General features: G+C 46.3%; 1 long non-coding RNA gene across 1 annotated transcript; it reads right to left on the bottom strand.

Annotated features, from left to right (window-relative positions):
* Positions 1–45,526: 45,526 nt before the first annotated feature.
* Positions 45,527–138,969, bottom strand: LOC139265168 (uncharacterized). The gene is made up of 3 exons (XR_011593488.1): positions 138,797–138,969; positions 138,246–138,373; positions 45,527–46,058 (listed from the first exon to the last, which is right to left on the bottom strand). It is a non-coding gene; the product is annotated as an uncharacterized lncRNA (long non-coding RNA).
* Between the last annotated feature and the right edge of the window lie 5,210 nt (positions 138,970–144,179).

The raw sequence follows: 144,179 nt of genomic DNA, 5'->3' as shown, positions 1-144,179 counted from the left end.
CGATAAGGTGCCACATAAAAGGTTACTGCACAAAATAAAAGTTCACGGGGTTGGGGGTAATATATTAGCATGGATAGAGAATTGGCTAACTAACAGAAAACAGAGAGTCGGGATAAATGGGTCATTTTCCAGTTGGAAAACAGTGACTAGTGGGGTGCCGCAGGGATCAGTGCTGGGTCCTCAACTATTTACAATCTATATTAATGACTTGGATGAAGGGACCGAGTGGCAGGTGGAGTATAATGTGGAAAAATGTGAGGTTATCCACTTTGGCAGAAAAAATAGAAAAGCAAATTATAATTTAAATGGAGAAAAATTGCAAAGTGTTGCTGTACAGAGGGACCTGGGAGTCCTTGTGCATGAAACACAAAATGTTAGTGTGCAGGTATAGCAGTAATCAGAAAGACAAATGGAATGTTGGCCTTTATTGCAAGGGGGATAGAGTATAAAAGCAGAGAAGTCCTGCTACAACTGTACAGGGTATTGGTGAGGCCACACCTGGAGTACTGCGGACAGTTTTGGTCTCCATCTTTAAGGAAGGATACACTTGCATTGGAGGCTGTTCAGAGAAGGTTCACTCGGTTGATTCCGGAGATGAGGGGGTTGACTTATGAAGCTAGGTTGAGTAGGTTGGACCTATACACATTGGAGTTGGTGATCTTATCGAAACATATAAGATAATAAGGGAGCTTAACAAGGTGGATGCAGAAAGGATATTTCCACTCTTAGGGGAAACTAAAACTAGGGGACATAGTCTCAGAATAAGGGGCCGCCCATTTGAAACTGAGATGAGGAGGAATTTCTTCTCTCAGTGGGTTGTAAATCTATGGAATTCTCTGCCCCAGAGAGCTGTGGAGGTTGGGTCTTTGAATATATTTAAGGCGGAGATAGACAGATTTTTGAATGATAAGGGAATAAAGGGTTATGGGGAGCGGGCAGGGAAGTGGAGCTGAGTCCATGATCAGATCAGCCATGATCTTATTAAATGGCGGAGCAGACTCGAGGGGCCAGATGGCCTACTCCTGCTCCTATTTCTTATATTCTTATATTCTTTTTATAATATTTTAATTGGTGACCCAGGAGGTTGGTTGCCTGCCCCTCATCCTGCCTCTGTTAAAACTAGAGGTAAGCGGGTTGGGGTCAGGATTCAGACTCTGAACACTCAATTTCCCACATGACCACCAACCCACCCGTTTTTGGGGGCTAAATTCCCCCCTCTGTGTTGATTGCAACTGTGAAGACTGCAACAGCGTACCCTGTGGAAAAGCAGGGCATCACTGACAGCAACTTCCAGCTTTCCACGTTTAACTGCACACGTGCAGACGCCAGCAGCTGCTCTCAATTTTACACCGTAATGACGACAAGTGGCAACAGTTTCACCGTCATTATAACCACAAGTTCTGGACCATTGTCTCAATACAGGTGTCGTTGCTCAGTGCCTTGTGTACCCAGTCTTTACATTTCCTCTTACAGTAAGATGTCCCTTCACTCCACTCCCACTGTCCACCCCACCCCCTCCATCTGTTCATTGTTTAGTTACTGATATGAAAATGTGTTAAGTAACAATAGAGAGACTGTGGGGTCTTGATCAAACTGTGCTGGGAGTTTCTGACAGGAAATGCTGAATAACCAGCACTACAAGATGCGAGATGAGTTTTTTTGGTCACAAGCAAGGTTAATCTCAAATTCCGTGCGAGAAAGAGAGGCAAAGCATGCTCAATTGCAATTTATTCCTGCCAGAGAAGAGGCCCCTTAATTAATCACCATGAAAGATTTTTTATTCTTCAATAAGACAGGAATGAGGGACTTCAGTTACGTGGAGAGACTAGAGAAGCTGGGATTGTTCTCCTGAGAGCAGGGAACGTTAAGGGGAGATTTAATAGAGCATTCATATTATTGAAGGATTTTGGTGGCTATCCGGTTCCACTGGCAGAAGGATCAATCTTCTTCTCTCATAGGGTAATAGCAAAGCAAATCAAATGTCAATATCTAAGTCAGATATTCAGTCCAAAGCTTCCGGTGTAACAGTGTGGATATCTTGTCGGTTGCCTGGAAAATTCCTCTGAAGGCAGTGCTCAATGATGTGCTCCAATGTCTGATTAGAAGCTCCACAGTCGCATGATGGGACTTCCATCAATACAGAAGGTGACATCATCTTCATCAGTTCTAAGGTAGTTGATGGTTGTCCACTGTTTGCGAGGAAGATTTGATTCTCCAGGTTGTACTGTGGGGTTCTCCATAAGGAATCCATTCCGTATGTCACAGTTCTTCCAAGCATTTTGCCATCAGTCATCAAGGCTAAGGTGACAAAACTGAAGGGCTTTGGCAATGGTCTAAAGTGGCCTTCTAGATTTGGGATGGGTTGATGGTAGGTTGTTCAAATCGGCCTGGATTGGCATGTCTTTGCTGGTGTAGCGGTTGCGGTTGTATTCTCTGGAGACTGAATATTTACGGACTAGCTGCTGTGATGCGATGTTTGCAAGCATGGGCAGCCAAGGTCTTGGTGTCGATAAAAGCATGCCAGTTATAATTCTCATAGTAGAATTCAGTTGAACATCAACGGATTTGACATGCGGACTTAATAGCCATGCTGGAGAGCAGTACTCCGCTGTAGAGTACACCAGGGTGAGTGCTGCCGTATGGAAGGTTTGAGCGTCTGCTCTCCATGTGGATCCAGCGAGTTTCTGGACCAAGATGACTCTACTCTTTAGTTTCTTCCCTAGGTTCTGGAGATGTTGTCTTTATGACGGTGTATGATCAAGCGTGATTCCTAGACAGGGATTTTTGGCATTGTATACCTCAGCGTCGCAAAAGCAGACTTTCAAAGCTTGGTTTGCTTGATGGGTGTTGAGCTGGAATGTCAAGGTGACAGTCATTTGTGGTTTTGGCCGAAGTCACCATCGGCAGAAGTAGGCCTCCATCCTCTGTAAATCCCTGGTCAGGGTCTCCTCGATGATGGATAGATTTATATTTTGTGTGACCAAGGCAATGTCATCAGAATACACAAACCTGCAGAGCTCTGTTTCAGGTAGGTCACTGGTGTAAACTTTGAATAATATGGGTGTCAGGACAGAACCCTGTGGGAGTCCGTTATTCAATGTCCTATATCTGCTCTTCTGGGTGCCAGAGTACACACGGAAGCGTCAGTTGCTAAGTATGGAGTTGAGAAGATGGATCATTGTTCTGCAGGGTAAAATGGTGGAGAGTTTGAAAAGCAGTCCATGCTTTCATGAAGGATCTGTAACCAGAGAACACAGATATAAAGTAATTGGCAAAAGAGCCAGAGGTGCAATGAAGAGAATTTTTTTACGGAATGAGTTGTTATGATCTGGAATGCACTGAAAGGGTAGTGGAAGCAGATTCAATAATAATTTTCAAAAGGAAATTGGATAAATATTTGAAGGGCTATGGTGAAATAGCAGAAGAGCACAACTAATTGGATAGTTCGTTCAAAGAACCGGCATGGGCACAATCGGCTGAATGGCCTCCTTCTGTGCTATAAGATTCTATTATTGTTGCAGCACAGAAGGAGGCTATTTGGCCCATTGAGCCCATGCTGGCTCTCTGCAAAGCACCTTCAGCTAGTCCCACTCTCCCGCCCTTTCCCTGTAGCCCTGCAAATATTTTTCCTTCAGGTACTTATCCAATTTCCTTTTGAATGCCATGATTGAATCTGCCTCCACCACACTTTCAGGTAGCAAATTCCAGATCCTAACCATCGCTGCGTAAAAATGTTTTTCCACATGTCGTCTTTGGTTCTTCTCCTTAAATCTGTGTCCTCCGGTTCTCGACCATTTCGCCAATGGGAACATTTCCTCTCTATCTACTCTGTCAGGGAGCAGTTCAGAACCCTGTCTTTGTTTGAGTTTTTTTTCGTGTGATCCGTAAGGGCAATTAGAAAGTTGCAAACATTTTGGCATTGATAATAACTGCAAAACAGGAAGGAAACAGGGTGGGAGGGGGCAGCATAGATTTAGCAGCCAGGAAACCCACAATTACGGATTTCCTGGAGGTTACGCTGAATTTAACAGCAAGACCTGATTTAATTTTTCTAATCAGTTTCCAGGCCACACCCAGCTAGATCGTGGAATGGTTTACAGGGTAGCTTGGGGGGTTTTGGGGAAGCATTCCTGTTCCATCCAAGCATTCTCGTTTCTCTTCAGCTGCCGGGTTTCCCGAGCCCTGATAAACCCGTTCTGGAGCCATTAAATTTGAAGGGCAGTGACATTCACTTTAAAAAGACCTCATTAACGTCTCATAAGAACGTTAATTGCTCCAATAACTACCCGCTCACCTGCACTAATTAAGGTCCCGACTGCGGTGAGTGGCAGGCATCCAAGCTTGTCACCATTAAATCCGGAAGTGGACGCGTTGGAGCCGGGTTGCAGTCGCGATCCAAAAATCTATTATTTTAACTACCCACCCGCCCCCACCCCACCCGTTCTTGGGGGTTAAAATTCTCCCTTCTGCCTCTAATATTTTCTGTCCCTGGAGAGTTTCTGTATACATTCCAAATAGCTGTCTTTGTTCCTTGAAACTTTTTTTTTTGAGGTGGAGCACAGGAAAAGACATTCGATATACCGTTTTTATTATATTACCAGTCATTCTTTCATGATATTGCACATAAGAGTCAAGACGAAATGCAGAGTTCAGATGAGAGGGATTAAAGGGTGGAAGATAATTGAACCAGGGCACCAGGAGTAATTCAGTCCCTATTTTAAAGTCATACATTCGGTCCTTATTTTGTGCAATTGTTTGAATAGCTAAATAGCAAAAATGTACAGCAATTTGGGAGGTGAAAAAGTAGCATTGGTTAGAGCACTGGAGTTTCTCTGCAGTACAGGCTGAAGAGCTAAGAGATGCAAAATAAGGAGCTATAGTGTTACCAGTGGTAGGAGAGTGTAATTACAGTGCGGCAAGTTTACACAGGCAGTTTCCATTATAAACTTGGACATAGGAATTTATAATGGTAAAAGTTGACAGCAGGAAGTAGGTGTTTGTAGACAGGAATTGCACACAGATTTTTTAATTATATTAACTACAGATTAGCCATTTTCTTTTAACTAATAAAAACTCCACTGGTGAAAGGGAACAGAAACTCTGTAATGTTACAGTGCTGTAACCTGCTGCAGCCGAATACAAAGATTATATAGTTACAGTGAGAATTTTTTTGTCCTGCTGAATGGACAGCAACTCCATACAGTTACAGAATGGGGAATCCTTAACCTGCTAGATGATAGTCAGAATTTTTCATTGCAGAGGATCACATTGACACACTCAGAAGATTCCTGTACCACAGGAGCACAATTTTAATTAAATTAAAATACATTCACAATCTATTGGCTATAATATATTGCTGTCATCACAGATTGCAGTAAGAAGCACAGATTTTGGATTTCAGAACACAATTCTGCAAAGTATACAATCTATTGTTAAGGTGGATTCTATTCTAGTCGGTATTACTTCTAGTCTGCTGGCATAGTTTGATAGAATGTACAGGTGACTGCCAATACAATCATTGAAGGCCAAAGTTGACACTAGAGATTTCTAACAGCCCATCAAAGTTGCTGTTTCATGACCAGTAAGAATGTAAGTTCCTTCCCAAGGAAAGTACAGGTTGCACCTGCAACTCCATGTCCCAACACCACAACCATCACAGATGCATACATTTTAGACACGCAGAGACTGTATAAAGGGAGAATGAGCAAGAATTGTGAATGTTACTGTACAAGTAGAGAACATGCAGGATTACTGATCATTGCTGTATAAGCAGAGAGCATATAGGAATTCTAGAACGTCCTATACAAACGCAGTATGAATGGGAAAGCCAGGCCTTGTTATACTGGGAAAGAGAACAAGCAAGTATGGACTTTACCATACGAGGGGAGAAAGTGAACGTTTTATGCATTATGGTCAGAAATGTCAGGTTTTCCCACCCTAACCATACTGCTTGTTATTTTGAATATGTTGAATGACTTTTAAACTTCTTATGGTTTGAAATACACTTTTTATAAAGCAGTAACAGAGCCATTCAAGGTGAGTTGGGGCATCACAATGAACCAATATTTTCACTCTGGTGTAACATCAATATTTAACTGGACTGACAATATCTTACCGAACATCTGTCACTCATGTACCGTAAAATCAAGCAAGGCATAAACAAATCTGTCCAATACTCTACCCTCAGGCTAACAGCAAACATTCTGTTTCCAGCAGCATTTCTGTGCTAGTCTGTATTCTGTTTCCTAAAGAAACAAAGATCAAAGTTGGGTCATATTTGGTAAATGTGTAGGAAATAAAAAGCTGTCTGACAAAAACTGTAATCATCACTCACTGTTCTTCAATTGCTACAGAACTGTCCCACTCTCAGAGAAATGAAAAGTGCACTGCACTACCTAACAGTTTCTGCTAAGTTAAAAGATCCCGCCACAAAATAACCTGCAGCTAACAGTAGGAGGTTTGAGATCTAAGAAGATTTCTGACACTTACAGCAAAACACAAATTTAAACAAGTTGATGACAATGAGGTTTAAAGATTTGAATAGTATTTTAACAATTAACTGATTATATTCCGATACCACAGCCAACTCTAGACAACTATGGACATGGTATAAGCACTATATTCTACTATATCCAATTATTTCCCATTCACTTTCACTGATGGAGTCGAAGCAGAAAATTTAGAACTGTATACACTCCTCCCAGACACAGCCACACGTCTCACACATGCATTTCTAGAGTGTCCAGAGTCATGCTCCCCTAGAAATGTTTTAACATTATAAAGATGTTAAATCTTTTTTATAAAATATATCCTGTGGTGTTGGTCCATGTGGGACACAATGGGATTTAGGTGTGACATTTAGGTGTGACATTTGATGTGTAATGGCTAAAGTGTAACAGCGAGTAAATGTGATGGTTATAGGAAGTGTACGCTATAGACAAACCTTTTAATATATTTTAGAATATAGAATGCTTACAGCACGGAAGAAAGCCATTCAGCCCATCGAGCCAGCATGCCTTCCTTGTTTTTGCCACCAAAATGGATAACCTCACATTTATCCACATTATACTGCATCTGCCATGCATTTGCCCATTCACCTAACCTGTCCAAGTCCCCCTGCAGCCTCTTAGCATCCTCCTCGCAGCTCGCACTGCCACCCAGCTTAATGTCATCTATAAACCTGGAGATATTACATTCAATTCCTTCGTCTAAATCATTAATGTATATTGTAAATAGCTGGGGTCCCAGCACTGAACCTTGCGGCACCCCACTAGTCACTGCCTGCCATTCTGAAAAGGACCCGTTTATTCCCACTCTTTGCTTCCTGTCTGCCAACTAGTTCTCTATCCACGTCAATGCATTACCCCCAATACCATGTGCCTTAATTTTGCACACTGATCTCTTGTGTGGGACCTTGTCAAAAGCCTTATGAAAGTCCAAATACACCACATCCACTGGTTCTCCCTTATCTACTCTACTAGTTACATCCTTAAAAATTCTAGAAGATTTGTCAAGCATGATTTCCCTTTCATAAATCCATGCTGACTTGGACCGATCATATCACTGCTTTCCAAATGCGCTGCTATTACATCTTTAATAATTGATTCCAGCATTTTCCCCACCACCGAAGTCAAGCTAACCGGTCTATAATTCCCTGTTTTCTCTCTCCCTCCTTTTTTAAAAATTGGGGTTACATTAGCTATCCTTCAATCCATAGAAACTGAACCAGAGTCCATGGAATGTTGGAAAATGACCACCAATGCATCTACTATTTTTAGGCCACTTCCTTAAGTACTCTGGGATGCAGACTATCAGGCCCTGGGGATTTATCGGCCTTCAGTCCCTTCAATTTCCCGAACACCATTTCCTGATTAATAAGGATTTCCCTCAATTCCCCCTTCTCGCTACACCCTCGGTCCCCTAGTATTTTCGGGAGGTTATTCATGTCTTCCTCAGTGAAGACAGAACCAAAGTATTTGTTCAATTGGTCTGCCATGTCCTTGTTCCCCATTATGAATTCACCTGATTCTGACTGCAAGGGGCCTACGTTTGTTTTCACAAGTCTTTTTCTCTTCACATATCAACAGAAACTTTTGCAGTCAGTTTTTATGTTCCCTGCAAGCTTACATCATACTGTATTTTCCCGGTCCTAATTAAACCCTTAGTCCTCCTCTGCTGAATTCTAAATTTCTCCTAGTCATCAGGTTTGCTGCTTTTTCTGGCCAATTTATATGTCTCTTCCTTGGATTTAACACTTTCCCTAATTTCCCTTGTTAGCCACAGTTGAGCCACCTTCCCTTTTTTATTCTTATGCCACACAGAAATTGCTGGTCACAGGAATATGGGAAGGGAGGACCTTGAGACAATCACTATCACTAGGGGGGTAGTGCTGGACAGGCTAATGGGACTCAAGGTAGACAAGTCCCCTGGTCCTGATGAAATGCATCCCAGGGTATTAAAAGAGATGGCGGAATTATAGCAGATGCATTCGTTATAATCTACCAAAATTCTCTGGACTCTGGGGAGGTACCAGCGGATTGGAAAGCAGCTAATGTAACGCCTCTGTTTAAAAAAGGGGGCAGACAAAAGGCAGGTAACTCGAGGCCGGTTAGTTTAACATCTGTAGTGGAGAAAATGCTTGAAACTATCATTAAGGAAGAAATAGCGGGGCATCTAGATAGGAATAGTGCAATCAAACAGACGCAGCATGGATTCATGAAGGGGAAATCATGTTTAACTAATTTACTGGAATTCTTTGAGGATATAAAGAGCATGGTGGATAGAGGTGTACCGATGGATGTGGTGTATTTAGATTTTCAAAAGGCATTCGATAAGGTGCCACACAAAAGGTTGCTGCAGAAGATAAAGGTACGCGGAGTCAGTGGAAATGTATTAGCATGGATAGTGAATTGGCTGGCTAACAGAAAGCAGAGAGACGGGATAAATGGGTCCTTTTCGGGTTGGAAATCGGTGGTTAGTGGTGTGCCACAGGGATCGGTGCTGGGACCACAACTGTTTACAATATACATAGATGACCTGGAAGAGGGGACAGAGTGTAGTGTAACAAAATTTGCAGATGACACAAAGATTAGTGGGAAAGCGGGTTATGTAGAGGACACAGAGAGGCTGCAAAGAGATTTAGATAGGTTAAGCGAATGGGCTAAGGTTTGGCAGATGGAATACAATGTTGGAAAGTGTGAGGTCATCCACCTTGGGAAAAAAAACAGTAAAAGGGAATATTATTTGAATGGGGAGGAATTACAACATGCTGAGGTGCAGAGGGACCTGGGGGTCCTTGTGCATGAATCCCAAAAAGTTAGTTTGCAGGTGCAGCAGGTAATCAGGAAGGCGAATGGAATGTTGGCCTTCATTGCGAGAGGGATGGAGTACAAAAGCAGGGAGGTGCTGCTGCAACTGTATAGGGTATTGGTGAGGCCGCACCTGGAGTACTGCGTGCAGTTTTGGTCACCTTACTTAAGGAAGGATATACTAGCTTTGGAGGGGGTACAGAGACGATTCACTAGGCTGATTCCGGAGATGAGGGGGTTACCTTATGATGATAGATTGAGTAGACTGGGTCTTTACTCGTTGGAGTTCAGAAGGATGAGGGGTGATCTTTTTGAAACATTTAAAATAATGAAAGGGATAGACAAGATAGAGGCAGAGAGGTTGTTTCCACTGGTCGGGGAGACTAGAATTAGGGGGCACAGCCTCAAACTATGGGGAGCCAATTTAAAACCGAGTTGAGAAGGAATTTCTTCTCCCAGAGGGTTGTGAATCTGTGGAATTCTCTGCCCAAGGAAGCAGTTGAGGCTAGCTCATTGAATGTATTCAAGTCACAGATAGATAGATTTTTAACCAATAAGGGAATTAAGGGTTATGAGGAGTGGGCGGGTAAGTGGAGCTGAGTCCACGGCCAGATCAGCCATGATCTTATTGAATGGCGGAGCAGGCTCGAGGGGCTCGATGGCCTACTCCTGTTCCTAATTCTTATGTTCTTATGTACAATTGTTGTAGTTCATCCATGTGATCTTTAAATGTCTCCATTGCCTATCCACCATCAACCCTTTAAGTATCATTCTCCAGTCTATCCTAGCCAATTCATGTCTCATACCGTCGAAGTTTCCTTTCTTTAAGTTCAGGACCCTATATTCTGAATTAACTGTGTCACTCTCCATCTTAATAAAGAATTCTACCATATTATGGTCACTCTTCCCCAAGGGGCCACGCACGACCAGATTGCTAATTAATCCTCTCTCGTTACACAAGACCCAGTCGAGGATGGCCTGCTCTCTTGTTGGTTCCTCGACATATTGGTCTAGAAAACCATCCCTTATACACTCCAGGAAATCCTCCTCCACCGTACTGCTACTAGTTTGGTTAGCCCAATCAATATGTAGATTAAAGTCACCCATGATAACTGCTGTACCCTTATTGAATGCATCCCTAATTTCCTGTTTGATGCCATCCGCAACCTCCCTACTACTGTTTGGTGGTCTGTTCACAACTCCCACTAACGTTTTCTGCCCTTTGGTGTTTCGCAGCTCTACTCATACAGATTCCACATCATCCAAGCTAATGTCCTTCCTTACTATTGCGTTAATCTCCTCTTTAACCAGTAATGCTACCCCACCTCCTTTTCCTTTCTGTCTGTCCTTCCTGAATATTGAATACTCCTGGATGTTGAGTTCCCAGACTTGGTCACCCTGGAGCCATATCTCCGTAATCCCAATTACATCATATCCGCTAACAGCTATCTGCGCAGTCAATTCATCCACCTTATTACGAGTGCTCCTCGCAATGAGACTCAGAGCCTTCAGGCTTGTTTTTTTAACACCATTTGACCTTTTAGAATTATGTTGTAATGTGGCCCTTTTTGATTTTTGCCCTTGATTTCTCTGCCCTCCACTCTTGCTTTTCTCCTTCCTACCTTTTGCTTCTGCCCCCTTTTTACTTCTGTCTGCCTCCCTGCATAGATTCCCATCCCCCTGCCATTTTAGTTTAAACCCTCCCCAACAGCACTAGCAAACACTCCGCTTAGGACATCGGTTCCAGTCCTGCCCAGGTGCAGACCGTCCAGTTTGTAGTGGTCCCACCTCCATCAGAACCGGTTCCAATGTCCCAGGAATTTGAATCTCTCGCCCTTGCACCATTCCTCATGCCACGTATTCATCTGAGCTATCCTGCAATTCCTACTCTGACTAGCACGTGGCATTGGTAGCAATCCTGAGATTACAACATTTGAGGTCCTACTTTTTAATTTAACTCCTAGCTCCCTAAATTCAGCTTGTAGGACCTCATCCCATTTGTAACCTATATCGTTGGTAACTATATGTACCACGACAGCTGGCTGTAAACCGCCCCCCCCTTCCAGAATGCGCTACAGCCACTCCGAGACATCCTTGACCCTTGCGCCAGGGAGGCAACATCCAATCCTGGAGTCTCGTTTGCGGCTGCAGAAACACTTATCTATTCCCCTTGCAATAGAATCCCCTATCACTTAGCTCTCCCACTCTTTTTCCTGCCCTCCTGTGCAGCAGAGCCACCCCTAGTGTCATGGACTTGGCTGCTGCCGCCTTCCCCTGATGAGCCATCTCCCCCAACAATACCCAAGGTGGTGTATCTGTTTTGGAGGGAGATGACCGCAGGGGACCCCTGCACTACCTTCCTTCCACTGCTCTGCCTGATGGTCACCCATTCCCTATCTGGATGTGTAACCTTTACCTGCGGCCAGTGACCAACTCACTAAACATGCTATTCACGACATCCTCAGCATCACGGATGCTCCACAGTGAATCTATCCGCAGCTCCAGTGCCGCAATACAGTCTGTCAGGAGCTGCAGCTGGATACACTTCCTGCACATGTAGTTGTCAGGGACACTGGAAGTGTCCCTGATTTCTCACATAGCACAGGAGGAGCATGTCATGGGTCTGGGCTCTCCTGCCATGACTTAACCCTTAAATTAACTTAATTGGCAACAACGCCAAAGGTTTCTTACTGATAAAAAAAGAAAAAGATAAAGGAAAAAGAAAAACTACTCACCAATCGACCAGTCAATCACTTACCCGCTTGGCTGTGATGTCACACTCGATTTCTTTCTACTTCTTTTTTGCCTTTTGAACCTGAACCTCGCTCTCCTTCTGTTGAGCTGCTCTCCCGATTACCGCCCTTTTATGAGCCTCGCTCTCCCTCTGTTGAGCTGCTCTCTCAACTGCTGCCCTTTTATGGGCCTCACTCTCCCTCTGTTGAGCTGCTCTCCCGACTGTCACCCTTTTATGGGCCTCACTCTCCCTCTGTTGAGCTGCTCTCCCGACTGCTGCCCTTTTATGAGCCTCGAAGGAGGAGGAGGCTGTCATGTATTCAACCAGCACTGTAACCCATGTATAAACTGACCTAAGTTGTACACCGTGAGAACACTGACCACTAGGTGGGAGACACTCCTAACCTGGACCTTCAAGTATAAAAGGGGAAGCTCCACCCACCTTCATCACTTGAGTGCTAAGGAATAAAGGACAGGTCACAGACTGACCTTCTCTCAAGCATGGCGATTACAAGGCCACCATCAATCGGGTGTCACTCCAAGACCAATACCCGCTACCGAGAGCAGAGGACCTCTTTGCGACGCTATCCGGTGGCAAACTTTTTTCAAAATTGGACCTGACCTCAGCTTACATGACCCAGGAGCTGGCGAGTGAGTCGAAGAAGCTGACCACTATCACGACACACAAGGGATTGTTTGAGTACAACAGATGTCCATTCGGGATTCGCTCGGCCGCCGCGATCTTCCAACGAAATATGGAAAGCCTCCTCAAGTCGATTCCAGGGACGGTGGTTTTTCAGGACGACATCCTCATTACGGGTTACGATACTGAAAAACACCTCCACAACCTGGAGGAGGTGCTACGCAGACTGGACCGGGTAGGTCTGCGACGGAAAATGGTGAAGTGCGTCTTCCTAGCTCCAGAGGTAGAATTCTTGGGGATGAGGGTAGCAGCAGACGGGATCAGCCCTACTGCATCCAAGACGGAAGCGATCCAGAGAGCACCCACGACGGAGCTGCGTTCGTTCCTGGGGCTCCTGAACTATTTTGGAAACTTTCTTCCCAAATTGAGCACGCTGCTAGAGCCGTTACATGTGCTCCTATGCAAAGGTCGCGAATGGGTCTGAGGGGACAGCCAGGAAAGGGCTTTTAATAGAGCACGCAATTTGTTATGTTCCAACAATCTGTTAACGCTATATGACCCATGTAAGAAACTTGTGTTAACGTGCGATGCGTCGTCCTATGGTGTCGGGTGTGTGTTGCAGCATGTCAATGCCAAGGGTCAGTTACAGCCGGTAGCTTATGCCTCCAGGAGTCTGTCCCAGGCAGAAAGGGGCTACGGGATGGTAGAAAAGGAGGCGCTCGCATGTGTATATGCGGTAAAGAAAATGCACCAGTACCTGTTTGGCAGGAAATTTGAGCTGGAGACAGATCACAAACCCCTAACGTCCCTTTTGGCCGACAACAAGGCCATAAATGCAAACGCATCGGCCCGCATACAGAGGTGGGCACTACACAATTCGGCACAGACCGGGCACCGAAAACTGCGCCGATGCACTCAGCAGGCTCCCACTAGCCACCACTGAGGGGGCTACCGAGCATGGTGCTGAGATGGTCATGGCTGTTGAAGCTTTCGGAAGCGAAGGCTCACCCGTGACAGTCCGTCAGATTAAAGTCTGGACAAATAGAGACCCGCTATTGTCTCTAGTCAAGAAATGTGTCCTGAATGGGGACTGGGCAGCCACATTCAGGGCATGCCCTGAGAAATTTAAACCATTTCACAGACGCAAGGATGAACTCTCGATTCAGGCCGATTGCCTACTGTGGGGAAACCGCGTAGTCATGCCCCAGATGGGCAGAGAGGTGTTCATCAGAGAACTCCACAATGGGCACCCGGGCATTGTCACGATGAAGGCAATTGCCAGGTCACACGTTTGGTGGCCAGGGATAAACGCAGATCTGGAACTTTGTGTTCGCAGGTGCAACACGTGTGCCCAGCTGGGCCATGCGCCCAGGGAAGCCCCCCTTAGCCCCTGGCCATGGCCCGCCAAGCCTTGGTCATGCATCCATGTGGACTACGCAGGTCCTTTCATGGGGAAAATGTTTTTGGTTGTAGTAGACGCCTACTCCAAATGGATCGAGTCTGACATTTTAAATTCAAGCACATCCTCTACCACGGTAGAAAGTCTACGGGCAATGTTCGCCGCCCACGGTCTACCAGACATCTTGGTCAGCGACAATGGCCCGTGCTTCACAAGCACTGAATTCCAGGACTTCATGGCAGGCAATGGAATTAACCATGTTAGAACGGCACCGTTCAAGCCGGCCTCAAACGGCCAGGCAGAACGAGCAGTGCAGATAATCAAACAGGGGATGCTCAGATTCCAAGGGGGTTCCCTACAAACCCGCTTATCACGCCTCCTGTTGGCCTATAAATCCCGACCACACTCGCTCACAGGGGTTCCAGCCGCAGAGCTACTAATGAAAAGGACGCTCAAAACCCGATTATCCCTTATACACCGCACCATGAAAGAAATTGTCGAGAGCAGGCGCCAGTCACAATATCACTACCATGACAGGAATGCGAGGGCGCGATGTATTGATGTAAATTATCCTGTTTTTGTCCTCAACTACGCTGCAGGGCCCAAATGGCTCGCAGAAACTGTGGTTGCCAAAGAGGGAAATAGGATTCTGGTAGTTCAACTTACCAATGGACAAATCTGCTGCAAACATGTGGATCAAACAAAAAGGAACCCCATAGAAGAAGCAGAGGAAGAACACAATATAGAGTTCACTCCACCACAGGTGACCAAACACCGGAACCAAAGGGAGGAGAGCCCAGTCACCGTGGGCAGTCCGGACAGGCCTGAGGCACTGCAAACAGCAGACACTCAGGCCAGCGCCCAACAACCGGAGCCCCAACTCAGGCGCTCTACAAGGGAGCGTAAACCACCAGAGAGACTCAACCTGTGATCCCAATAAGACTTTGGGGGGGAGGTGATGTCATGTATTCAACCAGCATTGTAACCCATGTATAAACTGACCTAAGTTGTACACCGTGAGAACACTGACCACTAGGTGGAAGACACTCCTAACCTGGACCTTCAGGTATAAAAGGGGAAGCTCCACCCACCTTCATCACTTGAGTGCTAAGGAATAAAGGACAGGTCACAGACTGACCTTCTCTCAAGCATGGGCCTCGTGTGCATTTATACTGTGTAGTAAGGACGTATCAGAGGCGGTGCAGGAGGAGGAGGAGGATGAGGAGGAGGAGGCGGTGTAGGAGGAGGAGGAGGATCCCTGTCGCCCCAGAGCTAGGAGGCATCGACCCAGCGCCACTCTGGAAGGGCCAGGTGCAGACTGGCCCGGTGCGTCCTTACATATATGGAGGTGCCTGACACCTTCCCTGCAATCTCCCTCCATGCATTATGTACTGGTGGTCTACCAGGTCTCCCCACATCAGGAAACAGTATTCTTCTTTTGTCCTTCACACCGTCCATCAGTGTCTCCAGCTCCATATCAGTGAACCTGTTGGCTCTTGTCGAAATCTCGACCTCCGATAAATGACTCAGACACCTTCAGCTCCAGCAGAAGTTTCTTTAATTTACTTGCTAGCAAGGGAAAGGTCACACTCAGTCAATGGCTAAGTGAACACCTCCGAAATGGTACAGTTTCACGAGATATTTATACAGTAAAACCCAAGTTATGGGCCTCTCCCTGTGTATTGGCTCTGTTAATTACTACATCCTTGTCCTGACGTGGTTTCCAGATATTTCCTTTTGTCAGGGTTATTAGTTGGCCAGCCGGCCATTACTCAATGAGAGTGTGGTAATGAGCTATTACCTGCCTTGCATTGTGTCAGGATTGTCCAGTTTCCTAGTCAGTTATCTTTTTGCATCAAATGGATGAGGTCTCTACAAGAGATAATGGCTGGTGGTTTGAGTACTTCGAAAAGGGTGGGGTGGTGTGGCACTGGTGTCGTATAGACAATAGGAGAGCACCATGGGGGGTGGGGGGGGCGGTACTTATCTCAGCAGGACTTGCCTCCTAGCTGTCTGGTGGCTATCAGCCCTTTCAAGCCAGGTTTAGCTGTTTATGCAAGCCGACTGCTTTATGCAGAAATTTCTGGAAGGACCAGGACTCCATTTTGTAATATATTAAAAAGGGCATAAAAATACCGTGTGGTATCAGCTTAGATAAAAATACATTTCCACACTCTCCTTGCACCTCATACACCAGCCATCCTTCCAGACTCCTTCCCCCCTCAGGGCTTTGCTGCAAACCCTGGCCTTTAAAAAGGCCAGGGAGCAGCTGGCTCATTAGAAACCTTACCTACATGCTGAATGTCTCAGTGGTGATAATGTTCAAAGTAAGACAGCCACACCGCTGAAAAATCCATGTTGGAAGGATTCATTAGCGCTGGAACCCATTTATTCACTTTTGGAGCGGAATATGGGATGGCCCAGCCATGAAAACATTTTGGCGCTAATGGCCACAAAAAGGTGGGGAGAGCACCAGCTTTCCAGTGATACTGAATTTCAGGCTCTGTACCTCTAGTCATGAAGCCCAGGATCCCGTATGCTTTTTTAACTGCTTTCCCTACCACCTTCAATGATTTATGCACATGTACCCCTAGGTCTCTCTGTTCATGCACTCCCTTTAGGATTGTACCCTTTGCTTTATATTTCCTCACCTCATTCTTACTACCAAAATGTATCATTTTGCACTTTTCTGCATTCAATTTTATCTGTCACGTGTCCGCCATTCCACCAGCCTGTCTATGTTTTCTTAAAGTCTATCATTATCTTCCCCACTGTTCACTATACTTCCATGTTTTGTGTCATCTGTAAATTTTGAAATTATTTCCTGTATACCCACGTCCAAATTATTAACATATATCAAGAAAAGCAGTGGTCTTAGAACTGAACCATGGGGAGCACCACTGTATACCTTCCTCCAGTTCGAAAAACAACCGTTCACTACACTCTCTGTTTCCTGTCACTTTACCAATTTCATATCCATGCTGCCACAGTCCCTTTTATTCCATGGGCTTCAACTTGGCTGGCAAGCCTATTGTATGGCACTTTGTCGAACGCCTTTTGGAAAAGCATGTGTACCAAGTCAATCGCATTTCCCTCATCAAAAGACTTGATCAAGTTGGTTAAGCACAATTTGTCTTTAACAAATCCATACTGACTTTCTTTAATTAATCCACACTTGTCCAAGTGACTTAATTTGTCCTTGATTATTGTTTCTAAAAGCAAATATAAATGTACACGTTCAGAAAATTTATATTTAAATGTTCATTTAGGTATATAATAGTTTCATAAAATGTATATGTAATGTATTTGAATGTGATAATAAAAATGGTACAGCTGATTAATTTTAGAACACAATTTTTAATCTAAATAAGTGTAGGAAAATGAAATGACACTTGGGTTTATCCATATTCAACAAATCAATTATACTAAAATTTCCCTAAATGTGCAGTGTGGCAGCCCCAACCTGCGAGAGACCATCAGCGGCAGGTCGGGACCATAAAAGGAGTGGCGTGTGGCGGCCCTGTGCAGCGTAGCAGCTTACCATTAAAAGGTACAGCGTGAGCCAGTCCGGGAAGGTGGCGGCTGTGAAGAGGGCGACTAGATTGGATGTCACCATAATCCAGGTTACTGATTGGAGCATGGGCAGGTACAGCAGGAGTGGCGAGGTCAGGACGAAGGAGCAGCGAGAGATTGCGGAGCGGCGAGGGATTGCAGAGAAATGTGATCGGGGCCCAGGAGAATCGTGAATTCCGGGCCAGAAGAGGCGAGGGCCCAGGGGCAGCACGGGCCAGCCCACACTGTGATATGTGTGTGCACTAGGTCCGTGCAACAGAGCTGGTCTCCAGTCGTCTTGGTTAATCCTTGCCACTGGATCAGACCTAGCTCTGTCAAGCCCGTGTGGTGGCTGGTGTGCAATGGTCACCACCTGTTAAAAAAATCCATGCACAGGCATCTTCCACCCTTCAATATGCAGTTCCGGACCTGGAATATTAGGTCCTTCATTGAAACATCTGTGAACTCATCCCTTTTTGGCGTGGAAGCAAGTCATCCTCGATACGAGGGACTGCCTAAGAAGGAGAAGAAGAAGAGAAGAAATGCTGCCTGAACAAATCCTCCCAACCACAGCAAGAACATCAATTTGCAGTTATACAGACCCTTTAACATTGACATATGTCCCAGAAGAAGAAAATGAATCAATACTGAACTATTGTGGATCAATTGGAAGAGATGACCAGCTTGGTTGGGAAAGGATTTTTAAGGTGGAGAGAGAGGTACAGAGCCAGAGGCATTTAGGAAAAGAGCTTCAGAGAGTAGATCTGTGACAGATGAAGGCTCTACCACCAATAGTGGAGCAAAAGGAAAGAATATATGCAGAGGACCAAGGGCATGGGAGAGAATTTGAAGTTGGAGATGGTGGGCTGGGATGAGGTCATGGGATGGATTTGTAGATGAGTATGAGGATTTTAAATTCAATGCACTAGGGGATGTAGTCAGCAAGGATGGGGGTGATGGGTGAACAAGACTTATTATAGGTCAGGATCTGAGCGGTGGAGTTTGGAATGAGTTGGCCATTAGTGGGCCAGCAAAGAGAACCTTGGAGAAATTGAGTCTGGAGATGACAAAAGCATGGATAAAAGTTTTGGTGACAGTCAGTCTGAGGCAGAGGCAGAAGCAAGAAATGTTGCAGAGCTGGAAGTAAGCGATCTTAGGATAAGCAGTTTGAAGCTCAGCTTTGGGTCAGTGAACATCAAGGCTATAGAATCTGGTACAGCCTGAGCGAGCAACCAAAGAGGGGAACTGAGTCAATGCATAGAGAACAGGATTTTTGGCAAAGCCCAAAAACATTGGCTTTAGTCTTTCCAATTTTCCATTGGAGAAATTTAGGCTCATCAACAACTTAATGTCAAAAAGCAGTCTGATAGCACAAAGACATCTGAAGAGTCAAGAGAAGTGGTAGAGATTTAGAGTTGGGTTTTAGGAATCTAACTGTACATGTGATTAATGTCACTGAGAGGTAATATGTAGATTAAAAAGAGGAGGGTGGCCAAGGATGGATCCTTGGGGAATTCTGGAGGTGACTGTTTAGGACTAAGACGAAAAGCTGCTGTTGAAAATATGTTGAGACATGTAGGTGTGCAGCCATGCAAGGACAGTCCCACAGAGCTGGTCCATGGAGATAGGTGTTGTAGGATGAGATGATCAACTATCTTAAATGCCAGAGAGGTCAAGGATAACATGAAAGGATAATGCACTGTGGTTACAGTCATAGAGGAAGGATATTGTTGGTGAGTTTAACCAAAATAGTCTCGGCGGTGTAAGCAGGGTAGAAAAGGATGTTGTAAGAGAATTAGGAAAGGTTGGGAGGAAGGGAGGTAACAAATGAGGCAGTAGCTGTAGAGGTCAGATAGATTAAAAGTTAAGTTGTCTCCCCATATGAACTTTCCCCACAATTTACAAAAGGTACTTTTCAACCCACCCATCACCATTCATGAATGGCTTAATTTCCTCCACATTCTGTTCACAAAACTCTGGCCACTATTTTCCACTTGCTGCATTTTTGGCACCCACGCATGTTAAGGTACGATTTTTTTTTGTACATTAGCACCAGAAAAAAAAATTGGGACTTTTGTCAAACAAATATTTGAATTTGGCGCCGCGCTCTCTGAAATTGTCTGGGGCAGAGCTTCAAGTCTGCGCTAAAAACTCTCTAGGCATGCGCGAAAAAATAAACTTCCGGGTCTGGATCATACATTTTTAAAGAGCCCTTTGTGATCAGATCGTTTTTCTTTTTGTGATCAGATCATGCTGGCTAGATTTTGCTGCAATTTTGAGCATTAAAACCTGCAAAACTGAGCAGGAAGTGGAAGAGGAATTTGGAGAAGGAAGGGCCGTTCGATTTCTCCTACACGAAGTGGTATCCCTGGCAGATATCATTGAGAGGAAATGGGATCTGCTGGCATCTCAAGGGGAAAAGCGAAAAAAAGTAAAACCTGCTATAATGGCTCAACGTTGGGATGGCTCAATGTTGCTGTAGAGTACAATGCAGTAGCCATTGCCAAAGAATCGGTGGGCAGTTGAAAAAGAAGTGGCAGGACCTAGGACAATTAGTTAAAGTAAGTATGCACTGTAATTACATTTGTAAATGTGTGTGTGTGTGTGTATGTGTGTGTGCGTGTGTGGCCACCACAGCAGAAGGAACATCTCTTAAAATGTTCTATTTTCATCTTTAAAGTTGAAGAATGCAAAGATCAGGAACCAGAGGAATCTTGGAGGTCCACCAAGTAAGCTGCAATTGAACCAGCTGGAACAATGTATCAGGCAAACTCCAACCAGTTGCATACGCATCCAGAAGTCTGTCTAAGGCTGAAAGAGCCTATAGTATGGAAGAGAAAGAGGCTTTAGCATGCGTATATATGGTGAGGAAAATGCACCAATACCTGTTTGGGCTTCGGTTTGAGCTTGAAACAGACCACAAGCTGCTCATTTCAATGTTTTCTGAGAGCAAAGTATTAAACACCAATACCTTGTCCCACATCCAAAGATGGGCACTGACATTATCCGCTTATGATTATGTCACCCACCATAGACCAAGCACTGAAAACTGCGCTGATGCACTTAGCCAGCTACCATTGCCCACAACCGGGATGGAAATGCCGCAGCTCGCAGACTTGCTGTTGGTCATGGATGTCTTCAAGAGCGAGGGGTCACCCGTCATGGCTCGCCAAATTAGGACCTGGACCAGCCAGGATCCTGTACTGTCAAACGTAAAAAGGTGTGTCCTAAATGGAAATTGGTCTGCCATTCCCAGGGAAATGCAGGATGAAATTAAGCCTTATAGCTGCCGCAAAGATGAATTGTCTATTCATCTGATTGTCTGTTATGGGGTAATCGTGTTGTTATGCCAAAAAAGGGTAGGGAAACTTTTGTGCGAGATTTACACAGTACCCACCCAGGCATTGTCATGATGAAGGCCATTGCCAGGTCTTGCGTTTGGTGGCTCAGCATCGACTCGGACTTGGAGTCATGCGTGCATCAGTGCAACATTTGCATGCAACTGAGTAACACACCTGTAGAGGCTCTGCTGAGTCTGTGGTCATGGTCATCCAAACCGTGGTCAAGGATCCATATAGACTTTGCTGGCCCCTTTCTCGGTAAATATTTTTTGTGGTAGTGGACACTTACTCCAAATGGATTGAATGGGTAATCATGTCATCCAGCACGTTCACAGAAACTATTGAAAACCTCCGGGCCATGTTCGCCACCCATGGCCTGCCCGACATCCTTGTCAGTGACAACGCACCGTGTTTCACCAGTTCGGAGTTCTACAAGTTTATGACCTGTAATGGCATCAAGCATGTCAGGTCTGCCCCTTTAAAACCCGCGTCTAACGGTCAAGCGGAACGGGCTGTCCAAGCCATTAAGCAAAGCCTAAAACGCACGGCTCACGGCTCCCTACAGACCCGCTTGTCCCGCATTCTGCTCAGTTACCGAACGAGACCCCACTCACTCACCGGGGTCCCTCCTGCCAAGCTGTTAATGAAGAGGCCTCAAAACCAGGCTCTCCCTGTACACCCAGATCTCAATGATCATGTCGAAACCAGAAGGCAACAGCAGCAATGGTACCACGATCGCACAGCCCTGTTCATGACCCTGTATTTGTCCTGAATTATGGTCATGGTCCAAAGTGGGTTGCTGGCATGGTTTTCGCCAAGGAGGGGAACAGGGCGTTTGTAGTCAAACTGTTAAATAGCCAAACATGCAAGATGCACATCGACCAAACCAAACTGCAATTCACAGACAACCCAGAACAAATTGAAGATTACATCATCATCGACCAACCAACACACATCCAACCATCAGTTGACCCTTGTGTCATTCATGAAGACGAACCTACCATCCCCGACAGTCCTGTCAGACCGACTGCTCCGCAATGCAGCAATGGTCCTACTAACTCACCGAAGCTTGGGTTCGAACTGAGAAGATCAATCAGGGAGTGGAAGGCCCAGGACCGTCTCAATTTGTAAATACACCCTGTACCAAGGACTTTGGGGGGAATGATGTTATGTATGTTAATTGGGTTTTACCTGCCACTGGAGGGCGCGACTGTCACTGGCAGACATGTGCCAGCCGTGTACATCATGTTGGCAACCATGTTGAATCCTCACTTTGAGAGTAAATAAACTGGAGTAAGGTCATGCCTGAACTATCTCACCGGACTTAGCCTCGTGGAGTTATTCGATACTTAACAAGGACGATCTGGATGAAGGCCTGCATGAAGATCCCCCACTGATCTGATGGTCATACTGGACTTGCAGCCGGTGGAGCCCATGGATCAGGATGCAGGTCCCAGTGTGGTCCAGCATCACACACCTGTGAGAGGGATGCCCAATAGGGTTGAGGAGCAAGGCACAGATGGGAGACGGCGAAGGAGGGTGGAAAGGATAATTGAACCACAAGCACAGGTAGACATGGGATGAGTGGGGAGAGTATGCAGCTAACTAGGTCACTCCGGGACACCATGGGTTAGGTGAGGATAGAAATTGCGGGACTGTCAGGAGAAGTAGCAACACTGTCTGGAGGAATAGGACCACCACTGGCGGGGCAGATTTGGGATGGAATGGTGGATGCACTTGATGCACTGTTGGAACAGCTGATGGGGAAATTGTCTGACATATGCGACGGAAATTTGCAGGTAGCTGCTGCAATAAGGGGACACACCCAGGTTGTCATTCAACAACACCAATTGGTGGCATCAACTGCTGCCACTCAAATCATCCCCAGACCACCCTCAGGGACTGTGCCGCAGGGTGATCCACAGCTTGAAAAAGAAGACGAAGACAAACCCGGGCCTTCCAGAAAGGTGTCTACTAGGTCTGCCCCTGTCCAACCCCACCAACGAAAAACAAAAAAATATAACCTTGGTCTCACCGGGGGTGGGGGGAGGGGGGGGCACTGAGGAAGTCTGCTGCGTCAACAGACAGGGCTAAGGGTAGAAGCACCAGGGCGGGCAAGAGGGACACTATGCATTAGTGGTCATTGAATAAGGGCAAGGAGACATATTTGTATCTTGCTGTTCCTCGTTTTGTTAACAGAAAAGTTTGATACAGTAAACTTTTGTTAATTAAAAATGTTAAAATTTGCTAGAAGTTTAAAGTTTGATACATATTAATTGAAAATTTTAAAGTTTGCTATTTCTTCATTAAAAAGTTAAATGTTTCATTAAAGTTAAATACACATGTACAAATGTCCAATAAATCTATTCTTTTAATTTAACCAGAATCAGTGCATTATTTTGTGAATTTAACCAACATAAACCAACACAACATTATTAAAAGTGCAAACAGATATAATCAGTCAACATGGTGCGACACTATAATCCACCATGACACCATTTAGGTTGGGCCTCTACTCATTGGAATTCAGAAGAATGGGAGGTGATCTTATTGAAATGTATAACATTATGAGGGGGCTTGACAAGGTGGATGCAGAGAGGATGTTTCCACTGATAGAGGAGACTAGAGGGCATGTTCTTAGAATAAGGGGCCGCCCATTTAAAACTGAGATAAGGAGGAATTTCTTCTCTCAAAGGATTGTAAATCTGTGGAATTCGCTGCCTCAGAGAGCTGTAGAAGCTGGGACATTGAATGGATTTAAAACAGAGATAGACAGTTTCTTAACTGATAAGGGAATAAGGGGTTATGGGGGACGGGCAGGGAAGTGGACCTGAGTCCATGATCAGATCAGTCATGATCATATTAAATGGCGGAGTAGGCTCGAGGGGCCATATGGCCTACTCCAGCTCCTATTTCTTATGTTCTTATTTTTAGTCTTCAGGCAGAAAAATGTTCATGGATTAGCCACTGAAGCAAGTCTCTAGCAATGGCTAGAGATCCCCTTGGTCGGCCCACCCTCTTCCGCCGTCGTCCTGCGGCTTGAGGTGGTTCCTCCTCCTGCTGCTGGTCCTCCTCCTCCTCCTCGTCAGCCTCCCCCGAATCCTCATCCCTCCTTCTCCCCTCAGGAGGATCTTCAATGTCCAGTACCTGTACCCTCATGATGGCCAAGTTGTGTAGCATGCAGCACACGACAGTGAACTGAGCGACATGATGAGGAGAGTATTGCAGGTAGCCTCCAGAGTGGTCCAGGCATTGGAAACGCTGCTTTAAAATGTCAATTGTCCTCTTTATGATGCTCCATGTCGTTATGTGGGAGACGCTCTGCCTCAGTGCAGGGTTTGCGTAGGGGGGTCATAAGCCAGATGGCGAGCCCGTAATCTTTGTCCCCGAGCAACCAGCTGTGCCCTTCTGGCAGCTCCTGAAACATCGCAGATATAATGCTCTCACGTAGGTGAAAGCATCATGGATGCTACTGGGATTTTGGCATCCACTTCCATGATCCGCTGCAGATTGTTGCACATTAGCTGCACATTGAGGGAGTGGAACCCTTTCCTGTTGCAGTAAACTTCGGAATCTTACAAGAGTGCTTTCAAGGCGATGTGGGTACAGTCAATAGTACCCTGTACCCAGGAGAAGCCAGCAATTCTGGAGAACCCCACAGCCCTGTTTCTCATTGCCTGCGTGGTCATAGGGAAAGTGATGAACTGGTCCCTTTTGGCATACAGCAGTCACCTGGCAAATGCAGCAATGGGTGGTGTGCTGGGAGATCGAGCATACGTCCCTAGTTGAAGCTTGAAATAATCCCGTAGCATAGAAGGTAAGTGCTGCTGTTACCTTTACTTCTACAGATAGGGCAGTTCTCCTTCCACTTCTTGGCCGTATGTCTGCTCTGATTAGTTGGCAGATCTCTGTGATGACTCCTTTCTGAATCGCAGCCTGCGAACGCTGTCTACCTCACTCAGTTGCAGGTATGAGCACCTCTCCCTATGGACTCGCTGAGGGTAAGGCCTCCTCCCCATCAATCTGTCTCCCCGATATTGGCGTTGAATTATTCATCGCCTTTGCATGTGCATGTCATGTATGGCCAATGCCCTTATCACATCAGACATGCTAAAAATTGCAACCATTATTATTGTTATTATGCAGATAAATACTTAAATCACTGACACCTTTCCTCTCCATTTTGCTCCACAAGGCTGGGAGACACCCTAGATCGGACTACACCCTGTTAATGTGTATGTAGGCACCTTGTTAATGACTCCACGAGGCAGGGGTATGGTACTTAAACTGTGAAAACTGTAATCCTTTATTGCAGCTGCGAGAGTGAGGACACTAAGATGTGAGCTCCCTTTTATACTGGGTTACCTGCAGTGTGCAGGTGACTCTTATGTCTCTAGCAGGAGCACCCTCTGGTATACAGGTGAGGTGTGTACAGGATGAAGGTACATTAAGTGTTACAGTACATATAACATTATATCATAACACTGTAGACATGCATACATAACAACACTCCCCCCTAAGCATTTTTCAAGTCCTTATTGCCATGACCTGGGGAGGTGATCAGTAGTGGGCTGTGGGAGGTTGTGATGAGGGTTGTGTGGGTGCCAGGTGTGATCCCTGTGCTTGAGGCTGGCCTCATACATTTACCCCTCTTCACACACGGACCATGTGGGTGTCACTGTTGTGGGATCCCTCAGTGGGGGGAGCCAGTGCAGTAGTGGGTAGTACATACTCTGTAGAGTGGGTAAGTGTGCGGTGGTGGACAGGGCCACAGGGCTCCTTGTCCTCCATTTGTGAAGAAAGTCTGATCATCCCAGGGTCCGGCAGGAAAGCTGGAGACTATTGGCCTCTCGCTGCTGGTGTTGGCCTTGGTGGCCAGAGGGTGTAGGGCCGATCTGGGGCAGGTTGCCAGTGGTGGTGGCTGTGCTGCCCATTGACCCCTGTCCCTGCAGTGGGTCTGCTCCCACTGGGTGCATGTGAGCTCTTCCTGGGGCATCACATTTGTCCCAAAAGTCCAGGCTACATGGTCAGGTAGCCCGCTGGAACTGGGGGTCTCCCACGGGGGAATTCCTCTGGCATTTATATTGTCCCTGTAGAACCCAGTTCCCTTAACAGCCTACTAACTGTATACATGACACATTAGCTCCGATCATACATAGTCAAGTCTACATTGTTAACTACCTTTACATTGTTAATTACAGCATTTACATCACTTTCTTGATACTCGGTCTCTCCATACATGGTTACATTTGTCATTTTGAAGTTTCTATCATAATCATTAGGCATTACAAACTTATTCTTAACCTTACACAAGCATTAATTTAATTTTTCTCATCAGTTACACCAGCATCACAAATCCGCGTTACATTATCATACCTGCATTCGCTAACTGCATTTTTAAGATTAGATATCTTTAGATTAGAATTCTTTGGGTTACTGGTCTCCTTTAAGGGGGCCTTCCAATCCGGTTCGCCGCTCGGTGCCACGTGTCGCTCCTCCAATGCTGCCCATCGTGGTCTGGTCACGGCCATTTTGATTTTAGGTTTGTCACTTCATGGTGTGGCCGCCATCTTCTCGCTCTCCTCCAGGTAGGCTGTAGTGATATTTTCCCCCTCAGGTTCAGCCATGGACGTCGGTAATCCACTTTTCTCAACGATATTCTTCTCTTGGAGTCCTGCCCTGGCGCAGAAGGTGAAGTTTGGAAGTTCAGTTCTGGAGATCTCGCCACGGTGTTGTGACGTTGTCGCCGCGCAGTCGAGCTGGACGATAGGATCTCTAGGTTCAGCGATGGATCCAAGTTCGGAACTGCGTAGGATGTGGATTGCTGGAGCCTGGGGGCCGTCATCACTTCGATCGACTTGGACCTGCTTCATCCAACTTCTTCCCAGCAGCGTTGGACCATCGCCGGCAACGATCCACAGGGGGAGTTTGTTCATCATGCCGCCCTGGGAGACCTGGATGTCCACGCTGCCAATGACTGGGATTTTACCTTTGGTGTAGGTGAGCAGCTTCACTTGGACAGGAGACAGTTTTGGTCATTCGGCGGGATTGATCCAAAGTTTTTCAAAGGTCGTCTGGCTCATCAAAGACTGGCTCGCACCTGTGTCGATCTCCATTGAAAGTGGAACTCCGTCGATGTCTAATTCCATCTTCCACTTTTGGTGGAGCAGATATCAATTCCATACTCTTCTTCCAGGGTTTGAGCAGTTTCGTCTTCATCTGTGTCGGAGCCCAGGTGATCAGCCAACTCTTCAGCGACGCGGTGAGTAAAGCTTTTTCTGCACATTCTCTGAAGGTGCCCTTTCTCTTTGCAGTCTTTGCAGGTATAGTCTTTGTAGCGGCACTGGTGGACCCTGTGGTTTCCTCCACAGGGCCAGCATGGGGCCAGCCGGTTTGCTCCATGTGGCGGATTCAGGGCTGCAGGACTCGGGGCAGCATTTCTGCCTTTAGAAGTAGCCATTCGGTGCACTGTGTTCGTTGGTTTAGAGTCCTGGGTGTGGGTCAATACCTGGAGTCGCCAACCAAAATTATGTAGGCCTGACTCACTTTAATTGCCTTCTACAGGGTGACTGTGATGTCCGCAGAGAGCAATTTGTGGAGGAGGCCCTCGTGGCCGATTCCAATAACAAATATGTCCCTTAGTGCTTCATTAAGGTGGTCGCCAAAATCACACGGTGCAGCCAATCTTCTTAAATACACAGCATACTTAGCAATTTCTTGGCCTTTGGGTTGCCGGTGAGTGTAAAACCGGTGCCTGGCTGTGAGGATGCTTTCTTTGGGTTTTAGTTGCTCTTGTATTAAGGCCACAAGTTCCCCATAGCTCTTGGTTGTTGTCTTCGCTGGGGCTAGCAAGTCCTTGACGAGGCAATGGATAGATGACCCACAACTACTAAACAGGATGGCCCTGTTCGGTAGTGTAGCCAGTGTGTCCCCATCCAGGTCGTTGGCTTAGAAGAAATGTTCCAATATTTCCACAGAAACATCCTAATCTTCCCCATCGGTGAATTGTTGAAAGTTGCTGAGATTCGACATGTTGTGCGTGTCGTTCATGACCTCGTCGCCAGTTATTGTGTGTGTAGGCACCTTGTTAATGATTCCATGAGGCAGGGGTATGGTACTTAAACTGTGAAGACTGTAGTCCTTTATTGCAGCTCCTGGAGCTAGGAGGTGAGCTCACTTTTATACTGGGTTACCTGCAGTGTGAAGGTGACCTTTAGGTCTCCAGCAGCAGCACCCTCTGGTGTATAGGTAAGGTGTGTACAGGGTGAAGGTACATTCAGTGTTACAGTACATATAACATTACATCATAACATTGTAGGCATGCATACACAACACTGATCTGCACATGCATTTGTTTTGTTTGTTTGTACAGTGATTCTCTTGGGTCACTTGTGACAAATGGTGATTTCTAGCTTGCTGCTATGCCTGTGCACAAAACATCCTGTTTCGGATGCTGACTACAGTGATTCTCCGGGCTCTGATGCTTGTGTCCGGCCGAGTCCACAACCCTGCCCAGCCGGCATTCCCCCGACCCGTGCCTGTGAGCCCGGCCAGATTGTGTTGGGGTGGACAGTCGCGATTTGGGTGAAAAAGAACCCTAACCCTAACCCAGCAAAGTTATTTCAGTTCCCTCCCTCCGAAAAACATATACATTTGTTTATTAAATTGTCTCGCTCCAAAAACTCGGAAATTACTTTCCAATTATTTTCAGAGCACCCTGTCCAAAAAAATCCATGTATTTGTACTTTATTTTGTCTTCTTTTGCCTGGTCCCAATGTCCTTTTGTGCACCGCGCCGATTTCATTAAGTTCACAGAAGGTATTTTTTGGGGGGGTTTTTGGTAGTATGTGCCGCACTGAAAATAATCATGGACGGTCAAAATCACCTAACTGCAGAAAAACAGCGCCTGAGCCTGTTTTCACTCGTGTCTGCGCCAACATTTTTTAAACTGGCGCACATGGTCCACGCCGGTGTACAAACGTTGGCGAAAATTGGAAACTGAGGATTTGACGACAAAAAACGTTTGTACGCCAAAAAACAGCGCACAATCGTGGTGAAAATAGGGGCCTCTATCCCTCTAACTCCCCTCCCCAATTCTATAATGGGGCATTCTTCGTTCTCGCTGCCCCCTGTTCGCAAAGAGAAGCTAGAGGGTCATTTTAACCCCCCCCCCGCCGCCCCGCCCATCAATGGGCAGGAGAGGGTCAGGGCAGGGGTGGGGGGGGGGGCGGGGCGGGGGAGGAGGGTTTAAATCAGCAAAAAAGTGAAACGCAGGTGCAACCCGCCAAGAACACGCTACTTTTTTTTAACCGCTTTGGGTTTAGGGGCGGCGGAGTAACCCGTTCTTGAGAGGCAAGTCCATAATTATAATAATGGGCCTGAATCCGCAGCCCCGACGGGTGCCGTACGAGGTGCATACGTGCCCCTCGGGGCCACGCAAGTTCCAGGTTTAAGTATGCGAAGCACATGAGCCTTAACCCAGAACTTGCGATCTGTCAAGAATTCTTTTGACAAATCGCATGCATCCCCAGGAGAAGGGCCTCCGCAGGTGGAAAGTTGGGCTATTTTCCCAACTCCTGTCCAGCAAATGTCCTTCAAATTCTTACGCCTGGTAAGAATTTTTTAAAATTGAAAAATAAACAATTATCACTCATTTTTATATTAAAAACCCTGTCCATTAAGGTAAGTTTATTTTTAGCACTGTTAAGACATATTTTTAAATATTCAAAAAAAAAATCTTTTGTATAAAATGTTTAATTAAATTGCATTTTAATTAATTTTAAATATGTAATGTGTTTTTAAAATTTATTTAATGTGTTTGTGTGTTTTTTGGATATTCCCATTCATACTTATGGCAGCTCCGTACAAACGGAACTCACCATAAGTATGATTGGGAATACCCCATTTTGATTGGTTGGGCCGGCCACGTGATCCAAGTGATGTGTACGAAGCACCTACATTGCTGGGCTATGTGGGCCTCTGCGCAGACCTGGGCATCGAGGCCCAGGACCAGATGTCTCAGTACCCCTGGGACCACTGGGTACTTTCATAGAAATGTTTGTGGTCGGAGGCATCCGCCCGTAGGAAGCCTCTGACCGCAGATTTTGGCCCAATATGTAAATGAGGCTCCCTTCCTGATATTTTGGCAACCATTTGAATTTAATGCTGGCCAGCTAGGTTTCCCAGGGCTCGGGAAACTCGCAGCTAAATGGAGACAGGAGCAGCCGGACCATACAACTAAGTGCTTTTCACAACACTGCTTGTGGACCAGGAGCAGGAGTGCTTCCCCTGGCCCCTCAAGCAAATCTTCTGTGACCGGCGGATGTTCCACCCGCCAACCCCGAAAAGTTTCCCGGTTTACCCGTCCTCCTAACTGTTATTCCAACTCCCCACCCCCAATCCCATGACGTTTTTCAAGTCCCCCCTCCCTCCCAATTGCCAGTCCAACTCTGTGATGCTTTTCAGTCTCCCCTCCTTCCCAATTTCCGGTCCGACTCCCCACCCACAACCCATGATGTTTCCCGGTTGCCGACTATCATATGGAACGGACCCCAGCTGTGGCCTTCTACTGCTAGCTTTCCAGCCTGACAGCCTCTCAATCTGGCCGGCAGCCAGCTGGAAACAAGTGAAAAAATGATAATGAGTTCCTGCCATTAAATTTGGCAGGACCTCCGTATTCCCAGCATTTCCAGTCCCCCACCCCGCGCCGCAACCGCAAACACGCTCCCCCCACTTCCACCTCCTAAATCTCAGGTCCACTGTCTCTCTCTGATGCTTTTCTCAGTGTCATGTTCTGATTCCAGCTCTTGTTTCCGGTTGGAATTCCTGATCTGGCCAAAAGCTATTCTAGATCAGAAATTCCCACTTACAATTACAGGACTGAAGTACCAACCAGGTAGGAGCTAGAGTTGGAATCTGGTAACGAGGAAAGTATCAGGGAGCAGAATGAGAACAACCTCCCAGCCAGATCCGTTAAGACAGCAAATCAGCTGTTGCAATGCGATCTCACAATAGGGCTAATGATTTGAGGCCTCAAGTGGCTAAAAAGTATACACTTTTGCATACTTTACACCTACCTATGCCACCGTAGTGTATAACCATTCAGTATATCCAATTGATTCTCACTCACTTCTGTCTTCAGCATTGTACAGAATTGTAATCTCTTCCAATTCACTCATGTTCTATAACACTCTATTGTATCTAGCCACTTACTATTTACTCCTGCTCTATGGCATTCAACTGTATAAATCACTTCCAAATTCCTGATTTATATAGTTGACTGCCATAGAGAATGCCATGAATGCCAAAATTCTACTGTACTCAACTGTTTCACGTTCATTCCTGCTCTACAATATTCTACTGAACCCAACCAGTCCCCTTTCACTCCTATTGTACAGCCTGCTACAGTTCCTAATACATTCAATTCATTTTTATTGTATAGCATTCAATTGAACTAAATTACATTCCATTCATTCCCACTGCACAGAGCACTACTGCAACCAACCTCTTTCCATCATATAGAACTTTTTATTAATACATGGATGTGGATAACACTGACAAGGCCAGCATTTATTGCCCATCTCTCATACCCTTGAGAAGGTGGTGGTGGTCAGCTTCCTTCCTGAACCGTTGCAGTTCGTGTGGTGAAGGTACTCCCACAGTGATGTTACGAAGGGAGTTTCAGGATTTTGACCCAGCGACGATGAAGGAACGGCAATATATTTCCAAGTCAGGATGGTGTGTGACTTGGAGGGGAACTTGCAGGTGGTGGCATGCCCATGCTCCTGCTGCTCTTGTCCTTCCAGGTGGTAGAGGTCATGGGTTTGCGAGGTGCTGTAGAAGAAGCCTTGGTGAGTTGCTGCAGTGCATCTTGTAGATGGTACACACTGCAGCCACGGTGCATCGGGGTGGAAGGAGTGAATGTTTAAGTTGGTGGATGAGGTGCCAATCAAGCGGGTTGCTTTGTCCTGGATGATGTCGAGCTTCTTGAGTGTTGTTGGAGCTGCACTCATTCAGGCAAGTGTAGAGTATTCCACCACACTCAAGTCTTGTAGATGGTGGAAAGGCTTTCGGGAGTCAGGATGTGAGTCACTCACTGCAGAATATCCAGCCTCTGACTTGCTCTTGTTGCCACAGTATTTATGTGGCTGATCCAATTAAGTTTCTGGTCAATGGTGACCCCCCAGAATGTTGATGAGGGAGGATGTGGCGATGATAATCCCGTTCAATGTTGAGGGGAAATGGTTAGATGCTCTCTTTTTGGAGATGGTCATTGCCTGGCACTTGTGTGGTGTGAATGTTACTTGCCACTTATCAGCCCAAGCCTGAATGTTGTCCAAGTCTTGTTGCATGGGGGCACGGACTTCTTCATTATCTGAGGAATTGCGAATGGTACATCTCCACTTCTGACCTCATGATGGAGGGAGATCATTGATGAAGCAGTTGAAGATGGCTGGGTCTGGGACACTGCTCTTAGCAACTCCTGCAGTGATGTCCTGTGGATGAGATGATTGGCCTTCTACAATCACAACCATCTTCCTTTGTGTTAGGTATGATTCCAGCCCATGGAGAGTTTTCCCCATGATTTCCACGAACTTAAATTTTACTAGGGCTCCTTGATGCCAAATGCTGCCTTCATGTCAAGGGCAATCATTCTCACCTCACCTCTAGAATTCAACTCTTTTGTCCATGTTTGGACCAAGGCTGTAATGAGATCTGGAACAGAGTGGTCCTGGCAGAATTCATACTGAACATTGGTGAGTAAGTGCTGCTTAATAGCATTGTCGACAACACCTTCCATCACTTTGCTGATGATTGATAGTGGGCAGATGGGGTGGTAATTGGCCAGATTGGATTTGTCCTGCTTTTTGTGGACCGGACACACCTGAGCAATTTTCCACTTTTTCAAGTAGTGTTGTAGCTGTACTGAAACAGCTTTGCTAGAGGCATGACCAGTTCCAGTGCACATATCTTCAGCATTACAGCTGGGATGTTGTTGGGGCCCATAGCCTTTGTTGTAGCCTGTGCGCTCACCCGTTTCTTGATATCACGTGGAGTGAATTGAATTGGCTGAAGATTTGCTTCTGTGATGGTGGGGACCTCAAGAGAAGGCTGAGATGGATCATCCACCTGCCACTTCAGGCTGAAGATGGTTGCAAACACTTCAGCCTTGTCTTTTGCACTCACGTGCTGGGCTCCGCCATCATTGAGGATGGCGATGTTCATGGAGCCTCCTCCCCCCATTAGTTGTTTAATTATCCACCACCATTCACAACTGGATGTGGCAGAACTGCAGAGCTTTGATCTGATCTGTTGTTTGTGGGATTGCTTGTCTCTGTCTATAGCATACTGCTTCTGCTGTTTATCATGCACTTAATCCTGTGTTAATGCTTCACCAGGTTGGCAATTCATTTTTAGGTATGCCTGTGCTGCTCTTGGCATGCCCTTCTATACTCCTCACTTAACCAGAGTTTGTCCTCTGGCTTGATAGTAATGTATAGTGCGGGATATGCTGGACCACAAGATTACAGATATGGTGGTGTACAATTCTGCTCCTGCTGATGGCCCACAGTATCCTTTACTGTATCCAACTATTTCCCATTCACTGTCACTGTATGGAACACCTTATACTCAACCTTTCGACAAGGTCCCACACAAGAGATTAATGTGCAAAGTTAAAGCACATGGGATTGGGGGTAGTGTGCTGACATGGATTGAGAACTGGTTGTCAGACAGGAAGCAAAGAGTAGGAGTAAATGGGGACTTTTCAGAATGGCAGGCAGTGACTAGTGGGGTACCGCAAGGTTCTGTGCTGGGGCCCCAGCTGTTTACACTGTACATTAATGATTTAGACGAGGGGATTAAATGTAGTATCTCCAAATTTGCGGATGACACTAAGTTGGGTGGCAGTGTGAGCTGCAAGGAGGATTCTATGAGGCTGCAGAGCAACTTGGATAGGTTAGGTGAGTGGGCAAATGCATGGCAGATGAAGTATAATGTGGATAAATGTGAGGTTATCCACTTTGGTGGTAAAAACAGAGAGATAGACTATTATCTGAATGGTGACAGATTAGGAAAAGGGCAGGTGCAAAGAGACCTGGGTGTCATGGTACATCAGTCATTGAAGGTTGGCATGCAGGTACAGCAGGCAGTTAAGAAAGCAAATGGCATGTTGGCCTTCATAGCGAGGGGATTTGAGTACAAGGGCAGGGAGGTGTTGCTACAATTGTACAGGGCCTTGGTGAGGCCACACCTGGAGTATTGTGTACAGTTTTGGTCTCCTAACCTGAGGAAGGACATTCTTGCTATTGAGGGAGTGCAGCGAAGGTTCACCAGACTGATTCCCGGGATGGCGGGACTGACCTATCAAGAAAGACTGGATCAACTGGGCTTGTATTCACTGGAGTTCAGAAGAATGAGAGGGGACCTCATAGAAACGTTTAAAATTCTGACGGGGTTAGACAGGTTAAATGCAGGAAGAATGTTCCCAATGTTGGGGAAGTCCAGAACCAGGGGACACAGTCTAAGGATAAGGGGGAAGCCATTTAGGACCGAGATGAGGAGGAATTTCTTCACCCAGAGAGTGGTGAACCTGTGGAATTCTCTACCACAGAAAGTTGTTGAGGCCAATTCACTAAATATATTCAAAAAGGAATTAGATGAAGTCCTTACTACTAGGGGAATCAAGGGGTATGGTGAGAAAGCAGGAATGGGGTACTGAAGTTGCATGTTCAGCCATGAACTCATTGAATGGCGGTGCAGGCTAGAAGGGCCGAATGGCCTACTCCTGCACCTATTTTCTATGTTTCTATGTTTCTAACCACTTCTCAGTTGTCTCATTGCATAGAGCTGTAATGCACTCCAACATTTCCATACATTCCCAACTGTATAGAATTTCTAATCCAAGTATAAAATTATATATTTTTACTATTCAGTAAACAATGGCCGGAATTTTCTGGGGTCCATGTAGGCATGATCTGAGGCGGGTCAGGAGGGAAATTTGAAATAAATTGCAGTGGGCCGCCATCACGCCACCATACGCCTTTCTCTTGGGCGTGTTTGCCAGTGCAGCAGCGACCCGATCGGCAGAGGCGGGTGACCCAATTCAAATCGTTAACAGGTCATTTTCAGACCCGTAAGTGCCATTTTTGGCCTACCTATTGAATTTCCCTGCCTGTCCATGGGATTCACGCAGCTCAGGAAACACATCTGTCAGCCTCAGGCGGCAGTTGAGTGGCCATTGTTCCAGCTGATTAGATGACAGCATGAAATGTACTATAAATACTCCCATCTTACAGGTGATCACTTTCTTCAGGCAGAAGCTGTTGCTGGCAGCATTCCCAGCACACATTTAGCTACAAGTGCTAAGAGCAAAGTCACCATCCAGTTTCACCACATTGTTGCAACCTATCACAACACTGACATCTTGCTCCTCTGATCTCTACTTAACCTGCCATCTATTCCATTAGCACGGGTGCCGTTTATACTGTGTCACCTTGGTCCTCAGAATCGGACCACGATGAGCCCCAACACCAGCAGTACCAGGCACACCAGTATCACCAACAACACCACCAACCTTCTGCTGCACAAGACAGAGGGCATCAGTGCGATACCCCCAACACAGGGTATTCAGGCAGAGGATTAACTTTCATATGACTGAGCAACGGTGCCAAAGGAGGCACTGTGCCAGGTCGTCACAGCCATTTGCACATTGCTCGAGCAAGACCTGCAGCCCAGAGTAGCGGCTGAACATGCTTTACCAGTGGCTGTCAAAGTCACCAGCACCCTCAACTTCATCACCTCAAGCTCCTTCCGGAGCTCTGCAGCAGACATTTGAGGTATCTCATAGTTGGCCACCTACAGATGCATCACACAGGTCACAGATGCCTTGTTTCACAAGTCAGCCAGTTATATCAACTTTGCCATTGATGAAGCCAGAGTTACTGAGCGGGCACTTGGCTTTGCCACTCTGGCTGGCTTCCCACGGGTGCAGGGCGTCATCGACTGCACACATGTGACCATCAGGGCACACCATCATCACCCAGGAGTCTGTCAACCACAAGGGTTTCCACTCCCTCAATGTGCAGCTCATCTGCAACCATAGGAAGATCATTCATGCATATATGTGCCAAATTTCCTGGCAGCTGCCATGATTCTTTCGTCCTTTGCCAGTCCAGTCTCCCTCAGCAATTCACTCCTCCAAACAGACTTTCCAGCTGGCTGCTTGGAGACAAGGACTTTCCACTGAAGATGGGGCTCATGACACCTTTGAGACCAAGTACTGAGGCCCAGGAGAGATACAATAAAAGCCAAATTTCCACCAGATGTGTCAGAGCAGACAATAGGCATGCTCAAAATGCACTTTAGATGCTTTGACCGATTTGGAGGAGCCCTTCAGTATGCACTAGCCAGGTTCTCCAGAATCGTCATGGTCCACTGCGTCCTGCACAACATGGCGCAGCAGGGCGGAATAGCACTGCATGAGGAACAAGGCACTGAGTGCACAGCCTCTTCAAAGGAGGAGAAGCAGGAGGAGGAGGAGAAGCATCAGCTGGAAGACGAGGAGGAGCAGGAGCTGGAGGAACTTGCGGGCCAGATCCCACTAGTACCCAAGCACATTGTTGCCCGGGAGGCCAGGGATGGCCTCATCATCCAGATTGAGTTAACTTTATGCATTATACACATATGGCTGCCATAGTAATGCCATAAAGGATCCCTACAATAACCAAGCCAGTCCTTTCACACTGACCACCACTGCTGGAAGGACCATTATGGTCTGACCATTAACTGCAACTGATTATTCACTGCCATTTCCAAAGGTGCCCACAAATGTGTCCAAGACAGGAAAGTGGTGAAAATAAAGATTTTCAGGGTTGACAATACATTAACTGAAACTTGACATTAACATTGATTAAAACACTCAAGTGGCTACTCTTGTGAATCTACTTGTGTGTCATCTTTCTCTTCCGCATGCTTCTAAGAGGTGCTTCAGCAAAGGTAGAGGCAGCCTGCTCAGTTCCCTGCAGCGACTGCTTAGACACTCTTGGCAGACATCCTCTAGGTTTTGGAGCCTGTGAGGGCCCCACCAAATTCTGCTCCTCCTGCAACTGTCAGGAGCAGACTCGGCCATCGCGATCTCAGGAGAATTCTGGGGCTTTGACTGAGGGCGTGGCAATGGGGAAGAACTGCAAGCACTTTGAGAGGAGCCCACACTTCCCTCTCCCCTCTCATGGACCACCTGCACATCCTTGCTAGCAAGGAGCTGGAGAGCACATGGGTCCTCAGTGAGGCCATGAGGACCCATGTCAATGTTGACATTTCTCCTAGACAGGAGGTTTATGAGCCTCTGCCATCTATTCTCCATAGAGACCATGTGCTCCTGTGAGTGGCACATTAGTTGCTCCATGCAGGTGGCATGGAAGATCCTACAGTTGTCATCTGTCTACGCCTGCTACATGGTGATGCTCATGTTGGAGATGGTCTCCTCCATTCTCTGAACATTTTCAGACCTTGTGGTCACAAAACCTGTCAGAGCCTCCTGCACCTCTAGGATCACCCTCTTTCTGGATGGCCCCTGAGGCTCAGCATCTGCATGCAGCTGAGCAGAGTGGGAGCATCCTTCACCCTCCGGTGAGGAGTCCCCACTGCTGTCCCTGTCTCCACCATCTGCTCTTGCTCACTTGTAACTTGTGACGGACTCGGTTACAACACTGCTCTATCTCGCTTGGGATCCACCAAGGTGTGCGTCCCTGTGCTAATGTCTGGTGATGCTGTGCCCTCAGAGGCTGGAGGCTGTTCTGAGGAGTCATCTTCCTCTTCCTCCTGAACAGTGGGGTGGGGGAGGGTGCTTTTGATGGTCCTGTAGGGCAATAAAGAGATGAGTTAGATATGCCATATGCAGAAAGGGTACACATATCATTATGCACATGATAACCATTCAGTGGCTGATGACATCAGTCCCCATATGAGTAACTGATGTATGCCATGTAATTCTGACACTAGGTTGCTAAGATGTCCCCCTCGATCTGTCTCCCTACTCCAGCTACTCGGCCACTCCTGATACTTCCAACACAGCACAACACAGTTGTGAGGGTGGCAAATGATGGTGGCCCACCTCCAGTTCTATCCCTCTCCCTCTTATTGTGCGCTCTCTTCTCCTGTAAGGAGAAAAAGAAGAGAAAATTGAGTGAGAGTGATGGAATGAGTGTAAGAAATGGATGGGTTACATGTTTAGAGGGAGACTATGATGAATTAGGGAGGCAATGCCAAGTGGGCTCCTTCCGTGTTGGTATGATGGCATTAGAATGAGGCTGAGTGTGCGGGGTGGCTAGTAAGTTGGGGATGTGATTGTTATATATGCACTAACGCAATAGACTGAATACTGTAAATTCTGAACAGGTACAAACCTGGCTCTACTTTATTAGGGCCCAAAATGATTACATTACAAGATGGCTGGCCTTTTATATCTGGGCTGTACACACAGGCGCACAGCCCAGTGACCTCCTACAGTGGCATCACCTGGTGGCTAGTAAATCCAAGCATTCATACATGACAATATCCCCCTTTAAGATATTAGTAACGGTCTTTTTACAAATTGAGACGGTCCGAGGCTTTCCGCATCACAAGCCAATACTAGATGCTTACACAGATCATAATGTACCAGCAGCTTATTAGAGCAAAACAGATTAATAGCTTTCTCAAAAGTTCTATCTTGAGACGCACCCCAAACCCAGTTGTCGCCTTTTCTTAGCAGCATGTGCAGTGGCTCTAATAAGGTGCTCAATCTAGGTAGGAAATTACCGAAGTAGTTGAGTAGACCAAGGAACGAACGCAGCTCCATCACATTCTGAGGCTTGGGGGCATTTTTGATGGTCTTGGTTTTCGAGTCCGTAAGCCTGATACCGTCAGCAGCAATTTTCCTCCCCAGGAATTCGACATCTGGTGCCATGAAGATACACTTCGAGCATTTCAGTCTGAGTTTCAATTTGTCCAGACGATGTAGAACCTCTTCCAGGTTGTTCAGATGTTCGGCGGAGTCACAACCTGTGACCAGTATGTCATCTTGGAACACGACAATTCTAGGGATGGACTTCAGTAGACTCTCCCTGTTTCTCTGAAATATGGCTGCAGTCAAGCAAATTCCAAAAGGGCACCTGTTGTAGATAAACAGTCCTTTATGAGTATTGATGACGTAAGTTTCTTCGACGTGTCGACCAGCTCCTATGTCGTGTAGGCCAAAGTCAGATCCAGTTTTGTGAATAACTTCCCCCCAGCTAGCATTGCAAACAGGTCATCAGCCTTCAGTAATGGGTATTGATCCCGTTTTGAAACTCGGTTGATCATAACCTTGTAGTCTTCACAAATCCTGACAGTGCCATGGGAACAATGGGGCTGGCCCATTCGTTAAATTCGACAGGTGATATGATCCCTTCACGCTGGAGTCTGTCCAGTTCGATTTCGACCTTCTCCCTCATCATGTACGGAACCGCCCGAGCTTTATGATGGACGGGTCTTGCATCCGAGTCCACATGGATCTGCACCTTGGCTCCCATGAAATTGCCGATGCCTGGTTAAAACAGTATGGGGAACTGATCAGCACTTGAGCACATGGAGTATCCTCCGACGATGACAACGCTTTGATCTTATTCCAGTTCCATTTGATTTTTTCTAACCAGTTCCTGCCGAACAGTGTTGGACCATTGCCTGGAACAATCCATAACGGTAAATCCTGAACCGCACCATCATACGACACCTTGACAACTGCACTGCCAATAACAGTTATGAGTTATTTTGTGTATGTACGCAACTTGGAATTGACTGGACTCAGCTTAGGCCTCACAGCCTTAGTATCCCACAGCCTGTCGAATGTCCTCTGGCTCATTATTGAGTGACTCGCACCTGTGTCCAATTCCGTCAATACCGGCACACCATTAAGTTTTACATTAATCATTATCGGTTGGCTTTTTGTTCGGAACGAACACAGTCCATATACTTCCTCCTCTGGTATCTCGGATTGCATATCCGGATCTGTGCTAGACTGGTCATCATCCTCCATGTGGTGTGTTGCAGCATGCTTGCTCAGTTGCAGACACATGCGCTGGAGATGCCCCACTCTCGAACAGCCTTTACAAATATACTGTTTAAACCAACACTGATGATGCCGATGATTTCCCCCACAACGTCAACACGGTGATATCGGATTCATTCCCATTGGCGGACTTTAAGCAGCCACAGGTTTAGCATACACAGTCGGGTATGCCATGCCACATGCAGCTCTGCCAAACGACGATACTATCTTGTTTACAGTACTTGCCAAGTTCCGATTTTTCAATGATATCTGCTTTAAACTTTTGTCCGGCATCATGTATGATTGGGCAATTATGATGGCCTTGCTCAAATCCAGCGTCTCCGCTGCCAGTAGCTTATGCAGGATCACCTCATGGTTGATGCTGATTACAAAGAAGTCCCGCAGCATGTCTGCCAATGCAGTTTCAAACTTACACGGTCCAGCTAGACGTCTTCGGTCGGCAATGAATTCCGATACATCCTGGCCCTCAGAACGAACGTGTGTGTAGAATCGATATCTTGTGATGATGATGCCTTCATCTGGTTTGAGATGGTCACATACCAGAGCACACAATGTTTCATAGTCCTCGTCCGTTGGACTTAAGGGCGAGAGGAGATTCTTTATGAGTTCACAGATTTTCAGACCGCAAACTGTGAGGAGGACCATCCGGAGCCGAACTGTGTCTGCCTCTTTCTCCATTTTGTTGGCCACGAAGTACTGGTTCAAGCGGACTACAAAGTCTGCCCAATCTTCTCCCTGCACGAATTGTTCCAGAATTCCAATGGTGCTCATTTTTGCATTGGAAGGTTCTTGTTACCTCATCGCCAAATGTTGTGTATGCAATAACTCAATAGACTGAATACTGTAAACTCCGAACAGGTACAAACCTGGCTCTACTTTTTTTAGGGCCCAAAGTGATTACATTACAAGATGGCTGGCCTTTTATACCTGGGCCGCACACACGTGCGCACAGCCCAATGACCTCTGACAGTGGCGCCACCTGGTGGTTAGTAAACCCAAGCATACATACATGACAGTGATAAAATAAATAAAGAGAGAGGGATAGATGGACGTGCAAGGTATGTTGTTGCGAGTAAGGATGTGCAGGATTAGGGTTGGGAAAACAGGCTGCACCCAGGTCCTCCTGAACACATCCCTGCTGTTGACCACCTCTGCAATTTAGAGCCAGGTTTTTGTTGTCTCGTGGGGAGGTCTCTTCTGCCCATTGGAACGGAAGAGGACCTCCCTGCGTGTTCTGACTCCCTCCACAAGCATATGGAGGGAGTCATCTGAGAACCTGGGTGCAGCCTGCTGCCTCTGTGTAGCCATCTCTCCAACTGTTTGCAGCAATCAAAACCTCCAGTTTGCTGCCTGCACTATCCTAGATGAACCTTCAAATGCAATGTGGTCATGGCTCCTTTAAATATCCCAGCTGTAAAATGTGTCATGGATGAGGTCTTCAGACGCGCACCATTTAATAGGGCTGGGTAATGCTCTGGGCAGGCTTAATAGGCCCCATTAGGGCAAAGTCGATTTCTGCAGTATGATGGAAGCAACACCGGGGTCACGACCCACCACACCTACTGCCCGCACCCGACCTGCCCAGGGACAGAAAATTCCAGCAAATGAATCCAATGCAAAACTACTTGCTATTTATGCAAGTTATTTTATTTTTCTTAAAGTAAATACATTTTCTGATAATGTCCCTTAACTCTAATGTAACAGCTATGCTTGGAAGCTCTGCTAGCTCTCTTAGCCTAATACAAACCTGATTCCAAAACCAGATCCTAACTTTTAAACCCAAACCTACAGCTATGCTTAGAAGCTCATTTCTCATAATCTGGGCTAAAACCCTAATCTATCAATTGTATTATCCAAACCTAGACCGTAACCTCATAATATGTACAAACATTTTTAAAAGAATAATAAGAAAAGAGGATTTGTCTATCCATTCCATTCTAGACATTTTGCAGTCACATGTATCACTGACCCACCTTTAGGAGAGACAAAATAAACATTCTTTGCCTTCAATCATCTTTAACTCTGCTTTGCAGGAAAGTGGAATCATAATAAAATCACATTATCAGGACAGGATGAAATTGTTGTCGATAAAAATATATTTTATCAGCTTTATCCATTTATTGCAACGGGAGTGATAAAATAGAACTTTTAAATCTGTTATCTTAACTTCAGTGCTTAGATGAGATTGGATTGCTCGGCTAGTATTCTGCTAGGCCACTATTCTAATAGTCCAGCACTTACGTGTACTCACCTTCAAGCCTCAGCTGTAGCTCAGATAATTATATTGTGATTAGGTTTCTTCTCCCTGCAGAGGTTGAGGGCATCCAAGTTGGGATTTCAGTCTATGGTTCATTATGTAGCAGTCCCAGTAGGAGTTGGCTTATTATTTATAACCCTAGCATACACATTACCTAAGAGGGGGGGCCAATTCTAAATTTGTATCTTAATAAATATTTCTGCTTTCCTGGACAACCCTTCCAAATCTAGACTTGCCAAAAGTTGGTAATTTAGGAATGTTAATCCAGGAGAGTTAGTGTTGTGATATCACAGTAGTCAATGCTGAGTTGACTAGTATTCTTAAATAAAATAACTATCTTTTTTGATTTATTTACAAAATGTTGGAGCTTGTTAGTTGGTTTTAATTTTTTACTGTAGCTAACTTGGGCAAAGTTAGAATTATAACCTGAGATGGAGTCTTAGCTCCATTATTATTTAGATATTTTATCTGCCACCATTGACTGGAGGCCTGAAAGATAAGATTCATTATTTGTATGTGATGATATTTAAATATTTTTGATTCACAGTAGAGGAAACATTATATAAGAGTCGATTCCTTTTCTGAAGATGGACATCAATCAGAAATTTACCAGAATTGCAGCTACTTCTACTTGGACCACAGGATTGAGGCTGATTGAAGATAATGAAGATCTGTATTGTCTATGAGGTGATAACTATCCAGACATTTCAATAGAAATCATCGTTTTAACGTTCTTGGGGAGTTTGCTAGGGATATAGGTAAATGTAGCTTTTTAATTGGCCCCCATAGACATTCAACAGACTGATTCCTACCTTTCTGGGGCTGTTTCAAGGCCCCATATCACTTATCCTGACCTCCACAATCCCCCCACCTCTGGGGGATATTTTGCATTCTACTGAATGCTCCCTTCTCATTGTATTTATCTTTTGCTCTGACGCTTTAGCCTAGAAATTAATGTTGGTGATATTAGCAAATATAAACCTAATGTATTCCGCTGACATTCCTCTGCCCTTTGTTTTGCAGTTGTGTTAACTCATTTAAAACTAACGAGTTAATGTATGCATTAAAATATATAAAATCATGTTCTTAATTGTTTAGAGATATTAAGTGTATATCGGAGGCTAATTTGATAATGGATTCTAATATTAATTTATTTTATATTAATTTTATTTTGTTTCTACATTTTTTAACACATAGATAATATCTTCTTGTAATGCATTCTTCAAAAGTTCAGAAAATAGGAAGAATTCAAAGATAATACCAAAGTCTTGAAATTATCCTTTTCAGATGATGTACAGTCCTACCTCAGATAGTTCCTCAGGGTTCAGCATACAGATGTTGCACAGCTTGCCTTACTGCACAAACTAAATGCACAAACATAATATTTTGGAATCATACTATGCAACTGGATTGGATACAGTTAGGCAAATAACCTGGCTCTATAATCAATCTGGAGACTGCACTGATTCAGAAGCAGCGACCCTCAATGCAGCAAGGCATGCCATCAATTAAAACCCCTTAAAGTCTTCTGACAGGTAGCCTTTTGGGATTGTTGGGACAGCATCAATGACTAATGTGATACTTCAGACTCTGGTTGAACCCAATTCAACAGTTTATACACCCAACGATGTTGAAATTTATTTACCTTTGGAAATCAGCAGTGAAAGCCACTTATTTTCTGACTGTGTAAAAATTTAATACATCTTACTGAAAATTATTATGGAAAACCAAGTAAAAGATTAATTATCCCGCAAAGCATTTTTTCCTCAATGCAGGAAACCAGTTACAATTTCATATTTAAAATAAATATATCTTGTTAGGTAACTCTAGTGTAGATTTTCCTCCGTGGAAGCACAGAATGGGTTCAGGGAAATTGGGGGAGTGGGCTTTTTCTGTGTTTTGTTATTCATTCCTTCTGCCCATGACTTTCTGACCAGCTACACATATCTATTAGAGTGCTTGTACACATTTCAGGGTAAATTTTCATCTTTAAAGCTCCCAGATAAGGGCTTTGCACCCTGGGAGTACATATCAGGAATTTGGACATGAACCCAATTTTCATGATTTTACATCCATTAATTTTAAAACTGTGGGGTCCTTGCCTTAATTTCTGCTATATATTTCTTGCACGCAAGGCTCTGCACTGAGTGCTCAAGATGAAGGTTGACCCCTTCATATCATAACCTCATTAAGGCCCAGAATGCATGCAAAAATACTTAAGTGAATACGACACAACTTCCAGCTTTTGTACCAGGATTGAATTTATTCCTTATAATATCAGTTTTGAATGGGTGCCAGGGAAGTTCTATGTGTGATGGCGATCTTAAATGGGAACATCATTTGCATTTTTTTCAATGTTTACATGTACCTTTTTTAGGACTATTGTTTTTATTAGAGAATGTTCCACTATTTCTGAAATTATTATAAATTTGTGGAATGAATTTTGAGAGTATTTTTTATTTTGTTACAGTGAGTTTGGCTTCAAACATTCCAAAAAGATTCATTGTTGCCCAATAGTCACTGAAAAGCCAACTATACGTGAATTATTTACAGAAATTCAGCAGAACGTGAAGAGATAAACACCAAATTTTATAGGAGCTCAAGGAGCCACAAGGTGCTTACATGCAAGCATAATTCCATTGTAATAAATGGGAGAGTATTCTGGAAAAGCTGGACATTAGAGACAGATTCCAGAGATGCTGGGTCCTGGCATTCCCTGAAGTTTGCTTAATGTTGTGTTGGAGGCAGAACTCCTTACAGGGGTATTGACTTAGGAAGGGCCAGAGCCCGGGTTGAAGACTCCCTAAGTTGGGAGTAACTATGTCTGGCCCTTACTGGGGCCCAGTATAGCTGCCATTCCAACCACCAATGAAAGGGAGCTCACTTGGCAGTCCAGGCCAATATTATGGCCTGGACCCTCAAATATTTAAGGGGCAGACTCCACTCACCCCCACCACCACGTTTAAAGCAGCACTATTACAAAGGGAATTGAAGAGCAACAGAAAATAATCCCTCTACAGTAAAGAAAAAATCAAATTTTGTTAATATCAAAAATTAAAGAGTATTTTGTCAATGCTGATTCTCCAATCCTCAGTTATCAGAGAACAGCCTTCTCAGCAGAATTGAATTCCCCAATTCTCCCCTGACTGTACAGTATTAAGGATCTTAGCTCCAAAAATCAAGAAGTAGAATCAGTTTGGGTGGAACTAAGAAACAGCAAGGGGCAGAAAACATCGGTGGGAATTGTTTATAGCCCCCCCAACAGTAGTGGTAATGCAGGTCACAGTATAAATCAGAATATTGGAGCTGCATGAAACAAGGGTAATACAGTAATGATAGCGGGTTTAATCTACATATCGACTGGGCAAATCAAATTTGCAGTACTAGTGTGGAGGACAAATTCATGGAATGTATACAAGATGGTTTTCTAGATCAGTATGTTGGAAAACCAACTAGGGAACAGGCTATTTTAGATCTAGTCTTGTGCAATGAGAAAGGGTTAATTAATAACCTTGTATTATTGTGTCAGCTGTGGCTCAGGGGGTAGCACACTCACCTCTGAGTCAGAAGGTTGTGGGTTCAAGTCGCACTCCAGGAACTTAAACATATAAATCTTAGCTGATACTCCAGTACAGTGCTGAGGGAGTGCTGCACTGTTGGAGGTGCCGCCTTTCAGATGAGACGCTAAAACTGAGGCCCCGTCTGCCCTCTCAGCTGGATGTAAAAGATCCGATGGCACTATTCCAAAAAAAGAGAGCGGAATTATCCCTGGTGACCTGGCCAATATTTATCCCTCAATCAACATAACAATGAAACAGATTATCTGGTCATGATCACATTGCTCTTTGTGGAAGTTTGCTGTGCACAAGTTGGCTGCCGCGTTTCTGACATTACAACAGTGACTACACTGCAAAAGTATTTCATTGGCTGTAAAATGCTTTGAGACGTCCGGTGGTCATGAAAGGTGCTATATAAATGTAAGTCTTACTGTCCTACTTTCTTTCTTTGTAGTAAAGGGGCTGTTAGGGAATAGTCACCATAATATGATAGAATTTTATACTAAGTTTGATAGTGATTTAGTTCAATCCGAAACTAGGGTCTTAACCCTAACCAAAGCAAGTTACGTAGTTATGAGGGGCAAGTTGGCTAAGGTAGACTGGGAAACTGTATTAAAATGTATGACAGTAGACACACAATGGCTAGCATTTAAAATATTAATACATAATTTACAACAAACATACATTCTTTAAAGGCACAAAAACCCCATAGGAAAAGTCGTCCAATGGTGGCTAATAAGAGAAGTTAAAGATAGTATTAGATCAAAGGAAGAGGTTTATAATGTTGCCAAAAAGAGCAGTCAGCCTGAGGATTGGGAGCATTTTAGAATTCAGCAAAGGAGAACCAAGAAATTGATAAAGAAAGGGAAAATAGACTATGAGAGTATACTAGTGAGAGACATAAAAACAGACTGTAAAAGCTTCTATAGTTATGTAAAAAGGAAAAGATTAGCGAAAGTAAATGTGTGTCCCTTGCAGGCTGAGACAGGAGAAATTATAATGGAAATAAGGAAATGGCAGAGAAATTAAACAAATACTTTGTGTCTGTCTTCGTGGAAGAAGACGCAAAAAACCTTTTGGAAATAGTGGGGAACCAAGGGTCTAGCGAGAATGAGGAACTGAAAGAAATTAGTATTAGTAAAAAAATAATAATGGAGAAATGAATGGGACTGAAAGCCAATAAATCCCCTGAACCTGATGGCCTGCATCCTAGGGTTTTGAAGCAGGTGGCTATAGAGATAGTGGATGCATTGGTTGCCATCTTCCAAAATTCGATAGATCCTAGAACAATTTGCACAGATTGGAAGGTAGCAAATGTAACTCCGCCATTTAAGAAAGGAGGGAGAGAGAAAATGGGAAATTACAGACAAGTTAGCCTGACATCAGTAGTAGGGAAAATGCTAGAATCTATTATTAGGGACATGGTAACAAGGCACTTAGAAAAAAATAATAGGATTGGGCAGAATCAACATGGACTTATGAAAGGGAAATCATGTTTGACAAATCTCTTAGGGCTTTTGAGGTTGTAACTAGCAGAATAAATAAGGGGGAACCAGTGGATGTGGTATATTTGGATTTTCAGAAGGCATTCGATAAGGTGCCACACAAGAGGTTATTAAACAAAGTTAGGGTTCATGGGATTGGGGGTAATATACTAGCATGGATTGAGGATTGGTTAACGGACAGAAACAGAGACTAGGAATAAACAGGTCATTTTCAGGTTGACAGGCTGTAACTAGTGGTGTGCTGCAAGGATCAGTGCTTGAGCCCCAGCTATTCACAATCTATATCAATGATTTGGATGAGGGGCCTAAGTGTAATATATCCAAGTTTGCAGATGATACAAAGCTAGGTGGGAATGTAAGTTGTGAGGAAGATGCAAAGAGGCTTCAAGGAGATAAGTGACTGGGCAAGAATATGGCAAATGGAATATCATTTGGAGAAATGTGAAGTTATCCACTTTGGTAGGAAAAATAGAAACGCAGAGTATTTTTTAAATGGTGAGAGATTGAGAAATGTTGTTGTTCAGAGGGACCTGGGTGTCCTTGTACATGAATCACTGAAAGTTAACATGCAGGTACAGCAAGCAATTAAGAAAGCAAATGGTATGTTGGCCTTTATTACAAGAGGATTTGAGTATAAGAGTAAAGATATCTTACAAAGGGCCATGGTGAGACCGTTCCTGGAGTATTGTATATAGTTTTGGTTTCCTTCCCTAAGGAAGGATATACTTGTCATAGAAGAAGTGCAATGAAGGTTCACCAGACTGATTCCTGCGCTGGGGGGATTGTCCTATGAGGAGAGATTAAGTAGACTAGGCCTATATTCTCTAGAGTTTAGAAGAATGAGAGGTGATCTCATTGAAACATACAAAATTCTTACAGGGCTTGACAGGGTAGATGCAGGGAGTCTAGAACCAGGGGTCACAGTCTCAGAATAAGGGGTCGGCCATTTAGGACTCAGATGAGGAGAAATTTCTTCACTCAGAGTGTGGTGAATCTTTGGAGTTCTCTGCCCCAGAGGGCTGTGGAGGCTCAGTCGTTGAGTATATTCAAGACAGAGATCGATAGATTTTTGGATATTAATGGAATCAAGGGATATGCAGGTAGCTGAGGTAGAAGATCAGCCATGATCTTATTAAATGGTTCGAGGGGCCGAATGGCCTACTCCTGCTCCTAATTCTTCTGTTCCTATGATGCTGATATTTAGGTTCTCTACTTTCCTTCCATTGCAGTAAGATTGACACAGGGTTCTTCTGGCTCCTCCCCAGAATTGTCTTTGACTTTCTTTTAGGTGGACTATGCCCCTTTACACAATTGCAAATCTAGCTTGTAATGCTTATATTTAGTGTGCAAGAATATTACCAACATTGGTAGTTTAGCTTATTCTAAGAAAACCCATCTTTTCATAATTGGCTTCACTAGTGTTTTAGTCAATGTATGCTAATTCATTACCATTGCATTATAAAGTCCCTGAAAAATTCAGATTAGCATTCACTATACTGAAACAAGCCTTATTGCTAAAAACGCCACGTCATGTTTAACAATGAATGCCATTCATCACAATATAGTTACCACCAGTCTTTGATAAAAATGCATTAATACCATGAAATTAAGTCACAATTTTGGAAGCCTATGCACCAAGTGAATCTGTGAGATAATACAGGGGAGAAATTGGCTAACCCCCAAAAACGGGCACAGGGATTGCGGTACGCGATTAACCCGTGCTCATTCATTGCATTGTAGGCAGCACGGTAAATTTGTGCTGCCTGCTGCTTTACATGATTGCTGCATGCAGTCAGCTGTAACCATGCTGGTCATTGGTTGCACGCATCTGCAGGGGACCCTCGGTGGATATGGCCTCCTGCCGAGAGCCCTTCTCCCTCTCCTGTTCCTCCCACTTCTAGCAGCTTGTCCTGCCCTGTGTGGTCTCTGTTCATTTTCCCAGTCATGCTCAATTCCAAGAGGTAGGCCACCCCTGTCTGGAAGCAACTTGTTCCAGCACAAGCTTTAAAATTAACAAAAAAAGTACTTCAACACCAGCCAGACCACTCTTTGTAGACGATTGAAACTTTAGACAACTAAAGAAAAGGTCCAAAATCGCATGCAATTGCACTAGCAACCAGAAGATATAATCCAGCAATAACCTGTAAATAGTTCCTGATCCCTTTAAGTAGTCAACGTGGGGGGTTCTTCATACTGTTTAACATTGTGTTCAGCTGAGCGAGGTTAAGACTGCGTGTAGAGCATGGGTGTAGAGCATGGCGTTGGAAAATGACAGTGCTGGCATCAGATGAGCGATGCACATTGATTGATGTCATAATCTGCCTGCTCTGCATGCTAGCAGTGTCTGGTAGGTGCACATGTGCAAACCCCATCACGCGTCGGAAGTGTGCGCATTCATCTCAGACGCCATTATTGAGCAAATGGAGGCCTCATAGCACCTAAAAAAGGGGCACTACAGAGCCCAATTACTTCTCCTACAACTTTCAATCCTGAGATTAACTATGATCAGACTGTACTCTTGAATCCAATATATTGTACTAAATGTGTTTTTTTGTATTTCAGCATACAATCAGCACAGATATCAAGAGGGACAGGAATAACACCCCCACACTATCCTGTATCCTTTTTAAGGTTCTAGAAAAACTGTATTGTCTACAGTGATCCCAATATGCAGATGAACTGTTGTGAGAAGGAAAACTACCGTTAACAAAGGGAATTTAACCAGTATTTACCTCAGGAACTTATAATTACTTGAGACTTATACACATGGGGGCAGATTTTGCAGTGGGTGTGATGGCTTACTCTGAGAGTACGCCATCATACCATCTTTGAAACTGATGGCAAGTTCGGGATTTCCATGTGCTAAATCCCTAACTTGCGATCGGTCAAGCTACGATTTGACAGATGAACCGCACTGACGGGGAAATACTCAATGCTGCTGCAGAATTGGGCTAATTGCCCAGCAACTGCACAGTGATTATGGATGATAATGGTACTGTTAGTGAAAGCAGGCGCAGGTTATTTGTGATGATTAACTTGCATCCAGCCAGAATATCTCTTCTCTTTAAAAGTTGGCAACTGTGGTTAAAGAATATTGTAAGGCTATAAATCCCCTTTAGACGTGGTTCAACAATAGCTAGCTAAAATGCTTTAATGAGTGTATTTTTTAAATTTATCAAAACTTTTTTTCTTTTTAGACAGGCAGTAATATAATTTGATAGCTTGAATAAATACAGCACAATTTACTGTAATACAATTTAATTAATGAAAAGAAAAAATCTAATATCAATTTGCCTCCCCCTCCACATTATATGTAAAAACACCCTCCTTCCTCCTTTGTCGCTTCATTCTGTAACTTTATTCTCCCGTGTACCAGTTATCATATCCCATTGAACAATTAACTGTAAAAACCTGATGCTTGTTCCCACGTATCTGTCAAGAGGAAACATCGGCGCTTCCACTGATTGCAGCAACAGGCCCATGTGATCCCAGGTATGCTTCTGCACACGCTGCGTCCTTGGCATCCATGGCACGTTACTCTGCCCTCAAGTACACAGCATCAGAGAGAAAGTTCACAAAGGAGGACCCCCATCAGGTAAGTTTGTATTCTATTCAGATGCCAGCGGTGTATTCCGTACTTACGCCGCTGAGCGTAAAATCTGCCCCATGATTTTGTGAGCCTTTCCTGAAGTATTCCTTCAGCAGTAGCTACTTATCCCCACAGATTGACTCCTGATAAGGATTGGTTAAAAAAATATTCCTTTGGCAGGAGAGTTCCTATTTTCTTATATACACCATGTCTTAAGGGTTTTTCCCAGGAGTGGTCATTAAATAGTATGAATGCCTAACCCAAATATCATGTCCATGTTAAATTGTTTGATCGGTCCCTGAATTACATACACTCAACTCAGAAGTTGTCCTCTTTCGGATTGCCTCATGGTGTGATTAAACCAATTCTAATTTCAGGCTCATATGGTGGGATAGCCATCATCATCATCATCATAGGCAGTCCCTCGAACGAGGATGACTTGCTTCCACATGAGTTCACAGATGTTTCAATGAAGGACCCGATGTTCCAGTCCTGAACTCCAATTGAGGGGGTGGAAGATGCCTGTGCGTGGATTTTTTTAACGTGTGGTGACTGTTGCACATCAGCAAAACATGGGCTCGACAGAGCTAGGCTTTTATCCAGTGGCAAGGGTTGAACCAGGACAACTGGAGACCTGCGCTGCTGCACGGACCTAGTGCGCACACATATCACAGTGTGGACAGGCCCATGCTGCCCCTGGGCCCTGGGCTCTTCTGGGCCCCGTACCCTCATTCGCCACACCTTCGCCCACGATGTTCCAGGGCCCAGTGCTCCAGCTCTATTTATAGCCCTGACCTGCGGTGGTATTCTCACAGAGGTCGGGGCGGCCCATAATGTGGGGGCTAGCCATAGCACACATGACTTCATAGTTGTGAGAAGTTTAACAACAAATCTCACCTGATAACCTCTACAATATTTGGGAAGCTCTGGTCTATATTTAAACAGATCACACCACATTTCCCCACAGAATTATATATATCTTAGTAAAATGTGATGGTAACTTCAAGGCAATCAGATGCCAGTGAGCCCAGCTCTGCATAGTAATTTAACTTCACATATGCAGAGCTCGTTTTCCTTGAGCTCAGAATGGTACAAACAAGGCAACATAGCTTAGTGTTATCTACGTGCATTACTTTTAATTCAGAAAAAACAGTACCTGCAGTTCAACTGTAATATCAGTCACAGTGTATAACCAACTATAGACACTTCACAAGTTGACGTAATAGCATTTTTCAGATCAGGTCTCCAATCGATAGAGGTGTGTATTTGGAACACTCCAACCATTAGGGTGCTAATCGCACATGTATTGCTGAGGTCAGTCTAATTAGCATTTTGTGGGGAATGAGTAACACAACTGATTGGGAGCTTGCTTATTTGTGGATGGGAAATCAAATGTGTGGCAGTTTAAATAGGCATTAGTTTTTGATATCACACTAGTGAAAGGAACTATAAGACAATTTGATAGTGCCTGTTTCCATTTGTGTTGGCCTGGTTTTCAGATGAAGCAATTAAAATCTTATTGGAAGAAATGCACAAGAGGAGAGGCCCTCTTTGAGACAGTAAGATTACGGGCTGGATTTTTGAGGGATTTGCGACCAGTTTAGTGCCTGGGCGGGGCACAAAAACAATTTTTTTTGGCGCTAAATGAGGCGCGCAACATTTTGCGCCCAGGTGGAACTTTCGGCAGTGGTTTTGCGGCGGCACTAAAACTTAGCACCCACCCGATGTTTTCACCGTTTGGATGACGTCAATTGGCGTGCAATGCTGTGCTAGCACCCTGAGCGGAACTTTCAGCATATCTCCTGAGTTAGCGTCCGCCCGGGAACCCGCCAGCAAAAAGCAGTCGCATCCCGGCGCACCCGGCGCTAACAGCAGCATCTTGAAAACGGAGCATAAGTTGAGTGCCTGAAAGGGTTGGGAGAAGAAGGCTACATTTTTCATCTGTTTTCTCAAAGGAAAGGGGCAATACAGATACTGCTATCGAGGAGGAGTGTGATACTCTGGATGAAATAAATATAGTGAGAGAGGAAGTATTAAGGGGTTTAGCAGCTGTGAAAGTAGATAAGTCTCCAGGCCCGGATGAAATGCATCCCAGGCTGTTGAGCGAAGTAAAAGTGGAAATAGCAGAGGCCTTGACCATAATTTTCCAGTCCTCTTTGAATTTGGGCATGGTGCCGGAGGACTGCTAATGTAGTACCCTTGTTTAAGAAGGGAGAAGGGGATAAGCCGAGTAATTACAGGCCTGTCAGCCGAACCTCAGTGGTGGGAAAATTATTGGAAAAAATCCTGAAAGACAGGATAAATCTGCATTTGGAAAGGCAAGGATTAATTAGGGATAGTCAGCACAGATTTGTTAAGGGAACATCGTGTCTGACTAACCTGATTGAATTTTTTGAGGACATAACCAAGAGGGTCGATGAGGGTAGTGTGTACGATGTAGTATATATGGACTTTAGCAAAGCTTTTGATAAGGTCCCACATGGTAGACTGGTCATGAAGGTTAAAGCCCATGGGATACAGGGCAAAGTGTCAAGTTGGATCCAAAATTGACTTCGGTAGGGAGCAAAGGGTAATGATTGATGGATGTTTTTGCGACTGGAAGGATGTTTCGAGTGGGGTTCTGCAGGGCTCAGTACTTGGTCCCTTGCTTTTTGTGGTATTTATCAATGACTTAGATTTGAATATAGAGAGTATGATTAAGAAGTTTGCAGACGACACTAAAATTGGCTGGGTGGATGATATGAAGAGGAAAGTCATGGGCTGCAGGAGGATATCAATCTACTGGTCAGGTGGGCAGAGCAGTGGCAAATATAATTTCATTCAGAGAAGTGTGAGGTGATGCACTTTGGGAGGGCGAATAAGGAAAGGGTATACACATTAAGCGGTAGGCTACTTAATAGTGTAGATGAACAAAGGGACATTGGAGTGCTTGTCCACAGAACTCTTTTGGGAGGAAACGAAAACATTAAATCGTGGCCCCCTGATCTGGGGGAAGCACCAAACATTTACAAGGCTCTTTTTTTTGTTTGTTTTTTTGTGTTTTTTTTAAAGTTTTTTTTTGGGCACTAGAATCATATTTTTTCTCCAAGTGCCCCCTATAAAAGGGGAGGGAGACACTAAAAACACTGGCAATTAAAACAAATTAAACTTTAAAACATAAAATCAAATTAAAATTTGGTTGCTGGGCGTGATGATGCACTCCAGTCCCTCTGGTACCCACCTCTTGCAGAAGGCCGTGAGCGTACCGGTGGACACCGCGAGCTCCATCTCCAAGGACACCCTGGCGCGGATGTACGCACGGAAGAGAGGCAGGCAGTCAGGTTGAACGACCCCCTCGACCGCCCGCAGCCTGGACCGGATGATGGCACCCTTGGCCGTGCCCAGGAGCAGTCCTACGAGGAGGCCCTCGGACCTACCCGCTCCCCTCCGCACAGGGTGCCCAAAGATCAGGAGTGTGGGACTGAAGTGCAGCCAGAATTTCAGGAGCAGCCCCTTTAAATAATAAAACAGGGGCTGCAACCTTGTGCATTCGATAAAAACATGGAACACGGACTCTTCCAGACCGCAGAAATTGCAGGCGGCCTGGGAGCCCGTGAACCGGCTTAAAAATTTATTGCACGGGACTGCTCCGTGCACCACCCTCCAGGCCAAGTCCCCGATAAATACTGGGAGGACTCCCGCGTAGAGTGCCCTCCATCGGGGATCCCCGCCTCCTCCGGACGGCAAGATGGTACGCCATGGCGTGTCCGGACGGCATGCGAAGATGGCAAAATTGAGGGTGTGCAGGAGCAGCCCGTACAGGAAACCCCTCCGCGCAGAACTGAAAGGCACGGAGGGGATTTCCCCGAGGCGGCTCAAATTGTGAGGCGCCGGCTCCCGAGGGAGGTTTCGGGGTTTGGCGCCGATGAGGAATTCCGTCCGGACGGGGGTCAGTTCGGACAGGATCTCCCCACGTGCTTGAGCCTCCTCGATGCACCTAACGGAGTCAGGGCCCAGAGCTGTTTTTAGCGACTCGATGGCATCGGCCGCGCGGCGGACGTCGGCCGTATTTAGGCGCCGCGCCAGCATGTCTGGCACCATCCAGTCCGCTCCTCCGCCATCGAGCAGGTCCCTGACCCTAGTCACCTCATCAGCCACAGCCCTCTCGTCCGACCGCCACCTAAAACCTCGGTCGTGGAGGTACGGATTCCCGAGCAGCGGCTCGTGCAGGACAGCCGCCACTCCAGCCGGTGGAGAGCTGCGCTTGATGGAGACTTTGTTCCAGACCCTGGTGAGTTCCTTGTAAAAGACAGGCAGCTCCTGGAAGACGGTCCTAACGCCCCCCAAGCTCACAAACAGGAGCTGCGTGTCGTAGTTGAGGCCGTGCTGCTGGCGGAAGAAATACGTCGCCAGAGCACGCCATCTAGGAGGGGGCTCGACGTAAAGGTACCTCTGCAGGGTCTGAAGACGAAAAGTCGCGAGCTGGGTGCTGACGCAGACCAACGACTGACCGCTCTCCCCAAGCGGGAGACTCAAGACCACGGCAGAGACGCAGTGCTTCCTGTTGTTCCAGAAGAAGTCCACCAGCTTCTTCTGTATCTTGGTGACAAACGCAGGGGGAGGGGTCAAAGTGACCAGCCGGTACCACAACATGGCGGCCACCAGCTGGTTTATGACTAGCGCTCGGCCCCTGTAGGACAGCACTCGGAGCAGTCCTGTCCAGCGCCCTAGGCGAGCGGCGATCTTGGCCTCCAGCTCTTGCCAGTTCGCCGGCCAGGCTTCCTCGTCGGGGCTAAGGTAGACTCCCAGATAGAGGAGATGGGTCGTGCTCCAGGCTAAAGGCCTGAGCTCCTCCGGCAGGGAGTCCACCCGCCACTGACCCACCAGGAGTCCGGAACATTTCTCCCAGTTGATCCTGGCAGAGGATGCGGCCGAGTAAATCTTCTGGCACTCACGCATCCTCCGCAGGTCAGCGGGATCCTCTACCGCGAGGAGCACGTCATCGGCGTAAGCCGAGAGGACGACCTCCACGCCCGGCCCTTGCAGAGCCAGTCCCGTCAACCTCGTCCACAGGAGGCGCAGGAAAGGCTCCACGCAGATGGCATATAACTAGCCGGACATGGGGCATCCCTGGCGCACCCCTCTCCCAAAGCGAAGGGGCGCCGTCAAGGACCCGTTAAGCTTTATCAGACACTCTGCGGCGGTGTACAAAAGTCGGATCCGGGCGACTAAATGTGTCCCGAACCCGAAAGCGCGCAGAGTTCCGAACAGGTAGCCGTGATCCACCCTGTCGAACGCCTTCTCTTGGTCGAGAGATAGGAAGGCGACCGACAGACCAGCCTGCTGGGAATGATGGATGAGGTCCCGGACCAGATGGATGTTATCATGGATTGTCCGGCCCGGGACCGTGTAGGACTGGTCGGGGTGGATCATGTGGTCCAGCACGGCGCCAAGGCGAGCAGACATCGCCCTGGCGAAGATTTTGTAGTCCGTGCTGAGGAGGGAGACCGGGCGCCAGTTCTTAAGGAGGCGGAGATCGCCCTTCTTAGGCAGCAGGACGATGACTGCCCTGCGCCAAGAGAGGGGCATCTCCCCGGTTGCCAGACTTTCCCCCAGGACCCGCGCATAGTCGCCCCCCAGGACGTCCCAGAACGCCCTGTGGAACTCCACGGTCAGCCCGTCCAGCCCCGGGGCTTTTCCCCTCGAGAGCCGGTTGAGGGCGCCGGTCAGCTCCGCCAGGCTTAGCGGAGCTTCCAGATTTTCGGCGCCCTCCGGGCTGACCTTCGGCAGGTCCTCCCACAAAACTCTACGCGTTTCCTCGCTGGATGGCTCCGGAGAGAACAGAGCCCCGTAATATTCATGGGCCCTGTTGTTGACGCCCTCCGGATCCGAGACGAGAGAGCCGTCGTCGGCCAGCAGCGTCAAGAGCTGCTTACGGACACTCTGTCTTTTTTCCAGCGAGTAGAAGAAGGGGGAGCCGCGGTCCAGATCCCGCAGGAACCGGATCCGCGACCTCACGAACGCGCCTCGGGACCCGGCGAGCTGCAGGTCCTTCAGCGCGGCCTTCTTCGCTTCGTACACCGTCCGCAGGGCCGGGTCCTCGACGACTTGACCAAGACGGGACTCCAGGTCGAGCACCTCTTTTTCTAGGCGCCCGACCCTGGCCGCCCGCCTCTTGGTCGACCCCCTCGCGTACTCTTGACAGAAGACGCGGACGTGAGCCTTGCCCACGTCCCACCATAGCCTCAAGGAGGGGAAGCCCCCCTGCTTCCTTCTCCAGTCGGCCCAGAAACGACGGAACGAGTCCTGGAACCGCACGTCCTCCAGCAGCCGCTTGTTAAAGTGCCAGTACGCGGACCCCGTCCTCGCGCGGACCGAAGCGAGCTCTGCCCACACCAGGTGGCGATCCGAACATGGCACCGGCCGCATGGAGGCCGCCGGGACGCAGGAAACGTACGCCCGAGACATGTAAAGGCAGTCGACTCTGGACCATCCTACTCCAGGCCTCACCCAAGTAAAGGCGCTGGAGTCGGGGTGGAGATTTCGCCAGACGTCCACCAAGTCGAAGGACCCGACCAGGTCCCTCAACTTCTCCATCGCCGTCATGCTCTGCGGGGCACCGGAGCGGTCCCTCGCCTCGAGGGTGCAGTTAAAATCCCCCCCGAGGACAATGCAGTCGCCGACGTCGACGGAGCCAAGAAGAGCGGACACTTCTTCGAAGAAGCGCGTTTGCTGCGGGCCGGGCTGAGGGGCGTACACGCTCACGAGATGGAGTGGCACATCCCCCAGGCGAACCGTGACGTGCAGCAAGCGGCCTGGCACGGGCTCCTCAACCCCCAAGATCTCCGGCTGAAAATGTGGGGCCAATAAGATGGCCACCCCACAAGAAGTGGTAGTGAGGTGGCTCATGCGGACCTCTCCTTGCCATTTCAGGAGCCACGTAGCTTCGTCTCCCGAAACGGTGTGGGTTTCTTGCAGGAAGCACACCGCATATTTCCCCTCCCGCAGGAGCGAAAAATTGTTAAATCTACGGTGTGCCTCTCTGCCGCCGTTGATGTTGAGGCTGGCTATGGTTATCTTCATGACTAGAGCATAGTGCAACCTCTACCTAACCTATTGTCGGGGAGGGAGTGGAGTCGTTTGTTGACCTCCACTCCTTCAGCAGCCCAGCGAGGAACCTTTTGAGCCGGCGCAGCTCAAGGCCTTGCGCCCTTGATAAGGGCCCGCCCGCGGCCATGGTTTTAGCGGCGGCGCGGACGGACGCAACGAACAGCCCCGGCTCGGACCATCTTTCCAGGGCCAGATGGGCTCGGTTGCGGCGACCCTGGCTCTGGACCAAAAAGTCCCGGAGTTCCTTTGCAGGAATGAGGGGGGACTCAGCGGCGGGCACGAGGAGACCCACCGCCTCACTGGCGATGGACTCAAGATCTTCTCCCGAGTCCCCCACCGAGTCCCCATCCCCCTCCGGGAGGTCGCCGCCAGCAGCCGGCCCGTCGACCGCACGAGGTACGGCAAACAGCCCGGCCGCTCCATCCGGCCCTGGCTCTGCCCCGATCCCACCCCCAGGATCGTCGGCAGAGGAGTCCCCACTGGGCTCTTTTAAAAGTGGTGCTGGGTCGGGAAGCGACAGCGGAAGGGTTTCCTCCTCCGCCCCAGGAACCGGGGAAACCGGAGAGACCTGGTCAAAGTAATGTTCCAGGTCCTCCAAGTACCCCAGCTCCAGAGTAGGGGGCGAGGGTTCGTGGTCTTCCCCCTCCCCGCCGCCAACCCCCGGCCCAGCGTGTACAGAATCATTAAAATTATTCATATTTTCTGTTTCTTGCGGGTCGAGCGAGTCCCGGGGGAAGTTGGTTAATAGCTGGGCGGGCTCGGGTTCGGCCTTTTCGGCCCCGCCGGCCTCAGTCCCCGGGACGCTCGACCCGGCGGCAATGCATTCCTCTGCTGGACCCACGCCCCCCACGACAGGCAGATCTTCCACGCCATCCCCGGGAGGCAGAGGCTGGGCAGCCTCGACTGCCTCACCCTCCCCGGGGACAGTTTGGGGGCGCTGGTGGGGGACGCGGGACACGCACCGGGCACCGACTCCTCCGCGGAGGGATATTGTTCCCCCTCCGCCTCATTGGAGCCGCGCCTCCTTTTGTTCCTGGGGGGGGCGCGGAGGCAGGGAGACCTCCATGTTTGCCGAGGCCTCCCGCTCCACCCCCCCCTTTTTCTTATCTTGCCCGCACCTGAACCCTTCTGCGGTATTGGTCAAGGGCTCGGGCACGGGCTCAGGGCACCCCGCGCTCGCCGGTGACAGGGTTGGGCTGAGCGCGGTATACAAATTGTCTGGCGCACTGAGGGGACCCGCCTCGAGATGTTTCGCCTTCTTCCGCGCCTTCTTTCCGATCGAACGCTCTCCCTCCCCCCCGCCGGAGGCCCTGAAAACAAAGGCCCCCGACGATGCCCGTGCACCCACAGCTCCCGGCACGCGGACGCTACTAGGGGGAGGGGTGGCGGCGGCGTCAGCCTTGGCCGCCTTCGGTTGTTTGGCGGCCTTGGAGGCAGGGCAGTTTTTACGAACATGCCCCACCTCCCTACAGGCATGGCACCGCACGCCGTCCGACGTCCAGAAGACGCGGTAGGCAGTCCCCTCGTGCATCACATTAAATGATCCCTCCGTCGTCTCCTCCCACGCCAGACGGACAAAAAGCTGGCGGCGGAAGGAGAACACGTGACGCAGGCTGTTCTCCCTGAGGCCGAGCTGTATGGGGTTAATCCCCGACCTTACGTCCCCCAGTTGGTGTAGGTGAGGGAGGAGGAGCTCAGCGGGAACAAAGGGCGGGACGTTAGAAAGGATGACCCTCTGCGCAGTGGCCTCGAGAGGGTCCACCGGCAGGAACGTCCCGCCCACCGTGAGCCCCTTTTCAAGGGCCAGGGACACCGCCCGCTCCGACCCCAGGAAGAATACAGCCTTCCCAGACATCTTGGAGGCTGCGACAATGGCCGAGGGGCCGACTACCCCAGCCATCGCCCGCACGCACTCCTCGATGCTCATTGTGGGGTGAGTGTAGCTCTTGACCCCGTGTTTTTTTGTTACAAGTCTGAACAGTGGCAGGGCAGCAGGAGGCGCAGGAGGCGCCATGGATGTGGACGCCGCCTGCGCGTATGTCTTTGCTGACCCCGCCACCGGCGTGGATGGGGTCGCCATCACGGGGTCCCTTTAAGGGCTACACCCACCCCAAAGTCACAGGCCTTAATGGTCTTAAATGGCCTCGTTGGTGTTTGAACAGAGGGAGCTCTAAAAGAGGCACACCTCTCCCCTAGTTGACAATTGGGGAGGGGCCTTGCTCCCTCTGCTCAGTTGTCTTAATTGGTTTTTAATTAGGAGGAAAGGGGCTCTCAGAGAGAGAGGGGAGAGACAGAGAGAGAGAGAAAGAGTGTCGGGGGGTGGTAAAGAGGGAAGCTGTGAGGGCAGGTCTCCCCTCACAGCGATGGGTGGGTGTTTTTCTTGGGGTGCACTCCCCAGATGATGGCAAAACAAACAGTCTTTGTAGATGGTCTTCGGGTGGGGGGAGAAGATGTCTTCACCTGGGACAGCTGGAGCCACCCAGGCACACACTCCCAATGATGTTAAATAGGTGATTAATAGTTCTTCAGCCAGGTAGCTCCAGCTATCCCAGGCTAGGCAATGGGGGAGGGGTGCTTCAGTGGTGTGTGGGGCCTAGCTGTAAGCAAGACCCCCACACACACTTCCACACACACACACCCCCTGCGATGTTCCGGCCCTCTAGCAAGTCTTCTTTCCTCCCCCCACCGATACAACAAAGTCTTTAGGGGAATGCACCAAAACACACCCACCTTTGCTTGATGAAGTTTCTCCCTCCTTCCACACTGGATAGTTGTTCTTTTTTCCCCCTCTCTCCAACTCTCTGCAGCAGTATTAAAGGTTGTTGAATTTTCCGCTCTCCTCCTCTCCCTCTGGATGGATTGGAATGTAGAAAGCCCCTTCCTCCTCTTCCTGGGCTGTTTCACAGGGCTCACTCAAGGCCTCCCAGACAGGAGCAACAGCAGGGAGTTCCTTCTCTCACAGCAACAGAGCTCCAACTGAATAGGCCACGCATCCAAAGCTCCACCATTGGTCTACAGATCCCCTGAAAGTAGCAGACCAGGTGGATAAGGTAGTTAAGAAGACATACGGAATGCTTGCCTTTATTGGCTGAGGCATAGACTATAAGAGCAGGGAGGTTATGCTTAAATTGTATAATACTTTGGTTAGGCCACAGCTGGAATACTGTGTGCAGGTCTGGTTGCCATATGATTGCACTGGAGAGGGTGCAGAGGAGATTTACTAGAATGCTGCCTGGAATAGAGAATCTTAGCTATTAGGACAGATTGGATAGGCTGGGTTTGTTCTCATTGGAACAGAGGAGGTTGAGAGGAGACCTCATTGCGGTGTACAAAATATTGAGGGGCCTGGACATAGTGGATAGTAAGGGTCTATTTCCATTGGTGGAGGAACCTGTTATGAGGGGACATAGTTTTAAGGTGGTTGGTGGAAGGTTTAGAGGGGATTTGAGGGGGATCTTCTTTACGCAGAGGGCTGTGAGGATCTGGAACTCGCTGCCAGGAAGAGTGGTGGATGCAAAAACCCTCACCACCTTTAAGAGATGGTTGTATGGGCACTTAAAGTGCAGTAACCTGCAGGGTTACGGACCTAGAGCTGGTAATTGGGATTAGACTGGATGACCTTTTGTTGGACGGAGCAGATATAATGGTAAGTACTGCAGGGAATAGAATACGGCCAGGGTGATCTCCTGGACTAGTTTTGATCGCCTGGATGGGACGGAGAGGAATTTTCCCAGATTTTTTCTCCCTAAATTGGCCTGGGTTTTTATCTGGTTTTTGCCTCTCCCAGAAGATCACATGGCTCCGGTTGGCGTGGAGTGTAGAATGTTTTAGTATAAGGGGTGTCGCAGTTGTGGTGAGGCGGATTGGTTGGGCTGGGTGCTCTTTGCCTTTCCATCATTGTTCATAGATTTATATGTAACCTTCAGGGCTACTGACCAAGGGTCATGCGGTTCTTTGTCGGCCTCCTTCTGTGCTGTAATTTTCTATGTTTCTAAGTTTTATGTGAGTTTATAGTTCATTTTAAATGATATTTAAGGACATTTTAAAAGATGGGGGCTATACTATGTCAGCCATTATTCCTGACTGCTATATTTATATGGCATCAAGTTGCAAGAAGGCTTATTGATGATCATTTTGAACGTGATCGAATGGTTCGCAGACGTTTGGGGAGGAGGCCTTACCCCCAAAGACTTTACAGGGAACAGCGCTTATACCTGCAGCTCTCTGAGGCACCGTGCATTAGAAGGCTGCGCTTTCGAAAAGAAGTGATGACAGAGATATGCCAGCTCATAAAGACAGACCGATAGCCTACCAGCGGCAACAGTACTGCACTGCCTGTCAAGGTGAAGGTGACTGTGGCACTTGCCTTCTATGCCTCTGGCTCCTTACAGGCATCAGCGGGGGACATATGCTCCATCTCGCAGCATGCTACACATTGCAGCATTTGCCAGGTGACTACTGCACTGTACGCATGCAGAATGGACTTCATAAACTTCCCAATGACTAAGGAGACCCAGAATGATAGGGCTGTAGGTTTTGGATGATTTGCTGGCTTCTCCAATGTTCAGGGTCTCATTGACTGCACGTACATTGCCCTACGAGCAGAGGTTTACCGAAACTGAAAGGGATTCCACTCCATGAAAGTACAGATTGCCTGCGACCTTACTCAGCGCATCATGGCAGTCAATGCCCAATATCCAGGGAGCATCCATGATACTTTCATCTTGTGTGAGAGCACTGTCTCAGGCCTGTTCGAACATCAACCACAAGGACAGAGCTGGATTCTCGGGGACAAAGGTTACGGCCTCGCCACCTGGCTCATGGCACCCCTCCAGAATGTTCAGACAGAAGCTGAGCATCGCTATAATGAGAGCCATGCAGCCACATGCAGCATCGTCGAACAGACAATTGGAGTGCTCAAGCAACACTTCCGATGCCTGGAGCACTCTGGAGGCTGTCTGCAATACTCCCTTCAGCAGGTCTCTGAGTTCATTGTGTTGTGCTGCATGCTACACAACTTAGCCATCAGGAGGGGACAGGATTTGCCAATGGGGATTGCAGGAGCACCTCAGGAGAGAGGGGAGGAGGAGGAGGGCGACGAGGAAGAGGAGCCTGGTGAAGAACCCATGCCACCACCACCACCACCACCACAACCACAGGGAAGGCCTCGTGGAGCTTTGGCCGCTGCAAAAGCCTTACATCAGCAGCTCATAATTCAACACTATGCTTGAAGAGTGAACGGCACGTTTTACCACTCTATCCCACCATGTTGACTATTCCCCTTCTTTTTCTGCAAATGAGACACTACACAGGAATGGTTAAGGTGAACAACAGATTTTATGAAAAATGTAAACTTTTAGATCTTTGTAAATGTTGAAACGTTGGAAACTTTAATAAGCATTCAGAACTTTTATAACTTAATATTATCATAATTTGTAAACTTTGAAAACTTTAAAATAACAACAAAACAAGAACCCCTGCCCAAACTCTCTTTTACCACCAGCTCTCCCCCATCCCCTCCCTCTCACCCCCTTACCCTTATCCCCCTCCCTCGCCTCATGCCCCTACCCAAAGTGGCACCAAGAGTTCATGCAGCAAGGCGGTCAGAGTCCTGCTAAATTGGGTGGAGAGACATTGGAGACCCCATCTGGGGATGAACTAGAGAAGCTCAGGGTATGGAAGACCCAGCTTCTGACTGGCGAGTCTCTTGCTCGGCGTCGCCAGTCACAGGGTCCACTGGTGGAGGCCATCAATAACACATGGGCATTGATGATCTCGCAGGATTCGCGGCTCGCACGGACAATCTGTGACCCTACCTCCATGATGGTCGCAGTGAGTGTCACGAGAATCCTACCCAGGACATCAATGAGCTGTCAGGTGAGCTGGATGCTCTCCCTGGACAGTCCCACCATGTCCAGTTCTGCGTCTGCCTGTCTGTCAGCAGACCGTCTTTGCCGACTCACCCTCCGGAGAGATGGCCTGCAGGATTTGAACCCAGAACTACGTTGCTGCATGCCACTAGTCCCAGGAGCCTCATAGAACTCAAAGCCCAGGAATGTTTGATCATCCTCGGACGAGGTATTTTCCAGTGGCAAAAGAGGTGTTGAGTGCATCTGCGCCTGCCCCCCGCCCTGGAATAGGCTGTTTTGTCAGCTCCTCTTCCTCAAATTCCTCCTCATCCTCCTCCTCCCCCACATGACGACTTGAGGTGGAGCTTTGCAGTGAGGGATTCGGCACCTGCGACTCCTCATCTGGAAGTAGAAAACAACAGACGAGTGATTAGCAGCAGGGGTGGGGGCAGGGTGACATGAGGAAGGCCACATAGCACAGACTAATTTTAAGGACCGCCGCTACTCCATTATATGTAGTCCAGAAAAACTGCATGACATTGCCCCAACCCTAGTCCACAGACACTGTATCACGTTACCCCAACCCTAGTCCACAGACACTGCATCACATTGCCCCAATCCAGCCCAGGGAGTGTGTAGGACTTACCGCCAGTATCCAAGAGAGGGTCAGCACCCCCATGGGCAGTTGCCCAACCTGAGACACCGATGAGACCTGCCACTCATTCCTCCAGGTCGGTGAATGGCAGGGTCCGAGGTGGACCGCCGCCTGTCTGCCACTGCTCCCTGCAGTTATGGGACTTCTTTGCCTGCAAAGATGAAAATGGGAATGGTTACCAGAACGTCCATCTGCTCTTGTGGCACACACAGATAGTCACCAAAGCACTTATTCCATACTGTCTGAATGTAATAGAGTCCTCTGTTTAATGGCCTTGGAAGTTGTACGTGGTTCATCAGGAGGATATCGAAGTTTGGAAATATCTTATGAGATCTCAGAAAGCAATCTTAATAATGTGCAAAGATCATTCATGGCAAATAGGGTGCCACACTAAGCCTACCTATGTGTCGTGCATTTTAGGAGGCAACCAATAGAGTGCTCAGAGACAGCAACAGCATGAGAACAAATAGTGTGTCAGATTTATAATTTAAGTAATGAAGGAGTGCATCAATAAAAATTGTACTCACTCTGTCGACCCTCGAATGACCGTTGAATTTCTTCCGGCACTGTGTTGTACTCCTTTGCACTGTGTCAGAGGCAGAGACCGCCTTTACTATTTGCTACAGATTTTTCTAAATACTGATGGGAGGGGTCTAGATCCACCCCCCCCTGTTTAATTCAGGCCATCTGCATTCCACTGCCCCCACTAGCACCTCGCTCGTCTCTGGGTTGAATTTTCTAGCACACTCCCTGCTGCCCTCTTCCGCCATCATGAAAATCAAAAAGTAAAATGGCTGATTCAGCCCCAGGTATACTACACATGCACATGGCCACAACCTACATTAGCTTTTGTGATCGGACGGGGAAAAAAAATGTGCGCGTGCAAATTATGGTCGGAACTTTCGGCTCGGGCGTACAAATTCTGTTGTGCAACGCTGGAGTTCGCGCTAACACCTGTCATGAACTTTCATTTGGCGAAAGTTGTGCGTTCTGGCACTAATGCTAACCCAGCACTAAAAAAAATGTTGCCGCGATTAGCGCCCGAAAACAAGCGAAATCACTAAAACCCAAAAATCCAGTCCTATGAGTCCTGAGATGAGCTGCTCAAAGTGCATGAGAGGAGATGACAACCAATGTAAATGCAAAGTATGCAAGTCAACAGTACTGTTACAGAGATACAAACAAAATTCATGTCCTTACCCACCATAATGTTATATCAATGTCATGTATGGCACATATGGAATATGGTTACCTTCCCTTCATACTGTCCTACAGTACTTTAAGTGCTTACCATCAATGCGCATTATGCAGCAAACCCCACTTCTCAAAAGCAATGTAAGTGTTTGATCCCTTGCATCTTTAAATGCATTTCCCCAAATAAATCCTTCCATCTAATGTGGCTATATGATTCAAGTAAATGTTATCATAGCCAATATGGACTGCATGGTAACACATGGGTATCCCTTTACATCCTCCTTTCAATTTTAATTTCAACCCCCATTACTTGTTTGCAGAAGACTGCACATAACAAGTGAGAGAGAACCAATGCAGGAAGCGGACTCCCAAGAGGAAATAGCCTTTGTAATTCTGTTTAAGACACCATTGAGGAAGAGGGAATAGCAAAGTAGGAGGGCCGGCCTCAGCTTAAATTTCATACCAGTCTCTCTTTCTCTTTCTTCTCACTCACTCGCACCAAAGCATACACTGAAGGCCAATATTGTATTACTCAGTCTGTGAAGTTATATCTGAATAGCCCAAATTTTGCTATCAAAATAACGGTGAGGCTAATGGCGCTCACTGTTATTTGTCCGCAAGTGGTACAGCGACTTCAGGCATAAGGCAAATGTGTGGTTAAACTCAAAAATCCAAAAGTTTCTGTACAAGCTGTGCTGCTCTGCTGTTAGCTTCGCGAAAACTTCATCTTGATGTATGCCTCACCATTGAAATGCTTTGAATGGCATGAAGTTTTGTACTTGCACAGTAGGTATAAACTAAACTCGCTACAGAAAGTTAAGTCAAGTCATTTCAAGTCTCAGTACCCTTTTAATGATATGATAAGTGTCAATTACTGCCAAACAACCTCTCTGGCACTGAAAATGAATTAAAGGTTTTCAGTTTCCCTCGCTGCAACATTATCATCTTACACTTTTAGCAACTTGCCACGCAAAAAATGTAAAAACCTAAACATGCAAGTGCAAGTCTAACTAATGGCAGATGCAGTTAGATGCCCTACTGCAGCAAATTATGGCCCAATGGTTTTCATAAACATAGCAATGTAACATATGTTCATCTCTTTTTATAGATGTTCCAGTGGAAGCAGAATCAGGGCTTGATGACACTGCACTCCCCAGCATGAAGGATCGCTCCCTCCAACCTTCCCAAACAATATATTAGATGCACCACACACAGGGTGCTATACATAACACACGTGAGCAGGAGCCAAAGAAGAAGAGCAGGAACCAGCTGTCCGGAGAGACAGAAGATGGACGCAAGCTGGCCATCATACGAGCCGTCATCTGTTGATACAAAATCCAACGAGCACTCAGAAAGCAAACCACATTTACAAGCAGGCTGCTTAAGATTCTGACCACTTTTAAAAGAGGATGCTTTTTTAGTACTCATTGGATATTCTGTCAACAGATGATGGCTAATTAGTAGGAGTCGACTACCTGCAGCTATGCTGTCTTGATGAATGGAATCACACTTCGATTCACCATGGAGCATGTGACAACTTCAGAGATATTTGTGGTTGGAGCAAACGCAATGACAAATCACAGTATCTATCTTAAAAGGCTAGCCTTAGGATCCAATATGTAACAGGCTCTCTCCTCGGGTTTAGGCAGACTGGAGGATCACATGGAGAGAGTTGATAATTGGAACATCAACAATCTCATTGTTGCCTGCAGGATCATTATATTTGCTCATTCCTCTCACGCCATGCTACTGGCCACTGTCTCATCCCTCCTTAATATTTTGTAACCAGAATTCTTCAGCTCGCAGTTCTGTACTAGCCTCCATCATGTCTCTGTTGATGCATCTATTTCAAATCTTCCATATCTCCCACAGCAATCTGTGCCTCTAGCTCATCAGTTTTGAAATGAGATTCTTCCCAAATTTCTTTAATCATTGAAAACAACTTCTATAAGTCGCTCTTCATAATCTACAGTCCTATGTCCCAGTATAATTCCTGTTGCTCTTCCTTGAACATTCTGCAGTTTATAAATGACCTTTAGAAGGTACGGTGCCTAAAAAGGAATTGCTAGAAAAAAAGATCAGGTCCATCCTGATTGCCTTCTACCATCCTGGTAGTTGCATGATACAACAATAATGAAGTTATTGACAATGGCAATCAATCTCTATCATGCCGTATTCCAAATCTGGCCTATAATTAAGTACTCTGGAGATGGACTGCTAACTACTTTTGATAAATGATCAATAACCAACCCAAATTCTGTTCCTTTCCACCTTTGATAATGGACATCTCTTCCATGTTTTATGTGTGTTTCATGTTTCCTGTTCCATTTGTGCCACAGCCTTATACTTAATCACATTAAAATCTAGCCGCCATCTGGGGCTTTGCTTAGTTCTTTCCTGCTTCTTCTTGGTTTATGGGAGATGGGGTTCTGGCACTGGCATTGGTAGCATGTTGGCAACCGTACTGTTGGATCGTGTTCTGTTATTGCCAAGTTGCATCCCAGCATTTCCAATTTCTGTCCTGAGTCTTAAGCTGCATATCCAGTGATGTGCTAGCAGGTCCTTGGAGCTTGACAATGGCTTTTGTGGCCATGTAGGCCTCTTCTTGAGTGGCAGTGATGAGAGACAATATTTGGATTTCCCTGGGCAGAATCCTGTACACACTGACACAAAAGCTGCGCAGGTACCGGCACACACTAAAGACACAGAGACATGCACTGACACAGAAACAGACTGTGCATAAGTGCAGATAGGAAAAAGGACACCAACTGACAAAGGCTAACCACAAAGATGTATGCATATATACAATCCTTTACAGGACAAGAGATGCACTTTGGCAACAGGACAATCTGCTGATGTTGATCATCCCTCTCCCTATCTGAAATAAAGACCGGTCTATTCTAGCCAACAATCTAGCAGTGTTGCTGAGACTGGGAAAAGGAATGAAATTATTCATAAAGCACACAAATAAAAGAAAAGAAAGCTTGTATCAGAATTACAAAGAGCAATGTTACCTGGCACATCATGTGCGATTTTACTGAAAACCTCACTCTTTGTAAGCTGAAGGCTCTTAGAAAGGAACAGAAATAGCCATTTCTATTGACTGCCTTTACCATTTGAAAAATTACTTTTTAAATAATTTAGAAATGTAATGAAATTGAAATGACCTCTTCAACAAACTGGTTAAGGTCAAAATGTGTTACAACAATTAATAAAATGTATATTTAATAATACATTTAATTAATCTCCAAGCTGTTTTATGTATATTGCTGAGTATGGTTATGATACTGTGATGAGTTTAGTAATATTAAAATATAAACCTTATGCACGACAGCTAATCCCTTAATTAGACAGGAATTACCCAACAGGCTGCTTCCATATGTCAGCAGATCTCACTACAGCTGAGGAGATTTGTACCTTGGCTTACCCCATGAACCTGTTGTTAGCATTCAGTGGGCTGGATTCATTCATATTATTGATTTGTTAAACTCATTTCCCTGGTGCTTGGAGACAAAGAGCAGATGTGCTCTTTATTTCATTATTATGTAACTACAATGAAGCACCGACAGAAAGGGTACTTTAATTATTTGGTCAATTATTAATCAGTCATCACCACAATCAATTGCAATTTTTGGAAGTGAACGTGATTTGTCTTGTTTGGGCAGCGGGCACATACCATCACTTATTATTGCTCCAAAAAGGATAAAAGGTGAAGAGGAGTGGGTTCTGGGTCCAAATCCAACCAATTCAGTGCATCTCAGTTTCTGATGTTCCCATTCTCGAGCTTAGCAGCCTTCTGTTTGCACAAATTGGCAATTGCACTCAGAGAGAATGAGTTTGATTGATGTGGGGAATGGAAATGTCACAATGGTACAGTGGAGATTGGGGTTAAGGTACATTCAGACAACAGAAAAGGAGCTTGCCCCTTCATCTGACCCGTGCTGTACCTGACATGGGTATGCTTAATGAGAGGAAGTTTTATTTATCATCTAACCTATGCTAACATGGGCCACGATATTCATGAGGAGGTGAGGAGGCAGGAAGGGAGCGGGGGCAGGGGCGAATCATAGCGCCTGGGAAACCACGAATTACAGGTAAGCTGGCGGTCCAGCCGAATTCAACAACAGAACCTCAATTTTTTTTAAAAGATTGTGGAGATCAGAGTCATGGGGAGATCTGAAAGGCCTTGGAGAAATCGTGGTTGGAAGGCCGGGGGTGATAGTGTGGATTGAATGTCCAATCGTTGTGCGGGGGGATTCAATCGTGTGAAGGGAAGCAGGTTTGATTGTGGGGCCAGGGGATAGCACTCCTGCTCTTCCTGGCCCACAAGCAGTGCTAGAAAAGCACTTACTTGCTGGATCCGGCCGTTTTCACCTCACTTCAGCTGCCGGGTTTCCCGAGCCCTGGGAAATCCAGCCTGCAGCTGTAGTAAAATTGGAGGCACGCAGCCTCATTAAAATATTTAAATTGGGAACCCACCTCTGGAGAGTGGGCTAGTCGCCACCTCTGTTAAAACCGGAAATGGATGCGTTGAAGGTCAGGTTTCCGATTTTTTAAATGTTAACCCCAGTTTCTTGCTATGTGTGACCAGTGGATGATACTCCCCACCTTGCCTTCAACGATAACAACTTGTATTTATATAACACCTAAACCTCCCAAGACACTTCACAGGGGCAGTTATCAAATAAAATTCGACACCAAGCCATATAAGGAGATATTAGGACAAGTGACCAAAAGCTTGGTCAAAGAGGTAGGGTTTAAGGAGCGTCTTAAAGGAACAGAGAAAGATAGAGAGGCAGAGAGGTTTAGGGTAGGAATTTCAGAGCTTAGGGCCTAGGCAGCTGAAGGCAGGCCACCAATGGTGGAGCGATGAAAATCAGGGATGCGCATGAGACTATAATTAGAGGAACGCAGAGATCACAAAACTTTGTTGGGCTGGAGCAGGTTACAAAGATAGGAAGGGGCTTGAAATCAAGGGCAAGAATTTTAAAATCAAGAAGCTCAATTTTTCCCAATGCCGTTTTTTGGCGTCTTAAAAGAGTTACGCCCTTTTTTTTGGCTCCGACTACTCCAAAAAAATAACTAACAAGTTTCCCATTCTATTTTTGGAAATTGGCACCAAGCAGCCCATCCATTAGCTTCGGGGGTGGGTGGAGCCGAATGTCTGCATTGAAAAAATGGTGCCCCCCCCCCCACCACCACCACTTCTGCGTATGCGTAAAAAAAGATGCATTTTTATAAGTGATTGCCATGGGCACGCATGCCTAATACAGCTCCTGGTCTGCATTCGGCCATTTTTTTAAAAGCCAGTTGTGTGTGAGAACTTCAATTCTCATTGGAAAAATCGGAGCTGCAATACAATATGCAACTCGGCTCAAGGACCAAGAATTTCTCAAAGTTGAAGTGGAGGCACTGATTACTGTAATTGAGGCTAGATGGCATGAGCTGGACACCAGCAGAGGTCACATAAAAGTTTCACCAAAAGAAATGAGGAAACACTGGAACCAACTTGCAAAGATTACTGTGCAATGGTGACCACCCCGAGGTCTGGAGGCCAGTGCAAAAAGAAGTGGCAGGACCTTGGTCAAGTAGTTAATGTAAGTAATATTTTCATTTATTCAATGGAATTGCAATTGTAAATGTGAACATCTGTATATGTCCCAGCCAGCAGAAAGACACCTTCTCTAAAAAGTTCTATTTTCATCTTTGCAAAGGAAGGTGGTACCCAACAAAAAGGAAAGAACTCGAATAGGAGGAGGCCCAGCAAATATGCACTCACTGACACCCTTGGAAGACAAGGTCGCTGCTTTGATGGGTCCTGCCTGGAGAAAAGCAACCACCACTGCACAAGCTGGGCCCACACTCGATAGAGACGTAAGTCCTGCAAATTCCAGAGTCTAGATGTGCTAAATATTGTATTGTGCAGGCTAGCCATGCTTCGGTTCATGGGGATATCTCCTTCAGCTACGCTTCGGTTGATGCAATGTGCTATCATTCATTGTGGTCCTTCAAATCAGCCTGCTGCCTACATTGTGTGAGCCATCCTGCCCCCTCCTCTGCTGCTAACCAGTTGTCTGTTCAGTTATATTTTGCAGAACTTGAGGCCAACCCTGACGATGCAGAAGATTCAGACGCGGACGAGCCTGAAGAGGAGAACATCGTCCAATCCTACCCTCCAGACCAAGAGCATGGGGGTGAGGGGAAGGGGATAGGGTAGGGGATGGATGAAGCCCCCACTGTTGTACTCACTCTGGAGGAGGTGCAGGTGCCGCCCATTGAGGTGTCAGGCCCTTTCCTGAGTGGTATGAATGTTGGGATATTCCATGGTTTCTCACACGCCGGGTATTCTGGGTATTCCAGTGGGATGTAGCGAGGCACACCCAGGGCCCCACCGCCCGAGGCTGTGAGTCCCAGTGGGATGCAGCGAGCCACACCCAGGGTGAGAAGGAGAAGGAGAGCTCAACAGTGCTCTCCTGAGGTGCAGGATCTAACAGACGATGGCAATGAGTGCGGAGACCATTGACCTTACACGATCACTCCTGGACACCATCAGTGGGGGGGTGATGAGATATCGGGACTGTCGGGAGAAGTCCCGCTACCTCACGAAAAATGGGAACACTGTTCGGGCACGAGGGAGGGAATGTCAGATTTAGCTGCTGCAATAAGGGAACACGCCCAGACCCCGCACCCATTGGCAAAATCAACTGCCCCTCCCACTCCAATCCCCAGACCAACCTCTGAAGAGGCCCAAGCTTGGCCCTCCACATTACCACCTGCTCTCCCCCCCACCCCCGCCATCAAGAAGTGCGCATTGGCCGAGATGTTCGAAAGAATAAGCTTGGTACCAACCCGAGAAATGCTGCGTCACCGCCTGCGTGCAGGGATGGAGTCAACAAGACCAAGCGCAGCGGGCAGTCTTAGAATAAGGAGAGATAAACATAAGAACATAAGAAATAGGAACAGGAGTAGGCCATACGGCCCCTCGAGCCTGCTCCGCCATTCAATAAGATCATGGCTGATCCGATCATGGACTCAGCTCCACTTCCCCACCCGCTCCCCGTAATCCCTTATCCCCTCATCGTTTAGGAAACTGTCTATTTCTGTCTTAAATTTATTCAGTGTGCCAGCTTCCACAGCTCTCTGAAGCAGCGAATTCCACAGATTAACAACCCTCTGAGAGAAGAAATTTCTCCTCATCTCTGTTTTAAATGGGCGGCCCCTTATTCTAAGATCATGCCCTCAAGTTCTAGTCTCCCCCATCAGTGGAAACATCCTCTCTGGGTGCAGCCTTTCTTTGCTGCTATTGTTGTTATTATTATTGTTTTTACTGTTGTAACTTCTCAACTTAAAAGTTTTTGTAAGTTATGTAAATTTACAAGTTTAAAAACTTGTAACTGATCTTAAAGTTTTTAAGTGATCTTAGAGTTTGTAAATGATCTTAACTGAAAACTTTAAAAGTTTGATACAAGAATATTTTTATTAAAGTAAAGTACAAACAAGTGTTAAACTTTTGAATAAAATATATTTTAAATTATAACTGAATCATTTCCATTATTTGTTCCATTATTAACACAACTTTTTGAACTAAAGAAGAATCATTTATATTATTTGTTCCATGAACACAACATAACAGTATGGAACAGCTCCAAACAGTAAACGTAGTCCATTTGGAATAATTGCCACTCAGCCTTCAGGCAGCAAAGTGTTCACGGATGAGCTGCTGGCACAAGGCTCGAGCAATCGATAAAGGGGCACGGCGGCCTGTCCTCCTCTGCCGTCGCGCTCCGGGTTCAGGTAGTTGCATGACTTCCTTGTCCTCCTCCTCCTCCCCATCATCTGCATCTTCCTCCTCATCATCAACCACTATCACCTCAGATGAGTCTTCTACTATCAGCTGCTGCTGCCTCATGATTGCTGGGATGGCTGGACTGACATATGAGGAGAGACTGGATCGACTGGGCCTTTATTCACTGGAGTTCAAAAGGATGAGAGGGGATCTCATAGAAACATATAAAATTCTGACGGGACTGGACAGGTTAGATGCAGGAAGAATGTTCCAGATAGGGAATGGAAGACCAACAGGAAGAGCAGTGCAAGAAAGGTAGTGCAGGGGTCCCCTGCGGTCATCCCCCTGCAAAAAAGATACACCGCTTTGAGTACTGTTGGGGGCAATGACTTATCAGGGGAGGGCAGTAGCAGCCAAGTTCAAGGCACCATGGCTGGCTCTGCTGCACAGGAGGGCAGGAAAAAGAGTGGGAGTGATAGTGATAGGGGATTTAATTATAAGGGGAATAGATAGGCGTTTCTGCCGCCGCAACCGAGACTCCAGGATGGTATGTTGCCTTCCTGGTGCAAGGGTCAAGGATGTCTCGGAGCGGGTGCAGGACATTCTGAAAAGGGAGGGTGAACAGCCAGTTGTCGTGGTGCACATTGGTACCAACGATATAGGTAAAAAACGGGATGAGGTCCGAAGAGATGAATTTAAGGAGCTAGGAGCTAAATTAAAAAGTAGGACCTCAAAAGTAGTAATCTCGGGATTGCTACCAGTGCCACGTGCTAGTCAGAGTAGGAATTGCAGGATAGCTCAGATGAATACGTGGCTTGAGCAGTGGTGCAGCAGGGAGGAATTCAAATTCCTGGGACATTGGAACCGGTTCTGGGGGAGGTGGGACCAGTACAAACCGGACGGTCTGCACCTAGGCAGGACCGGAACCAATGTCCTAGGGGGAGTGTTTGCTAATGCTGTTGGGGAGGAGTTAAACTAAGATGGCAGGGGGATGGGAACCAATGCAGGGAGACAGAGGGAAACAAAATGGAGACAGAAACAAAAGACAGAAAGGAGATAAGTAAAAGGGGAGGGCAGAGAAACCCAAGGCAAAAACAAAAAGGGCCACTTTGCAGCAAAATTCTAAAGGGTCAAAGTGTGTTAAAAAGGCAAGCCTGAAGGCTCTGTGCCTCAATGTGAGGAGTATTCGGAATAAGGTGGACGAATTAACTGCAGATAGCAGTTAACAGATACGATGTGGTTGGCATCACGGAGACATGGCTCCAGGGGAACTCAACATCCAGGGGTATTCAACATTTCGGAAAGATAGACAGAAAGGAAAAGGAGGCGGGGTGGCGTTGCTGGTGAAAGAGGAAATTAATGCAATTGTAAGAAAAGACATTAGCTTGGATGATGTGGAATCGGTATGGATGGAGCTACGGAATACCAAAGGGCAGAAAACGCAAGTGGGAGTTGTGTACAGACCTCCAAACAGTACTAGTGATGTAGGGGAGGGCATCAAACAGGAAATTAGGGGTTCATGCAATAAAGGTGCAGCAGTTATCATGGGTGACTTTAATATGCATATAGATTGGGCTAACCAAACTGGAAACAATACGGTGGAGGAAGATTTCCTGGAGTGCATAAGGGATGGTTTTCTAGACTAATATGTCGAGGAATCAACTAGGGGGGAGGCCATTTCAGACTGGGTGTTGTGTAATGAGAGAGGATTAATTAGCAATCGCGTTGTGCGAGGCCCCTTGGGGAAGAGTGACCTTAATATAGTGGAATTCTACATTAGGATGGAGAAGAAAACAGTTAATTCAGAGACCATGGTCCAGAACTTAAAGAAGGGTAACTTTGAAGGTATGAGGCGTGAATTGGCTAGGATAGATTGGCGAATGATACTGAAGGGGTTTACAGTGGATGGGCAATGGCAGACATTTAGAGACCACATCGATGAACTACAAGAATTGTACATCTCTGTCTGGCGTAAAAAAAAAAATGGAAAATGGCTCAACCGTGGCTATCAAGGGAAATCAGGGATAGTATTAAAGCCAAGGAAGTTGCATACAAATTGGCCAGAAATAGCAGCGAACCCGGGGACTGGGAGAAATTTAGAACTCAGCAGAGGAGGACAAAGAGTTTGATTCGGGCAGGGAAAATAGAGTACGAGAGGAAGCTTGCAGGGAACATTAAAATGGACTGCAAAAGCTTCTATAGCTATGTAAAGAGAAAAAGGTTAGTAAAGACAAACATATGTCCCCTACAGTCAGAATCAGGGGAAGCCATAACTAGGAACAAAGAAATGGCAGACCAATTGAACAAGTACTTTGGTTTGGTATTCACTAAGGAGGACACAAACAACCTTCCGGATATAAACGGAGTCAGAGGGTCTAGTAAGAAGGAGGAACTGAGGGAAGTCCTTATTAGTCGAGACAATTGTGTTGGGGAAATTGATGGGATTGAAGGCCGATAAATCCCCAGGGCCTGATGGTCTGCATCCCAGAGTACTCAAGGAGGTGGCCTTGGAAATAGCGGAGGCATTGACAGTCATTTTCCAACATTCCATAGACTCTGGATCAGTTCCTATGGAGTGGAGGATAGCCAATGTAACCCCACTTTTTAAAAAAGGAAAGAGAGAGAAAACAGGGAATTATAGACTGGTCAGCCTGACATCTGTAGTGGGTAAAATGATGGAATCAATTATTAAGGATGTTATAGCAGCGCATTTGGAAAGAGGTGACATGATAGGTCCAAGTCAGCATGGATTTGTGAAAGGGAAATCATGCTTGACAAATCTTCTGGAATTTTTTGAGGATGTTTCCAGTAGAGTGGACAAGAAAGAACCAGTTGATGTGGTGTATTTGGACTTTCAGAAGGCTTTCGACAAGGTCCCACACAAGAGATTAATGCGTAAAGTTAAAGCACGTGGGATTGGGGGTAGTGTGCTGACGTGGATTGAGAACTGGTTGGCAGACAGGAAGCAAAGAGTAGGAGTAAATGGCACTTTTCAGAATGGCAGGCAATGACTAGTGGGGTACCGCAAGGTTCTGTGCTGGGGCCCCAGCTGTTTACATTGTACATTAATGATTTAGGCGAAGGGATTAAATGTGAGGTTATCCGCTTTGGTTGTAAAAACAGAGAGACAGACTATTATCTGAATGGTGACAGATCAAGAAAAGGGGAGGTGCAACAAGACCTGGGTGTCATGGTACATCAGTCATTGAAGGTTGGCATGCAGGTACAGCAGGCGGTTAAGAAGGCAAATGGCATGTTGGCCTTCATAGCGAGGGGATTTGAGTACAGGGGCAGGGATTTGTTACTACAGCTGTACAGGGCCTTGGTGAGGCCACACCTGGAGTATTGTGTACAGTTCTGGTCTCCTAACTTGAGGAAGGACATTCTTGCTATTGAGGGAGTGCAGCGAAGGTTCACCAGACTGATTCCCGGGATGGCGGGACTGACCTATGAAGAAAGACTGGATCAACTGGGCTTGTATTCACTGGAGTTCAGAAGAATGAGAGGGGACCTCATAGAAACGTTTAAAATTCTGATGGGTTTAGACAGGTTAGATGCAGGAAGAATGTTCCCAATGGTGGGGAAGTCCAGAACCAGGGGTCACAGTCTAAGGATACGGGGTAAGCCATTTAGGACCGAGATGAGGAGAAACTTCTTCACCCAGAGACTGGTGAACCTGTGGAATTCTCTGCCACAGAAAGTTGTTGAGGCCAATTCACTAAATATATTCAAAAAGGAGTTAGATGGAGTCCTTACTACTAGGGGGATCAAGGGGTATGGCGAGAAAGCAGGAATGGGGTACTGAAGTCGCATGTTCAGCCATGAACTCATTGACTGGCGGTGCAGGCTCGAAGGGCCGAATGGCCTACTCCTGCACCTATTTTCTGTGTTTCTATGTTTTTATGTCTATGTTCCTGATGTTGGGAAAGTCCAGAACCAGAGGACACAGTCTACGGATAAGGAGTAAGCCATTTAGGACTGAGATGAGGAGAAACTTCTTCACTCAGAGAGTTGTGGAATTCCCTACTGCAGAGAGTTGGTGATGCCAGTTCATTTGATATATTCAAGAGGGAATTAGATATGGCCCTTACAGCTAAAGGGATCAAGGGGTATGGAGAGAAAGCAAGAAAGGGATACTGAGGTGAATGATCAGCCATGAACTCATTGAATGGTGGTGCAGGCTCGAAGGGCCGAATGGCCTACTCCTGCACCTATTTTCTATGTTTCTATGTTTCTATGTTTCTAAGTTATGCAGCATGCAGCACACAACAGTGAACTGACCGACAATCTCAGGGGAGTATTGCAAATAGCCTCCGGAATGGTCCAGGCATTGGAAACGTTGTTTCAAGATGCCAGTAGTACTCTCTATTATGCTGCGCATCGCAATGTGTGAAATGTTGTATTCCCGGTCAGCTTCCGTCCGGGTTATGCGTAGGGGCGTCATGAGCCAGGTGGCGAGGCCGTACCCTTTGTCTCCCAGCAGCCAGCTCTGTCCTTCTGGCTGCTGCTGAAACATGGCAGATATAGCGCTCTCACGTCGGATGAACACATCATGGGTGCCCCCAGGATATCTCGCATCAACTGACATGATGCAATGCATGTCGTCACAAATGAGTTGCACATTAACGGAGTGGAAGCCCTTCCTGTTCCTGTACGTGTTGGAATCCCCCAAAGGTGCTCGCAAGGGAATGTGGGTACAATCAATGCAACCCTGTAGCTTTGGGAAGCCAGCAATATTGGAGAAGCTCACAGCCCTTTCACGCATTGCCTGGCGGCCATGGGGAACTTTATATATTCATTCCTCTGGGCATATAGTGCAGCAGCCACCTGCCGAATGCAGATATGTGCTGCATGTTGAGAAATGGCGCACAGTTGTGGCCTGGAATGATCCGGATGCATAGAATGCAAGCGTAGCTGTTACCTTCACTTCAACTGCCAAAGCAGTCCTCTTGACATTTCTAGTTTGCAGGTATGCTTTTACTAACTCACAGATCTCAGTTACAATTTCTTTGCGGAAACACAGCCTTCTCACACAGTCTGTATCACTCAGACGCAGGTATGAATGCCTGTCCCGATATACCCAATATAGGCAAGACCTCCTGCCCATCATCCTACGTGCTCTGAGGTTCCTCATGCAGTGATGTCTAATCAATTGTCTCCTCCACAGCACCATCATGCAGAAGGCTTGCACAAGGTATGGCATTGTCAATATTGCCCCCATAATTAAATTGTACATTTGCAAGAAGCTCAAAACAGCAGGACAAGGAGTTAAAGCTTCTTTGTTCTCTCTCTCCCCAAGGTCGACACCCTTGCTTAGAACGGGAATCTAGGCATTCAAATGGGGACATTTGGGGCAACGAAGTCTAATCCAATTCTTTCATTTTAGATTTTTTTCAAATTACCACGCCATCACCGACCGAACATCTCCTCACCGGGCTCGAGGGTCGGCGGGCAGAATCGTTCCCTTGCCCGGACACAGGGGCTTGGCAAACACCCACTGCCACCCCCACCCCCTCCGCACAACCAGGGCTTCTTTTAAAGCTGCTGCATAGTGTAAGGCTTCTCAAGCCTATAGTTCAGCTTCCACCAATCTCCACTGCCCCCACCACCCGCAAGCTTCTTTTGAAACCAAGCCTCGAGCCCTTGTGTCCGGGCAAGGGAGCGATTCTGTCGGCCGACGCTCCAACCCTCGAGCCCGGTTTGGAGATGTTCGGTGGTGGCATGGCACTTTGAAAAAAATCCAAAATTAAAGAATTGCATTAGACTTCCATTTTCTTTGTTTTAAGTTTGAAAAAAATTAAGCTTCATGATGCATATTTAATGTGTTCTTGACTCCCTCCAAAACTTTGCATGAAAACAATGGCGTCATTCTGCGGCGATTTTTTAATGTGCGCTAGTTTTTCTTAAGTGCTCGGAAGGTTTTTTGGGAGTGGTCACCTACGCCGGCCTAGGAGAAATGTAAATTGGCCAAACTTGTATAAATCTGAAAAACTGGCGCAGACATCAGGTTACGCTCCCTATGACGCAAAAAAAACTAACCTTTAAAAATTGTAACTAACTGAGTTACGCTGGCGCACAAACTTTGGGGAAACTTGGATATTTTTATTTAGGCCAAAAAAAGCAGCGCGTGCCAAAAAAACGGTGCAGATAACTGGGGAAAATTAAGCTCAAGATGTTGCCGGATCGGTTGTAGGTCAGGAAGCACAGAGCTGATGGGTGAACGGTGCAAGTTAGGAAATGGAAATCGGCCCTATGGTGCCAGTTTTATTTCACATTTTTTATTTGCCTGTGGATGCTTGATAGATGGGTCACTTTTATTGCACCCTGTATGTCAATATCTTCCCATTTTTATGGCTGATCTGAGTAGTTACTACAATGTTATGTTATCACAAATTGTTGGGCTAGGAAGAGCATTTGCAAACAACTTTGCACTATTAGTTGTACAAGTCAAGCTGGTCTCAAGAGGCATGATTTTCCATTTATTGATTTATTAATATTAAACCTATGCCCATCAGATCCATCTATTGCCCCTTGTCAGCACCACACCCTGAACTTTCACGTGTTAATGTCCAAACAGCAGGACTTACATGCTATGGTGGCCATTTTCATCAACTATCAATCGAATGTCTGAAACATCCACCTGAGACAATGACACCAATATTAACTCAGAGCGTGGCCCGATATACGTGGGAAAATCGGAAGAAAGTTTAGTGCGTCGGTCAGTGACTTTTTAATAAACTAAGCCAGTTCATTAGCATTTTACTTCCATGTTTAGTGTCCAATCCACGGCAGCGAGCATGATGAGGACCCGCAATCTCAACTCCAGTATTTAAAGGGACAATCCAAAAATGGAATTTGGAAGAATTGGAGTTGGAAACAAGAGAAGACAAAGTACGTGTGGCAACATATGCCAGATGGTCAATGGCTGCTCTGCGGTTCAACGGTGGCTCACTTGATGTGCTGCTGGGGTCAATGAGCAGCCACAGACAGATACTCTTCTCCAGCAATGGGAGAAAGAAACCTGCTACTGACACCAAGAAGGCGTGGCTGGAAGTGGCCGAGGAGGTCATTAGCAGGAGCATAGTGCCACACTCATGGATTCAGTGCAGGAAGCACTTTAGTGACCTAACCAGGTCAGGTAAGGAGACTACATCTACAGCCTGCTGTGCGCATCACCCCACGACCTCACTCTGCCTTCTCAAGCCTACTACATCACATCACTCCTCATGCATGTCCACTGATTCTTTTCTTTTCTTTTTATGCACTTCCTCAAATCCCCACCTATCCATCCACCACTCCTAGTCACCCTCATCCTTATGCAATTTCAAGCCTCGCCCTGATAGTCAACCCTCATCCAAAGCACTGCATCCATCGATTGAACACGTGCCATTACACTCACTCATAGGTCTGTTCGTTCTCTCGCTGCAGGAGAAGAGAGCACAGAACACAAGGGACAAGGAGAGAACTGGAGGTGGATCTCCATAGATTTCCCAACTCACAAATGCAGAGGAGGCACTGGAGATAATTGGAGTTTTGGCGATGGCCTTCGGAGATGGGGAGACGAATACCTCCCAGCTACTTGGTGACACAATTAAATATCAGCGACCCATATGTCATACAGCACTCAGTCATGCTGACTTGATTTCAACAGCGAATGAAATATGATTATTTTCATAATGATAACTTGCAACAATTTTACCTTGCTAGTATTAATTCATATAATTTATCGCTACCAGGGCTTTCTCGCATGCAGCAGTAGTCAGTGGAGGTCGCGAACAGCGATTCATCAGTGCAGCTGATTCTTCTGAGGGTGCACCATCACAGGACCCATGCATACCATGCAGCAGCTCAGATAAGGTGGGACCAGTAAGGCAGATAGTTTGGATCTCACCTGGTGACTCACACTTCACAAGTGAGCACGAGCAGACGGTGGTGGCAGGGACACAGAGGGCACAGTCAGAGGGCACAGTCAGAGGGCACAGCCCTCTCCAAGCTCTGCTGACTGGACACAGATGCAGTACCCCCAGGGCCATTGGTGAAAAAGAGAATCATTGAGCAGCAGCAGAGAATGTGCGATGCACTGACAGCTCTTCCAGAGAATGGTGGAGTCCGCCTTAAACATGAATGGGTTGATGTCGCAGGGCATTGCGATGATGTGTTCTTCTATGGATAGAGTGACCAGCTCCTTGGAACATCATACACTGCTATCAAATGAGTCCAGGTATGCCTTGACCATGGCTGTGCAGGTCAAGGCATGCATGTCAACCACCTTATATAGAATGACAGATACCTTAGCCCTGGCCTTACAATGCTGCACTGATCTACACCAAAGTGCTCTCCAGCAGAGGAGTAGCAGTGAAATGACATGAGAGGGAAGATGGCAAAATGGGATATGGAAGTGAGGACTCCACTCAAAGCTTCTCACTTCTCACCCATTGCCCCTCTCCCAGTCAGTATCCAACATGCTTCCTCGTCTCCCAATGGCCGAGTCTCCCCCTGCACAGGTTCAGGAGCAGCAGTCTTTGGCAGGGCCCTAACTGGCTTAAAAACCTCAGCCATGAGCATCTCCTGTCAGAGCAGGCATCTTAGGAGCCTACCTCTACCTTTGCCCAAGCCACAGTGATTGCATCATTTAGGAGCAGAAGGGAAAGGAAGAGGAAAGCTTTGTAGTTGCACAATTGTATGCACATGCGTGTATGATAAAATGTAACATTGTCAAGTTTCTGTTGTTTAGTTAAAGCACACAAATTTTATTTTTTTGCACCACTTTCCCGTCTTGCCTATTCTTGGTTCCTGGGTGGCAAGTCACATTTTAAACTGCTGGATGATGATAATGGGGACCAATGGGGGAATGTGCAAGGGGTGGTTAGTTGTTTGCAAGACTGCTTTGCGTCAGTGGCATTGGTTGGGGTGGGGAGGGGGGGAGGGTGCAGGGGGAAAAGATCGACCATTACTTGTGTTTCTGACATGGGTCCACTGGTTCCACCTAAGTAAACCTTGCATTAATGAGGGCATCCCTGGCAGCAATGTGAGCAGCTGGTGGTGCGTTGCCCTCATCACCTTCCTCCTCCTACTCCTCAGAATCAACCGAAGAGTTCTGCACCTTGTTCCTCCTGTAGGTCCAAACCTCACTGCTGCACAATGTTGTGCAGAGCGCAGCACACCACAGCCATTCTGGAGACCCTGGCTGGTACGTACTGATGGGTCTAGGCATCTAAAACAGATCTTCAGCATGCCGATGGCTCGTTCAATCATACATCTGGTGGTCATATGGCATTCATTGTAGCGCTGCTGGGCTTCATTGGTCAGGCTTGTGGCAGGTGTTATCAGCCAAGTTTGACTCCTAGCAGCCACCCCTTAAATATGCTTGCAGGTCATGAAGACATCAGGGAGCTTGGATTGACGCAGGATGAAAGTATTAGGCAGCTTCCCAGAAATCTTGCGCACACCTGCATAAACATCTTTTTGCAATTGCACATTGATGGAATGGAAGCCCTTGCAGTTGATGAATACTCTTGGATGATCTGGGAATGCCTGGATTGCCATGTGTATGGAGTTCATGATGCCTTGCACCTGTGGGAAGCCAGCCAGAGATGTAAACCCAAGCTCCCGCTCATTCTGACCGGGGTCATCGCAGGTGAAGTTCATATAATTGCCGGCTCTGGCAAAAAAGCCATCAGTCACCTGCCTTATGCATTTGTGGTCCACCAACTAGGAGATCCTGGATATGTCTCTGGCAGACCCCTTGAAGGATCCAGAGGCTAAAAAGATGAGGATAGTGATGACTTTGACAATCACTGGTAACGCATGGCCACCAGGTCCAGCAGGGAGCAGGTCTTCTTTTGGGAGGCTGCAGATGCCTGCCACTACCTGATGTAACAACCTGAGCCTCCTGAAACACTGCTGTTCAGACATGTCAAGGAAACTCAGCCTCTGCCTGTACACGCTGTGTTGCAGGTAATGCCCCCTACGAGCTGCATCATCTCCAGGTCCATCCAGAGCAAGCTGCTGCTGCTGGTATTGGTCATATCGCTCCTCGTCAGAGCTCTAATCTGAGGCTGCCAAAGCGCCAACCATTCTGCAGTGATTCAGAAAACCTCCAAAGTGTAGAAAGTAAACTCTCAGCAAATGTACTATGATCAAACCCTTTCCACTAACAGGTAAGAAAGCAGCAGTGAGTACTGAGTATTAATTGCAGTATTTCCAGGAGTTTGATTCAGCCCCTCAATTGCCATTGTGTTCTCACTTTGCTTTCACTGGTGAGTTTCAGGAAGCCCGGGAAACCTGTGGATGTGGCGTTAAATTTGAAAATGAGTTGAAATATCGCTCTCATTGAGCAATTAGCACATGTGAATAGGCAACCCGCCTCGCCTAAGGGGGTTGCGCGCAAGATGACTAACGCGCTGGAGTTAAACACGGATCAAGGGGTTGAAGCTGGCTATCCGACATGATCGCATTTTTGCCAGTTTTAACCCCCACCCGCACCCAAACCCACATGGTGTACAACGTTAAATTTCCCCCCATGTGAATCATTAATTTATAAAATTTTCAGTATTATTTATGTTGTTGAGTACTAACACTGTGCTATCACATGCAGGCAGTTCAATTGCAGATTGAGATACATGACAGATCAGGAGACTTCCTGTACACATTACACTCCATTACAAGACAAGCTCTAATGCTATCTACATGGCCAGAGGCAGCTGGGTTAGTCCAGCTACCTGTACCAGGGTTAAGATTAGCTTCTAACTAGTCACATCAGTAATGAAGAAAATAAGATAAATTAACATGACCTGTGAATGAAACTGTTGGACACTGAATTTCTGAGAATCGATGATTAATTCCATTATCTGTTTAGCTTCTGTTAGTGATACTATCTCCAGTCAAGTGGATCTGTGATTTATTAGAATTTTCAAAGAAAGCTCTACAAAATATATACTTTATTGATATCACTGTGATCAACATTTTGAAGCCATTTGAGTTAATAATAAAAGTGACAGAATTTCAAATATTTCTTATTTCCTACAGCAGCAACAGAGGGCTGAGAGGCTGATCACTTTTCTTAAAGTCAGTTTTGATAAGAAAGTTTTATTTAGCAGTTAAGAGTTACATAAATGCTAAATTTTCATCTTCTGTAGTTTAAATGAGGATAAGAGTCAGATTCCTTTTCACAAAGTCAGCTTTGATAACGTCAGGGAGATGACAACTTTTGCAAAATGCAAAGCAGGCTCTGCTGAGAGAAGTCATGTGAAGGCTGCTGCATCAGTGACAAGTAATTAGAGGGCAGGGTCAACAAGGCTTTCTTTTTATATTAGGAAAAATCTGAATTGCTTTCAAGGAGAGGGCAAGATTCACCTCGCCTTCCCTCGAAAGCAGTTCATTAATTTCTGTATTCGAAAAAGTCTTGAAATGGAAATGTGTTTAAATGTCATACCAGGGCTGGGCCTCATCAACCTTACCGGGCCTTTGTGCTCTGCATAATTTTATTGGCATCATGCATTAATTATAAGATCTAAAAACTAAGGGAAATTTACCCTCAAATGGATTTTGCCTCCAAAATTATGAATATTAATGATTTTCATTATCTTGACATAATTTTGATCTACTCAGTGTGTGTCTTTCAAAGCAGCATAGGTATCTCACAGTATGGTACCAGTCCTGAACTCAGTATAACAATTCTTGAAGGTTCTGTAGAGACCATGGGACATAATCTGACAATTTTGAAGAGTAGACTTTCCTCTTTATACTACCCAATTTTCAGGAGTACTGGAGCAGAAAATGGGGCAGGGACCTGCTACGCCATTTTAACATCCATTATATATTCCAGCATCACTTTTGCTGAACACTGGAAGTTCCCCCACAAATAGGGGTGGGTATATTTAGGTTATGTGGTGCATCCCGTTTTCTATCATTACCATCTCAGTAACGCTTGATATAACTCACACCCATATAAAATACGAATCCAACATTGGTAGGAATCTCAAAAATGGTGGAAGAAAATTTAAAATGCTACAGCAGATCATTTAAGTTCTAAAAAAATGTTAATTTTTAATCATTTTTCATTTTTAAAAATTATTATATTGCTGGTTACTGTTTCAATGTATACCTTTATGCCTCCTAATGTGGGGCTTTTATTTTGGAACACTCTCTCCTAAAGAGTTCACTACAAGTTTCCCATTGGGAATATCCCTGTTTTGGAGGAGGAATGGAGATAGGCCAAGCTGATCACCTGCCAGTACATCTATATGCTGCAACCTAACTTTGAAGCTCATCTCCTGATGGCACCACACTGCCAGATTTTCTAGCCAGAGTGTCATTTCAGTTTGCCATCGGTAACATTTCAAATCCAAACAGGGTTTCCCCCCTCATCCTGATTTGGCCCAGCAGCACTTCTATTGTTGCCTCAGAAATGTCTCCTCCTTCCCCCTCCCCAGCCCCCCCACCCCACCCACACCACTGCAGCACCCTGCCACCCCCCCCCCCCCATGGAAAGCTCTCTCAATTGGAGGTAGGAATACACCAGGAGCCCAACTTCATTATTCAAATTAAGCTCTCCTAAAAAATTCACCAGGATCAGTGGTAGCTCAATTGGGAAGTCCTGCCCTGCCCCACTTTCAGCAGTGATACTGTCAGAGAAGAAAATCTAGGCTTGTACTTTTAGATTTTCATGGAAGCCTAACAACAATAAAGATAGCTACTACTCATGTTGAGGGAGGTAAAAATAAATCTCAGTGTCATAGCTCAGTATGGTTCCATCAAGTCCAGGCCTAACTCTTCACATTAAACATGCTGTCCCTCCTCTGGCCTATTAGCCCAAACTCACACTAAACCTTCTGCTGTGCGTTTGGACATTAAACTTCAGCCTCACCCCTCACATTAAATGTGCTGTCTGTCTTCAGTTAGGCTTGGGTTTGCTACGCACCATAAACCTTCTGACTTCCTTCAGCCCATCGAGTCTAATCCTCAGTGCTAAATGTTCAAACAGATAAAACTTAGCACTCCAAACGCTGCACTACCAAATTTCACCCCCATTGTCTTCCCATCAACCAGATTAGGATTCATTTTGATATCTAAGCGGTTAAAGGATAGTTTGATAACCCACTGTGCCATCCAATTCACAGACACACCAATTGCTCAGTGCTGAGAGCATATGAAAGCCCTGTGATCCCCATTAGCCTGACAAACAAGCAACTGTGACCACAGTCCTTATGCTGAAGGCTATTGATTTAGGGCTTTACCTTTGATCGTGTTGTTTCTACTCGGAACCCTGTACTGAAGCCATCATATCGCCATCAGATGCTGTATTGGGGACTAACTAGTTAAACACCAAAGATGAGTAAAGCTATATATTATACATGGAGTGCAGCTAGAAGCTTCACATGGGCAAGGGGACACATTTTTCTCTCCCATCCTACCTCAGTGTGAGTGGGAGAGGAAAAAAAAACAGGGAACCAGCCCATAAATTTCAAACACCAGTTCTAGGAATTCCCACTGGGAACAATGATGGGTGTTCCATAGTTACCCAAATATAGGTGGGCATAGGCATATTGCAATTAGTCGCAAATGATAGGAATGCATCATGATTGATATACTTCACATAATTTGTGCTAGAAGTGAAGGTCCAGTGATTTAAAATTTATAGAATTTATAGAATACAATCACAGAATCATTGAACAGCACAGAAGGAGGCCATTTAGCCCGTTGAGCCCATGCTGGCTCTCTGCAAGAGCACTTCAGCTAGTCCCACTCCCCCACCCTTTCCCCGTAGCACTGCAATTATTTTTCCTTCAGGTATATATCCGACTCCCTTTTGAAAGCCACAATTGAATCTGCCTCCACCACTCTCACGTAGTGCATTCCAGATCCTAACTTCCGGCTGCGTAAAAAAGTGTTTCCTCATGTCGCCTTTGGTTCTTCTGCCAATCACCTTAAATCTATGTCCTCTGGTTTTCAACCCTTCCACCAATAGGAACAGTTTCTCTCTATCTATTCTGCCTAAAACCCATGCTTTCTTGAACACCTCTATAAATCTCCTCTCAACCTTTTCTGCTTCAAGAACAATCTGAGCTTCTTCAGTCTATCCACATAACTGAAGTCCCACATCCCTGGAACTATTCTGGTAAATCTTTTTTGCACCCTCTCTAATCCTTCCTAAAGTGCGGTGCCCAGAATTGGACACAATACTCCAGTTGAGGTCAGACCAGTGATTTTTAAATATTCATCATAACTTCCTTTCTTTTGCCTCTATTTATAAAGCCCAGGATCCTATAGGTTTAGCTTATATTGCCTCTCCTCTTTCTATCTACCACTTTGCATCACTTTGCACTTTTCTGCGTTAAATTTCAGCTGCCACCTGTCCGCCCATTCCACCAGCCTGTCTATATCCTCTTGAAGTCTATTGCTATGCTCCTCACTGTTGACTATACTGCCAAGTTTTGTGTCATCTGCAAATTTTGAACTTGTGCCCTGTACACCCACATCCAAGTCATTAATATATATCAAGAGAAGCAGTGGTCCTAGTACCGACCCCAAGGGAACACCACTATATACCTTCCTCCAGTCCGAAAAACAACCATTCACCACTACTCTCAGTTTCCTGTTACTTAGCCAATTTTGTTTCCATACTGCCACTGTTCCTTTTATTCCATGAGCTTCAACTTTGCTGGCAAGCCTATTGTGTGGCCTTCTGGAAGTCCATGAACAGCACATCAACTGCATTGCCCTCATCAACCCTTTGTTACCTCATCAAAAAACTCAATCAAGTTATTTAAACATGAGTTACCTTTAAGAAATTCTTGCTGGCTTTCCATAATTGATCCACACTGTCCAAGTGTCCGTTAATTCTGTCCGGGATTATCGTTTCTAAAAGCTTCGCTACTACCGAGGTTAAACTAACTGGTGTGTAGATGCTGGGTTTATCCATTTTTGAACAAGGGTTTAACATTTGCAATTCTCCAGTACTCTGGCACCACCCCCCCCATATCTAAGGAGGATTGGAAGATTATGGCCAGTACCTCCGTAATTTCCACCATTACTTCCCTCAGCATCCTAGGATGCATTCCATCCGGTCCTGGTAATTTACCTACTTTAAGTACAGCCAGCCTTTCTAGTACTTCCTCTTAATTTTTATCCCATCCAGTATCTTAAATACCTCCTTTTTCAGTATGACTTTGGCAACACCTCATTCCTTAGTAAAGATAAATGCAAAGTACTCATTTAGTACCTCAGCCATGCCCTCTGCCACCATGCGTAGGTCTCCCTTTTGGCTCCTAATTGGTCCCACCCCTGCTCTTAATATAATTAACGCAAGTAAAATAACAGTAATGAAGAAAAGAGTGGCAAATCCACAGAATCAGAGGGTTTCAGTCCTAGGGTTTTAAAGGAAGTAGGTGACCACATAGCAGATGCCCTAACTATAATCTTCCAAAGTTCTCCAGATTTAGGAACTGTCATCCCTTTAGATTGGAAAATGGCGCATGTCACTCCTTTTTTTATGAATGGTGAGAGGGGGAAACTAGGGTATTATAGACCAGTTAGCCTAACATCTGTTGTTGGGAAATTACTCGAGTCTATAACTATGGATAGGGTGACTGAACACCTCAAAAATTTTCAGTTGATCAGAGAGAGCCAGCATGGATTTGTGAAAGGTAGATCATGCCTGACAAAACTGATTGCATTTTTTGAAGTAGTGACTAAAGTAGTGGACAGGGGAATGTCTATGGATGTTATTTATATGCTTCCAGAAGGTATTTGGTAAAGTCCCACATAAATATCTAAGGTAGAAGCCCACGGAATTGAGGGCAAATTATTGACCTGGTTAGGAAATTGGCTGAGCAGCAGAAAATAGAGTGTCAGGATAATGGGTAGATACTCAAATTGCCAAGAGGTGACTAATATTGTCCCGTAGGGATATGTGTTGGGGCTTCAACTATTCACAATATTTATTAACGACTTATATGACGGCATAGAAAGTCATATATCCAAGTTTGCCGATGAAACAAAGATAGGCGGCATTGTAGTCAGTGTAGATGAAAGCATAAAATCACAAAGAAATAATATGCAGAGTGAGACAGTTAATTCAAAGACTAGGGTCCTGAACTTGGGGAAAGGTAACTTCGATGGTATGAGATGTGAATTAGCTAGATTAAACTGGCGAGTGATACTTAAAGGGTTGACGGTGGATAGGCAATGGCAAACATTTAAAGACCACATGGATGAACTTCAACAATTGTACATCCCTGCCAGGAGTAAAAATAAAACGGGGAAGGTGGCTCAACCGTGGCTAACGAGAGAAATTAAGGATAGTGTTAAATCCAAGGAAGAGGCATATAAATTGGCCAGAAAAAGCAGCAAACCTGAGGACTGGGAGAATTTTGTAATACAGCAGAGAAAGACACAGGGTTTAATTAGGAGGGGGATATTAGAGTATGAGAGGAAGCTTGCAGGGAACATAAAAACTGACTGCAAAAGCTTCTATAGATATGTGAAGAGAAAAAGATTAGTGAAAACAAACGTAGGTCCATTGCAGTCAGATTCAGGTGAATTTATAATGGGGAACAAAGAAATGGTGGACCAGTTAAACAAATACTTTGGTTCTATTTTCACGAAGAAAGACACAAATAACCTTCCGGAAATACTAGGGGACCGAAAGTCCAATGAGAAGGAGGAACTGAAGGATATCCTTATAAAGCGGGAAAATGTGTTAGGGAAATTGATGGAACTGAAGGCCGATAACTCCCCGGGGCCTGATAGTCTGCATCCCAGAATATTTAAGGAAGTGGCCATAGAAATAGTGGATGCATTGGTGATCATTTTCCAACAGTCTATCGACTCTGGATCAGTTCCTATGGGCTGGAGGGTAGCTAATGTGACACCACTGTTTAAAAAAGGAGTGAGAGAGAAAACAGGTAATTATAGACCGGTTAGCCTGACATCAGTAGTGGGGAAAATGTTGGAATCAATTATTAAAGATGAAATAGCAGCATATTTGGAAAGCAGTGACAGGATCAGTCCAAGTCAGCATGGATTTATGAAAGGGAAATCATGCTTGACAAATCTTCTAGAATTTTTTGAGGATGTAGCTAGTAGAGTGGACAAGGGAGAACCAGTGGATGTGGTGTATTTGGATTTCAAAAGGCTTTTGACAAGGTTCCACACAAGAGATTGGTGTGCAAAATCAAAGCACATGGTATTGGGGGTAATGAACTGACGTGAATAGAGAATTGGTTGGCAGACAGGAAGCAGAGAGTTGGGATAAATGGGTCCTTTTCAGAATGGCAGGCAGTGCTTAGTGGAGTACCGCAGGGCTCAGTGCTGGGACCCTAGCTCTTTACAATATACATTAATGATTTAGATGAAGTAATTGAGTGTAATATCTCCAGGTTTGCAGATGACACTAAACTGGGTGGTGGTGTGAGCTGTGAGGAGGACGCTAAAAGGCTGCAGGGTGACTTGGACAGGTTAGGTGAGTGGGCAAATGCATGGTAGATGCAGTAAAATGTGGATAAATGTGAGGTTATCCACTTTGGAGGCAAAAACATGAAGGCAGAATATTATCTGAATGGTGGCAGATTAGGAAAGGGGGAGGTGCAACGAGACCTGGGTGTCATGGTTCATCAGTCAATGAAAGTTGGCATGCAGGTAAGCAGACAGTGAAGAAGGCAAGTGGTATGTTGGCCTTCATAGCTAGGAGATTTTAGTACAGTAGCAGGGAGGTCTTACTGTAGTTGTACAGGGCCTTGGTGAGGCCTCACCTGGAATATTGTGTTCAGTTTTGGTCTCCTAATCTGAGGAAGGACGTTCTTACTATTGAGGGAGTGCAGCGAAGGTTCACCAGACTGATTCCCGGGATGGCTGGACTGACATATGAGGAGAAACTGGGATCAACTGGGCCTTTATACATTGGAGTTTAGAATGATGAGAGGGGATCTCATAGAAACATATAAGATTCTGACGGGACTGGACAGGTTAGATGCGTGAAGAATGTTCCCGATGATGGGGAAGCCCAGAATCAGGGGACACAGTCTTAGGATAAGGGGTAGGCCATTTAGGACTGAGATGAGGAGAAACTTCTTCACTCAGGGAGTTGTTAACCTGTGGAATTCCCGACCGCAGAGAGTTGTTGATGCCAGTTCATTGGATATATTCAAGAGGGAGTTAGAGATGGCCCTTACGGCTAAAGGGATCAAGGGGTATGGAGAGAAAGCAGGGAAGGGGTACTGAGGGAAAGATCAGCCATGATCTTATTGAATGGTGGTGCAGGCTCGAAAGGCTGAATGGCCTACTCCTGAACCTATTTTCTATGTTTCTATATTGATCAATTAACTGAATGTGCAAAACTGTGGCAAATGGATTTCAATGTAAGCAAATGTGAGGTCATCAACTTTGGACCTAAAAATGATAGAACAGGGTACTTCCTATTGTGTTCCTAACACAGATGAGGCTGCACACAGGAAGGTTAAAGTAACAGTGACCTCAGTCTTTATTAAGACACTCCAAAGTGAGCAACAGACCTTAAGGGCTGGCTTATATACAGTGCTCCCAAGGGCTGCTGGATCCCTTGGGACTTCAGGGGATGCACTCCCTGGTGGCGGAACATGGGAGTGCATGCTTTACAGATACATAACATCACCGCCCCCCCAACCCCCAAAGTCAAAGTGAAAGCTATTTACAAGGTGAGGCGGTCGGGAGCCTTTCTTTCCCTGGTGGACCGCCTCGATACAAATGTCTGTTCTGGTGTGTTGGCTGTGCCCTCGCTGGGCTGGCGTGTTGTTGGCCTGCAGGGCTGCTGGGTGAGCCTGGCCTTGCTGGGCTATTGGGCGTGATGGGTTTGATTTCCTGGTCTGGGGTGGTGTCGTTGATCCTTTGGGTGTGTGTTGTGGGCTCGAAAAAGGTGGTGTCTGCTGTGGGTTGTTCAGGGCAGTCTGTGAACCACAGCTGCGTTTCTGCAAATTTGTCCATTGTCTAGTTTGACTACAAACACCCTACTCCCTTCTTTAGCTATCACCGTGCCCGCGATCCACTTGGGACCATGTCCATAGTTTAGCACATAAACAGGGTCATTCAGATCAATTTCCCGTGACACAGTGGCGCGACCATCATTTACATTTTGTTGCTGCCGCCTGCTCTCTACCAGATCATGCAGGTTGGGGTGAACCAGCGAGAGTCTGGTTTTAAGTGTCCTTTTCATGAGTAGCTCAGCTGGGGGCATCCCTGTGAGCGAGTGGGGTCTCGTGCGGTAGCTGAGCAGTACTCGGGACAGGCGGGTTTGGACTGAGCCTTCTGAGACTCGTTTAAGGCTCTGTTTGATTGTTTGTACTGCCCGCTCTGCCTGCCCATTGGAGGCCGGTTTAAACGGGGCAGAGGTGACATGTTTGATCCCATTGCGGGTCATGAATTCTTTAAATTCGGCACTGGTGAAACATGGCTCATTGTCACTGACCAGTATGTCAGGCAGGCCGTGGTTGGCAAACATGGCCCTCAGGCTATCAATGGTGGTGGTGGCAATGCTTCCCGACATTATTTCACATTCAATCCATTTTGAAAAAGCATCCACCACCGCCAGGAGCATTTTACCGAGAAACGGACCCGCATAGTCGACATGGATCCTCGACCATGGTCTGGAGGGCCAGGACCACAAACTTAGTGGTGCCTCTCTCGGTGCGTTGCTCAACTGAGCACATACACTGTATTGCCGTACACAGGACTCTAAATCAGAGTCGATACCGGGCCACCACACGTGGAATCTGGCTATCGCTTTCATCATTCCTATACCCGTGTGTGTGCTGTGGAGATCCGAGATGAACGTCTCCCTGTGCTTTTTGGGAAGCACTACGTGGTTACCCTACAACAGGCAGTCTGCCTGAATGGACAGCTCGTCCTTTCGCCGCTGGAACGGCTTGATTAGCTCTTGCATTTCAACGGGATGCTGGCCCAGCTCCCATGCAGTGCACAGTTTTTTTTTTACTCGGGACAGCAGAGGATCTTGGCTGGTCCAAGTCCTAATCTGGTGAGCCATGACAGGTGATTTATCATTTTCAAATGCTTCCATGACCATCAACAAGCCTGCGTGCTGCACCACCATCAACAGGTTTGCAGGCTGCGCCATTTCCACCCCTGTGGTGGGCAATGGTAGCCGACTGAGAGCATCCGCACAGTTCTCGGTGCCTGGCCTGTGGCGGATGGTATAGTTATACGCTGATAGCGCGAGTGCCCACCTTTGTATGCGGGCTGAGGCATTAGTATTTATCCCCTTGTTTTCAGCGAACAGGGATATGAGGGTCTTGTGATCAGTTTCCAGCTCAAATTTGAGGCCAAACAGGTAGTGATGCATTTTCTTTACCTTGAACACACATGCTAATGCCTCTTTCTCAATCATGCTGTAGGCCCTCTCGGCCTTAGACAAGCTCCTGGAGGCATAGGCAACAGGTTGCAACTTCCCCGCAACGTTAGCTTGTTGTAATACACACCCAACTCCGTACGACGATGCATCACATGCTAGCACAAGTTATACAATACAAGCAGCTTGTTGGAGCATAAAATGTTTCTGGCTTTCTCAAAAGTAATTACTTGGTTTTTTCCCCATACCCAGTTCTCACCTTTACACAATAACACATATAGGGGCTCTAAGAGGGTGCTTAACCCTGGTAGATAGTTGAGGAGTCCCAGGAACGACCGCAGCTCCGTGGCGTTCTGTGGCCTGGGCGCGTTCCTGATAGCCTCTGTCTTGGTGTCTGTGGGCCGAATGCCGTCCGCCACGATCTTTCTTCCCAAAAACTCCACTTCTGTTGCCATGAAGACACATTTCGACCTCTTCAGCCGCAGCCCTACTCGATCCAGTCGCTGGAGGACTTCCTCCAGGTTTTGTAGGTGCTCGACGGTATCCCTGCCCGTGACCAATATGTCGTCCTGAAAAACCACCGTGCATGGTACCGACTTGAGTAGGCTCTCCATGTTTCTCTGGAAGATCGCTGCAGCCAACCGAATTCTGAACGGGCATCTGTTGTAGATGAACAGTCCTTTGTGCGTGTTGATGCAGGTGAGGCCCTTCGAAGATTCCTCCAGCTCCTGCGTCATGTAGGCCGAAGTCAGGTCAAGCTTGGTGAATGTCTTGCCTCCTGCCAGCGTCGCAAATAGGTCGTCTGCCTTAGGTAGTGGGTATTGGTCCTGTAGTGAGAAACGATTAATAGTTACTTTATAATCGCCGCAAATCCTGACCGTGCCATCACTTTTGAGTACTGGAACAATCGGGCTGGCCCACTCGCTGAATTCCACTGGGAAGATGATGTCCTCGCGTTGCAGCCTGTCCAGCTCGATTTCCACTCTCTCCCTCATCATGTGAGGTACCGCTCGCACCTTGTGATGAATGGGTCATGCCTCTGGGACAAAGTGGATCCGCACCTTCGCCCCGGAAAAGTTTCCAATGCCTGACTCAAAAAGGGAAGGAAATTTGTTAAGAACCTGGGTACATGAGGCCTCATCGACATGCGATAGCGCTCGGATGTCATCCCAGTTCCAGCGGATTTTGCCCAGCCAGCTCCTTCCAAGCAGTGTTGTTACCATCGCCCGGGACAATCCAGGATGGCAATTCGTGCACCGTGCCCTCGTATGTGACCTTGACCATGGTGCTGCCCAGGACAGTGATATGCTTTTTGGTGTATGTTCTCAGTTTCGTGAGGATGGGGCTCAGGGCTGGTCTGAGTGCCTTGTTGCACCACAGTCTCTCAAACATCTTTTTACTCATGATGGATTGGCTAGCGCCAGTGTCCAGTTCCATGGCTATGGGTAAGCCATTCAATTTTACATTTCGCATTGTAGGTGGACATTTCGTCGAAAATGTGTGCACCCCGTGTACTTCAGCATCTGCCTGCTCTCTCTGAAGCTCGAAATTGCTTTGATACACCATGGACCGATTTTCCTCTGCCACGTGGTGGTTAGCAGGTTTTGCAGAGCTTGCAGCTCATCTGGAGGTGCCCCATTGTTCCACAGCTCTTGCAAACATACCCTTTGAAGCGGCATGAATAGGTTGAATGGAAGCCTCCACAACGCCAACAAGGTGTGAATTCATCCTTTGTTGTGGACTCTGAGTCATCTGGGTCACCTGAGGCCTGCTGGCATTTGCAGACTCGTGGTTTCTGCCCTGTACATTTCTGCTCGCAAACACAGTTCCAGTTAATTTATGAACATTGCTAGCACTTGTGTGTTGAGAGATTTGTTTGGTGTTATCACTGGTGGACATAAACGCCTGTGCTATCGCAATGGTCTTACTGAGGGTCGGTGTCTCTACAGTCAAAAGTTTTCATAGGATGGTCTCGTGGCCAATGCCCAGTACAAAAAAGTCTCTGAGCATTTGCTCCAGGTAGCCATCAAATTCACATTGTCCTGCAAGTCGCCTTAGCTCGGCGATGTAGCTTGCCACTTCCTGACCTTCAGATCGCTGGCACATGTAGAACCGATACCTCACCATCAGCACGCTCTCCCTTGGGTTAAGGTGCTCCTGAACAAGTGTACACAGCTCCTCATATAGCTTATCAGTGAGTTTCACCGGAGCCAGAAGATTCTTCATGAGGCTGTAGGTCGGTGCCCCGCAGACCGTGAGGAGGACCGCTCTCCTTTTTGCAGCGCTTCCTTCTCAATCCAGCTCGTACTGGTCTAGCTGTTTGACATAAGCTTCCCAGTCCTCACCCTCTGAGAACTTCTCCAGAATGCCCACAGTTTGCTGCATTTTTGCGTTGGATTCGTATACTTGTCGTCAGTTATTGTTTTCCTGACACAGATATGACTGCACACAGGGAGGTTAAAGTAACAGTGACCTCATTCTTTATTAAGACACTCCAGAGTGAGGAACAGGCCTTAGGGGCCGGCTTATATACAGTGCTCCCAAGGGATGCTGGAATCCCTTGGGACTTCAGGGGATGCACTCCCTGGTGGCAGAACATGGGAGTGCATGCTTTACAGATACACAACACTTCCTAAATGGCGAAAAGCTAAAAACAGTGGATGTCCAAAGAGATTTGGGGTTCCAGGTACATAGATCATTAAAATGTCCTGAACAGGTACAGAAAATAATCAAAAAGGCTAATGGAATGCTGGCCTTCATATCGAGAGGATTAGAGTACAAGGGGGTAGAAGTTATGCTAACGTGATACAAAACCCTCGTTAGACCACACCTAGAGTACTGTGAGCAGCTATGGACATCTTAGGAAGAATATATTTTCATTGGCGGGAGTGCAGCTTAGGTTTACCAGAATAATACCCGGACTCCAAGGCTTAAATTACGAGGGGAGGTTACACAAGTTAGGGTTGTATTCCCTCGAATTTAGATGGTTAAGGGGTGATCTGATCGAAGTTTTCAGGACATTATGGGGAACAGGTAGAGTAGACAGAGAGAAACTATTTCCGCTGGTTGGGGATTCTAGGACTAGGGGGCATAATCTAAAAATTAGAGCCAGGCCTTTCATGAGTTAAATTAGGAAACACTTCTACACGCAAAGGGTGGTGGAAGTTTGGATGCCGGATCAATTGCTACTTTTAAATCGGAGATTGATATCTTTTTGTTAACCAAAGGTATTAAGGGATATGGAGTTAACGCACAGATCAGCCCTGATCTCATTGAATGATGGAACAGGCTTGAGGGGCTGAAAGGCCTACTCCTCTTCCGATGTTCCTATGTGCGGACTCCTTTGATGGGCTGTGTGGCCCATTCAAATTCCAATTGTAAAGCTGGAAAGCTTCCTGTACCGTACCTCCAGACAGCTGTGCGGCCTTGCAGCTTAACAGGAAAATTCGTCTCAAATGCAGTCCATGAGCTCGTTCTCAAAACAACTTTTGCCAATTTGATTTGTCCAGTCTATATGAAGATTAAAGTCCGCCATGATTATTACATTACCTTTGTTACAAGCTTCTCTTATTTCTTGATTAAAGCTCTGTCCAACTATATAGCTACTGTTAAGGGGCCTATAAACTACTCCCAGCAGTGTTTTCTGCCCCTTGTTATTTCTTATCGCCATCCGTACTAAATCTACTTCCTGCTCCTCCGTGCCAAGGTCCTTCCTCACTATTGTCTTTGTATATTATCAGGACTACCCACTCACCTCTTTAAACTTGCCCACCTTTAAAACACAATGCAGTGAAATATGACACCCTGCAGCTAACCTGTGACCACCAGAAATGGAGCAAATCTGGGCGGCTGCCAGAATGACATTCCTCACAAGTTAATTGTTATGTCTTGGATAAAGTGTCAGACTAGATACTGCAAGCACAAAGTAAGTGTGACTGTAGTCCTTTCTTACAGATCTCAGAGTGCCTCTCCAGCCTGTGAGGCCTCCTTATATACAGGTGCTCCCAAGGGATTGTGGGATCCCTTGGGACTCCAGGGGATAAGCCCTCTGGTGGTTAGACATGGTAATTACAGGTTTACATACATAACAACACTCCCCCCCCTCCCCAAAGTCAATAGTGTAACTATTTACAATGTGAGTCGATCTGGGGCCTTCCTTTCCCTGGTTGATCATCTCGGTGCAAATGCTGGTGTTGGTGAGTCATTTGTTGGGCCTTTGCTGGGCTGCTGCGCAGCTGGCCTTGCTGGACTGCTGGGGGTGGTGAGCCTTGCTGGGCTGCTGCGGGTGATGGGTTCTGCTTTGTGGTCAACCGCTGGGTCGGTTGCTACTTGTGTGTGTGTGTTGGAGCGTCGAAAAAGGTAGAGTCTATTGTGGGTCGTTCTGGATAGTCCGTAAACCTGAGTTTGGTTTGGTCCAAGTGTTTTCTGCAGGTGAGTCCATTTGCGAGTTTGACCTCAAACACCCTACTCCCCTCTTTGGCCAAAACAGTAGCAGCAATCCACTTGGGACCTTGTCCATAGTTCAACACAAACACAGGATCATTTACTTCAATTTCGCGTGACACATTTGCGTGATCATGATATGTATTCTGTTGAACCGCCTGCTCTCTACCTGTGGACTAACGAGAGCCTTGTCTTAAGTGCCCTTTTCACGAGCAGTTCAGCGGGAGGGACTCCCGTGAACGAGTGGGGTCTTGTGTGGTAACTAAACAGGACCCGGAATAAGCGAGTCTGTAGTGAGCTTCAGTTACCCTTTTCAAGCTCTGCTTGATTGTTTGAACTGCTCGTTCTGCCTGACCGTTGGACACTAGCTTAAACGGGGCAGACGTGACATGTTTGACCCCATTGTGGGTCATGAATTCCTTGAATTCGGCACTGGTAAAGCAGGGCCCATTGTAGAAACATAGAAACATAGAAAATAGGTGCAGGAGCAGGCCATTCAGCCCTTCTGGCCTGCACCGCCATTCAATGAGTTCATGGCTGAACATGAAACTTCAGTACCCCCTTCCTGATTTCACACCATATCCCTTGGTCCCCCGAGTAGTAAGGACTTCATCTAACTCCCTTTTGAATATATTTAGTGAATTGGCCTCAACTACTTTCTGTGGTAGAGAATTCCACAGGTTCACCACTCTCTGGGTGAAGAAGTTTCTCCTCATCTCGGTCCTAAATGGCTTACCCCTTATCCTTAGACTGTGACCCCTGGTTCTGGACTTCCCCAACATTGGGAACATTCTTCCTGCATCCAACCTGTCCAAACGCGTCAGAATTTTAAACGTTTCTATGAGGTCCCCTCTCACTCTTCTGAACTCCAGTGAATACAAGCCCAGTTGATCCAGTCTTTCTTGATAGGTCAGTCCCACCATCCCGGGAATCAGTCTGGTGAATCTTCGCTGCACTCCTTCAATAGCAAGAATGTCCTTCCTCAAGTTAGGAGACCAAAACTGTACACAATACTCCAGGTGTGGCCTCACCAAGGCCCTGTACAACTGTAGCAACACCTCCCTGCCCCTGTACTCAAATCCCCTCGCTATGAAGGCCAACATGCCATTTGCTTTCTTAACCGCCTGCTGTACCTGCATGCCAACCTTCAATGACTGATGTACCATGACACCCAGGTCTCGTTGTACCTTCCCTTTTCCTAATCTGTCACCATTCAGATAATAGTCTGTCTCTCTGTTTTTACCACCAAAGTGGATAACCTCACATTTATCCACATTATACTTCATCTGCCACGCATTTGCCCACTCACCTAACCTATCCAAGTCACTCTGCAGCCTCATAGCATCCTCCTCGCAGCTCACACTGCCACCCAACTTAGTGTCATCCGCAAATTTGGAGATACTACATTTAATCCCCTCGTCTAAATCATTAATATACAATGTAAACAGCTGGGGCCCCAGCACAGAACCTTGCGGTACCCCACTAGTCACTGCCTGCCATTCTGAAAAGTACCCATTTACTCCTACTCTTTGTTTCCTGTCTGACAACCAGTTCTCAATCCACGTCAGCACACCACCCCCAATCCCATGTGCTTTAACTTTGCACATTAATCTCCTGTGTGGGACCTTGTCGAAAGCCTTCTGAAAGTCCAAATATACCACATCAACTGGTTCTCCTTTGTCCACTTTACTGGAAACATCCTCAAAAAATTCCAGAAGATTTGTCAAGCATGATCTCCCTTTCACAAATCCATGCTAATTGTCACTTATAAGGACATTAGGCAGGCCGTGCGTGGCAAACATGGCCTGTAGGTTTTCAATGGTGGCAGCGGATGTGCTTTCTGACATTGTCACACATTCAATCCATTTGGAGTACGCATCTACAACCACTAAAAACATTTTTTCCAAGAATGGGCCTGCATAGTCGACATGAACTCTAGACCACGGTTTGGAGAGCCAAGACCATAAACTTAGTGGCGCCTCCCTCGATGTATTGCCTAACTGGGAACATGTATTACATTTGTGCACACACGACTCGAAATCTGCATCAATACCGGGCTACCACATGTGGGATCTGGCTATCGCTTTCATCATTACAATGCCTGGGTGGGTACTGTGGAGATCACTAATGAAAGTGTCCCTGCCCTATCTTAGCACAGCTACCCGATTACCCCATAGGAGGCAGTCTGCCTTTATAGACATTTCACCTTTGTGCCGCTGGTATGGCTTTATTTCTTCCTGCATCTCTAACATGTGAAGGGTGCAAAATTCGTGGGAACCCGCCCCCCTGCCCCACCCCCCCACCACCACAGTGTTTGGACTCATTGGGAAGGAAATTTAATTTGGAACTATCGACCAGAAAGTTTGAAGTCCTAAAGTACACATGGAAGAAACTACGAACTTTAATCGAATTTGGGATTTTACGAGACAAATTTAGTCTGTGTGGGCAGGGCTAGGGAACTAAAGGATGGCTATTCCACAAAGAAACAATTTGAGTATTGAAGCTGTCTGGGGCATTGAAACTAAAGTAAATTGTCTGAAGAATTATGGATACTCGAAAATCCTTCTCCACAGGAGACATTAACATAGCAACAATTAACCCACAGATAGCTAACCATCAGCCTGAATCTGGAAAGCCATTTCAGCATATGCATAACAAACAAAGGCCCATCCAGCTCGCATGGAAAAAACACAAGCACAAACAGACATTGCAAATACCAAGCTAATATTTCCATCAAGAAACAGATTTAGAAGATCGGCACACCCGAGACAAGTTAACATTTTAATGAGCCCGCCAAAATATGACAAAGAATTATCGGGCCCACCAAAATTAAACAAAGAATTCTGGACTGATGTGGCGCGAAGATTAGGAAAGCTCCAACAGTATAACTGGGCCCTGCTTTAACAAAGGGTATGCTATGCAATTGCTACTGCCTCAGAAGACACTGCTAGTGATGCTTCTAAGAAGGGAGAGAGACCACCGCAGCAGTTGTAACTAACTTCTCCAGCCTCGACGTCCTGAAATCGGAAAAGGCGAGGGAGAACATCACCATCGCGGCAGCAACCGACCACAGCCAACGTGGTACCACCAGAACCACCGCGATCGACCAACTTCGAAACAAAACTCCACAAGGAAGAAACCGAAGAATCGAAAGTTTCCACTCTACAATCTAAGTCCTGACTACCAACAGGTGAAAACATTACCTAAAGAGACTTTAAACCTATTTCTAACGAAAGAAAACAGGTACTTACCCCACCAGTCCAAAACGCGCCCTACCGCATCAACGGTCAACATCCAACTGAAGATTGCGCAGCAAGAAGTCTTCTCCGACGTTCGGGTATGGCAAGCAGAACCTACAGAATCCAGCGAACCCCGAAATCGTGAACTACCGGAACTGACCATATAGGATTGGTAAGCATAGTCCCTGTTTGCCCTGGAATCTAATCTAGTCAGTGTTAGGTATTGGGAGGTGGGAGGTGTATTATTCACTGTAACCCCTTGAATGTGTGAGTTACTGTTCTTTATTAGAGTAATTATCAGTTTGACATTGCATTTTCTTGTCTTTAATGAAATCAAAGTTCTTTTGCACCAAACCAGTCGTCTCTTGCGTTTTATAACATCCCCCAAATAAATCCAAAGTCTAGAACCCAAGGGAGTGGGAGCGATTCGAACCGCTCAGAAGGTCAGAGGTGAACCTGACCCCCAAGACCACCCCTTACACGAGACACGAGACCAATTCCCGTGGAGCACACAGTTTTTTTACTAAGGACAGTAAGGGGTCCTGGCTCATCCAGGTTCTAATCTGTCGGGTGGTAGCAGGTGATTGCTCACTCTCGAATAACTAAATCTGCAAGCTGTGCCATCTCCACCCCAGTGGTGGGCAATGGCAGCCTACTGAGAGCATCGGCACAATTTTCTGTACCTGACCTGTGGCGGATGGCGTAGTTGTATGCGGACAACGTGAGCGCCCATCTCTGGATGCAGGCCGATGCATTCGTATTTATCCCCTTATTTTCAGAAATGAGGGATATAAGCGGCTTATGGTCAATTTCCAATTCAATTTTGAGCCCGAACAGATATTGATGCATTTTCTTTACCCCGTAAACACACGCTAACGCATCTTTTTCGATCATACTGTAGGCCCTCTCGGCCTTAGACAGACTTCTGGATGCATAAGCAACCGGTTGAAAATTCCCAAATTCATTAGCTTGTTGCAATACACACCCGACCCCGTACGACGACGCATCACATGCTAGTTCCAAATGTTTACATGGATCGTACAACACAAGTAATTTGTTTGAACATAACACCTTCCTACCTTTCTCAAAGGCATTTTCTTTGCTTTTACCCCATACCCATTCATCTCCCTTATGCAATAAAGAGTGCAGGGGTTCTAACAATGCTACGACCCGGTAAGAAGTGACCAAAATAGTTCAGGAGTCCTAGAAACGACCGCAGCTCCGTCACGTTCTGTGGTCTCGGTGCATTCTTGATTGCCTCCATCTTCGAATCGGTGGGCCTGATGCTGTCTGCCGCAATTCTTCTTCCCAGGAACTCCACTTCAGGTGCCAGGAAAACGCACTTTGAGCGTTCTAGCCTGAGCCCCACACGATTAAGCCGACGACGAATCTCTTCCAGGTTCTGCAGGTGCTCGACGGTATCCCGACCTGTAACCAAGATGTCGTCCTGGAAGAACACGGTGCGCGGGACCGAATTCAGCAAGCTTTCCATGTTCCTCTGGAATATCGCCGCAGCCGATGAATCCCAAACGGGCATCTGTTGCAAACAAAAAGACCTTTGTGCATGCTGATGCAGGTGAGGCCTTTCGAAGATTCCTCCAGCTCCTGCGTCATGTAGGCCGAGGTCAAGTCCAGCTTCGTGAACATTTTCCCTCCTGCCAGCATCGCAAATAGGTCATCTGCCTTTGGTAGCAGGTATTGATCCTGCAGCGAGAAATGATTGATAATTACTTTGTAATCACCACAGATTCTGACGGTGCTGTCTCCCTTGAGGACTGGAACAATCGGACTGACCCACTCATTGAATTCGATCGGCGAAATGATGCCCTCTCGTTGCAGCCTGTCCAGCTCGATCTCCGCCCTCTCTTTCATCATGTAAGGTACCGCTTTCGTCTTGTGATGGATGGGTCGAGCCCATCGGAATCAAATAGATCTGCACTTTTGCTCCTTGGATCTTCCCAATGCCTGGTTTGAACAACGAGGGGAACTTGCTTAGGACCTGGGCACATGAGGTGTCGTCAACGGATGAAAGCGCTCAGACGTCGTCCCAGTTCCAGCCAGCTCCTGCCGAACAACGTGGGGCCATCGCTCGGTACCACCCAGAGTGGTAAATCGTGCACCGCTCCATCGGAGGAGATCTTTACGGTAGCACTGCCAATTACGGGAATCAGTTCCTTTGTGTACATGCTAAGTTTCGTACGAATGGGAGTCAGGACTGGCTTTGAAGCCTTGTTGCACCACAACTTATCGAAAGTTTTTTTACTCATTATGGACTGGCTCGCGCCCTTGTCCAGCTCCATGAACACCGGGAGTCCATTTAATTCAACCTTCAGCATTATGGGGAGACACTTTGTGGTAAATGTGTGCACCCCATATACCTCTGCCTTCTCGGTGTGAGGCTCTGGTTCGTCACGATCCACCGTGGATCTGTCCTCCTCTGCAACATGGCGGTTTTCAGGATTAGCAGGGTTTGCAGCTTGCCTGCACATACGTTGGAGGTGTCCCATTGTTCCACAGCCCTTGCAAATGTATCCTTTGAAGTGGCATGAATGGAAACGATGATCACCCCCGCAGCGCCAACAAGGTGTTAATGGCCTTGTATTCATCACCCTTGATGACGGACTCTGTGTCATCTGCGGACATGCAGCTGCAGGCGTGTAAGTCCTGCCATGTACATTTCGATTCGAAAACAACGTTACTTTGTTCACAGTACTTGCAGCAGCACTAGTGTGCTGGGAAATTTGTTTGGTGGCGATAAACGTCTGGGCTATTGCTATGGTTTTACTCAAGGTTGGGGTCTCAACAGTCAAAAGTTTGCAAAGTATTAGTTCATAGCCAATGCCAAGTACGAAGAAGTCCCTGAGCATATGCTCCAAGTGTCCTTCAAATTCGCAATGTCGTGCAAGGCGCCTTAGCTCACCGACGTAGCTTGCGACTTCCTGGCCTTCAGACCACTTGTACGTGTAGAACCGATACCTCGCTATCACAACGCTTTTCTTCAGGTTTAGATGCTCCCAGACCAGGTGCACAACTCATCGTATGACTTGTCTGTGGGTTTTGCTGGAGCGAGCAGGTTTTTCATGAGGCCATACGTTGATGCCCTGCAAACAGTGAGGAGGATCGCCCTTTGTTTGGCAGCGTTTGCTTCTCCTTCCAGCTCGTTGGCCACGAAGTATTGGTCAAGTCGCTCCACGAAAGTTTTCCAATCATCTCCCTCTGAAAATTTCTCCAGGATTCACACAGTTCTCTGCATTGTTACATTGGAGTTCGTTAGCTGTATCTCGTCGCCAGTTGTTATGTCTTGGATAAAGAGTCAGGCTAGATACTGCAAGCTCAAAGTAAGCGTGACCGTAGTCCTTTATTGCAGATCTCAGAGTGCCTCTCCAACCTGTGAGGCCTCCTTATATCCAGATGCTCCCAAGGGATTGTGGGACCCCTTGGGACTCCAGGGGATAAGCCCTCTGGTGGTTAGACATGGTAATTACAGGTTTACATACATAACAATAATAGTACATACTAATGCTTCTTTGAGGTACAACCATACAGCTCTGCCCCATACTTTAAGTGCACATTAAACACAAATGGAACAGACATATAACAAACAGGTTTCCTGCCGTTTTTCTTCTGCCTTACCTTTAAATGAAGCTGCCCCGCCTGGCTATACCTTCCACCACTTGTCCTGCCCAGACTGCCATGGTGGCGGTGTGGCTCTCATCACCAAATCACACCTTGGTTGGTCCCCCTACTACTCCGGCACTTTCTCCTCCTTTGAGCCTCTCACCTTATTCCACTCCTCTCACCTCTCATTTAAAATTCTCGTTCTATATTGTCCACCCAAGTACCATAAAAATGTTATCCGAGATATCTTCACTGTTTCCTCCCTCAGCCTCTGCACAAGGTGCCTTCTCATCCTCGGTGATTTCAACCTCCATCTCAATTCATCATGCTCTCTCTCCTCTGAGTTCACTACCCTCCTGTCCTCCCTTAATCTCTCCCTCCATATGAACTACCCAACCCATATTCACTGCCATCCCCTTGACCTTGCCATCTCTCGTGGCCTCGCTATTCCTACTGTGTCAATCGCAGATAATGCCATCTCTGACCACTTCCTCGTATCGCTCTCCACCCACATCCCCCCCCCCCAACCCTACCTCCTTCTGCGTCTGCCACTGGAATAAACTCTCTCCCGACTCTCTTACAACTTCACTTATGAACTCCAAACTGTCCAAACTTTGTCCCTCCATTCACCATTACATTTCTGCAGCCACCGATCTGCTCAATCACACCCTCACCACCATCTTTGATGCCCTAGTACCTATTAAAACAATTACTCTCTCTCATGCTGGCCATTTCCCCTGGTACAGCCCTCACCTTCGCTCCTTCAAGTCCAAGAGGCACAGATTTGAACGGATATGGTGGACAACGGGTTTAGCCATTCACCGCTAGGTCTGGCTGGAACACATAAAGCACTATTGGGTCCTACTCCTGTCTGCCAAAACTGCTCCCTATTCCAGGATCATTCTGGAATGCAACGAGAACCCCCGACTACTATTCTCTACCGCTAAACTTCTTCTTAAATCCCTCTCTCCTGTCTCCACCACACTCACATCCAACAACAAGTGCGAGGAGCTCATGGACCTCTTTGTCTCAAAGATTGAGACCATCTGATCAACTGCCTCTGCCACTTCCTTTCCTTCCCCTAGCCCACCAGGCCAAACTTCCTATGAGGTTCTCCCCTGCCCTAGACCTAAATTCATCTTTCATCTTTCTCCAGTTTCTCTCTGATCTCACCTCTTCCAACCTCTCCACACTCATCTTGGCCATGAGACCCACTTCCTTTTCTGACTTCCATGTTAGCTGACATTGTTAACGGTTCTCTCTCCTCAGGTATGGTCCCCCTCGCCTTCAAATCTGCTGTCATCACCCCCTCCTCAAAAAAAACAATCCTTGACTCCACTGTGCTTGCAAACTACCGCCCCATCTCCAACCTCCCTTTCCTCTCCAAAGTCCTTGAACGTGTTGTTGCCTCCCAAATCCATGCCCATCTTTCCCAGAATTCCATGTTTGAATCCCTTTAATCCGGTTCCGCCCCTGCCACAGTACCGAAACAGCTCTCATCAAAGTCACAAATGATATCATTTGTGACTGTGACAAACAACAATAACTTGCATTAATATAGCGCCTTTAACATCGTGAAATGTCCCAAGGCGCTTCACAGGAGTATTATGCAATAAAACTTTGACACCAAGCCGCATAAGTAGAAATTAGCGCAGGTGACAAAAAGCTTGGTCAAAAAGGTAAACCTCGTCCTACCTGACCTGTCTGCAGCCTTTGATACGGTTGACCAATCCATCAACATCCAACGCCTCTCCACCATCGTCCAGCTGGGTGGGACTGCACTCGCTTGGGTCCATTCTTATCTATCTAATTATAACCAGAAAATCATCCGCAACGACTTCTCTTCCTGCTCCCGCATCGTTCCCTCTGGTGTCCCCCAAGGATCTACCCTTGGCCCCCTCCTATTTCTCATTTATACGTTGCCCCTTGGCGACATCATCCAAAAACACGGCATCAGTTTCCACATATACGCTGATGACACCCAGCTCTACCTCACCACCACTTCTCTCGACCCTTCCACGGTCTCCAAATTGTCAGACAGCTTGTCCAACATCCAGTACTAGATGAGCAGATATTTTTTCCAATTAAATATAGGGAAGACCGAAGCCATTGTCTTTGGTCTCAGCCACAAACTGTGGTTCCTAACCACTGACTCCATCCCACTCCCGAGCATCTGTCTGAGGCTGAACCAGACTGTTCGCAACGTGGTGTCATATTTGCCCCTGAAACGAGCTTCCGACCGCATATCCGCAGCACAACTAAAACCACCTATTTCCACCTCCATAACATTGCCTGTCTCCACTCCTGCCTTAGCTCATCTGCTGCTGAAATGCTCATCCATCATCATCATCATCATAGGCAGTCCCTCGGAATCGAGGAGGACCTGCTTCCACTACCAAAGTGAGTTCTTTGATGGCTGAACAGTCCGATACGAGAGCCACAGACCCTGTTACAGGTGGGACAGACATTCGTCGAGGGAAGCTGTCAGTGGGGCTGGTTTGCCGCGCGCTCCTTCCGCTGCCTGCTCTTGTCCTCTTCCTGCTCTTTGCGTTGAGACTCGAAGAGCTGAATGCCCTTCCGGATGCACTTTCTCCACCTCGGGCGGTTTGCGGCCAGGGTCTCCCAGCTGTCAGTGGTGATGTCGCACTTTACCAGGGAGGCTTTGAGGGTGTCCTTATAACGTTTCCGTTGTCCTCCTTTGGCTCGTTTACCATGAAGGAGCTCCGCATAAAATATTTGCTTAGGAAGTCTCGTATCTGACATGCATACTATGTGGCCTGCCCAGCGAAGCTGATCGAGTGTGGTCAGTGTTTCAATACTGGGGACGTTAGCCTGGTCGAGGACACTGATGTTGGTGCGCCTGTCCTCCCAGGGGATTTGCAGGATCTTGCGGAGACATCGTTGGTGATTTATCTCCAGCAACTTGAGGTGCCTTCTATACATCGTCCATGCCTCAGATCCATACAGGAGGGCGGGTATTTACTACAGCCCTGTAGACCATGAGTTTGGTGGTAGATTTGAGGGCCTGGTCTTCAAACACTCTTTTCCTCAGACGGCCGAAGGCTGCACTGGCGCACTGGAGGCGATGTTCAATCTCCACATCAATGTCTACCTTTGTTGATAAGAGGCTCCCGAGATATGGGAAATGGTCCACGTTGTCCAGGGCCGCGCCGTGGATCTTGATGATTGGAGGGCAGTGCTGTGCGGCGGTGACAGGCTGGTGGAGGACCTTTGTCTTACGGATGTTAAGCGTAAGACCCATGCTTTCATATGCCTCAGTGAATACATTGACTATATCCTGGAATTCAGCCTCTGAATGTGCACCGACGCAGGCGTCGTCCACATACTGCAGCTCAACGACAGAGGTTGGGGTGATCTTGGACCTGGCCTGGAGGCGGCGTAGGTTAAACAGCTTCCCACTGGTTCTGTAGTTTAGTTCCACTCCAGCGGGGAGTTTGTTGATTGTGAGTGGAGCATGGCGGCAAGGAAGATTGAGACGAGGGTTGGAGTGATGACGCAGCCCTGTTTGACCCCGGTCCGGACGTGGATTGAGTAATGGATCCGTTGGTAAGGATCACGGCCTGCATGTCATCGTGAAGCAGGCGAGGGATGTTGACAAACTTTTGGGGGCATCCGAAACGGAGGAGGATGCTCCATAGACCCTCATGGTTGACACTGTCAAAGGCCATTGTAAGATCGAAAAAGGCCATGTATAAGGGCTGGCACTGCTCCCTGCATTTTTCCTGCAACTGGTGCGCTGCAAAGATCACGTCTGTTGTGCCTCATAGGGGACGAAATCCGCACTGTGATTCCCGGAGGAGCTCCTCGGCCACAGGGAGAAGACTTTGTTATCTCTAGACTTGACTATTCTAATGCACACCTGGCTGGCCTCCCACATTCTACCCTACGTAAACTTGAGGTCATCCAAAACTCGACAGCCCATGTCCTAACTCGCACCAAGCCCCGTTCACCCATCACCCCTATGCTCGCAGACCAACATTGGCTTCCGATTAAGCAATGCCTCGATTTAAAATTCTCATCCTTGTTTTCAAATCTCTTCATGGCCTCGCCCCTCCTTATCTCTGTACTCTCCTTCAGCCTCACAATCCCCCCCCGAGATATCTACGCTCCTCAAATTCTGACCTCTTCAGCATCCCTGATTATAATTGCTCAACGATCGGAGGCCGTGCCTTCAGTTGCCTGGGCCCTAAGCTCTGGAACTCCCTCCCTAAACCTCTCCACCTCTCTACCTCTCTTTCCTCCTTTAAGACGCTCCTTAAAACTAATCTCTTTGATCAAGCTTTTGGTTATCTGTCATAATTTCTTCTTAACTGGCTCGGTGTCAATTTTTTTTTTGTCTTTTAACATTCCAGTGACGTGCCATGGGATGTTTTACTACGTTAAAGGCGCTATATAAATACAAGTTGTTGTTATTGCTGTTGCTTTGTACCCCAGAATTGGGACTCTTGGTGAAAAGCAGAGGAAAGATGACCCTTATTTAATTGTAACACAAAATATTGTACTAACTTGTTTTCAGACATCAACTGATACAAATGTCGCATTTTTGGATTTTCAACCCTTTTTCCCCCTCAGTGATAGGCACTTGAGGGAAATAAACTTGCAGGGCTACAGAGGATAGAATGGGGGAATGGGACTGACCGGATTGCTCGACAGCGAGCCGGCATGGACTCGATGGGCTGGATGGCCACCTTCTGTGCCATAATAACGCTATGACTCAAAATTGAGCTGGATTTTCGGCTTTTTGCGATTTCGCCCGTTTGCCGTCGCAAATCGCGGTGAAATCAACATTTTAGTGGCGGGTTTCGTCAGCGCTAGAGCACGCAACTTTCGCCAAATGAGAGTTCACGACGGGCATTAGCACTAACTCTAGTGTTGCTCCAAAGAATTTGCACGGCAGCCGAACGTTCAAGCCGGAAAATAAATTGTCCCTTCTGCGCATGCGCAAATTTTTTTTTTCCCGCGCTTCTGGTCTGCTTTCCGATCATAATCACTAATGCAGGACGCGGCTGCTGCACACATATGCAGTACACCCGGAGCTGAATCAGACATTTTATTATTCGATTTTCGATTTGGCAGGGAACAGCAGGCAGCATGTGCGAATATTCACACAGGAGGCTAACCAAACTCTTGTGGGGGCTGTGGAGAGGAGATGGCAGGAACTCCACAGGAGGTGTGGATCCTGACCCCTGCCAGCGATTTTTAACAGGATCTGGAGGGAGAGGTCTCTGCCTCAGATACAATAATAAGGACTGCCACACAGTGGCAGAAAAAGTTCAATGATCTTTCGAGGGTCATTAGAGTGAGTACAATTTTTATTCATACACTTCTTTATAACTTAGCTTAAATTAAATTAAAAATCTGACACACTATTCATTCGCATGCTGTTGCTGTTTCTGCGCACTCTGTGGGTTGCCTTCAAAAATGCATGACACATAGGTAGGCTTAGTGTAGTACCCTATTTGCCATGAATGATCTTTACACATTATTAAGATTGTTTTCTAAGATCTCATAAGATTTTTCCAAACTTCGATATTATCCTGATGAACCACGTGCAACTTCCAAGGCCATTAAACAGAGGACTCTATTACATTCAGACAGTATGTTATAGGTGCTTCGGTGCCTATCTGTGTTGCCACAAGAGCAACGATGACCAAAAGATGCTGGGGATGTTGGCTTGAGTGAAGACTCTGACATTGGTGTGCCTATCCTGCCAGTGGATTTGCAGGATCTTGCGGAGACAGCATTGGTGGTACTTCTCCAGTATTTGAGGTGCCTGCTGTACATAGTCCATGTCTCTGAGCCATATAGGAGGGTGGGTATCACCATTGCTCTGTAGACCATAAGCTTGGTGTCAGGTTTGAGGTCCTGGTCTTCAAACACTCTCTTCCTCAGGCGACCGAAGGCTGCGCTGGCACACTGAAGGTGCCCAAGGTATGGAAAATGGTCCACGTTATCCAAGGCCTCGTTGTGGATTTTGATAACTGGGGTGCAGTGCTGTGTGGCAGGGGCAGGTTGGTGGAGGACCTTTGTCTGACGGATGTTTAGCGTAAGGCCCATGCTTTCGTACGCCTCGGTGAATGTATTGACAATGGCTTGGAGTTCTGCCTCCGAGTGTGCGCAGGCGTAAGCATTGTCTGTTTACTGTAGTTCGATGACCGAGGATGGGACGATCTTGGATCTGGACTGGAGGCAGTGGAGATTGAACAGATTTCCGTTTGTCCTGTAATTTAGCTCTACTCCAGCGAGGAGCTTGCTGAGGGTGAGATGGAGCCTTGCAGCAAGGAAGATCGAGAAGAGCATTGGTGCGATGACACAGCCTTGCTTGACTCCGGTCTGAATGTGGAATGGGTCTGTGGTGGATCCGTTGGTCAGGATCACAGCTTGCATGTCATCGTGGAGCAGGCGAAGGATGGTGACAAACTTTTAAGGGCAGCTGAATCTGAGGAGGACGCTCCATAATCCTTCACGGTTGACAGTTTCGAAGGCTTTTGTGAGGTCAAAAAAGGCCATTTACAAGGGTTGGTGCTGTTTCGTGCATTTCTTTTGTATCTGCCGCACGGTGAAGATCATGTCAATTGTGCCCCTTAGTGGGCAGAATCCACATTGTGACTCTGGGAGGAGCTTTGTAGCCACAGGGTGACGGCGATTCAAGATGATTCTTGCTATGACTTTCCCGGTGGTCGACAGCAGGGAGATTCCTCTGTAGTTACCGCAGCTTGACTTGACACCTTTCTTGAAGGTGGTCACGATTACAGCGTCTCTGAGATCTCCTGGCATGATCTCCTTCCAGATAAGTGAGATGAGGTCATGGATCCACGCCAGTAGTGCTTCTTCGCCATGTTTTAGTGCATCGGCAGGGATTCCATCTGCTCCTGATTGTTCAGTTGTCAGATGGCCTTTTCAACCTCGTGCCGGGCTGGGGTTGTGCTGAGATGCTGGCGGTTGGCATGCTGTGGGGTGGAGTCGATGGCACTCATGTCGAAGACAGAATCTCGGTTGAGGAGATCCTCAAAGTGCTCCTTCGGGCACTGACTGCCTCTCTGTCCTTGATGAGAACCTCTCCGTTCTTGGCCAGTAGTGGGGTAGGGCCTTGGGCCGTAGGTTGTCTTAACTGCCTTGAAGAATCCTCGCACGTCATGGTTGTCGGCTAGTTGCTGGATTTCTTGAGCTTTCTCCAACCACCATCTGTTTTTAGCTCAGAGGTTTTCTATTGGACCTCGGCCTTCAGATGTCTGTAGAGCTGTTTTTTTGCCCTCAAGTTGTGTTGCTGCTTCCAGTCCAAGAATGTCCTGCGTTTGCAGCACATTAGCTCCTGGATCTCCTGGTCGTTCTCATCGAACCAATCTTGGTGTTTCCTGGTCGAGTGACGGAGCGTCTCTTCGCAGGTGCTTATTATGGAAGCCTTGAGGACAGACCAGGCACTGTGGACACTCTGTGTCTCTGGGTTACTGGGAATCATCAGGTTGGTAGCGAGGCGCTGGCTGAATAGGGCTTTCTTAGCAGGGTCTTTGAGTGCTCCAGTGTTCATTTTTCTGCGACTGGCCTGTATTCTCTTGAATTTAGAAGAATGAGAGGTGATCTCATTGAAACCTACAAAATTCTTATAGGGCTTGACAGGGTAGGTGCATGGAGGATGTTTCCTCTGGCTGGGGAGTCTAGAACCAGGGGTCACAGTCTCAGAATAAAGGGTCGGCCATTTAGGACTGAGATGAGGAGAAACTTCTTTACTCAGAGGGTAGTGAATCTTCAAAATTCTCTACCCCAGAGGGCTGTGGTGGCTCAGTCTTTGAGTATATTCAAGACAGAGATCGATAGATGTTTGGATATTGAGGGAGTCAAGGTATATGGAGATAGTGCAGGAAAGTGGTGTTGAGATAGAAGATCAGCCATGATCTTAGTGAATGCCGGAGCAGGTTCCAGAGGCTGAATGGCCTACTCCTGCTCCTAATTCGTATTTTCCTCATCGCCCCACTGATGTGCAGCAAAGTGCTCTCCAGCTCCTTGCTTGCAGGGAAGTTCAGCCGGCCCACACGAGGAATAATGGCAGGAGGGTGATGAAAGTGGGGGCTTCTCTCCGAGTGCTTACATTCACCCCTCTTGCCAACCCCTCGGTCAGAGCCCCAGATGCCTCTCCGGACAGCGGAGAGTCTGCCCCTGCAAAGTCACAGAAGGAGCAGAGTTTGGCAGGATCCTTACAGACTATAAAACTCCGAGGACTACCACCAAAAGCATCTAAGCAGGCACAGCAGGGAAGTGACGAGGCTGCCTCTACCTCTGCTGCACGCACAGGGTTGGCATACGGAAATGAAAGAAGCTACACCAGTTGAGTCACAAGGGTAGTCACTTGGATGTTTTCTTCAATTTTGTTGTTAAGTTTACTTTGAAATTATCTTTTGTATAAAATTATTTATTTTCAAAACTTTGTGGTCTGTGCCAAATTTGTGTGCATAATTGGAAGTGGCAGAGTGAACGGTCAGGGCTACCTTAAGCTCCAGCAATGGTGGTGACTGTGAAAAAATGGGCTGGTAATTGTAGGGATGCCTTATGCTATGGATGTGGGGTTTTGCCAACCTGGTGACGCATGTGCCAGCCACGTGGCTGTGCTGTGTAAAGTTAAATAAATCTGGCCATGATGAGGCCATCCTTGGTGTCCCGGGCAGCAATGTGCTCACGTACTGGTGGAATCTGGACTGCCTGCTCCTCCAAGTCTTCCTCATCCTCGTCTTCCACCCGATGCTCCTCCTCCTCCTCCTCCTCCTCCTCCTCCTAAGAGGTTGTGCACTCTGCACCTTGTTCCTCATGCAGCGCCAACCCCACTGCTGCGCTATGTTGGGCAAGGCGCTGCAGACCATGATGATTTAGGAGGCCCTGGCTGGTGCATACTGAAGAGCTCCTCCAGATCTGTCAAGGCATCTGCATTTTGAGCAAGCCTATTGTCTGCTCTATGATAAATCTGGTGGAGATGTGGCTTTCATTGTAATGTTCCTCAGCCTCATTACTTGGCCTCCTCAAAGGTGTCATGAGCCACGTCTTCAGTGGATAGCCCTCGTCCCCAAGCAGCCAGCTGGTAAGGCTGTTTGGAAGAGTGAAGAGCTGAGGGATAGTGGACTGGTGAAGGATGAAAGAGTCACGGCAGCTGTCAGGAAACTTGGCGCACACATGCACGATGATCTTCCTTTGGTTGCAGATGAGCTGCACATTGAGGGAGTGGAAGCCCTTGCGGTTGACAAAAGCTTTTGCGCTATGATGTGGTGCCCTGAGGCCATGTGTGCAGTCGATGATGCCCTGCACCCGTGGGAAGACAGCCAGAGTGGAAAATCCGAGCTCAGCTGGCTTCATCAGTGGCAAAGTTGTTATAATTGGCTGATTATCAAACAGGGCATTGGTGACCTGTGTGATGCATTTGTGGGCGGCCGATTGTGAAATGTCGCTAATGTCTGCTGCAGATCCCTGAAAGGAGCCCGAGGCGAAGAAGTTGAAGACACTAGGGACAGCCACTGGTAAGGCATGTCCACCCGCTCCTCTGGGCTGCAGGTTTCCCTCCAGCAATCTGCAAATGTCTACAATGACCTGGTGCGATAGCGTGAGCCTCCTTTGACATTGCTGCTCAGTTATGTTGAGGAAGCTCAATCTCTGCCGGCATACTGTGTTGAGGATATCGCCTCTGGCGTGGTACAGCGCTACGCTGATGCCCTTTGCCCTATGCAACATCAGGGTGTAGAGGAGAAGGTTGGTGTTGTTATTTTTGTTGTTGTTGTTGTTGCTGCTGCTGGTGTTAGTGTTCATCGTGGTCAGATCCTGAGGACCAAGGTGAAACAATATAAATGGTACCCATGCTGATGGAATAGATGGTAGGTGAAGTTGAGATGACAGGAGTAAGCAGTCAATGATGAGAGAAGTTGTTCCAATGAGGTGACACTGGATGGAGAGTTTGCTCCAAACATTTGCAGCCTGCAAAAAGCTCAATCCGTGTTGAGGTGGGAGTATTTATAGCACATTTCAAGCTGTCAACTCATCAGCTGATTCAATGGCCATTCAACCCTTATCTCAAGTTAACAGACGTGAGGTTAGAACCTCTACTTTTTTTGCATGCTTAATGGCCACTTAATGCCTATTTTACCACTACAATGACGTATAATGCCCATATATCGCCCATTTTGGCACAAAATGGAAACTGATGGGCATTTTTAGGAAACTTATCGCCGAGTGTTACTTTCCCCATGTGCTTAACGCCCGGAAAAAATATTACAGCCCGCCCACTTTTTTTGGGCGGAATCATCAGAATGGGCGAAATCACCGCCCATAATATCGCCCAGCGTTAATTTCCACCTGGAATTAACACCGAGATTCAATAATACCGCCCGCCCACTTTTTTTTGTCATAAAGAGCACATTTACCGAAACTAGCGTCCATGAGATCGCCCAGCATCACTTTCACCACCTCGCACACATATCACCCACAATATCGCTCGCCCAAAAAAACGCCCGGTAAAAGTGGAACTAACTAGAACTAATCACAGCGTTATGGATGCCATGTTCTACATCACATGTCGCATCCTTTAAAAGCCTGCTGTACTTCAACCTCGGCGGAGTTCGGATGTACTCTGCAGGTCGTTGGAGTTGATGTGAACATCTCTAAAAACATCTTGACCACACTGTGACCAATTGGAATTGAAGAGGTGTGTTCATCGGGACATTCCTTGTTTGTGAGCAATTGGTGGAAAACAGAGAGCTACTGCAATGGGGCCTGTCATTTCTCACCCTCTCTTGATGATCAATTACATGCAGCAGACTCGAGATTGCCGAAGGTACGCTCCACTGCATTATCTGCCCAATGTAAGATATGACAGACTGATGAGGAGGACCAGACGTTACACCCCCCTCAAGTACAAGGAGAAGCATTCTTACCTCGACTTGCCCGATGCCACCTGCCTTCGGAAATTGCGCTTCCACAAAGAGGTTCTCACTGAGGTATGCCAGCTGATAAGGGAAGATCTGCACCCTACCAGCACCATCAGTACTGTACTGTCCGTCGAGGTCAAAGTCACTGCATCACTGTCGTTCTATGCCTCGGCTTCTTTTCAGGCCACAGCTGGAGACATTTGCGGACTTTCTCAGCATGCCACACATTGCTGCATTAGACAGGTCACTGAGGCCCTGTACGCATGCAGGAGGGATTTGATCAGCTTCCCTATGACCAGGGAGGCACAGAGTGAGAGGGCTCTAGGATTCTCCAGAATTGCAAACTTCCCCAAGGTGCAGGGAGCAATAGACTGTACGCACATTGCGATGCGGGCATCTTTTCAGGATGCTGAGGTTTTCAGGAACCGCAAGGGATTCCACTCCCTGAATGTCCAACTGGTTGTCGACCACCAGCAAGTTATACTGGCAGTGAATGCTCAATTTCCATGCAGCATCCATGATGCTCACATCCTGCGTGAGAGCACTGTATCTGACTTGTTTAACAATCAGCCACAAGGTCAATGCTGGATGCTTGGTGACAAAGGATATGACCTCGCCACCTGGCTGATGACCCCCCTGCGTGACACCCACACTGAAGCCGAGAGGCGATACAACGAGAGCCACAGAGCAACTCGCAATATCGTGGAGAAAACCATTGGACTGCTGAAGCAGCACTTTAGATGCCTGGACCACTCAGGAGGTGAACTCCAATACTACCTTGAACAGGTAGCTCAATTCGTGATGGTGTGCTCCATGCTGCACAATTTGGCTATCATAAGGAGACAAGAATTGCCAGATGAGTCTGACAGTCCACCTCACCAGAGAGAGGAAGAGGAGGACGAGGAGGCGGACGCTGGCATCGGCCCAGACAATCAGGCTGATGCTGAAGCCATGCCCCAGCCCCCTTATAGACCGCATGAAAAGGCCAGTGGTGGCATGATAGCTGCAAGAGCCTTTCATCAGGAGCTTATAAGAACATAAGAATTAGGAACAAGAGTAGGCCATCTAGCCCCTCGAGCCTGCTCCGCCATTCAACAAGATCATGGCTGATCTGGCCGTGGACTCAGATCCACTTACCCGCCCGCTCCCGATAACTCTTAATTCCCTTATTGGTTAAAAATCTATCTATCTGTGACTTGAATACATTCAATGAGCTAGCCTCAACTGCTTCCTCTGGGAGAAGAAATTCCTTCTCAACTCGGTTTTAAATTGGCTCTCCCGTATTTTGAGGCTGTGCCCCCTAGTTCTAGTCTCCCCGACCAGTGGAAACAACCTCTCTGCCTCTATCTTTTCTATCCCTTTCATTATTTTAAATGTTTCTATAAGATCGCCCCTCATCCTTCTGAACTCCACCGAGTGGCTGTGCTGCGTAAAGTTAAATAAATCTGGCCATGATGAGGCCATCCTTGGTGTCCCGGGCAGCAATATGCTCACGTACTGGTGGAATCTGGACTGCCTGCTCCTCCAGATCTTCCTCATCCTCGTCTTCCACCCGATGCTCCTCCTCCTCCTCCTCCTCCTAAGAGGTTGTGCACTCTGCATCTTGTTCCTCATGCAACGCCAACCCCACTGCTGCGCTATGTTGAGCAAGGCGCTGCAGACCATGATGATTTAGGAGGCCCTGGCTGGTGCATACTGAAGAGCTCCTCCAGATCTGTCAAGGCATCTGCATTTTGAGCAAGCCTATTGTCTGCTCTATGACAAATCTGGTGGAGATGTGGCTTTCATTATAATGTTCCTCAGCCTCATTACTTGGCCTCCTCAAAGGTGTCATGAGCCACGTCTTCAGTGGATAGCCCTCGTCTCCAAGCAGCCAGCTGGTAAGTCTGTTTGGAAGTGTGAAGAGCTGAGGGATAGTGGACTGGTGAAGGATGAAAGAGTCACGGCAGCTGTCAGGAAACTTGGCGCACACATGCACGATGATCTTCCTTTGGTTGCAGATGAGCTGCACATTGAGGGAGTGGAAGCCCTTGCGGTTGACAAAAGCTTTTGCGCTATGATGTGGTGCCCTGAGGCCATGTGTGCAGTCGATGATGCCCTGCACCCGTGGGAAGACAGCCAGAGTGGAAAATCCGAGCTCAGCTGGCTTCATCAGTGGCAAAGTTGTTATAATTGGCTGATTATCAAACAGGGCATCGGTGACCTGTGTGATGCATTTGTGGGCGGCCGATTGTGAAATGTCGCTAATGTCTGCTGCAGATCCCTGAAAGGAGCCCGAGGTGAAGAAGTTGAAGACACTAGGGACAGCCACTGGTAAGGCATGTCCACCCGCTCCTCTGGGCTGCAGGTTTCCCTCCAGCAATCTGCAAATGTCTACAATGACCTGGTGCGATAGCGTGAGCCTCCTTTGACATTGCTGCTCAGTTATGTTGAGGAAGCTCAACCTCTGCCGGCATACTGTGTTGAGGATATCGCCTCTGGCGTGGTACAGTGCTACGCTGATGCCCTTTGCCCTATGCAACATCAGGGCGTAGAGGAGCAGGTTGGTGTTGTTGTTGTTGTTGCTGCTGCTGGTGTTAGTGCTCATCGTGGTCAGATCCTGAGGACCAAGGTGAAACAATATAAACGGTACCCATGCTGATGGAATAGATGGTAGGTGAAGTTGAGATGACAGGAGTAAGCAGTCAATGATGAGAGAAGTTGTTCCAATGAGGTGACACTGGATGGAGAGTTTGCTCCAAACATTTGCAGTCTGCAGAAAGCTCAATCCGTGTTCCAAATGGAGTAAGCAACAACTTCTGCGCTTGAAAAGTGAACAGCTGTGAGGTGGAAGGATTTATAGCACATTTCAAGCTGTCAACTCATCAGCTGATTCAATGGCCATTCAACCCTTATCTCAAGTTAACACGTGGGGTTAGAACCTCTACTTTTTTTGCATGATTAATGACCACTTAACGGCTATTTTACCACTACAATGACGTATAATGCCCATATATCGCCCATTTTGGCACAAAATGGAAACTGATGGGCATTTTTAGGAAACTTATCGCCGAGCGTTACTTTCCCCATGTGCTTAACGCCCGGAAAAAATATTACAGTCCGCCCACTTTTTTTGGGCGGAATCATCAGATTGGGCGAAATCAACGCCCATAATATCGCCCAGCGTTAATTTCCACCCGGAATTAACACCGAGATTCAATAATAACGCCCGCTCACTTTTTTTTGTCGTAAAGAACACATTTACCGAAACTAGAGATCGCCCAGCGTCAATTTCACCACCTCGCACACATATCGTCCACAATATCGCTCGCCCAAAAAAACGCCCGGAAAAAGTGGAACTAACTAGAACTAATCACAGCGTTATGGATGCCATGTTCCACATTACATGTCGTATCCTTTAAAAGCCTGCTGTACTTCAACCTCGGCGGAGTTCGGATGTACTCTGCAGGTTGTTGGAGTTGATGTGAACATCTCTAAAAACATCTTGACCACACTGTGACCAATTGGAATTGAAGAGGTGTGTTCATCGGGACATTCCTTGTTTGTGAGCAATTGGTGGAAAACAGAGAGCTACTGCAATGGGGCCTGTCATTTCTCACCCTCTCTTGATGACCAATTACATGCAGCAGACTCGAGATCGCCAAAGGTACGCTTCACTGCATTATGTGCCCAATGTAAGATATGACAGACTGATGAGGAGGACCAGATGTTACACCTCCCGCAAGTACAAGGAGAAGCATTCTTACCTCGACTTGCCCGACACCACCTGCCTTCGGAGATTGCGCTTCCACAAAGAGGTTCTCACTGAGGTATGCCAGCTGATAAGGGCAGATCTGCAGCCTACCAGCACCATCAGAACTGTTCTGTCCGTCGAGGTCAAAGTCACCGTGTCACTGTCGTTCTACGCATCGGGTTCTTTTCAGGCCACAGCTGGAGACATTTGCGGACTTTCTCAGCATGCCACACATTGCTGCATTAGACAGGTCACTGAGGCCCTGTACGCATGCAGGAGGGATTTGATCAGCTTCCCTATGACCAGGGAGGCACAGAGTGAGAAGGCTCTAGGATTCTCCAGAATTGCAAACTTCCCCAAGGTGCAGGGAGCAATAGACTGTACGCACATTGCGATGCGGGCATCTTTTCAGGATGCTGAGGTTTTCAGGAACCACAAGGGATTCCACTCCCTGAATGTCCAACTGGTTGTCGACCACCAGCAAGTTATACTGGCAGTGAATGCTCAATTTCCATGCAGCATCCATGATGCTCACATCCTGTGTGAGAGCACTGTATCTGACTTGTTTAACAATCAGCCACAAGGTCAATGCTGGATGCTTGGTGACAAAGGATATGACCTCGCCACCTGGCTGATGACCCCCCTGCGTGACACCCACACTGAAGCCGAGAGGCGATACAACGAGAGCCACAGGGCAACTCGCAATATCGTGGAGAAAACCATTGGACTGCTGAAGCAACGCTTTAGATGCCTGGACCACTCAGGAGGTGAACTCCAATACTACCTTGAACAGGTAGCTCAATTCGTGGTGGTGTGCTCCATGCTGCACAATTTGGCTATCATAAGGAGACAAGAATTGCCAGATGAGTCTGACAGTCCACCTCACCAGAGAGAGGAAGAGGAGGACGAGGAGGCAGACGCTGACATCGGCCCAGACAATCAGGCTGATGCTGAAGCCATGCCCCCGCCCCCCTTGTAGACCGCATGAAAAGGCCAGTGGTGGCATGATAGTTGCAAGAGCCTTTCGTCAGGAGCTCATCAATGATCGCTTTGCCTGAAAGAACGTTGATGTTATTTACAAGGCAGACACAATGCTGGGTGTGCAGGTCATACATCAATGATGAGCATCACCTTGCTGACAGTTAAAGTTTAAGTTGATTGAAGCTAAGTGTAATTATACCCTTTGATGGTAAGGAATCACCAATGTGTAATGGTGCAGCTATCTGAGGCAATGTGCTCCAAGGTTTTGTTAAATAAAAAACATTTAAACCGAACACTTGTCTGAAATCATCAGTATTTCTGTACAAACCAACCCTTTCTCCCCCCCCCCCCCCCACTAGCCCCCTCCCCTCCCGCTTCTCCTCCCCACCTCTACCCCTTCCCCTCCTGACTCCAAGCTTACTGGTCGAGGAGCTCCTCAGGCGCTGCTTCATTGGGGGGGGGGGGGGGGGGGGCGGTGGTGATGGCCGAACAGCTGCTTGGATGGATACGGGAGAGGACGGTCCCGAGGTGAGAACGTGTTCCGAGTCAGAAGCAAGATGTTGCTGCTGGCTCTCATGTGTGGATGGCAATGGGGTGCGGCACCTTGGGGTGCAGTGCTGCGCTCTGGGACCACTGGGAACCCTCTGCCACCAGTGTTCCTGGTTACCAGCTCCAGGGCCTCCTCCATCCCTTCCATGTTATATCTTATTTGTTGGACAAAAACTCGGTGCCAACTATGTTCTTGGTGCTTAGTGGGCTTTTTGCTGCTGGTGAATCTCCCTTGTGCCTCCCACAACAGCTAGACAAGCACACACCACAGCCATACACGCTTTCAGAGCCTATGAGCTCCCTCTCTATCTGTCTCCTCTTCTGTGCAGATCATGATGACCCTTGACCTCCTGAATCATGAGAATCGAGCGTTGCCATGCTGTTGCTAAGGATGGTGACACTTTACGGCAGAAGGTCAAAAAAATTTAACGCTAACACCCATTTCATATCGCTCGCGGTAACGTCCAATTTCAAAAATGGAGAGTAGGTGTTTTGAGAATGGGCGAGAAGCTGGCGATCTGAAAACCCTTTTTTACCACCCACACCGGAAATATCGCCCAAAAACAAAAGTGGAGGTTCTAGCCTGTGATCCCTGAGCAGCATGGCCCCTTGGGCAAGCAGTTAAAGTGTAAAGGTAAGGTTAAAAGCATTATTAAGGGTCTGTCAACAAGGCAATAATTGGTTTAATTGGGTCGCCCGCCTCTGTGGGTTGGGTTGGCTCGGAGATTACACACGTGCCATTGGGAAAGACTTGTTGCGGCAGCTTCACTGCGGGGTCCTGTCCCGCTGTCAATCAAGTCAAATTTGCCACCCGATCCACCACCGATCCTGCCCACTGACACCGCCCCCTAGAAACTTCCCCTCAAAGATTTTAAAACGGTTTATAATTTTGCAGCTTAAACAAATGCATACAAACTATTCATCACCTAGGTGTGAGCCCATATTCCCTTCAAATGAGCCCTTAGCTATTCCACAATTCTTACAACGTGCTTACCCAGTGACGTCGGTATGGGAGGTGGAAAGCTGCTGTGGCTGAGACGAGAGCTCTGGGAGCCTGGACCCGAGGGGCCTGGCTGCATGGTGCAGCATCTCAGTAGCTGTCCTCCGCCCCCCACCCCAGGGTAGTCCAGCCCTGCTGGCTTTCTGGCGTTAGGGTGTGCAATGGTTATGGGGATGTTAAAGATCCAGACTTGCTATCACCCTGAAAGATGGCAGCATGTTAAACTCCAATTGCACAACTGCCCCTGCTATAGGACTGCAGTTCAGCACTCTGAACTGTCCGTGGGATAGCAGACTGTCGCGTATCATTCACAGCATTTGAGTAAGAAAAAGGCAGATTGCGTAAACACCCTGAGTTTGCAGCTGTCAAATGGTAGTCACTTTTGTTGCATTAATAATAACATTTCCTTTTATTTTAGTCCCATTTCATTTCACGTGATGATGCCAAAATCCCAAAAGTGAGGTTTTCAAACTGGCAAACACACTGGCAAATCTTTGATAAAGAAAGTTTTATTTTGTGCCAGTATCATTAGTAAAACCTTTACAATGTAGTGTGCCATTATCACACCATGCAAGTGCATTTCTGCAGGAACAGTCAATGAGTACCAAGGTGTCACAAAATCTCTATGGCTCCAAGCCACAAAATCCAGACTATTGAAGGATTTCCTTTCTCTTCAAAAGAAATGGACCAGAGATAATTCCATGTTTCTGACTGCAGCTTAAATGAGGTTTTTGCTGGTGCAGTCTATTGTCAGATGCAACCTTTATGGGTGCAATTTTTCAATACCAAATATTAATGTTATAATTGGAAATAAAATGCCTCTGCAACCAATTACTTCAAGTACTGCAAAACTGCCGAATAACTTTTACTTTCCAGTGAAAACCCAGTGCATTAACAGTGCCAAAACAGCACTCAAAACCCGAGTTAAAAATAACTGGTGATCACAATGCAGTAATTGCTGACATGAAATGCAGACCTGATATAGTGACTCCTAACAGGAAATACTGTCTCGACACTGTCACACACTTCCTAAACTGATGCTGAACACAGTTCTGATGCAGTCACATCCCAATACAAAATGTAATTTTGATGCAGTCACACTCTGACAAACCATAAGTCCAGATGCGTGTCACACCCTAACAAACAATGCAGTTCTGACAGGCAAACCGACATGCGATGCAATCCAAATGATTTTACTGTCAAAGCAACGGTGAGGTGACTGGCGCTTGCTGTTATTTATGCGTAAATAGTACAGCAACTTCAGGTGAGGAGCAAATGTGCAATTCAATGCCAGTGTCCAAAAGTTGTTGCCTGAGCTTCGTGAAAACTTCATTTCGCTGACTACCCCACCATTGATGTGCACTGACTATCTTAAAGGTCCTGTGTTTGCTGGTAGAACTAAACTTGCCACAGAAAGCTAAGTCTTTCATTACAAGTGTAACTACAGGTTGAACCTCTCTTATCCAGCACCCTCGGGACCTGGACTGTGCCGGATAAGGGATTTTGCCGGACGAGGGGTGATCACATTAAATTGGATGGCACAGGTACTGAGCAAGGGGATATCGGGGCTGGCTTGGGCTGGGAGTGTGGCAGAGAGATCGTGCAGGGGCGGGGGTGTGGAGGGGCGGTGGATCGCGGGGTCAAGCCAGCGATTGCGGGAGTTGGCAGCGAGGCAGGACTTCAGTTTGTTCAATTTGTTCATGTAGGAGTTCTGCGCATGCGCCACCCGGTGGCCGGGAATGGTACTGGGCGAGTGGTGGTGCCGGATAAGGGAGTCCCGGATAATGGAGGTTCAACCTGTACCTCTATAACAACATGATCATTGTTAATTACTGCCAATCAACCTTTCTGGCACTGATAAGTAACTATTACCAGTATGGAGGCTCATTCCTTCAGGTGTTAATTGATGTTGGAGATTTTAGAAATGTCACATTTAAAATTCTAATTTTTTTTTTTACCTTTCCTGTCTCTTTTCTCTCTCCCTCTCTTAATCCAATTCTATTTTTCAACTCTTTATTTCTCTTTCTGTACCTGGTTTGACATTGAATTCACCCACTTTAATCACTTCCTCCTCAGTCCTTCTGCTGTTAATTTCTCAATCCTTCAATCTGATTGGTTAATGAGATACACAGTTGCTTGCCCGGTTTCCCTCACTGCGCCATTAACAGCTCGTACTTTCAGCAACTTAGTGGGCAAAAATGTTTTGAGCTGAAGCGTGCAGGAGCAAGTCTAACCCTGCTACAGCAAAATCTGGCCCAACATGATATGTAATGGAACCCAGATGCAGTCACAACCTGGCATGCAAAACAGACCTGATGCAATTATACCATGAACATGCAAAGGACTCCTGATGATGTGACACCCTCACAATAGACGTGATGCTGATGGTATTTCATTTGATGATTTGTAACTGTATAGACCCTGTACTCTCCTGCCTTTAATAAAATAAGATTGTGAGAATGCAATATTGATTTGCTGTAAAAATCAAGATACAAATGATTGCTTTTTCCAAGAAAATCACCAAATGATTATTTTTTTGGATTCACTTTTTTTTTTCCTCGTAGTATATCTTGAGTGTCAGAAATCCCTACAGAGCTCATTATACCCAAACCTTGCACTCTTAAGAGGGCTTAAGGTCTAAAGCAGCCTGTTCTGAAATGATCAGTATTAAAGTCAGTGATCCTCTGCTGCACCAAATTAGACTGCCTGATTAAATCACACAAAAAAAGGGAAATATTTTAAAAAGCGTAATTGTATGTGACATTGTGAACTGCCTCACTGGTAATTGAGAACAGTCTGCAACTCACTTCAACCTGTTCTCCAGAACAATATGGAGAGGAAACTGCACCAAAAAAGTGCAAGTATGACCAATTCTTCAAAGTTGTTAACTAGCATACATGGAAACTGTACCTCTTCCTCTGTGAAGGGCATAAAAATTGTGTCCAGCTAGAAGAAAAATAAACACAGAAACCATTCTTGTCCTTTAGAAACATAGAAACATAGAAACATAGAAAATAGGTGCAGGAGTAGGCCATTCGGCCCTTCGAGCCTGCACCGCCATTCAATAAGATCATGGCTGATCATTCCCTCAGTACCCCTTTCCTGCTTTCTCTCCATACCTCTTGATCCCCTTAGTCATAAGGGCCATATCTAACTCCCTCTTGAATAGGATATAGATTATAGACATGGAAGCCCTACTCTTAGAGACATAAATTGTGGTTCCCTTCCCCTACCCCTTCCAAAAAGCTAGATAAACCAGAGCCATCACTCTCCCCCTAAAGAAACTGTTACATCATCCACCTAGCAAAGAAGCAGAAACTGTATCACTTTCTCGGAATAGAATCACAGAATCTTACAGCACAAAAGGAGGCTATTCGGCTCATCATGCCTGTGACTGCTCTTTGAAAGAGCTGTCTAATTTAGTCCCACAGCTTCTCCCCAATTCCCAGAAAATAGTCCTCTTCAAGTACATGTTTAATTGCCTTTTGAAAGTTCCTATGGAATCTGATGCCACCACCCTTTCAGATTGTGTGTTACAGATCTTAACAACCCTCTGTGTGAAACAAATTCTCCTCATTTTCCCTCTAGTTCTTATGACAATTATTTTCAATCTATGACCTCTGGTTGCCGACTCACTTGCCGGAGGAAACAGTTTCTCCCTCCTTGCTCTATCAAAACCCCACATAATTTTCAATACCTCTACTAGGTCTCCCCTTAACCATCTCTGCTCTGAGGAGGACAATTCCAGCTTCTCCAATCTCTCTGAAGCCCCTCATCCCTGGTATCATCCCGGTAAACTTCCTCTGTACCCTCACCAAGACCTTGACACCCTTCCTAAAGTACATACACTAAAGGGACATACACAGACATTGTTCCTTTCCCTGCATTACACACAGTTCACACTCATTTTAACCAGGAAACGTTTATTCCATCTGCTTGGGTTGGATTGGAACTCGAGTCTTTGAAGTTAAAGAACATGGAAGTACCCACTCCCAAAGCTGAGAGAATACATTCATGTTACCCAGTTCTGGTTCCTTCCCAATCTCATATTCTCACAATAGAAATGTACAGATTACCATAGAACAGTGCTCTCCATTAGTTTTTTGTCAAGGCTCAAGAACCATCATCAGCAATACTTTAATATTTTTCACCATGGAATGATGGGATATTAGTACTGTGTTCAATCCTGAGCAGAGCTTGAAAGCCCACACCTCTCCATCACCAGATCTGCTCAATGTTACCTTTGCAACATAGCCAGTCTCTAACCCCACCTTAATCTTTAATTTCCGAAACGTTGTGACCTCCAGACTCAATTACTCCAATGTTCTTCATATTGCCTATTGTCCACACTCTACAAATTCCAACTTGTCCAGGATTGTTGCCTGCATCCTGTCTCACACCAAGTACTCCTTGCCCATCATGGCAAATGCACACTGGTTCCTTATTTCCCCAACACACCCAAATTAACACCTTGCCCTTGTCTTCAAATTTCTCCAAGGCCTCAGAACTCTCCACCTCTGCCTCCCTTTCACACTCTTCAGTCTTCTGCCTCTCACCTCCAGTGCATTCCTCCACCCCACCATTGGTGGTGGAGGTTGAATTCACCTCAGCTCTGCTATCTGAAAGTCTACTTCTTTGTCCTCTTAAAAAAAACTTTCTCAAACATCTATCTTTTCCACCTAGCCTTTAGTCACCTCTTCTGACCTCTTTTCAGAGGCTTACAATGCTGTACATTCTCTTGTATTAGCCCTCTATGAAGCGCAGTGCGATGTCTGGCTTGTTAAAGGTGCGGCATACACTGCATGCAAGTTGTTGACGTGGAAAATCGCGCGTCACGGCGGTGGTTGGGGAAGAAATGGGTCCTAAACTGGCGATAGATAGGTAAGGGTGTGTTCTTTCCATGTATTTGGGTACAAGCCTATCCTCCTGGCAATTGTAAGCAATTTTTAAAACATTGTTTTCCAGTGGATTCTGGGCATTAACAATTGATCTTGTTGTAATGTGTATGAACTGTAGCTTCACCGTATAGCCCAAGCATTTGGGGATTTCCTTTGAGGAGATAATTACCAAAAGGTACATCTTTATTCCTACTGGGGTTTCTACTTTAAAAGTGAGTGATTTGAGTGTGGGGGGACATTGAGGCTGGTTAATAAAACTCTTGCTCAAATGAACTAAACTATTCTAAGGCCTTTTCTTTTGGCTTTAAATCTTCCTAAATTGTTATTGCAGGCAATCCTGACACTGGACAAGAAATACAATTGTCAATGTACTTCGAATAGCTGCTGAACCAATTTTCCCCTCTGCCCTTTCCCAAAACAAATGGCCAGCTTCTGAATAGCACTTGGAAAGGATTGGCGTAATATAATCTTTTATATTTGTGTTCTTTTGTTCACATAAACGTCAAAGTTCAACACTAACCCTAACCAGCACAGGTTTTACATTTCCCTCGCTGTCCCCAGGGTGCCTGAGAATGATGCTGGGCAAAGTAGCTCGTGCGCAAGTGCAGACCAACAATGGCTAGCTTCCATGCAACTACTGATGTAATAACAATAAAAGGTCATGTGGCAAGGTCACATGATGACAGTTTCTGTTAAGGAGCCATCTTGTAGTGTGTGCTGTTAGTGGTCTCTTAAAGACATCACAGATGGTGATGAGGATAGGATATTTGGATTCCCAAGCTGAAATTTTTGTTGGTGGACATCCTGCCAACTGAGAGAGAGACTTTGAGAGGTTCTTTGTTTTGAAACAGCTAAAAATCCACGGTAAATTTCAAGCACACTTGGCTGAATTGTTGACATTGCCAGAGTCTAGACGGCTGCGCCTATGGGAATAATAGGGTGCTTGGGTGAGTTCCATCGTGACCATGTGGAGCGGCTAGAAATGTTTTTCACCGCGAATAGTATTGTCGAAGTCCCCGATGATGTATACAGTAACCGGATAGTTTTAGAAAGGAAACGGACTATTTTCTTGACTGAAGCAGGCCCTGTGCTTGTTCCTGTCAAGCCAAGGGACACGCCACTGTCAGAGATTTGCACTACAATCCTGAGCTCCTGGAACTTGCCGAAAGCTATTGTTTTGGAACACAAAATCAATTAATTGACAAGGGTATCAGTGAGTACATTGTAGCTTTAAAAAAGCTATTCATTCATTGTCATTTCGGAAACTTTCAGGTACGAGCATTGCATGACCGCTTTGTGGGTTGAGAAATGAAGCAATCAGAAGGAAATTGTTGACAACCCCTAACTTGACTTTTGATTTAGATTGTTAGACAGCTATGTCGATGGATATGGCCAACCAATACTCCCAAGAATTTCACCCCATTTCCAGTCGTCAGACAACTGGGGTGAATCGCCTGCAGGCTAAAAGTAAAAGGCAGTTGACCAAGCAACTGATCAAGGTAGCAGATCATTGAAGTCATGCTATTGGTGCCTGGGACAACACATTGCTCAAAGCTGTCCATATGTGAAGCCAGAGTGTTTCTTCTGCAAGAAAACTGGGCACCTTGTGAAAGCGTGCCGACTGAAGAGTAAACCAGCTTTCAATGATAAAAGTAGAAATTGGCAGACACTACATAGCATTGGAAAGAAGCAACAGGATGAGGAGGTTCTGGAGATACACGTCATCAGGAGCATGAGCTTATCTAACAGCGATTCACAAAGTATTGTCCTCCAAGTAAATGTTGCAGGAACCAGGATATCTATGGAAATAGACACTGGTGCATCCATGAGTGCAGTACCGGAATCGTTATATTTTGACAAGCTGTGTGATTTTCGACTGGAGAAATTGAAGACAGAGCAGGAGAGCAAATCACTGTTGTAGGATGAATCACCATACCGGTGAAATACAAGGATCAGTTTCAGAGCTTGCCTCTCATAGTAGTGACAGGAGACAAGCCTGCCTTGATAGGTAGAAATTGGTTGGGATCACTGAATCTGGATTGGAATGAGATTTTTCACGTGGAAATAAAATTTGCATCAAAAGATGAAGTCATCAAACAGTATCCAAAGGTGTTCCGTGATACAGGCAGTCCCACCCAAGACTTCAAGGTGAGTGTCAGAGTGCAGAAGGAAGCAAGACCAGTTTACTGTAAGCCACGTCCCATATCATAGGCACTCCAGGAGAAAGTTGAGCAAGAACTCAAAAGACTAGAAACTGAGAACATTATCTCTAAGGTAGATCTACGTAATGCTGATCACAGTAATGCTGATGCTATGTCCAGGTTGCTATCCCCATCATAAGTTACACCCAATAGAGAAGAAGTGTTCTATTTTTCATACATTGATGAGCTGCCAGTCACAGCTGAAAAGATTGGTAGAACAACCAAACATGACCCAGTTATGTCAAAGATGTATTATTACATAGCAAATGGAAGGCCAAACCATGTATCAGAGGAAGATATTCATCCATACTTCGTTCATAGGAATGAATTGTCAGTGGATAGATTGTATGATGTGGGGAGGAAGAATGGTTATTCTAAATATGCTCAAGTCCAAATTGTTGGGAGATCTTCATGACCAGCACCTGGGAATATGCTTGACCAAGAGTTTTGCACGCAGTTACTTATTGTGGCCAGGTTTAGATAAAGCGATGGAGTTCATCACCAGTTAGTGTACAACATGTCAATCGGCGAGCAAAAATACACCATCAGTACCATTACAGCCATGGAAATGGCCTCTCAGGGTGTGGCAAAGGTTACATGTAGATTTTGCTGAGCTAGAAGGACAGCAATTGTTCATATTGATAGATTGTCATTCAAAGTGGGTAGCGCTGTTTCCGATGCAGAAAATAACAAGTAAAACACTAGACAATTTGCGAAGATTTTTTCTACATATGGCCTCCCAGAAAAAATTGTGTCTGATAATGGGCCTCAGTATTGTTCAGAAGAATTTGCACAATTCATGAGCAGAAACGGTGTGAAACATACCAAAGTTCCACCATATCACCCTGCTTCAAATGTAAAACTTGCCCTCATCAAGCAAATGTTGGATCCAATTCCAAAGAAATGGTAGTTGTCGTTGGACCGCAAGGTGGCAAATTTTCTGATTACTTATCATAATACTCCTCATACAACTACTGATAGAACACCAGCAGAGTTTTTTTCTCAAATGACAGCCACAAACCAGGTTCTCATTGTTAAAGTCAAACTTGGCACAGTCAGTAGAAGAGAAACAATTAAGACAGAAAAAGAATCATGATAGAGATAGAGTAAGAGAGAGAAGTGTGAAATTGAATCAGAAGGTTAGAGTGAAGAACCATCACCATAAATGGTTAAAGTGGTTATCAGGAAGAGTAGTTGAGGTATGTGGCTCTCGCACATATTTGGTCAAGATGTTTGATCACGGAAAGGTTAGGTTTGTTCACGTTGATCATATTTTACCTATGTGGAAGGAGTTGAAAGTTGGAATGATTTGATTATTTCTGATGAGTCAGAAAGTCTTCTTACAAGTAGAGTACCAGCAGCATATCCTCATCGGATGTACTAGAAACAAATCCAAGAAAAAGTCAGAATTTAAGTCCAAGTCCGAGTCAGGCAGACAAACAGTCGGAAGTTGTAGAGAGTTCAAGTGTAGATCAAGGGTTGCCCTTGGAGAAAAACTCTCCTCAGGCTCAGCCTAGAATGTTCTACAACAAGATTGGAAAGTTCTGCTCAAGAACGAAGGTATCTTCTTCAGAACAGAAAACTAATGGTTAAGTTTGATTTGTAAATATGGAAAAATAAGTTTATGGGCCAGACTTTCCCTAAAGGCCCGCTGAGAAGCACCGCTAACATTCGGAGAAAAAAGCTGCTGAGAAATTCCATTTTAAATGTAAAAGTAGATAGAACTAATAGCCCGGCGAGAAAATGGGTGTTGCACCCTCATTCTCGGTGATTTTCTCAGCGGGTAAGTGCAAAGTTAGACAAATGGGCGGTTGTTACAGGAATCGACGGTAAGTAGTAAAATTTAGTCCGAAGCTGCGGTTGGGCCTAGGGAGGGGAGAAAACTTTTTTTTTAAATTTCATTTAAAAAAAAAAACATGTACAAAGCATTCCCAAGACAGTTTGAACCCTAATCGTCATGTTAAAATAAAAAAAGTAATTAAAGAACCTTTAACTTACCTTTCTTTGCAGGGACAGTCTTACCGCCCTGTAAAAGCAGCTTTTACAGGGCAGGTCTCTCAGCGATCTGGACGTCGGCGGTTGAGGCCAAACGTACGCCCTGGCGGTTGTTCTCGGCATTGCACGTGGGCAGTTTGGTCCCGGCGGGCGACTTCAGATGTGGGTGATAACTTTCAAAAACTTATGTGCAAACTCTCGCCGGGCGAAAAACCAGCTGTAATGTCGAGAAAATCGCCGACAGTGAAGCCGAAAGTCTGGCCCTATATCTTTTGTTGTGTATACCATGCAAGTTATGTATAATGCTTATTTTATTATGATTACTTCTTCAATAAGGAGAGAGAAGTTTATAGAGTTGGACATAGTGGACTATTGATTTAATGTAACTACTGATGTAATAACAATAAAAAGTCATGTGGCAAAGTCACATGATGACAGTTTCTGTTGAGGAGCCATCTTGTAGTGTGCGCTGTTCATGGTCTTTGTAAAGATATCACAAAGAGCTGTTCCCAAACCTTAACCCAACTCCGAGCCGATCTTTCAGTGAGTTTGCAAACTCCTTAATCTCATCTCTCAGTTCCCTTGAATGCTGCAGCTCTCCCTGGCTCTGGTTAGCTTGTCCTTTTGTGGTTGTTTAGCACATCTGTTCCTGTTTCATGCAATAATTGCTGTGGTTTATGATATTTGTGCCTGTCTAGGTACAGTAACAATGGCAGATGCACACACTCTGGCCACACTGACGCTGAAGATTGTGGATGTTCATGGCTTCCATTGCTTGGATGATTTTTATTTTTAAAATATTGCAGATAGCAGAGTGGGTGAAAGAGAAACAGGAGAGAGAGAAGAAGAAACAGAGGCTACTTTCCATCAAATGTTGCTGGCTATTAATCAGGACTGCGAGAGGGATGGAGTACAAAAGCCGGGAGGTCCTGCTGCAACTGTACAGGGTATTGGTGAGGCCGCACTTGGAGTACTGCGTGCAGTTTTGGTCACCTTACTTAAGGAAGGATATACTAGCTTTGGAGGGGGTACAGAGATGATTCACTAGGCTGATTCTGGAGATGAGGGGGTTACCTTGTGATGATAGATTGAGTAGACTGGGTCTTTACTCGTTGGAGTTCAGAAGGATGAGAGGTGATCTTATAGAAACATTTAAAATAATGAAGGAATAGACAAGATAGAGGCAGAGAGGTTGTTTCCACTGGTCGGGGAGACTAGAACTAGGGGGCACAGCCTCAAAATACGGGGGAGCCAATTTAAAACCGAGTTGAGAAGGAATTTCTTCTCCCAGAGGGTTGTGAATCTGTGTAATTCTCTGCCCAAGGAAGAGTTGAGGCTAGCTCATTGAATGTATTCAAGTCACAGATAGATAGATTTTTAACCAATAAGAGAATTAAGGGTTACGGGGAGCGGGCGGGTAAGTGGAGCTGAGTCCACGGCCAGATCAGCCATGATCTTGTTGAATGGCGGAGCAGGCTCGAGGGGCTAGATGGTCTACTCCTGTTCCTAATTCTTATGTCCTTATATCTTATATCCTTATGGCACAAGAAGAAAAAGGTGACAACAACAACTTGTATTTATATAGTGCCTTTAATGTAGTAAACTGTCCCAAGGCACTTCACAGGAGCATTATGAAACAAAATTTGACACCGAGCCACATAAGGAGATAATAAGACAAATGACCAAAGAGGTAATTTTTAAGGAACAGCTGAAGGCATGGCCACCAATGGTGGAGTGATAATATCAGGCATCTGCAAAAGTCCAGAATTAGAGGAGCGCGGATATCGCGGAAGGTTGTGGGGCTGGAGGAAATTATAGCGATATGGAGGGGCAAGGCCATGGAGAGATATGAACACAAGGATGAGAATTTTAACATTGCGGCATTGCTTAACTGGGAGTCAATATAGGTTGGCTAGCAAAGGGGCGATGGGTGAGCGGGACTTGGTGCAAGTTAGGACACAAGAAGCCGAGTTTTGGATGACCATAAGTTTACTATGACGAGAACATCAGAGGTTGGCCAGGAGTGTGTTGGAATAATCAAGTCTAGAGGTAACAAAGGCATAGATGAGGGTTTCAGCAGCAGATGAGCAGAGGCAGGGGAGGAGTCGAGCAATGTTCTAGAGATGGAAATAGGCGGTCTTAGAGATGATGTGGATATGTAGTCGGTAGCTCATCTCAGGGTCAAATACAACACCAAGGTTGCGAACAGTCTGGTTCAGCCTCAGACAATTGCCAGGGAGAGGGATGGAGTCAGTGGCTAGGTAACCAGAGACAATGGCTTCAGTCTTCCCAATATTTAGTTGGAAGAAATTACTGCTCATCCAGTATGTATGTCAGACAAGCAGTCTGACAATTTAGAAATAGTGACGGTGTCGAGCGAGGTGGTGGTGAGGTAGAGTTGGGTGTTGTCAGCATACATGTGGAAACTGATGCTATGTTTTCAGATGATGTTGCTGAGGAGCAGCATGTAGATGAGAAATAGGAGGGGGCCAAGGATAGATCCTTGGGGGACACCAGAGGTAATGGCGCAGAAATGGGAAGGGAAGCCATTGCAGATGATTCCCAGGCTACGATTAGATAGATAAAAATGGAACCAGATGTGCAGTCCCCACCCAGGCAACTCAAAAACAGCCCAAGCATAGATCAATGAGTAGTGCAGTAGGACACAGGCTGATTTTAGTTAGCAAAAGCTGACATGTGGGAAGTGGGAAGTGCTGATAGTTGGCATGTAGACTATCCCACAATTCATTGTGATAAGTGAAAAGTCCAAAACAACAGAACAGGTAGATGTAATAGAGGGATTTCATTCTGACTGTGGATGCTGGAATAGCACTGTTCCTATAGAAATCTGTTGCTTTCTCTTGCTCTGCAATTAGAGATAAAAATATCTGAACGCTCCAGATTCCATAGTGAGCCAGAGATGATCCTAGCCAGCGTGGCTGTAATGAACACCACATTTGGCCAGGCCTCCCTAGGCTAAGGATGGTTCATAAGAACATAATAAGAACATAAGAATTAGGAACAGGAGTAGGCCATCTAGCCCCTCGAGCCTGCTCCACCATTCAAAAAGATCATGGTTGATCTGGCCGTGGACTCAGCTCCACTTACCCGCCCGCTCCCCATAACACTTAATTCCCTTATTGGTTAAAAATCTATCAACGAGTAAAGACCCAGTCTACTCAATCTAACATCAGAAGGTAACCCCCTCATCTCCAGAATCAGCCTAGTGAATCGTCTCTGTACCCACTCCAAAGCTAGTATATCTTTCCTTAAGTAAGGTGACCAAAACTGCACGCAGTACTCCTGGTGCGGCCTCACCAATACCCTATACAGTTGCAGAAGGACCTCCCTGCTTTTGTACTCCATCCCTCTCGCAATGAAGGCCAACATTCCATTCGCCTTTCTGATTACCTGCTGCACCTGCAAACTAACTTTTTGGGATTCATGCACAAGGACCCCCAGGTCCCTCTGCACCGCAGCATGTTGTAATTTCTCCCCATTCAAATAATATTCCCTTTTACTGTTTTTTTTCCCAAGGTGGATGACCTCACACTTTCCGACATTGTACTCCATCTGCCAAACTTTAGCCCATTCGCTTAACCTATCTAAATCTCTTTGCAGCCTCTCTGTGTCCTCTACACAACCCGCTTTCCCACTAATCTTTGTTTCATCTGCAAATTTTGTTACACTACACTCTGTCCCCTCTTCCAGGTCATCTATGTATATTGTAAACAGTTGTGGTCCCAGCACCGATCCCTGTGGCACACCACTAACCACCGATTTCCAACCCGAAAAGGACCCATTTATCCTGACTCTCTGCTTTCTGTTAGCCAGCCAATTCTCTATCCATGCTAATACATTTCCACTGTCTCCGCGTACCTTTATCTTCTGCAGTAACCTTTTGTGTGGCACCTTATCGAATGCCTTTTGAAAATCTAAATACACCACATCCATCGGTACACCTCTATCCACCATGCTCGTTATATCCTCAAAGAATTCCAGTAAATTAGTTAAACATGATTTCCCCTTCATGAATCCATGCTGCGTCTGCTTGATTGCACTATTCCTATCTAGATGTCCCGCTATTTCTTCCTTAATGATAGTTTCAAGCATTTTCCCCACTACAGATGATAAACTAAGCGACCTATAGTTACCTGCCTTTTGTCTGCCCCCTTTTTTAAACAGAGGCGTTACATTAGCTGCTTTCCAATCCGCTGGTACCTCCCCAGAGTCCAGAGAATTTTGGTAGATTATAACGAATGCATCTGCTATAACTTCCGCCATCTCTTTTAATACCCTGGGATGCATTTCATCTGGACCAGGGGACTTGTCTACCTTGAGTCCCATTAGCCTGTCCAGCACTACCCCGCTAGTGATAGTGATTGTCTCAAGGTCCTCCCTTCCCACATTCCTGTGACCAGCAATTTCTGGCATGGTTTCTGTGTCTTCCACTGTGAAGACCGAAGCAAAATAATTGTTTAAGGTCTCAGCCATTTCCACATTTCCCATTATTAAATCCCCCTTCTCATCTTCTAAGGGACCAACATTTACTTTAGTCACTCTTTTCCATTTTATATATCTGTAAAAGCTTTTACTATCCGTTTTTATGTTTTGCACAAGTTTACCTTCGTAATCTATCTTTCCTTTCTTTATTGCTTTCTTAGTCATTCTTTGCTGTCGTTCAAAATTTTCCCAATCTTCTATTTTCCCACTAACCTTGGCCACCTTATACGCATTGGTTTTTAATTTGATACTCTCCTTTATTTCCTTGGTTATCCACGGCTGGTTATTCCTTCTCTTACCGCCCTTCTTTTTCACTGGAATATATTTTTGTTGAACACTATGAAAGGGCTCCTTAAAAGTGCTCCACTGTTCCTCAATTGTGCCACCGTTTAGTCTGTGTTTCCAGTCTACTTTAGCCAACTCTGCCCTCATCCCACTGTCGTCCCCTTTGTTTAAGCATAGTACGCTCGTTTGAGACACTACTTCCTCACCCTCAATCTGTATTACAAATTCAACCATACTGTGATCACTCATTCCGAGAGGATCTTTTACTAGGAGATCGTTTATTATTCCTGTCTCATTACACAGGACCAGATCTAAGATAGCTTGCTCCCTTGTAGGTTCTGTAACATACTGTTCTAAGAAACAATCCCATATGCATTCTATGAATTCCTCCTCCAGGCTACCCCGTGCCAACTTTTTTTAAGCTCATGTTCAGCTTTTGCTAGGCTTGTAGTTTGACAAGAATGGACCAAGTATTTTCCTAGTCCTACCCTGCTTTCTCATGCTGTTGCTTTGATTTCTCTCACTGGATGGCGGAAGGAGAATGAACGGTGTTGAACCTCAGCTCTGGCAACATCCAGAGACACATGGATCTGCTGAGAGCCACAGGTGAAGGGGAAGAAAGCCACAAATGCCTTCTGAATCTTATGATAATTACTACTACTAAAGGATATAGGTACATGTTTAATACATCAGGGATAAAATACATTCTACCGAGAGTTAATATAATCACTACCGACTGGGTATAGTAAATGAAAGCACTCAATTCTATTTGACAGTATCCTACTTTAGGCATTGTAGAAATTATGTGTGAAAGGAAACATGGAAACATTTAAAGTGCAGTAGGAGCTCAGTGTGCGGTTAACACAGGCACCTCAGAGTCCACAAGTTCAGTTCTCACAGCATTTATGAGATGTGCAACTGTGTGGCACTCTGTGATTTCCATTTTATTATTTATGTCTTGCATCCGGTTAACGTCTGCAGGATGTGCATTTCCCCTGTTACATATCTCGCTGGAACTTGAGGACATCTACAAACAGCAAAACATGAAAACTGTCAGGAACAGAAATGATTGAGGTGGTGGCAGTGCGAAAGGCATAGTCGCCATCAAATTTGCATGTGCGTTGAATTAACTCTGTGTGAGCCATTGAGAAAGTATGTTACTGGAGAGGTAGACCATTTTTCAGAGGAGCAGGAGATGATGTAGCAGAGTTGTCTTATATTCGAGTTTAATTTCTTCTGCGTTAGAGGCAGTGTATGTGCTAATGTACATTAGGGTATTAATGGGGTAGTAATTTTGTGATTTTTGTGTTTACATTAACCTTTTCCCAGGCTCCTAATTTTAATTTTTTCTAATGCATATTAATACATTTTTAATCTATTAGCTTCTTGTTGGGAACAAATAATGTGAAACATGTAAATGTATTTAGTTCCCAAATTATATTAATTGCTGCTATTTAATTCTAGTGTTAAAGCAGTAGAGGTAGAGAGTGGGGTATGAATGGTGAGAAGATACATTGCATTTGCTTTGTTCAGATTATGGGAGGGCAGCAGTTATGTGCCAGCTTCCTGCTAAAGTCGGCTATCTTATACAGATGGTAGGCTCATAGACGCTCATGTTCACTGGTCTACGATTCAGCCATTAGGATAAGGAAGTTGTTTTAGTAATGTAAACCTTAGGAGCTGACACACATTGCCTTTCAGCAAATCAAACATAACAAGTGCCAATGTAAAAGCACCTATTAAATGGGATGCTGTGCAAGGCCTGGGGATGCTGAAGTTTGTGGAGAAGATATTGCTCCTGAATTTGTGCATTAATTTACAGTGGCACTTTTCAGATTCAAAGCAATAATTGTGGTCCACCACTAAACATAGCCTGTGTGGTTGCTGCATAACAATATCCATATACTGAAACCTGCATCCTGTTTTTGGAGGTATATCTACAAATTATAGATCTTATATGGCAGTGTAACATTCAACAGTGATCCACATTGCTTACCATGACATTTTTCTTCACATCATCCATGTCTTCCGATCCCTCCAAGTGCTGGATTGTGGAGCCCAGGTTATTGCCTTCCATGTCTGTTGTATCCAGTGCTTAGTTCCAAAAACAAGCTATGAGTAAACCTGTGTTGTTGCAAAAAAGGAGAAAAGGAGAAAAGGTCGCATTAGAGAGATGTAAAGAAAATGAGAGAATTTGTATAGCACCTTATCATGTCCTCAAGATGTCACAAAGTATTTCACAACCGATTAGTTACTTTTGAAATGCAATCACTGTTGTGCATTAGAGAGCAAGGGAAGGTACAAGGTGCACTAAAGAAGGAAATATGTTATAGAGAGGAGTATGTGTATATGGAAGGACTGTAATGCAGCAGGTTTTACAGATTAGTGCTTGTTATAAATGTTGTATCTGTCATCGATCTTTTCTTGGGTTCATCAGCGCCCTTTGTTTTCAATGCATTTCTTGACTTCCCAATGTCTACCTTTAAGATAATTTCCCTGAAATTCCGGTTTGGCCTTCCACAGGCATTTTAGAGAAAAAATATGCACCTATCTTAAGCTGGTGCACACATTCGGAGTTCCTACGGACCCGGGAAGGCATTGGAAATGCCGGTTTCCAGCGCGCAATGTGCATGCGCTGGAAACCAGCATTTCTGATCTGTCAAGTTTCGGATGCTGGGCCTCCTTTGACTGCGATTCGCAGCGTGTGCAGGTCGATGCGTGCACCAGGCCTCAAGCTGGAGTCACATGGCTCTGGGCAGGCAATCAGGTAAGGTATCATAGTAATAGGAGATCCGCAGGGTCCTAAACTCCTATTACTATGATTGTGATAGAGCCCGAAACATCCAAAACACAGCCCCAAACACCGAAAACATGAATAAAAAATATAAAATAATTGCACTACATTCATTTAAACTAAAGTTATTAATGTCTTAAAAAAAAAATTTCCGATTTTAAAAAAAGTTGGGGATATGGGGCCTGAAATTCCGGCCTCGCTGGGTCTGTACAGAATACGTACAGAGCCGGCGAGGCTCCGCAAAATCCGGTTTTCCGATCTGTCTAGTTTTAGCTTGACAGATCCAACGCATCACCACAGCCAGGACATTCGCACGGGCGAGATTGACGATTTTGCCCATCTCTTGACCAGCGAATGTCCTTAAAACTCTTGTGCCTGGTAAAAGCAGGCGCATAGCCTAGTTTTAGCAGCGTAAGAGTTTTAAAACATATAACAAATATATAAAAATAAAAATTAAAAACACATTTTTATGTTAAAAACCCTGTCCACTAAAGTAAGTTTATCTTAAACGCTAATTACAGCACTTAAAAAAAAATCCGAAAAATAGATATTTTTTCTAACACATTTCATTAACATTAATTTAAATTAATATAAATAAGTGAGGTGTTTTTTTTAATTTTTTATTTGTGTTTGGGTTGTTGGGAGTGGGGGAGTTCCCATTATTATCAATGAGAGTATTGTACCTTCATTGGTTGTCCAGTGCCATGTGACTCCAGCTTCTCCCTCCGTATCTCCAAGACGTGAACGCACTCTGATGCGCAGGAAGAGGAGGCCTCCGACCGGAATCGCTGGAGGGCGCAGGAGCAAAAGGTAGATGCGGATCTTTTTCCTTATTTTCAGGGCGGAAGCCCAGAACCGGGATTTCAGGCCCCCTATGGGCTGTATTTTCAGCTAATTTGCGCCCCTGTTTAGGGCCTGGGCGGGGCGTAAAAATGTTTTTTTTGGTGCGAAACAAGGCGCACAACATTTGGCGTCCAGGCGGAACTTTCGGCAGTGGTTTTGCAGCGGCACTAAAACTTAGCGCCCGCCCAATGTTTTCACCGTTTGGATGATGTAAATCAGCGTGCAACGCTGCGCTAGCGCCCCGGGCGGAACTTTCGGGCCATATTCCCTGTTATGTGTGTAATAACTTGATAGACTGAATACTGTAAACTAACACAGGTACAAACCTGGCTCTGCTTTATTAGGGTCAAAAGTGATTACATTACATGATGGCTTGCCTTTATACCTGGGCTGCACACACGCGCCACCTGGTGGCTAGTAACCCCAAACATACATACATGATAATATCCCCTTTTAAAATATTAATAACAGTCATTTTACAAATTGAGATGCTCCGGGGCTTTCCGTTCCCGAGTTGATCGTCTCAGTTTAACTCCAGCCTTGGGTGAGCATTCTGAGTCTGTTATGACTGGGGGCTGGGTAGCCGATCTGATGGGAGTGGCAATGACCATGTCAGGGATTGAAAGTCCAGATTCATTGATGACAGCAGAGTCCTCTGATGACTGAGGGGAGGTTGGTTGGTCACTAATTGTGTCTTCCTCAGACTGTTCCGGTTCATCCGTGTGCCACAGCTTTATCTGATCAACATGTTTCCTGCTTGTTTGTCCATTCTTGAGCTTGACAATAAACACTCTGTTACCCTCCTTGGCTGTAACAGTACCAGCGATCCACTTGGGACCTTGACCATAATTTAGTACTTACACAGAATCGTTAACAGAAATGTCGCGTGACACAGCAGCGTGATCATGATACCACTGCTGACTTTGACGTCTGTATTCAACATGATCGTTCAAGTCATGGTGGACAAGAGAGAGCCTGGTCCTGAGACCTCTCTTCATCAATAATTCAGCAGGGGGCACCCTGGTAAGCATGTGGGATATTGTCCTATAACTAAGCAAATGCGTGACAAGCGAGTCTGCAGTGACCCTTGAGTTACACGTTTCATACTCTGCTTGATGGTTTGGACAGCACGCTCTGCTTGACCATTAGATGCAGGTTTGAATAGTGCTGACCTCATATGTTTGATATCATTGAGTTTCATGAATTCTTGAAACCCCAAAACTATTGAAGCAAGGTCCGTTGTCGCTTACAGCGATGTCGGGCAGACCATGAGTGGCAAACATGACACGAAGGCTCTCAATGGTAGCTGTGGTTGTACTGGATGACATGATTATACACTCTATCCACTTGGAATATGCATCCACCACAACTAAAAACATCTTTCCCAGGAAGGGACCTGCAAAGTCGATGTGGATCCTGGACCATGGTTTAGATGGCCACGACCACAGACTCAGTGGCGATTCCGCTGGTGCTTTATTTAGCTGCATGCAAGTGTTGCACTGATGCACACATGATTCCAGATCAGTCAATTCCACCATACATGAGACCTGGCAATGGCTTTCATCATGACAATATCGGGATAAGTGCAATATAGGTCATGTACAAATTTCTCTCTGCCTTTCTTAGGCATAACAACCCGATTACCCGACAGTAAACAATCTGACTGAATGGATAGTTCGTCTTTGCGACCGTTATAAGGTTTGGTCTCATCACCCATTTGCTTCAGTATGGCAGACCAATCACCACTAAGGACACAACGTTTCACAACCGATAATATCGGGTCCTGGCTGGTCCAAGTCTTAACTTGTTGAGCCATGACAGGGGTTCCTTCACTTTCAAAAGCATCCATAACTAACAGTAGGTCTGCAGTTGTGGCGTCTCCACCTCCGGTCTGGGCAATGGCAGACAGCTCAGTGCATCGGCACAATTCTCGGTGCCAGGTCTATGGTGAATGACATAATCATAGGCCAATAATGTCAGTGCCCACCTCTGCGGGACGATGTATTGGTATTGGTAACTTTGTTTTCCGAAAACAATGAAATGAGTGGCTTGTGATCTGTTTCCAATTCAAACCGAAGACCAAACAGGTACTGATGCATCTTTTTAATGCAGTACACACAGGCTAATGCTTCTTTTTCTACCATGCTGTAGGCTCTTTCTGCCTTTGACAAACTTTTGGAAGCAAACGCAACAGGTTGTAGTTTACCCGACTCACTAGCTTGTTGGAGCACGCAATCAACTCCATATGACGAAGCATCACAGGCCAATACTAGACACTTACATGGATCATAATGTACCAGAAGCTTGTTAGAGCAAAGCAGATTAGTAGCTTTCTTAAAAGCTCTATCTTGAGACACACCCCAAACCTAGTTGTCGCCTTTTCTTAGCAGCATGTGCAATGGCTCTAATAAAGTGCTCAATCTAGGTAGGAAATTACCGAAGTAGTTGAATAGGTCAAGGAACAAACGCGGCTCCGTCACATTCTGAGGCTTGGGTGCATTTTTGATGGCCTTGATTTTTGAGTAAGTAGGCCTGATGCCATCAGCAGCAATTTTCCTCCCCAGGAATTCGACTTCTGGTATCATGAAGATGCATTTGGAACATTTCAGTCTGAGTTGCACTTTGTCCAGATGATGTAGAACTCTTCCAGGTTGTTCAGATGTTTGGTGGTGTCACGACTTGTGACTAGGATGTCATCTTGGAACACGACGGTTCTAGGGACAGACTTTAGTAGACTTCCCATGTTCCTCTGAAATATGGCTGCAGCCGAGCGAATTCCGAAAGGACACCTGTTGTAGATAAATAGTCCTTTATAAGTATTGATGCAAGTAAGTTTCTTCGACGTGTTGATCAGCTCCTGTGTCATGTAGGCCGACGTCAGATCCAGTTTAGTGAATGACTTCCCCCCAGCTAACATTACAAACAGATCATCAGCCTTCGATAACGGGTATTGATCCTGTTTCGAAACTCGGTTGATTGTAACCTTGTAGTCTCCACAAATCCTGACAGTGTCATCATTCTTCAACACAGGAACAATGGGGCTGGCCCATTCGTTAAATTTGACTGGCGATATGACCCGTTCACGCTGGAGTTCGATTTCGACCTCCTGCCTCATCATGTACGGAACGGCCCGAGCTTTATGATGGACGGGCCTTGCATCCGAGTCCACGTGGATCTGCACCTTGGCTCCCGTGAATTTGCTGATGCCTGGTTCAAACAGCGAGGGGAACTTTCTCAGCACTTGAGCACATGGAGTATCATCCTCCGATGACAACGCTTTGATATTGTTCCAATTCCATTTGATTTTTTCTACCCAATTCCTGCCGAACAGCGTTGGACCATTGTCTGGAACAATCCATAATGCTAAATCATAAACCACACCATCATACAACACCTTGACTGCTGCACTGCCAATCACATTTATGAGTTCTTTAGTGTACGTACGCAACTTGGCATTGACTGGACTCAGCTTAGGCCACACAGCCTTAGTATCCCACGGCTTGTCGAATGTTCTCTGGCTCATTATTGATTGACTCGCACCCGTGTCCAATTCCATCGGTACCGGCACACCGTTAAGTTTCACATTAATCATTATCGGTAGGCGCTTTGTTAGGAATGAATACAGTCCATACATTTCCTTCTCTGGTATCTCGGATTGCATATCTGGATCCGCGCTATACTGATCATCATCCTCCACGTGGTGTGCCGCAGCATACTTGCTCAGTTGCTGATTCTTGTGCTGGAGATGCCCCCGTCTCAAACAGCCTTTACAAATGTACTGTTTAAACCGACACTGATGAGGCCAATGACTGCCCCCACAAAGCCAACATGGTGAAATCGGATTCATTCCCATTGGCGGACTTTGAGCAGCCACAGGTTTCGCATACGCAGTCGGGTAGGTCCTGCCATATGCAGCTCTGCCAAACAACGATACAATCTTGTTTACAGTACTTGCCGAGTTCTGATTTTCCGATGATATCTGCTTTAAGTGTTTGTCCGTCGTCATGCATGCCTGGGCAATCATGATGGCCTTGCTCAAGTCCAGCGTTTCCGCTGCCAGTAGCTTTCGCAGGATCACCTTGTGGTCGATGCCGATTACAAAGAAGTCCTGCAGCATGTCTCCCAATGCGCTTTCGAACTTACACGGTCCAGCTAGACGTTTTAGATCGGCAACGAATTTTGACTCATCCTGGCCCTCAGAACGAACGTGCTCATAGAATCGATATCGTGAGATGATGATGCCTTCTTCAGGTTTAAGATGGTCACGTACCAGAGCACACAATTCCTCATAGT

This window comes from Pristiophorus japonicus, chromosome 6 (assembly GCF_044704955.1).
Source record: "Pristiophorus japonicus isolate sPriJap1 chromosome 6, sPriJap1.hap1, whole genome shotgun sequence".
Lineage (NCBI taxonomy): Eukaryota > Metazoa > Chordata > Chondrichthyes > Pristiophoridae > Pristiophorus > Pristiophorus japonicus.
Note: the sequence above shows the minus strand (reverse complement) of the source record. Positions and strands in the feature narration are given on the sequence as shown.